Source organism: Xenopus tropicalis, chromosome 1 (assembly GCF_000004195.4).
Source record: "Xenopus tropicalis strain Nigerian chromosome 1, UCB_Xtro_10.0, whole genome shotgun sequence".
Taxonomy (NCBI): Eukaryota; Metazoa; Chordata; class Amphibia; order Anura; family Pipidae; genus Xenopus; species Xenopus tropicalis.
The window spans coordinates 21,029,746-21,154,799 of NC_030677.2; the positions used below are offsets into that span (position 1 = coordinate 21,029,746).

A 125,054-nucleotide genomic window follows, 5' to 3' on the forward strand; every position below is an offset into this window, starting at 1 on the left:
TACAAGTGAATGGGGGTGATTTTGAGCAATTTCTCCCCCACCCACAGAGCTACTAATCCCGAGGGAAAAAACACTTGGAACTGCCATGCGTGCCATTACCCTAAGGGCGAAGACACATGGAGCTACTTGTCACGGCTACAAAAATAGACAGTGCTGGTAATTTACTGATAATTATCTCTACATGTGTTTTAGCAGAAGCAATTCTCAGTATTGCCTATGGAGCTGTGACAAGTAGCTGCTACTAAATAGCTCTGTGTGTCTTCGCTCTAAGAGTTACTGCATGACTATCCCTGCTTTATAGGATCAGTTTATACATTACACTTCCTATTACACCCATTTCTCACCTTTCTGTATGCACCAATACAGTGCAAGGCACAAAGCTCATAGTTAGGCCTGCTAATCAAATGTTTACTGAAGGCAGCACTTTATATGCACATAACCTTTTATGGCAACTGTAATGAAAATGCTGCATATTCAGTTATGGCTCCAATTATTTTTACTATGCCTGTAGGGTACACTTTCTCTCTAATGAACTTTGAAATGTTTAAAGTGGCAGTGCAAGGTCTTTATTACTAGCCTTGGGCTATTTTGACTGCTAGTCAAAGAAAAACAACCAGCACTAAAGTGTGTAAAGGTCAATTGGGATTACTTTTTTTTTTCCTAAAAGAGACAGAGCATATTTATTGGCCTAGCAGATAACTTCAGAATCCTTCAAACTGTGACCTGTCATTCTAAGTAGAATTTGCTCAGCAGCTCAAGGCAGGTGTTAATGGTTCCCTTGCATCCATGGGCCCTGTCCTTTGCAGCCTTCACACAGTTGTGCAGCCAACTGTAGTTAAACCTATTTATATCTTTATCCCATATTTCCATTTTATCATTAGTTATGTGACGATTCCTTGTGAAACACCAGCAAGTTGACCTTCTGCATGACTGTTACTCTTGCCAAAAAGACCTGAAGATCCAGTTAGTTTTACTACTACTACTAATTGTTCTAATCTGGCAATGTATGGTCAGCACCTGTGTGTGGACTTTGGTCGATTGGGTGGTGGGACCAAATCAGACCAGTCTCTCTCTGGCCCTCCAGTCACTGCTGGGCTGACATGGTGGCAAGAGCACAACCATTAGCCACAGACTGTATCCAAGGCCTGATGCCATATTACCACACAAATCCCTTAATATGCAAAAGAGCCCCAGTCAAATATGGGTTGGGGAGATCATCATTTTTTGGCCAACGTACAGGTTAATAGTCTGCTGACTCAAAAAAATATTCAAAAGTCAGAGATTGCAATCAATACTCGTGTATGGTCACCTTTAAATTATATTGAATCCCAGTAATTCAGATAGTCAAGTTGAGGATTGGACTAAAACACTATGGTAGACTGAAGTAAGTATGGATGCCTGGCATGCAAGGGCTCCTGGTGGGCACAGAGCTCTAGATTTTGATGCACTTTGTAATGTTTCTGTTTTTCCTGCCCCACATGGAGAACATGACCCAAATGTGATGTCACCCTTACGCGCATTTGTAGAGCATAGACACAGATAGAAGAATAAATTGAATTTACAGGACCTCCTGAAAAAATATTTTGGGATGTGCTTCCCTGCTCCTCCCCTATACTGATTGTATCTACATCCTTGGCAAGGGCATAGGTCTGGGGAAAAAGAGGCCCAATATATGCTGTCCTTTCCAGTTCCTTTTGGGGGACACCCATAGCTCCAGGGTTTTCTCACCCTATTGTTAAGTCACTGATCACAGAGTGATCCAATGACAGGTTAGCCACTGTAGGAGTTTCAAGGATAAATAGTAATTAAGAAAAAATTATAAATTGAGCAGAAAAACTTAAGTCAATTTCACCAAAAGGTCCTGAATCTAAATGATTTAAATCAACACAAAAGTTTTTAGTGAAAAAAACAGACATTTATTGGCTCAGAAGATTTAACACAAATTCAAAAAAACACAAACCATACTATACCACAGTGGAAAGGAAAACCCAGTGCCTCATGGTACCACTCTCCTTCCTAACGCGTTTCGCACCATTGGGTGCTTCATCAGAGGAAGTGTGGTGTGAACATGTCACTTCCCTTTTATACCCTAAAGGTGTTAATTTTATACACATTCCAGGGCCAACATTAGAGCCCTGCAGCAAGCACATATTATATATAACCTTAATGAATACATCACACAGGGTTCACAAAGTGGCCCCAAATTCAGCATAATTAATAACAAATAGCTAAAAAAGTGAAACATCTATCAAAATATATGTCAAAAAATATTAAACAAAAAAGAATACATAAAAAAATGAAATAAACACATATTTTAATGTATCTAAACAGTTCTAAGCCCATAAACGTGCGTATGAATCACTCAATTGGATTATATAGCATATATAAATATATACCCAAATCACTATCACAAACTTTTTTATTATCATTATTTATGTTTTATCATTGCGCGTCAGAAATATCCAAACTGTGATAACAGTTGAATATCCTCATACCTTTCTTTATATCTACTTACTGCTAACCACACAATCAGATATTACTGAGGCGCAACAAATTCCCATACATAAAAATGCAACAATACACAATCTTTAATACAAAATTAAAACCATTCTTAAATTTAAATCAATTAAAACTAAGGTATGTAATACCTTATTACATGTGAAAGACCCTGACCAATAAGAAACTGTATAGTCCATGCAGATCTATTTCATACAACATATCAAAGAATTCCATTTGTAGCCTATTTCCAAGTTGAAACCAAGAATGGTTTCAATTCAAATTTTGTGTTCATTCCCCTCGGTATAACAGTGTCAAGTGTAAATATCCATTTGGACTCTAATCTCAGAAGTTTAGTGACAGGATTCCCCTCACCTTTCTCATCAATTTTATCTATTCCGAACATATTGAATTTCATCAATTGCCCATTGTGCACACATTCAAAATGCTTAAAAAGGGGGTTATCGCTTTCCTTGCTTTCTAACCCTCGCAAATGTTCTCCCAACCTTATTCTCAGCTGTCTTATAGTTCTTCCTATATACATAGATCCACATTCACATTGCAAACAATAAATAACAAATTGTGTTTGGCACGAAATGTAAGTCTCAATTTTATATTGCTTATCAGTATTTTTACTTAAAAAAGTTTTGTTTCAAGGATAAATAACTGCAGTGCTTGCGTAACTGCTGCAGACTCCTAAGATAACAAGCCACAGTGTTTGTGCAGTACATACATGGCTCTTGTTACATACAGTTAGATTTAGATTGTAAGCTCTTGTGAGTAGGGCACTCTGATGCTATTATTACTCTGAGAACTTATGAGAGGGGCAGGGAGAGTAAATATAGAGGAAGCAGACCCTGTGACTGTTACGGTGCCCAGTAGGACTCAATAAGGCTAGTGAAACATGGGGCATTTATCCACAGGCCGAGTATCTGCCCCTATGCTTGAAGCATCTGAAAGTTATACCTGTACCCGGAAGCATTGCTTCAGCCCAGGTGCAGGCACACACAGTGTATTTCAGCTGGAAACTACTCGAGTATTCCCTTTCGGGCTGAAATACACTGCGTCTGATGCACCCGGGCCGAAGCAATGCTCCCAGGTGGAGGCACAACTTGCAGATTTTTAAAGTGGAGGGGCAGATTCTCGGCCTGCGGATAAGAATGGTCCAGGAACTTATAGTTACATCACTAGAGAAGGGTTTCCTTTAGAGGCATATAGGAAGATTAATCGCCCGCTGGTAAATCTCAGATATCGTGGGCAACTCATTTCTCTGAAACACCTTCCCACTGGCAATAAAGTCAATCGGCGGTGGGAAGGCATATGTGGTGCTTTGTTTTCTGCAGCCACCCTAAGTTTCCAGCATAGGAAACTTTGGGCGCCACATATGCCTTCCCACCAGCGATTTACTTTATTGACAGTGATAAAGCATTTTGGGGAGATTAAACAGTGGGCGACTGATCTCCCAGTAAGCCCTTACTAACCAAGTGCAGTTCAAAATAGAGATGACATATTAAGAAAATCAGGATTTCTGCTTTGAAGACAATGTTTTACATGTACAAGAATAAAAACTTTGCATTTTCAGTTCAAATAAATCATTTATATTGTATCGCCCATTATTACAATAATAATGTTAAAACATTAAATGCTAAACATTCCAGTTATATAATCTTTTCTCCATTCTAACTGATAGAGATCAGGCACCACATGAACTGTGCTGCTAAGCAAGGACGAAAAATTTTGGAAACAGTAAGAAAATAATTCCTGTTGCAGACTGGGCAATAAGCCAGGTCCGACTTCGAGCCTTCCAGTAGCTGAATGCTAAAGCGGGTGCAGCTCCAGACAGTGACAACTGCTTACAAATCACATCCATCCTCGCGCTAAGCTCAGCCTCTCAGAACAGAATGTACTGTGCTCATCAGGGTGCAGGAAATACGGGGGGTTGTAACCTGTACGGAGTCCCTTGTCAGAACAAAACAGAATAAAAATAAAACTGTATATCTTTTTTATTATTATTTTTTGTATATTTTAATTTAGTATAGTCACCTATCACCTCCCAAACCAGCAGCACTTTATTCTGTGATTGTGTCAGGTTTAAGGGCCACAAGAGGCAGATAAAGCATTAACCCTTCCTGTACTAAGGTACTTTAGATCTTGCGGTGCTGTGTATTGCTGATAAGCCTTGTGGTACACAGAGAGTCACAATTCCATGTGCATCATACTGGGCACTTTCCATTCAATCCCATTACAAGGGTTTACAAGCAGACAGGTCGTTTTAATTGCTGCCGTTTTTCGCTGGATGGTAGTGGCTGATAAATAATGCCATTACACCTCAACATGCGGGACAGCATAGACCAAAAGGGTACTAAGAACCATAGAGTCAACACTGACAGCACAATATCAGTGGATCTTGCCAATGAAAGCTTTCTTCCCCCTGGTCAGTGATGTAACTTTTCTTTCCCAGGCACCCAACTAAAAAATTCAGAGCCCCTTTCCATTTTGGCACCAACCTATGTGACCACTTGCCAGCCAGCCCATTCTAGCTTTGATTGGATTGGGCAGGTACAGGTAAGAGTGGAACGTACAGGGTTGGGATTTCATGCAGGCCAGGACTGGCAATCTGTGGATTTTGGCAAATGCCAGAGGGGCTTCTGTAAGATGCCATAGACCAATAGTCCCCATCCTTTTTTACCCATGAGCAATATTTAAATATAAAAAAAGTTGGGAAGCAATGCAAGCATAAAAAAAAATTCTAAGGGTTGACCAATAAGGGCTGTGATTGGTTATTTGGTAGCCCAATGTGGACTGGCAGCCTACAGGAGGCTCTGTTTGGCAGTACACTTGGTGTTTATTCCTCCAGAACTTGCCTCCAAGTCTGAAATTAAAAAAAATAAGCACCTGCTTTGGGGCAACTGGGAGCAACATCAAAGGGGATGGAGAGCAACATATTGCTCCTGAGCCACTGGTTGGGGATCACTGCCATAGACAGTCCATATTTATTGGGCCTGTGGGGGGCTGTTTGGGCCTCTGTGTACTTGAAATGTCAGGGTCTATTTTGAGTCCCAGTCTGAGCCTATCCTGATGGTGCCCCCTCTTTCCCCCAGGTCACAGGGTCTGCGCCACTGCCAGCTGTGATGTGATTGGAGAAGGGCAAGTAAGCAAGAGATTCAAAGGGTTTTTGCCAGTGCCTGCATTTACATGGCAGGGTTGGTTAATCATTAGCAAGTTCCAGTGCCAGTTTTTTCCTAATCAGTTTGTCAGTGCATGGTATCACTTCCTGCACAATGATGAACAGGGCATGAATAATGGCATCAGTATACATTTCATTAGGTGCAAAGTCAGCTGCGTGTGAATACACTAAAATATAATGATATTAGCACTTCTTCAGGATATGGTGTTAATTCCTTAGCTGTCATGTCTGTTCTCCCTGATCGTTTCACTGTGTTCACAATTGTACGCAGTTCGTTAGCAGGTTGAACCAAGTGCACTGGAGCAGTATGTAAACATTATGTAAAGGCAATATTTACTGATATATATATTCCAGTTTGATAAGATTCTTAAAAGGGTCACTTTATACAATATAAACTATCTGTTGGTTCATTCTGGGGGTATAGTTTTCCTTTAAAGGGGCCCTTAGGTCTTATCAACAGTAAGTACAACCCTTGCTCTGGCATTTTAGTGTAACCCTGCCTGCAGTTATGGTTTGTTTTCTTCTGTTAATGAGGTAACAATATAGTAATCGCTTACAATCTCTAGCAGCACAAACTCTAACACAGAATGCATTAGAGTCTAACAACTGCAGTTTGTAAAAGTTTGTGAAGAGGATGTACAGTCCAATAGAAGAGAAGTCTGCTACAATAACACTGAAAGAGGACTTCTGGTTCAGTGAGTTTCCAAGAGGATTTCTGGTGGCTGAATTGCGTGTGTTCTGTGTCACAGTGTGAGAAACGGCCACTAGAGGGCAACACAATATTTGTCAACCTTATAATGAGACCCTTTAATTATTATCCTTTATTTATAAAACTGTGCTCTTAACTATTGGGAATATGTGACAATATACTATACCGTATTTAAGATTTTACACTTATAAAACTATGAACTGTACTCTGAAGAGCACAAGGTTTAAAGCACTTGTCTGTGTACATAAGGGAAATGTCCCTGTTGCCATGTCAATGGACACAAAGCAAACTAGCACTAAAATAATTTTGAAATTATGGGGGAACATACGCTGTATTATCGGTAAAAAATACATGGTATCTTGCACTCAAAAAAGGCATTGGAAAAGTTTTTCCATAGTGTAGATTTCTATGAAGAGGAGCACCCACCCAGGAGAAAAAGGAATTTATTTATTTATATAGTTCATAACTGTACTTACCCAAGCCCGGATTTAATCAATAGGCGCCCCTAGGCCAGCACTGCTTGTCACCCTCCCCTGCACAAGTTCTTGCTTGTTGGGTCCGTGGCAGTGGAGAAATTTTTAAGAACTATCCAATCTGCTGCGCAACCTGAGTGCTTTCTGAACCAATTCAGAAGCGGCTGGGCGGCATGTGGCCCCTAAATTCCTGCCGCCCTAAACCCAGGCCTTTGTGGCCTCGCCACAAATCCAGGCCTGTATTTACCAGTAAGGAATTGACATTTGTTGAATTGACATATTGTGGTACATGGCTGTAACAGTGCTTTTTCCATGTGTGGCATTAGCCTTATACTGCTCATTTATGGATTTAAAAAATAATGCAATAAAAAAAGTTTTCCATGGTTTTACTTCTCTAAAAAATAATAATACTCCCATGTCTGCTCAAGAGATACTGGCTGAGAAAGCCAAGTAAAAACACCACAATTTTATTTTTGCCCACTTGGGGGCACTTTTCATTAATTAGTACAACAGGGTTCCACTTTGTGCAAAATGACCTAAGCTAACAAAGGCATCACAACACAATCATTTTTCTTGCTCTGTTCTCCCTGAATTCTCTAAAAACAGAATTATTTATTATTATTTATATTCCATTCTCTCATTGAAACCACTGCCAGATTGCTATTGTATTTTAGACCCCAGCAACCAGGTGCTGAAATTCCAAAGGGGACAGTTCCTGGACAAAAAGCTAAATAATTTTATAATCACAAGTAATAAAAACCATTTGCAAATTGTGTTAGAATATCACTCTCTATGTTATACCACAAGTTAATTTTAAGGTGAACAACCCCTTTAATTATACATGAATTAATACCATTTTACTTTACTAAAGGGGATCATGGAAACCTACTGTAGTTTTCTTTATTTGGCTGAACCATCATGGTGCCACTGCATTACTATGTGATTGTCCAAATCTCTTATAAGGGTGAAGACACACAGAGCTACTAGTAGCAGCTACTTGTCCTGGCTACTAAAATAAACAATGCTGATTATTTACTGATAATTGTCTCTGTGTGTGTTTTAGTAGAGGCATTTCGTAGTATTGCCTATGGAAATATTTTCTGGAGTTTAGTAGCCTGAAAAAGTAGCTGCTACTAGTAGCACAGTGTGTCTTCACCCTTATAATGGGATTCAAAACACCAACCAAAAAGATTTTTAGTTTACTCCTACTGTTTTTACTGTCTTTAATCTGATCCAGCCCAGTCACAAATAATTTGTAAATAATATATTTCAGTAGTCAAGAATGCATGGCATCACCTAGAAACCATCTTGTTTACCTCTTTCTTAATTAAATCTCTTAACCCACATATAACTAAGAATCCCCCTTTCTTTATCAATATGCACCAACTTTTTTTTTTTTTAACCCAGAATAAAGGGACTCCTTGGAATTCCCTTGATGAATACCCTCCCCCCACCTGCCTATTATGCTCTTTGACCCAGTGATCTTCAAGCTTCTGTTCAATTCTTCTAATAAACAAAGCACAGTTGGAAGCAGCGGCACTCTAAAATGGGAAGAAGAAGAAAATGGCTCTTAAGCACAAAGAGAAACTAAAGCTCACCAAATGATGCATTGCAATGCGAGATGCCTATTTAACATGTCTACAGACACAAGCAATTGTATGCACCACCTTCCACATCAGTAACTTTGCTCTCTGCGCAACAACAGGTAATGTAGGGCATTACCTCCCTTGATATATTTACAGGAAAATTACATTTACTAGTATTAAACAAAAAAAATTATGTATACTAAAGCTAAGTTTTTAAATGGGGGTCACTGATTTGCAGCAAAAAAATATTGTTCTGTGAGGCTATAGTTTTGTTATTGTTACTTTTTGTGACTTTCTTTTCTATTAAGGCCTATTAATAAGTCTACTCCCCGGTTGCTACCCTCGCAACCAACCCCTTGGATGTTGCTCCCAGGGGCCTCAAAGCAGGTGCTCATTTTTGAATTTCTGGCTTGGAGGCAAGTTTTGGTTGCATAAAACCAAGTATAATGCCAAACAGAGCCTTCTGTAGGCTGCCAGACCGCATAGGGCCTATTAAGTAGTCAATTACAGCTCTTATTGCTACCCCCGTGAACCTTTTTATGCTTGTGTTGCTCCCCAACACTTTTTCCATTTAAATGTGTCTCATGGGTATAAAAGGTTTGGGATCCCAGCTCTATATCATTCTAAAAGTTAACAAAAGTGAACAACCACTAAAAATGGTCCCTCCCTGATGGATGGCTGATTGGGGTTCATTCAAATATCAGTCAGATAGGGTGGAAAATGAGGTAAACTGCCTGCATCATTCATGTGTTTGATTGCTGACCCAAGGGTCAAACATTTGGATCTGTTAGATTTGGCCTACATCCTCAATGCTCAGCTTGCAAAACTGCTTAACTGGCGGACAAACAAGGGGACCTTACTGTGTATGGCATTCTTTAAACAACCGTATTTTGTTCTAGGTGTTTTAACTTTGACATCTATATGGGCAGGCGTACCCAAAAGCAGATAGAGATTTGGGCAGACTGGGGGAAGTCTGAGAGGAATTGGTCATATTCATGGCACTTAAGAGGTGTATATAATGTCTCCACTTTCAGGTATGAATGGCCTTGTTTCTTGCTGCCTCACCGCATCGCCAGCCTAGGATGAGCTGAATTAACTTACATTCAAAGCTAAATTTGGAACATTGCCTCTTGGGGATAGACATGAGGGAAAAAGTAAGCACATTTCCAATATTGAGCCCATCCTCTGACGTATGCTATTTCAGATACAGAATTTTATAATGTATACGTACACAGATGTGTGCATAATGCACACAAACATTTTAGGTTTATTAAATGTTTATAGTAGATTATGGTATGGTCATTCAAATGACAAAAGACTCCTTATCCAGAAAACACCAGGTCCCAAGCATTACAGATAATAGATCCTGTACCTGTATTCTGAAACTGGCACACATGAATAACTTTAAAGCTACAGATTTTGCACTATAGCAGTTCAATTGAGAAAGCCAAATGGCTGGGGAGACAGGAATATCTATTGATGACTACTAACCAGGGCCGCCATCAGGGGGGCACAGGGGGTACGATTGTCCCGGGCCCGGACGTTTTTAGCTTTAAAGGGGGCCCGGCCGCGCTAAAGTTTTCTTAGCTCGGGCCCCCTTTAATCAAGTCCGGGCCCTCACTTCCTCCGGCTCCGGCGGCGTCCTCTGGTATGTGCCGCTACTTCTCCTCTTTTATAAGGTTGCGCCCGTGCGTGCTGACGTCACACGCACGGGGCGCACCCTTATAAAAGCGCAGAAGTAGCGCAGAGCCGCAGCACATAGCGGAGGACACCACGGCAGCAGGCCGGCCGGCCCTGGGGGAACCTGGATAAAGCTTTGTGGGGGGCCCTGGGGGAACCTGGATAAAGCTTTGTGGGGGGCCCTGGGGGAACCTGGATAAAGCTTTGTGGGGGGGCCTGGGGGAACCTGGATTAAGCTTTGTGGGGGGGCCTGGGGGAACCTGAATAAAGCTTTGTGGGGGGGCCTGGGGGAACCTGGATAAAGTTTTGTGGGGGGGCCTGGGGGAACCTGGATAAAGCTTTGTGGGGGGCCTGGGGGAACCTGGATAAAGCTTTGTGGGGGGGCCTGGGGGAACCTGAATAAAGCTTTGTGGGGGGGCCCTGGGGGAACCTGGAGAATGCTTTGTGGGGGGGCCCTGGGGGAAGCTGGAGAATGCTTTGTGGGGGGGCCTGGGGGAAGCTGGAGAAAGCTTTGTGGGGGGGCCTGGGGGAAGCTGGAGGATGCTTTGGGGGGGGCCTGGGGGAAGCTGGAGAATGCTTTGGGGGGGCTGTTTAGGGGGGCACTGGCTACCAAACTTTTAGGGAGCCCTGGGCTGGCTAGCAATGATTTAGGGGGTACCTGCCCTGGCACCAATGCAAAATGTAACTCCTGGACACCAATGTTTTAGGGGGCCCTGGCTACCAATGTTTTATGTTCTTTGTATTGATGGGAGGGGTCACTGGGGGAGGGGCCATTGGGGGTGTGGGAGGAGGGGGGGGCCCAGAAAACTTTTTTGTGAGGGGCCCCGTGATTTCTGATGGCGGCCCTGCTACTAACCATGTATTTTCCTGTTTTCCAGTAGGCTAGTGATCCTGTGCATTCAATATACACTAAGGCCACCAACCCTACTGCTTTCAAGAGGGTCATAAACTTCTGCTCAACAGGAAAAAACACTTACATCATGTAAACAGAAAAGGAAAAGTAATTGATCCTTTTAAGGCATTCTATCAGAATGTGCACACCATAGGGGGAGACTTTGCAACCCCTTTAATACATGTATGGTAGGTAAATAGAATGTAAAAGTAAATTCACTGCTTCAAAAGTGTAACAATAAAAAGGAGCAACTTCATGAAGATAAGGTTCAATAACTTGGCAATGTATGGCCATAAGGACCCATAACATTGCAAGCTTTATTTGCCTGTAAGAGCACATATGGTCTTAGCATTGAACCATATTCATCTGCTGTCACGGCTGAGCCACTTATTGCTTAACTGGTGCTCAGACAGGATAATCCAAAACATGTGGTGATTGCATGTTGTTCATTTCTGCTGTCCATGGAAACCTAAGGCTGATGCCACATGTGGCGTTTTTACGCTGCGTATTTTCTCAGCCTAAAAACGCTGCACAAGCCACACAGCCCCTGACTATGGCGTTTTTCAGTCTAGTACTGGAGACATAGCAAATCATGTTTCCATGGTGCTAATAGTGCGAAATAGTAAAAAATGCCGCATATTTCCGCTAGGTCTGGCAGCTGACTTTGTGTATACATAGGAAAAGCTTGCTGTGCAAATACTGGCGTTTTTCGGCAAACACTTGAACAATCCGTGGTAAGGCGTTTTCTAGCGTATTTAGGCATTGTGTGGTTTGCTTGAGTCTTTTCAAGTTATTTCTATGGATGATGATATTGTGCGTTTTTAAGCCGCCGAGAGAATTAGAAAATATGCAGTGTAAAAACGCCACGTGTGGCATCAGCCTAAGGATCTCTAACATGTAGTATGAAGACAGCTGGATGCAAATAACACTCAAAACTGGGCCCACATCTCAGGTAGCAGTACCTTTACTAAAGAAACCATCAAAACTGTTCCAATGATTTTGTTAAATATGTAATTTGTACAAGCAAAATTATGGCTTTGTACTTGCCACTTGAAAAAAAAAATCTGGTCTTTCTTATTAATAACATGGGCATCCAGTTTTATTTGAACCAGCTGATCCAGTAAAATCTGCAGATAAGACACAAGTATGTTAGTACGGCACTCTTTCATGGGTTTCATTTCTTCATAGAAGGCAGACTGCTTTGGGGCATTCAGCACCTATACCTGAAATAGGTTGAGCATAAATGGGCAGTTTTGAATCTCACTTTAAGAATAACAGCAGGATCTTATTCCTGTTTAACTGCCTTTGGTTTGTGGTCTTGCTTTCCTCAACCAGCAATATACACACCAAGTGGTAACCCAATATGTGCTGCTAAAATGATGCAGCTTTGTGTCTACTGCAAGTTTTCCTCTGGGGCCCATAGGTTTTTAGTTACACCCGTCACATGAGTGTACCCTTGGCCAAAGTCATCACTTGGTCAGTGGTGGTAGACTTCTGCTATCTTTTCTGATCTGGCCACTCACCTTAGGGTGAAGACGCACGGAACTACTAGTAGCAGCTACTTGTCGTGGCTACTAAAAAAGACAATTCTGATAATTTACTGATAATTGTCTCTAGGGGGCACATTTACAAAAGCAAGAACGCTTCGAGCGTATTTTCGCACAACTTTTACGTATGCTTGCACGAAAAAAACGGAAAGGTTTTACCACTGTTTACAATTGTTCGGTACGAAAATTTCGTGACTTTTGGATCGCCAATACGATATTATCGTGACTAATACAATTTTTTCGTAAGCATTTTCGTGATATTTGTGATCTTCAGAAATTTTCGTTTCCAATCCGATTTTTTCCCATTCGTGATTCAGATTCGTGGATTAGTAAATCTGCTCCATGTTGTGTTTTATCAGAGGCAATTCTCAGTACTGTCTTTGGCAGGGGATTTTCTGGCGTTTAGTAGCCACGAAAAAGTAGCTGCTACTCGTAGCTCTGTGTGTCTTCACCCTTAAGGTCCTCATACACGGGCCGACTATAGCTGCCGATATCGGTCCCTTGGACCAATTCAGCAGCTAATCGGCCTGTGTATGGGCAGAACAGAGCGGCCTGGCCGACCGATATCTGGCCTGAAATTGGCCAGATGTCGATCGGCCAGGTTAGAAAATCCAGTCGGATCGGGGACCGCATCGGCTCGTTGATGCGGTCCCCAAACCGACTGCCCCATGGCCGCAAATGTAATCCGATCGTTTGGCCCCAGGGCCAAACGATCTGATTATTTTTTTTTCAAGCCACTTGCTACCCGATATCGCCCACCCGTAGGTGGGGATATTGGGTGAAGACCTGCTCGCTTGGCGACATCGCCAAGCGAGCGGATCTTATAGTGTATGGGGACCTTTAGGGGTTAGAATACCTGGAGCTACGTGTAGCAGCTACAAAAATAGACAATGGGGATAATTTTCTGTCTCTACATGTGTTTTAGCAGCGGCAATTCTCAGTATTGTCTATGGCAGGGTTTTTTTCTGGCATCCTGTAGCTGCTACTAAGTAGCTGTGTGTGTCTTCAACCTAAGTTAGTGATGAGTTCTTTGATCAGACTCACAAAATAAACACTGAACACAGAAAGCAAGACTTTCAGTGCAAAACAATATACTTAGAATATATAACATTATACTAAAGTGAAGGTTCGCATATCATTTATACACTTATAACTACAGTATAAATGAGAACTGGAGAGCTGAAATGTTAACCATAGTCAGGCACACACCGCGAAACTTCGCCTTCTACCTTACTATTATAGAATATGATACTGTGAATAAAAACACCACTAAGCCCGCCCTCAAAATGAACGTACCGCTTCTCGGTAAGGGAAACTACTATAGCATTCTAAGCCCCGCCTACTGCTGACACATTCCCGCCTAAACTAAGGAACGCTCTTGGTTGCGCCACGGGTAATGGGGCAACGTAACCCCCCCAATCGTTTATTGCCCACACACACTGTGAGTATTCCTGCCATTCCGCTTACACAGGGCTTTTTATTCCCCATGTCATAGATCACTATAGACTGCACGCTGTCAGGCCGCAGCAAGCTGCTTCCACAGCATGGAAAACCGTAACCAATCAGCGTTTCGTTACGTCAGAGAATGGGCGGAACTCGCTCGATAGGCTTTTGCGCGCTTTTTGTTGGTGATGTCACCGGGTAATTAACCTTAGCGTTGGGTTCATTACCTCAGGGCTCTCTCTCAGTTATGTAATGGTTGAAGCGGCTGCGAAGGCCTGACGCGCATGCGCAGAAGGCTGCCACACAGTTACAGATGGTCTTCCTCCGAGAGGAAATGGGAAGGGGGTTCAAGTGTGAAAATTATTGTGCAAATACGGTAATGACGTTGTGTCCTTGTGCTGCCTTCAATTCCTTTAGTGAGAGTTCACAAAACTTAGTAATTTATGTCGAAATTATCTGCTTTTTTTTTGAGGTACAAATGGGGGGACTTTCCAGGGGCTCGTAAACCAAGCCTACTGTTTAGTGCTGCTGGGGTACTGCATAGGCTTATTAACAGCCAGAAAAGGTATTGGGCTTTGTCTTTCATGCCCTAATAAATATATTCATAAAAATATGTATATAAATATAATTGTAATTATGAGCAGTGCATATTTATACAGGTAAAGGACCCATTATCCAGAATGCTCAGGAACAAGGACATTCCGGATAAGGAGTCTTCATACCTTAAGTCTATTAAATAATCAATAAAACATTAATTATACCCAACGGCAATGTTTTGCTTCCAATAAGGGGTAATTATATCTTAGTTGGGATCAAGTACAGGTACTGTTTTATTATTACAGAGAAAAGGGAATCATTTAACCATGAAATAAACCCAATAGGGCTGTTCTGCCCCCAATAAGGGGTAATTATATCTTAGTTGGGATCAAGTACAGGTACTGTTTTATTATTACAGAGAAAAGGGAATCATTTAACCATGAAATAAACCCAATAGGACTGTTCTGTCCCCAATAAGGGGTAATTACAGTGGTGTGAAAAACTATTTGCCCCCTTCCTGATTTCTTATTCTTTTGCATGTTTGTCACACAAAATGTTTCTGATCATCAAACACATTTAACTATTAGTCAAAGATAACACAAGTAAACACAAAATGCAGTTTTTAAATGAGGGTTTTTATTATTTAGGGAGAAAAAAAATCCAAACCTACATGGCCCTGTGTGAAAAAGTAATTGCCCCCTGAACCTAATAACTGGTTGGGCCACCCTTAGCAGCAATAACTGCAATCAAGCGTTTGCGATAACTTGCAACAAGTCTTTTACAGCGCTCTGGAGGAATTTTGGCCCACTCATCTTTGCAGAATTGTTGTAATTCAGCTTTATTTGAGGGTTTTCTAGCATGAACCGCCTTTTTAAGGTCATGCCACAACATCTCAATAGGATTCAGGTCAGGACTTTGACTAGGCCACTCCAAAGTCTTCATTTTGTTTTTCTTCAGCCATTCAGAGGTGGATTTGCTGGTGTGTTTTGGGTCATTATCCTGCTGCAGCACCCAGAACCTTTCAGTTGGGGTATCTGCAGCCTCATTTATAGTTTAGACCAGGGGTGGCAAAAATGTCGATTGCAGTCCAGCAGTCGATCCCCTGTGGATTTCTGGTGACCGTGTCGAAGCTGGAAAATGCGGACGTGCGGCGGTTCCACGCATTTATTGGGTATGTGTATGTACCCGGGGAGGAGTCAGAAGTCAATAGCTGCGCGAAAAAGTCTGGGCACCCCTGGTTTAGCCTATATTTTTGATGATCATTATCTTTTGTGGGGCTTAAAGTAACAGTTACACCAAAATATGAAATATTTGTAATTACATTATAAAGCTCTTGCCCTGCACAGAAACCCTACTATAGTTTATATAAACAAAGCTGCTGTGTTGCCCCGGGGGCAGCCATTCAAAAGAGAGAAGGCACAGGTTGCATAGCAGATAACCGATAAAGCTCCATTATATTCTACAGAGCTTATCTGTCATCTGCTATGTAACCTGTGCTTTTTCTCCTTTTTTACAGCTTTGAATGGCTGCCCCCATGGCTACACATATTTATATAAAAAATATATATAGTGTTTCTATAGCAAAAACACCAGTTTTACCAGTGCAGGATAACAGTACATTGTATTTTAATTACTTTAAAAAAAATTGTGGTGTTAATGTTCCTTTAAGCTATACTAAAACAGTATGATGTGGGTGTGTTCTTACAATGCACCAGCTTTTAATAAAGAATTTGTTTCCCAAGCAACTGCTTTCTTTGCTAATGTCAACATCTTTCTTTAAATGATAAAGGTGGCGAGACCCAAGGGCCAAAGACAATGTATGCTGTGATCTCTTCTGAAATCGGCCTTGATAACGCTTAAGGTAGGCAAATGCACAGTTGCTACTTCTTCTTCTTTCCCTTTTCTCTTTCTGGCTAGCCAGGAATAAAGTAAAGGTACATTTTGAGTTTTAGAAAGCACCAATCACAGCCCTTAATTGTCACCCCCTATGAACTTTCTTCATGCTTGCGTTGTTCCCCAACTTTTTCTATATTTAAATGTTGGATCTTATGCATTTTTAATGTTAGGAACACAACGGCCTGGGCAAAGTGGTTATGGATTAAGCTCAACATGGGGTGCCCTGCGCAAGGAAATGGTAGGTCCATTTTCACAAGCAAAGCAGAAAAGAGACTCCTGGTGGCCATAAGACAAGTAACATAGCACTGACCAAGGCATTTTAAATACTTTCTTCTGTGCAAAGCAGGACTCAAGGTGGCCATATATGAGATTTAATATGCCAATTCGGATCCTTCAGACCTATTTGGTAATGTATCCAGTGTCAGACTAGGAACCCAGGGGCCCACCAGAAAACCTTAGACCCTAGGCCCACTTTCCAAACTATTTTTCCTCCTTTCCTCGCCCAACCTCTTTATTCCCCTAGTCTCTTTTATTTAAATGCTAGCAATTATTCTTCCATTTCTTCTCTTTATTCCCATTCAGAAATAGGGAATGACCATGAAACAGGCCAAATGTCGAGGAGCAGGAGGGCCCACCGGGAGTTTACCTGGTATCCTGGTGGGCCAGTCCAACAGTGAGTGTATCTACCCTTGTATAGGGCCCCCTAATGGACAGATATCTGTCCGAAAATTATCCAGATGTCAACCAGGCAGGTTCAATTATTTGATAAGATCAAGGACCTTATTGATTCAGTCCTGGCTTCAAAGGCTTGCATTTCCATCATTGGGGACTCAAGGGCCAAACAATCATATATTTTATGTATATACGGCTGCCTCTGCTGCTACAAAGGAGCTTATTTATTTACATTAAAATAAACTGGCCACGCACTGCCATATTTTGGCTACTGACTTGGTCACACTTGACAATGAGCAGCTTTTTTGCCTTTGTAGGATCCTTGGATCAGGATTAGTCGGCCTGGGCAAAACATCCACAGCCCAATACATCCTCGGCCAGCGGCTCAGCACAGACCAACCGTGTGATTTGCTCATCAGCTGAATGCTAGTGACCTTACTCAGTGAGCCAGTCCCCCCTTGCATGGCTAGAGCATCTGCAGCCTTAAGGTGGCCATACACGAGCAGATCTGCTCGCATGGCGATGTTGCCAAGTGAGCGGATCTTCACCCGATATCCCCACCTATGGGTGGCGATATCGGGGAGGCATGTCGGTGAATTTGATCGTTTGGCCCTGGGGCCAAACGATCGAATTCTGCGAGTGGCAATGGGGCAGTCGGTTCCCCGATCCGACGGGATTTTCTAACCTGGCCGATCGATATCTGGCCAATTTTAGGCCAGATATTGGTCGGCCAGTGCGATCGTTTCTGCCCCTACAGGGGCCGATAAGCTGCCGAGTTGGTCCAAGGGACCGATATCGGCAGCTTCTATTGGCCCGTGTATGGGGACCTTTACACTTACAGAAGAACATAAGCTCATGTTTAAATACAAGGTGAATGTGAGGGTGCTGGGGCTGTAAACTACATCTCCCGACAGCCTGGGGGGACAGCAGTCCCTAATCCCAGCGGGAGTTCTAGAATTCAGGCATAGCCTGCCTGTCACATTGTAGGGGCCACAGCTTAGACGCTCCTACTAAAATGATGTAGAAATGATTATACAGCCATTGGCACTAATCTAGTGAAAGCTTTTTGTGCCCTACAGCAATAAACCAAAGCCAATGCGCCTGTTGCCCCACCCTGCTGCAGCTGCAGCCCAGGGGAAACCGTTGAGTGTCCGGCCCACGCAGGGAGAGGAGTTCCCGGTCTGTTCGGGCCTGACTCGGCTCAGCTACATTTTGAAATCACCGGCCGCCCGCCCAGAGCTGGGAGCCAATGGGAGGCCTCGGATTTTCCCGCGGACCGACGCGAAGGCAGTGGGCGTTGCATTGGCGGCACTAGGGGGCGTGTCGATCTGGGGTGGTGGGAGGAGCTTCGTTTGCGGTGTGCCTGTCTCTCCATTGATCGCCAGCCAGGAGCAGCTTTTTTTCAGCCTAAACGCGCGCGTCAGGATGCGACAAACAGGTCACTTCTCCTCTCTTTCCTCTGCCTTCTCTCTCCTGTGTGCGTCTGTCTGTCTGTGCGTCTGTCCGTCTGGCTCCCACCGAGCGGAGCCGGGCCCCCCGGGCGGCTGTGCCTTACAGTAGGAGGAGGGGAGGGGAGTGGGCGGCTGGGCCTGAAACTTGGCGGGATCAGCTTTCTGGGAATTACCATGGACTATTTCATAACGGGCTGGAGGGCTTTCCGTATGGGCACGTACGGGGCTTCGCTATGGTGCAGCCATACAACTGGGCACAATCAGCCCCCGATCCTGCGCTAGATTGGCACGCCAGGGCTGCTGGGGGATGTAGTTTAGCAGCTCGGGACAGGTGAATGAGCCTCGTTTCGGATGTTCGGGGGATCTGTCTTATATCCCAGTACTTACTGCTAAACTAGATTTCCCAGCATGCCCTGCAGTGTTGTCCTGGGCAGCTAGAGCACCATGGTTTAGATGTAAACGTTTTTTTTTTTTTTTATATGTGTGTGTTTATTTGCACAAACACCCTTTATTGAGATCAGGATATGCTGTATAAGTTGCCTGTGATAACTTACTGTATTTTGGTTATTACCCTTTAGAGCCATGTTGTGCCTATGCCATTCATAGGGACCTGCTTACTGTATAAGGGAAGTTCCCATCAGGTATGGGCTGGGGTTTAAAATAGGCCCTGGCATTTCAAGTACACAAAATAGTGACTATGGCACCTTACAGCAGCCCCTCTGGCATTTGCCAGAACCCACAGATTGCCAGTCCGGGCCTGGTTCCCATTTTGTGCCTTTGCCATTTGTAGGGATGTAAAAGTGAACTACATATATACTGTAATGTAAGTTATTAAGTGAAACTCTGTACCTGTAGGACACTAATAATTTGGTGATAATGTATTGGTACGTTGCGATTATTAGGGCCTTAACTTTCTGTACATGGCCGGGTTGCCATGTTCTACCTATACTACCAAATATACAAATACCACATACCTCTGGTAATGGTAGTGGCACACAACTAAATGTATCTATGCCATAGCTAAGAGACCTGATAACTTCCTGTACATGGGTGTTTCCCATTTCAGTGGCACTTGTACTTATGCCATTGACAGGGCCTGACTGTGACTTCTAGCAGTAACTTAGTTTTAAAGAAAATTCATTGATTGGGATTTGGGTTTGGATATAATGCTTCTTCCCAAATGCTGACAGTTCAGTAACTCCAAGCTTAGTAGCCCAAGCTGAGGAATTGTGCAGGTGTAAAATCATCGCTAGCTGATGCATTTTCATTCACATATTATTCTTAAATAAAATAAAGAGCATGTTAGTAAGATACTTGACTTATAGTGACAAGGCAGTGAGATTTTGTAATCTGAGCCTAACCCAGTGCTTCACAATCTGGCCAGCAGAACTTTCACTTTATGACATATACCCTCAACCTGATGATGTCATAGATGGGAAGGATCAACCACCAATGGTGAGGGGGCCTGCTTAAACTTTGGGGTCCCATTCTTGGCCCAAACCCTTGCGTTTTGGGTCAACCCGTCCATCACTGTATCCTCAACAAATATATTTTGGTAGGTCAATAAGTGAAAGAAGCTGGGGCTGTTACAAAAGAAATATATATACTCAGGGCTGGAACTAGGGGTAGGCAGAAGGGGCAACTGCCTAGGGTGCAACGGTGAGGGAGCGCAAGGCAGGCCACGCACAGAGAGGGGGTAGGGTTGCAGGGGCAAGGTGGTAGACTGGGTCACGGCAATGCCCCCCTGCATTGTGAATAATAAGGGACAGCATTGCAAATGCGGGAGTGCGCCCACGCACATTGAGCAGTGAGGTTGCAGGGGTGAGGTAGTCAACCAGGTTTCCTAGGGCGTCCGGTCGGCTTGGCCCGATCTTGTATATACTGCTCATTTAAACTACATTTCTGTATCCAGAATGCTGGGGACCTGGGGTTTTCCGGATAAAGTTGTCTTTTTGCAGTTTGGATCTCAATACCTTATGTCAACTAAAAAAATAATTTAAATGTTGATTAAACCCAATGGGATTGTTTTGCCTCCAATAAGGATTAAGTATATTTTAGTTGGGATCAAGTACAGGTACTGTTTTATTATTACAGAGAAAAGGGAATCATTTAACCATGAAATAAACCCAATAGGGCTGTTCTGCCCCCAATAAGGGGTAATTATATCTTAGTTGGGATCAAGTACAGGTACTGTTTTATTATTACAGAGAAAAGGGAATCATTTAACCATTAAATAAACCCAATAGGGCTGTTCTGCCCCCAATAAGGGGTAATTATATCTTAGTTGGGATCAAGTACAGGTATTGTTTTATTATTACAGAGAAAAGGGAATCATGTGAACATGAAATAAACCCAGTAGGGCTGTTCTGCCCCCAATAAGGGGTAATTATATCTTAGTTGGGATCAAGTACAGGTATTGTTTTATTATTACAGAGAAAAGGGAATCATGTGAACATGAAATAAACCCAGTAGGGCTGTTCTGCCCCCAATAAGGGGTAATTATATCTTAGTTGGGATCAAGTACAGGTACTGTTTTATTATTACAGAGAAAAGGGAATCATTTAACCATTAAATAAACCCAATAGGGCTGTTCTGCCCCCAATAAGGGGTAATTATATCTTAGTTGGGATCAAGTACAGGTATTGTTTTATTATTACAGAGAAAAGGGAATCATGTGAACATGAAATAAACCCAGTAGGGCTGTTCTGCCCCCAATAAGGGGTAATTATATCTTAGTTGGGATCAAGTACAGGTATTGTTTTATTATTACAGAGAAAAGGGAATCATGTGAACATGAAATAAACCCAGTAGGGCTGTTCTGCCCCCAATAAGGGGTAATTATATCTTAGTTGGGATCAAGTACAGGTACTGTTTTATTATTACAGAGAAAAGGGAATCATTTAAACATGAAATAAACCCAATAGGGCTGTTCTGCCCCAATAAGGGGTAATTATATCTTAGTTGGGATCAAGTACAGGTTCTGTTTTATTATTACAGAGAAAGGGAATCATTTAACCATTAAATAAACCCAATAGGGCTGTTCTGCCCCAATAAGGGGTAATTATATCTTAGTTGGGATCAAGTACAGGTACTGTTTTATTATTACAGAGAAAAGGGAATCATTTAACCATGAAATAAACCCAATAGGGCTGTTCTGCCCCAATAAGGGGTAATTATATCTTAGTTGGGATCAAGTACAGGTACTGTTTTATTATTACAGAGAAAAGGGAATCATTTAACCATTAAATAAACCCAATAGGGCTGTTCTGCCCCAATAAGGGGTAATTATATCTTAGTTGGGATCAAGTACAGGTACTGTTTTATTATTACAGAGATAAAGGAAATAATTTTTAAAAAATGTTAATAATTTTATTAAAATTGAAACTATGGGAGTTGCCCTTCCTATAATTTGGGACTTTATGGATAACGGGTTTCCCTGTGATACATCTTTTAACAGAATGGAGAGCTTTTTTGTTGCTCTCCCATAGGTGTAGGAGTGGGAATTAGTCATTTGAGCAGCAAGAAATGGATTCCTCCATGCAAGCATAAAAAAGTAGCAATATGTATAATTCAATATTATTTCTATTTATAGTTTTCCACTTTATAATAGCAATAAAGTGGAAAACTTTTCCCAAAAATGACACTATTTTACCAATTTTTATACACTTATTTTTTTTTTTAGACATCAGTTCTGGCAGCCACATAGATGTAAGTTGTTATCAAGCAAAAGTTAATATTGCTGCAAAAGTACATGAGGCCTTTGGTTGTGTAAACATCGAGTTCCTATAACATTGATGCTTTATGTTTATCCTGAATATCTTCTTAGTAGTGCTGGAATGTATTTAGCTTGCCTTCTGCATTTGATCCTTGTTTCCACCATTTTGTGGTGTGTGAAATTGGCTAGATTAATTCCATGATACCAGCAGTGAATCAATATCTTAGACCAGTAGCTGTGCTTGGTACTTAATGGTGTATTTCTCCTTTACATTAACTTTTAGTATGATGTAAACAGTGATATTCTAATGGTGGGCATGCATGGGAAGATTCACTTGTTTGGTGAGGTCGCCAAATGAGCAGATCTCCCAATATGTTCAACTAAATATCGGGTTAATTAGACAGGGCCAAATGATTGAATCACAATGACAGGCACAGGCACCTTCGAACCTAGGACCGCATCAACAAGTGGATGCAGTCTGATGGAAAATCGAACCTGCCCGATCGAGATCTGGCCAGTATTAGGCCAGTTGTTGGTTGGGTAGGCCGTCTGTGGTGCCCATACATGGGCAGATAAGCTGCCAGATCTGTCTGAAGGACCAGAATTGGCAGCTGAAATCTGCCCGTGTATGGCCACTTTAATACGGTTTGCAATTTGTGTTGTTTTTTTATGTATTCGGTTTGGTCAGGCAAGAGGAGGCCAAATTGCACTAGTCATCGGTTGACCAAGAATACAAATGTCCAGTCCAGGATCGTGAGGGCCCATGTAGTCTTGGGACGGCTGATGACCCGGTAGCCTATCACACTTTGCACAAATCACTTAGCACAGGGACCGCACTACAGATGACCAAACCAGGTAAAAAAAAAAACATGGAAATGGCCATCCTAAAATTGAGGTGGGACAGGTTGCTCTTTATACTGAGCACCTCCCATCATCCATTCTTTTTCCAGACCCTGAATTTGGTTCTTGTTTTCTCCATTTTGTGGTTTCTCTACTGAATATTTTGCTTGATAACCTTAACCTCCCCCTAGAAATAAGATATTAGAAAGATGACGTCAAGGATACCGGCCAGGAATCAACATCTTTGACAAGTAGCTATGCTTGGTACTTTATAGGGGCAGTTCACCTTTAAATTGACTATATGCTTGATGTAGGCAGTGATATTTTGAGACTTTGTAATTTTTTTGTCTTTGTGTTCAGCAACTCTCTAGTTTGGAATTTCAGTGGCTATTCAGTTGCTAGGGTCCAATTTACCCTGGAAACAAAGCAGTGGTTTGATGGATGGAAGATGACTAGAACAAAATGTAACAATTGTAATTTTGCAGAGCAGTAGTTATTGTCTGCGTGTGTCAGTAACAGCCACCGCTGCTTTCCTTTCTCGAATTCGTAAAACATGAAATACTGGTACAAGAGCTTTAGCTTTGGGTGTGTGTCACTGTCCCTTCAGTCTGAATCAGATTGAGATTAAAGCTGGCCAGATGCATAGTGGTAAAATGTCATACAGTTTTTTGCACATGTATGTTGGCCATATGTTCCTGGCTCATATATATGTGCCATTGACATTGGTCAGATTGTGGATGGGACGGGTCTGAAAAGTTCATCTGCCGATGTTCTGTTTTGATCAGTGTATGGAGGGTTGGCAGATGAGAACTTCTGCCAGTTCTTGTTGTTTGGGCTATTGCCCTTAAAGGGATACTGTCATGATTTTTGTGGTGTAGTTTTTATTTCTAAATTATACTGTTTACATAGCAAATAATTTACTCTGCCATTTAAAATTTGATTATTTAACCAACAAATGTATTTGTAGCTGTAATATTGGTGTGTAGGCGCCATCTCAGTGCATTGTGCCTGAGTCTGAGCTTTCAGAAGGAGCCAGCGCTACACATTAGAACTGCTTTCAGCTAACCTATTGTTTCTCCTACTCCCATGTAACTGGAGGAGTCCCAAGCCGGACTTGGATTTCTTACTACTGAGTGCTATTCTGATACCTACTGGGAGCTGCTATCTTACTCCCTTCCCATTGTTCTGCTGATCGGCTGCTGGGAGGGGGGGGGGGTTTCACTCCAACTTGCAGCGCAGCAGTAAAGTGTGACTGAAGTTTATCAGAGCACTGGTCACATGGCTGTAGCAGGATTCTGCTGGAGAAGCTCTATTAACTAATATGTTTTGAAGAAAAAAAAAAACATGTTTTCCCATGACAGTATTCCTTTAACAATCCAAAGAGTAGAATCATTGGCACTCATACAGTAACTGTTTGCCCCATGGAAACCGAAGAACGGCAATGATTTTTATGACATTTTTTACGTCAGTCACTGAATGGTTTAGTGTTTCATTTTTTTGTGGTTTTCTGCTTTCCTTGGGAGGGTGGTTACCTACGTTTTGCCACTTATCTTTGTGCCTGTGATTTATTCCGCATTCCTCTCATGCGTTTTTTTTTTCCACCCATTCCATTCTTAGCTGTTATTTTGGCAGTGTCTGTAGAGGCCGCCATATTCAATCACATTTATTCATCATAGCCCTTCAGTCACTGTGTGCGTAAGGTAATTTAAATATGTTCTTGCTGGATGAGAATGCTAATATGCATAGCTGATCGTGGTTAAAGAGTGAAGATAATGGAAAGCTATTCCTCAATATGATGAGCTGATCAAACAACCTTGTGCCTTGCGCCGGGTAATGGCTTTGCTTGAAAGAAATATCTAGAAACTTTCATTACAGACACCATTTGCATAACTAAGGCTCGCAGATGCATGATTCCTATAGTGTATTTGATTAGGCCAGTGCCAGTATTATTCCAGGCTAAAAGGATTTAGCTGTTCCGCAATTAGTTATTACTTGTATTAGTTGTGTATAAATATCAAAATACAAATTGCATTAAAATTGACTAACATGTTAATGAGGTCCTGCTCGTTAGGGTATAAGTTAGGCATTTCCTCTTTAGGTTAAACAGCTTATTTTGTTTGTGGTCTGATAGTTAAGTATGGGCAGCATCTTGAGAGCATCTCAGTGACTTAAAGGAACAGTATCACCAAAAATAAAAATGTTTAAAAGTAATGAAAGTAGCTGGTAACACTGGTGAGTTTGCTTTAGAAACGATACTATAGTTTATATAAATACCCTGCTGTGTAGCTCCGGGAGCAGCCATTCCTGCACTGGTACAGCTGGGGTGTTTGCTAAAGAAACCCTACTATAGTTTATATAAATACCCTGCTGTGTAGCCCCGGGGGCAGCCATTCCTGCACTGGTACAGCTGGGGTGTTTGCTACAGAAACCCTACTATAGTTTATATAAATACCCTGCTGTGTAGCCCCAGGGGCAGCCATTCCTATGGGTTTCTGTAGCAAACACTCCAGCTGTACCAGTGCAGGAATGGCTGCCCCCGGGGCTACACAGCGGGGTATTTATATAAACTATAGTAGGGTTTCTGTAGCAAACACCCCAGCTGTACCAGTGCAGGAATGGCTGCCCGCGGGGCTACGCAGCAGGGTATTTATATATACTATAGTAGCGTTTCTGAAGCAAACTCACAACTTTTACCAGCGCAGGCCAACAATACATTATACTTTAAATACTTGGATACATTTTTATTTTTTGGTGTTACTGTTCCTTTAAGATAGCCATATACTATAAGATCCGCTTGTTTGTTGAGGTCACCAAACGAGCAGGTCTTTCCTGTGATATGGCTACCTAAGGTGGGCAATATTGGAGTAATCTGAATGTCCTCTGGAAAAGGACCCATTGGAGTTTCGCCCACAACAATGAGCTTATGTGGTCCCTGATCCAACGTAAAAATCCAACCTGACAGATTAACATCTGTCCAATTTCAGGCCAGATACTGGTCGGGTAGGCTCGTCGGGGGTCCTCATACACAGGCCGTATCGGTCTGATGGACCCAAATTGTAAGCTTAAATCTTCTCATATATGGGCACCTTTAGACTTTCATTTCATATGCAGTACAAGATCTTAAACTTATGGCTCTCCTACTTATAATGGCAACAAGCACAACCTTGTTCAGTATGAGATAAATACTTTTGTCTGGTATAGAACATGCATTCAGCTAATTGTAAACTGATTGAGTTTTGCATTTTTCAGTAACATGGTCCCATGTCAGCTGACCAAAGGATATCTGGCCAAGTGGTTGCAAGTATATAGAGTTTGGTCAGGCAAGTGATGGCCAGTGACTGATCAGCAGACCAAGTATCCTGATGTGCAGTTTGCTTTTAAGGATTGTGAGGGCCCGTGCAGTTTTGGGGCAACTTTGCCCATATCATTTAGCACAGGGGCAACACTGCAGACCGACTAGGTGAAAAAATACATGGAAATGTTCAGCTGTTAGTGTGTGGTGGGACAATGGGCTCTTTATACTAAGAATCCCGATAATCAGTTCTGTCTATTCCCACCTTCTGAATTTGGGAGACTGCTGTTTAGCTAGATTTTCGTGGGTTGATTGCATCCCACCATAGGATTTATTATACAACCCACAAATGTCTTTCACATTGAATTATTAGCCCGCTGCAAAGAAAAAATTGGCTGCCTTCCTTTAGAGTCTGGTTGAAGTCAGTAAAAATAACAATATTATTCCAAATTAAATCATTACAGTTTTTTTTAATGGAGACTTAACCTTGCGAGAACTATTTCAGTAAACAGTTCCATAAATCTTTACTGGCACCTGAACTTTCCAGCCTGACCCCCCACATTTCATTTATTTGCTTTGTTACCAAATGGAAATTATTTTCTAACTTGAGAACTCCTTCCCCTCTTTAGGTAAAAAAAACAACATTTTTTTGAAATTCATATATAATATGTTTAATATCTTTTGCTTAAATATAGCGGCCGGTAGAAATGTACTTTTTCTCAAATTGTAGCCTTGTTTAGCTTGGAAGCCGCGGTGGTGTTTGCAGAACAGTTAACAGTAAGAGATGCCGGTTGTTATGAGAACGTAGCACTGGGCTGTGAATTCGTCACTGGATCGGGGCTGGATTTCTTCCCTTAAGTCTTTATATTGGATATGGGCCAAAAACATGTAAAACCGAGCCGGGACAGGTGATAGCGCAGATATTTTTAGTCTACACGTAACTACCTTAGATGCCTTTTATCACACAAAGTCCTGTATCATGTTCTAATTATCTGCTGAATCAGTGCTAGGGATACACAGAATCCATCATTTTTTAAATCGATTGAATATCTGCAAAAAAAAAAAAAAAGCATATTTAGAATTGATAATGTTTTACATTTATTTTTTTATCAATTATCCAGAGCTTTAAAAATACTCTAAACAACCCCCAAAATGACATACCTCTCCCCCAACATGGAGTCTAATGTCCTTCCAAAGATTTTGAGCCATTCTGCAGAAATCAATTGCTTCCTTATCTAGTGTGAAGCTCCACCCCCTTTAGTATACTGAGCCTTCCTGCTTTGAACCATAAGCCAGTCAGAGAGCTGCCTATTGTGCATACCTTATTCCTATTGGTGCAGGCATTAAGCGTCGCCATTAGGAGATAGAAGGCTCAGTTATACTAAAGGAGGGCAAAAGCTAGAGAAGGAAGTGACTGATTTCTGCAGAATTGTTAGGATTTGATTGGCTGAACCTGATGGTTTCAATCAAATCATAAACCAAAGCCTGGATCTTTACTGTATGCTTAAAGTGATAATGACATGAAAAAAAATACTTTTTAATATATTAATGTACATAAAAAGTTACCTATAGGTTGTGTTGATCATTTTTCACTGACAGGTTTGCTATTGTAATTGTTTAAGTTCCTAAGCCTTTTGCCAACCTGACTGTCCCTTCTCAGCCTGTGAGTTATAACAGCTAATGCTAACGGACTCCTGCTGCACAAATATGGCCGCCCCCTCATAGAGGAACACGGGGGAACAGATAGGCAATGTAAAAGCATTAAAAAAAATTATAAAGCTCATGCAAAGACAATGTTATGTTATATTTAAAAAAAAAAAAAGCAGTTTAAATTCTGGTTTCAGTATCTCTTTAAATGGATACTGTCGTGATTTTTATGGGGTACCTTTTATTTCTAAATTACATTGTCTACATAGCAAGTAATTCACCATTTAAAATGTGATTCTTGAACCAACAAATGTATTTGTAGCTGTAATATTGGTGTGTAGGCGCATTGTGCCTGAGTCTGAGCTTTCAGAAGGAGCCAGCGTTGCACATTAGAACTGCTTTCAGCTACCTATTGTTTCTCCTATTTCCATGTAACTGGAGGAGTCCCAAGGTGGACTTGGATTTTTACTATTGAGTGGGAGCTGCTATTTTGCTCCCTTCCCATTGTTCTGCTGATTGGCTACTGGGAGGGGGAATATCACTCCAACTTGCAGCGTTAAAGTGTGACTGAAGTTTATCAAAGCACAGGTCACATGGCTGTGGCACCCTGGGAAATGTCACAAATATAAAAAAAATCTGTTTGTGTTTTTGAAAAACATATTTCAATGCAGGATTCTGCTGGAGAAGCTCTATTAACTGATGGGTTTTGAGAAAAACATGTTTTCCCATTACAGTATTCCTTTAATTCATATGGGGCAGTATATGTTCTAACATCAGTGTGAGAATGTGTATACCGGGGGGGTCCCAGGAGGCTCTGTTTGTCAGTACATCTGTTATGCAATCAAAACTTGCCTTTAAGCCAGGAATTGAAAAAGAAGCACCTCCATTAATGCCAATGAGAGCAACATCCAAAGGGTTGGTGAGCAACATGTTGCTCGCGAGCCATTGGTTGGGGATCACTGGTGTATATTGTTGTCACAGAGAGCGTGTAATTGGGACAAAACTGGCCTTAACATGGGGCTATGTTTTTGTATGTTGTAACTGAGTTTGCTGAACATTTAGGGCCGTGACAGACGGGGAGATTAGTTGCCTGCCCGGTGGGATGGCATACCTTGAGAGGAAACTTAGGCAATTTGTGCGCCATGGCATTTCGGGGAGATTAGTCGCCCGCGACAAGTGAGATTTGTCACGCGGCGACTAATCTCCCTGTCTGCCACGGCCCTTAAGGGCCCCTACATAATAGTTTTGAATTAGTGATGCACAGGTCAGTATATAGTTAATCCATCCCCTTTATTCACCGTCAACATGGTTTACGTCACAGAGGAGCCTTTCTTAAATCTAGTCAACACCCACAGTGCAAAATAACTGGGCCTTCCCATTATTTTGGTTGTTATACTGGAGAATAGAAAGATGATAAATGCAGTGCTAACATTGGTTAAAAAGTTATAATTGATAAAGCTACCAGGAAAGGCTTGTTGCTTTCTAAGAGACCAGATATTATATCATTTGGTGGAGCATAAGAGGTTTGAGCTCTCCTTTACTGCACTTACACTAAAGTATCATGAATATGTTATGTACAATGCCTTCTTTAGTGTAATGATTTCTAGAAGCATAACTGGGCCTAAATCTGCCCACACATGGGGCAATGGACCAATTTGGTACAATTGTTAAATAAGTGTATCTTTGGGCAAAATAGCTTGGCCCCAGGGCGATTGATTCAAACTGGGACCTACCTCTGCAGCTCAAGCTGCCATACACGCACCTTTCATACGATTTTTGTACCATCGGTCATTTAGTCAGTCAAACAGGTTAGAAAATTTTGGTCAGAAAATGATAAAATGTGTTCATGTATTGTGTGTCTACCGATATCCTTTGGGGACCTACAGTGTGTTTGTGGGAATTCATTTTTGTATGATTGTTGTCTGCCAATTATTTTATGTTCAGAACATCCTTTGATTTGTTATTTTTAGGGCTTGCTATGCTACAATTTTTTTTAATATAAATGTTAATTTCAGATTGTTGCATTTACGCGCATGATCGATACCCAAACGCTTGTCGAAAGACTAAAATCTGAAAGTGTATGGCCAGCTTAAAGGGGTGGTTTACCTTTAAGTTAACTTTTAGTATGTTATAGAATGGCCTAGTCTTCATTATTTATTTGTTATAGTTTTTGAATTATTTGCCTTCTTCAAACTCTTTGCAGTTTTTAAATGGGGGTCACTGACCCCAGCAGAGAACAAACTATTGCTCTGTAAGGCTACAGTTTTATTGTTGTTGTTACTTTTTGTAACTTTCTTTTCTCTTTAGTCCCTCTGCTATTCATATACCAGTCTCATCCAAACCACTCACTGGTTGCTAAGGTAACTTGGCCCCTAGCAACCAAATAGCTGCTGAAACTCTCTCTGAAATTGTCTCAGAATATCGCTCTCTACATTCTATTAAAAGTTAGCTCAAAGGTGAACAACCCCTTTAAGTCTAGTCTTCACCCGATGGGTTTTTTCCAGGCTTCCCAATAGATATCCGATTGAGCCTTAATCTGGTATTGATCGGGAGGCCATTGTTTAGGCCCCACATTAACCAATATCAATGTTTGTACAGCCAGCTTAAGTTTATGGTATGAATAAGACTGGTAGTTATATAGCAACACTGGGCAGTAACCCATAACAACCAATCACTGTTTTCTTTTTGTTGACACCGTAGCAGTAACCAGTTATCTGATGTTGCAGTGACTTTGCATGCCCATGGCTTATTGCCAGCCACATTCACTGCCCCCAATGTGTCTATTGACCAGGCAAATAGCCATTTTCAGCATGTGCCTGGCCTGATTTGGGGCTAGTCGGGCAGACTTACTAGTCCCTTTCTACCTGCACAGGTGTGTTACCCAACCACTGACATGCTACCAATCACCCCCCCCCCCGGAGTGCTGGTGGCAATGGGGAGGTATTTTCTGAAGTGACATCAACTGAACCCGTGTATTCCCATGGGCTGATTCCCTGTATTTATCGTGTTTAACCGTCTGCACAGGCAGCATACTGCAAACAGTCTGTTTCTTTGAGCTGTAGAGCAGGTGGGTGCCGTCCCCCCCTCAGTACGGAGTGTAAGGATTATACGCTTATAATTGAGGTGTGCCTTTGGGACTTTGTACCTGTATATTCTAAACCCATCACTGGTATTGCCTGAGGGCCTTCCTGATACAAGTCTGAAGCTTATGCTGTGGTGTAAGTTTATAGGAATTGTGCCAGGATTAGAGATGCACAAAATTCGTTATTCAGCGAAGATTCAGTCTTTTTCAGCAGAATTCGGATTTCCCCCGAATCCAGATGTCTGGCTGAACAAATCTGAATTCTTAAAATCACATGACTTGGTTACATGAACACGGAAGTAAAAAAAAAATTAAGTACGCGTTTCAATTTCCTACCGTAGCTCGGTATTTGACCAAATCTTTCACAAAGGATTCGGGTTTCAAACCCAAATATAATTGATTTGGTGCATCCCTAGCTGGGATTAGTTACACCAACAGAGCATATGCCTCTCCATGTACGCTCTCCCACACACTGTGTTTCACTGCAAGTTATCTAAACACAGTTATTTTAAAGTCTCTTCCTAGCCCATTGGTTTTAATCATCTTAGTGATTTTTTTTTACAAAATCTTATGTATATTGTTAGCCAGGGGGCTGTGTGGGCCCTCGGACAATCCTGATTGTGCCCAGCATGTTAGTGACCAAACTGGGCAAAGATTTGTTTATTTGGTGGCTTGACAATGTGTGTGGATTTTTAAGTAAATCACTAGCTTAATTTCCTCTTAATATATCCTTAGCTAAATATAAAAATCCACCAGAGGTGGAGCAAAAACACCTACATTCATGAGCTGTGAGCAATTTTACATAAGGTTGTGTGGGTGGGTATATTCCCCATTTAAAATTTTTATCAGGTTGGGGTATGTTTTTCTTTCTTTTTTGTAGGAGATAAGAGCTTGATCCTGCTAAGTGAGGCTCATTTCCTAACACAGGTGCTAAATGGCATCAGTGGGATAGCACAGACGCAGGGGAAATGATGAAAGCCAATGCTTTTGCTACATAAACTGGGCAACATGGCACTCGGACCCCAAGTGTTTCCAAAGCATTATGGTGCAAGATCACATTTGTAGAAAACATCGTCTTGATTATCTCATGTTGATGCTTGACCTTTTGTTTGTAGTAATTTTTAAGAGGCTGTTAAACTAGTTTTTTTTCCAATTAAAGATGAGATATCAAGGAAATAAAACAATCCTCCTTAATAGAATCTGTTATTACCTCAGTGTTCCATTTTAGAAGCAAAATATCATTGTTTTTAGGATTTTTTTTTTTTTTTTTTACATTTTTATCAGATGACGTTTATATTACATTTTTGTTATGATTGTTTCCCTGTAAGCCTGCAACAAATTTACCAACTGTTGGTTTTCTGTGCTAAGGCCAATCAGGAAGTGAGAAGGGTAGGTTTTGTCATATGGAAACTCTTAGCTATATCTGTATGATAGTCTTTCATATAAGAGTAGCTTTTCTTTAAACAGAAATATGCCTTCTTAGTGATTAGACAACAGGAAACCTAATCATACATCATTTTCAAGTTGCTTCTACAATGTAGAAATATTTTACCGAATCGGACCTGCACGTGGCAGAAATGAAATTTTTGCTAGTTGGTTTTTATGCCTCAATAAGCCTTTAGTTTCTGTTCCTTTGGTGTTGCATTTAATGGACTGGGTTGTGTCTGCCTGATGAATGGATATGATTATTCATAATGGTTTCTTTCATGAGCTTGCCATAAATAATTCTGAATTAGGTGTTAAAAAGTTTGTAGTTATAAAATAGTAAATGCCAATCCCAGCATACAACATATATGTAAGATAATGGAAAAGCTATCTTATTAGTTCTCATTTGGGCTGTGGAAATTTGGCCCAAACCAATTGCAGTTAGGTGGTCTCTTTCCCTTCCCCACAGCTAGATGTGTACATTTGCTGTAAATTGAATGGTTCATGGACTTCAGTTCTGCTTGAACACCCACAAGTTATACAGGCTGGTACAGAAATAGAGAGTTACTTGCCACTGCTTACTTTGTCAAGGGGATATCATGTTAAATCATAATTTGATTTTTAAATAAGTGAAAAGGATGCCATTATTCCATCAGCTGCAGAAGTATAAGGAAAGGTTTTCTCACACGGTTGATGCCTATTTGTTACGCACCCACGAAATGTTAAACGCTAACCTTCTGCCTGGAACTAGTGTGCCTATAATGTTTAATTTCCTTTCCCAATTTGCCCTTGGGCTTGACTTGTGCTCTGTTTAGCTGTTAGGCCTGTACTGTGCATGCATGCACCCCAAGGGCTGCCTGGTCAAGGGGACAAAATGGTGGCTCACTGCTCCCATGCTAAGTATCCACTTCATTTTTTATAAAAGAGAAGCACTGGTCCAGGGAAGAAATGTAAGCTTGCTTGGTGGTACTTAAACAAATTGGCTCACCAGTGAGTTTCTTGTCCAAAAACCACAATTCAAAATTAAACTAAACATCATTACCCCCAAAACAGTAATTTGCATGTGTGATGTATCACCATGTACGGAAAAAAGAGAGAGAATCTGCAAATAGCCTAAATTTAGTAGTTTTTCTCAGTAACTTCTTTATTGCTCTGTAATGATGTGCAGTATATGCATAGGGGGTTCTCATGAGAAGCTTCCTTCTTCATCTGCATCAGAAAGCTGATCAATTTACTTTTTCTTTTTGCAGTAGTGTGAAATTTGTGCGAACTACTTACTTTTCTCTACATTACCTGAAACCACCTCAGCACAATGAAACAAGTACCTCATATCCTCGGAAGTCCAGCTGTGAAGCCATCCAATCCAGAAGTGAGTCGGGAGTGCTCTGTGTTGCTTGGGAGAGCCCAAATCTCAGCCTCTCTCCAAGAGGGTGTAATACAGAAACTCAATGGCCATGATTCCCTGCCTTTCATTCCAACGGAGAAGCTGAAGGACCTCACTTCCCGTGTGTTTAATGGAGAGTCTGGAGCCCAGGAAGCCAAAGTGCGCTTTGAGGCTCAAGAGGTTCAAGGTATTGAGACGCCACCCAGCACTACTCCTACTAAAAATGGATCTCCTGAAATAAAGCTGAAAATCACTAAGACCTACATGAATGGAAAGCCCTTGTTTGAATCTTCTATATGTGGTGATAGAGGCGAGGAAGAGCCTCAACCGGAGCAAAAGAAAAGTAAGAGAGGCAGGAAACGAAAAATTATCACGTCTGAAGCCAATGAAAAGTCGAGCAGTGAGATGCCCTCCCACTCAGAATCTTCCAAAATGAAGGTATCCATTGTTACTGTTGTAATCATTGGCCTGCTATCCTTTACATAGCTTGTACAGGTATGGGACCTGTTATCCAATAGCAGTGTTTTGCCTCCAGTAAAGATGAATTCTATCTACAAGTTTGTTTTGTATAATTCCTAAAAATTGTAATTATTTTATTAAAATGGAGTCTATGGGAGGTGGCCTTTCCATAATTTGGAACTTTTTGGATAACGAGTTTCCGGATAGTGGATCCCATACCTGGTGTATTCTTTTTGTTTAAACGTATATTGGCTGTGATATGACAAGCAGCATGTTATAGAGTTATAAGTTCCATTAACTTTCATGTTTTAATTGTTCTCATATAAGTTTGGAAGTAGGATATTTAGTTTAATTTTCAGATTGCTGTGTTTTGTGCAAGAAATAGTACAAACCCCCTTCATTGAGCCAATGTTGAAATCTTCAGGCATGACTTTTCATACTCATACAGGTCCCTGTTTCCCCCCCCCCCCCCCTTTTTTTCTCCCCTTGCTTCAAAAGCCTGTATCAGAATCAGAATTCCTAGAGCACAAGAATAAAGAGGACTTTTCCTTGAAGTACTCTGTTGGAGATGTAGTGTGGTCCAAGGTCTCTGGTTATCCATGGTGGCCATGTATGGTGACATCTGACCCTGTGCTGTATAGCCACACAAAAGTAAAGGGTATGTTTTTTTTTTTTCTTTTAAGTAATATTCATTAGTAAAATAGCCTTTTTTGTAGGTGGGAGCATCTGTTTCTTTGTTTACTGTGGCAAAAAAATACCACACACTATTATATCTTGCATGCAGATGTACAGGCATCTTATTTAGCTTGAGAGCTGGTAATAACTTTATTTATACAACTTTATATGGTAGAAAGCGTATGGGTAAAAGCACTGGCATACATTTTGATAAATTCTTTATTACAAAATCATTGTCTTAAGTGCATGATATAAGAAAATTATGAATTCTGTGCCTATTTGTGTTATTTGTTTTGGTTTTTTTTGTTTGTTTGTTTTTCCATTAATGTTGAAAACTCTAAATCCTTTTCAGGGCAAAAAAAGAATGTCAGGCAATATCATGTACAGTTTTTTGGTAATGCTCCTGAGAGAGCTTGGATATCTGAGAAGAGTATGGTGCCCTTCAAAGGAGAAAATGAATACGACCACTTGTGCCAGGAAAGTGCAAAACAGGCACCCACCAAAGCAGAAAAAACTAAGGTGCAGAGCCTTTCTTTTGTAAAATTAAGAGTTGTTGACAATCGGCTTAAGTAATGTTTTTAGCATGGAGACATATTATAATTTATTTTTTTTTTAATTCAGTGTTTTTGTTTTGTTTTTCGTTTTGATATATGGTGAATGTGTAACCTCACAACCAATTTCTTTTCATCCCACTTTAGCTCTTAAAACCCATAACAGGCAAAATCCGGGCTCAGTGGGACATAGGTATAGAACAGGCCAAAGAAGGCATATTGATGACTCCTGAAGAAAGGAAAGAAAAGTTTACTTTTATTTACATAAAAGACCGTCCTCAACTCAATCCCAGAGTGGCTTCTGAAGTGGGTGTCCCAGTGGAGTCCTCAGAGAAAAGTACAGAAAGCCCACAAAAAGAAGGCTCTTCCTCCTACAAGAGGAGACGTGTATCCAGAACACCGGCTGCTAGTAAAGAGGTTGATCCTGCTGACAAAACCACTACTGCTAAAGGACCGGAGAACTCATCAGACCCTAAAGGGATGACCTCACCTGCAAGTAAAAAAAGGTCTGGGGCATATACCCCTAGGAGCAGGAAGGGCGATGCTGTGAACCAGTTTCTTGTATTTTGTCAGAAGCACAAAGATGAGGTTTGTTTTTGATGTCTTTAAAGTTTAATGTATTTGGTAGTGTTAGCAAAAAATTGAGGGGCTAAAAATACATTTACAAGTTGATCACAGGGACAACTGAGAAGATGGCCTGCCCTGTTTTTCCACTAAAATAAATATTCTCACTATAGTGGGTCACTCAAAAACTAAGAGCAACAAAAGGGAGAGAGGTAATTATTTTTTTAAATGGGAAGTTAGGCTTCATGAGGAATGTATGTATTTATAGAGCAACACAATTGGACACAGTGCTTTACAAGGCGTAAAGACAGGGGTATTGTTTTAAGTATACAGGAGAAACAGATAAATATATGCTTAAGTGCTTATGTGTTTCAGTGCACTTGAGCTACCTGTCCCAAAGAGCTTACAATCTATTGGGAAAAGGAAAGAAACAAAAAGGGTGTAAGAGTGGGGTGCAAGTGCATAGGTCAAGGTTGTGTTGCTGCAGAGAAATAAGCAGTTATTATGCAGGTATGCTTGGAATCAACCTGTAACAAATCGACATTTGAATGCTCGCATTTTTACTGTAGAGCAGCAGCTTTTATTGGCTGTCTTTGATCACAGGAGGCAGGATTTTTATGTCTAATGCCCAATAAAGAAGAGACTTAAGCAGTATGAAAATCTTGCATTTTGCAGTCTTGAAATAAGCTAACAAAATGTTCAAAATTTGCTACACATCTAATCCTAAATAGCAACTAACCAGCAGGTAGCATTTACTGGTCACCAGTTTAAATGAATAAATTTTTTTGGTTGCTATGGGTTGTTGCTCCTAGGCAAACTTATTTCCTTTTATTACATATGGGGGAAGTATTTTCATTTTTGTAGAGAGAGGTTATAGGTATGTTTTCTCAAAGGCTATAAACTGTTGAGATTAGGATTTTACATATGGTTTTCACATGGCACCCTCTTAAACTACTTATCTGGTTTTAGTTTGTCTACATTTACTACTCTAAATACAATTTAGATTAGATGCAGCATCAATTTAAAATATGGGTTTTCCTCATTTGGACTTACAATTGTACATTAATTCTGAATTCAGCTTGTGTAAAATATATGGTAAACAATGATTAATATTGAAGTGGCTTTGTAAATGTTAGTCATATTGTCTGTTTTTGTAGGTAATAAATGAACACCCAGATGCTTCCGATGAAGAGATTGAAGAATTGCTGGAATCCCAGTGGAATATGCTCAGCAATAAACAAAAAGCTCGCTATAACACAAAGTTTGCCATTCTCACCTCTCCCAAATCAGAAGAAGACTCTGGTAAACATGAAAACACACTGTCTAAGGGATTTTAATCTGTATCTCGGTTGTTTTAAAGAAAAAAAAATCAACTTTATTTCTACTAACCCAGTTTAACTAGTTTAGCTCATATTTACTACTTTTCTTGTACTTGTCTGACCTGTGATAGCTGTGGTCACTGTTCCCTCCCTTCGTTTGGTACAGGCCCAGAAGAGATTTTTAATAACCAGAAAAGCCATCCTTTTTTCAATGTGCACTTTTTGCAGTACTGATTTTACCTCAACATAACATTGACAGTTGGCTCTATAAAAGCATTTTAGCAACAAGAGTAGCATTGTCAGAAGCTGACCTTCCTGCACATGGGTGTCTAGTATTAGTGTCCTAATGGGTTGCACGTTATACAGAAGAACACTGAAAGAAAGCTCTAGAGCAGATTTCTAGATGAGTTGTTGCTACAGCACAGTCTGACTACCACCCCATGGCTGCATTCAAGATGGAGTTTGGCTTTGTGTGTCCCGCAGCTTTGTGCCAAATCATAGTGGGGCAGCTTGGAGCACTTCAGAATTACATATATATATATTGAGAATTTACTGGCACTGCTCTGTCCCAAGGTTAAAACTGCCACTAGAAAGGATTTGTTTTTAAATACGGATTGTCCGCACAATATATTATGCTTTAGAAAGGGCAGGGCCAGCTGAGAGCAGAAAGAACTTGCTGAGTAATACTGTTTCGTGTAGCTGTATTCAGCCATTGAGGCAGACAACTGTCAATTAGTTAGTCTGGGAAAGGGACATAAGAAAACTGGAGAGATCTAGAGGCAGGCTTTCTCTCTCATGCTCTTTCCTCTGTGTATATCACTTGCTCCCTCTTTGGTCACTTTCTAATACTGACTACACTCTAGTCTGTTGTTCTGTAGCTCATACACGGGTTTATTAATTATATGTTATTTCAATTCTCACTTTTTTTATTTTCTCCTCTCTGTCCTTCTGTCTGCCTTAATTTGACATTCTTTATATTTTACACATACTTTATTAACTACTGCATTCACCTTCAACACCTTGCCTGTTCCCTCCTACTAATGTCAGGATGCACTTCACACCTTGCTTCTTCCCTCCTATTGATCTCTGGATACACAGCACACCTTGCCTCTTCTTGCCTTCTGTTCTACTGATCTCTGAATATGAAACACCCCTTGCCTCCTTCAAATTAATGGCCAAGTTTGAGTTTTGGACAGATGGTCCAAATTTTAAGCTACTGTCCTTTCAATGGCTTTTGCTATAATCTGATGTTCTACAGTCTTTGCCATGATAATTAGCACTCTTGATCTTGGGGACCCCACTTTCTACCTTATCCAGGGGACTACCCTCCTCCTGGCTGCTTCCCATGGCCGAATCACTTAATGCACAGCAAGGCATGTGTCATGATTCAGCCATGAGCAGCTTACAAAGTACAGCGTGGAGAGACATTAGAAATACTAATACCTTATGAATTAACTAAATGACAAGCAGAGGTGAACACCTTTACGTGAATAAACAAAACAGGTTTTAAGGTTTTGGTGTCCCTGTTTTATGGATATAAGCACTTTTCCTGCACCACACTATTACTGTAGGTGGGATCATTGCTGTAAAATAAAAATTAAGAAAATAAGACTGTAGTATAAATGCAAATATAGGTCCTTCCTGTACCATCATAAAAATGTTACATGTGAAGCCAGTGTTTTTGTAAGCACCAAAAGGGTAAAACCAACTGTAGTGGTCTGGTCAGCTGTACAACTCCTGAAAGTGGCCAAACACAGGCAGATATAAGATGCTCATTTGAGTCCTTTAGACCGATTTGGCTTCTTATCTGACCATGTATGGGGACCACCAATGTGCCTCCACAACTGATATCTGGGTGAAAATTGGGCAGGTGTCGATCTGCAGATTTGATTTTCCTGATCTTTTAGGAACTGCAACAGCTCATTGATGCAATCCTTGCTTCAGCAGTTCTTATACCCATCGAAATTTGATCGATTGACCCTAGGACCAAACAATTGAATAAGGTGGGCATATCGGGAGAAATATCTGCTCATTTGGCAAAGTCATGTATGGCCTATACTTAGTTAACAACCCTTATTTGCTAAGAAGCTGGACAGCAGTGAATCAGAAATCCTAAGATTAGCTAGTATTTTTTATGCACTAATCTTCCATTATTTGCAGCAATTAGGAATATTTATTAGGAAGCATTTATTAGGAATAAATACTTTTGGCTTTTACATTAGAACCTACTAGTGTCATAACTTGCTCTCAATTTTTTTTTTTTTTTTTATATAAAGTTAGTTGTAATCTGGTTAGTATACACTTAAAAGTGATATAGATCTGTTGCTCATAACGCATAGTGAACCCAGAACTACACCCTTTTATTTTTATATAACTGGACTACAATAAGCAACAATTTCATTTAAAGGCATGCTGTTATTTTGCTTCTTCCATTGTAGGAGCTTTACCAATTATGGGGCAACATTGTGCAGCCTCATGTGTCTTCACAACATAGGCACCAGAGGTCTCAGAATAACCGCACACACCATCAACAGAGTGGTTGGTTATAATTATTATTTAGGTCTGTGATTCCCTGCAGTGTTCCTTAAGAAAGCTTAGAGTCCAAGCCTTTGTTTTATTATGTGTTCTCTCTGGAGATGAGGCAAGCTGTTGAAGGAATCTTGTTCCCCCGTGCATTTATTTTGGGGAACACAGATGTCCTAAACTGATGTTAGGTTTGCAGGGATTTGAGTATGTACAACAGATCTCTTTATGTGCTCGCTGCTGTTAAGTACTATAAAATACTCTGCTCACAGTCTAGATGACATTCAATCATACTGAACTGACGTCTTTGCAATGCAACATACCTACAAGCTGCTTCTTTTACCCTGCAGAGCTTCCAGATGGAATATACATTTATCAACATACATTACTTCTTCCATTATAAATGCTCTTGTGGGAAATAATGTAAAAGGATATAACTGGGGGAAAAAAATATGAAGTAAAGACTTCACGTTTTGTTTCTGGTGGTTATGGAATAGTCCAGTAAGAATTTAAATGGGTGGTGGGCAACTACATAAATAAATGTATCTCTAAATCGATAGCCATCGGGGGAAGCCAAGAGGAAGGTGCTCCAAGAGTTACCAAAGAGGAGATCTCAATCAAGAAATATTTGAATTTCATCTTGTGCGCAGACTTTTTTTTTTATGGTTCCTGAGGAATGTTATTCCAGATTTTTACTTTTTTTTTTTTTTCTTTTTTTAATGAACAGATTATCTTGTAGGTGTAGTGATGATTTTTGTCTTTACCTGGAAACAGAGCAACTGCATGTAATGTTAAAATATACAAAGACATAAAAGGAAATTGTGGCTAGTTATACGTTCTTCGTTGTGCAGCCTTTTAAATCCATGCAACTATCCTTTTCAGTTTATCTCAAGAAGCCAGAAAGGACTAACTGCTTCTCTGGTGACAAAATGGTAAAGCTAGTACTGGACCTTTGCTCTCTGGCTATATAAGACACACTTGGTTGTCAGAAGAGTCTGTCTGTGGTCAATTTTGCAAGCACTTTTGGCATCAGTACTTACAAACAGGATATCTGTATAACACTAATAGTTCAAAACCTTGTAAATACTTTGATTGTGATTCTCCTTGATTGTGTAAAGTCACACCTGTTGTATTGAAACATAAATATCAGCACAGTGACTGTTCTAACACTCAATGGTAAATGTATGGACACTTCATTGCAAATATTGTGTCATATAATAAACATAAATGATTGCATCTGTCCACTGAGTAATTATGCACCATTGTTTAGTGTTGGGTTGGCCGCTATAGCATGCTGGGCTTTTTTTGTGTGCAGGGGAGGGGGAAACTAGAAACAAGTATTTGGGGTGTTTTGTTTTTTTATTTTGTATAGTTAGCGTTGTGGTCCTGCTCAGAATTACTTAAACACTGCACAAAAATGAATGACTTTGACGGGACTTTTAATACCTTTCCAAAATTGTCTTTAATAAGCGAGTAAAAATACATTTAGTAGGTAGCTGGCCTGTCAGTCACATTCCAGTAGTGTCCAAGGGAACGCTTCTGTGCATCTTAATCATGTTTGTCTGCAGGCATTCATAATTATGGGGTCAAAAAACAAAGTGATGTGGTACACTAGAGGCTTTCTTGGTTCTAAAACCCAACATGCTGTTTACTGCTGGGGGGAAAGTGGAGCATTGGACCAACATTTGCCAATTGCAACCAGCCTGCTGCATATGGGTCTTGAGCTGTTTGCAGTGCTCCTCTCTCCCCCCAACTGGAAGCCCTTCTTAGCAATTGCCCAGTATGCCATAGCCCATGAATTGTTAGGTCACATTTTAATCCAGGGGGGGGAAGAATATTACTCCTTAGCTTTTCATACGCATTTCACACCCTCCCCCCTAAAGGTAGCTTGCATGGACATAAAAGAAACCACTTAAAGACAACGCACAATCAAACCGAAGATTCAGAAATCCAAGAATCTCCACGCAAGCGGCTCCGGATGCATAATCGAAAGGTAAATTCATTTTTCCCCCCCTCAAGAATCCAGCCTTTGCTCACCTAAGTAACATTAATGAACTCCCAGGTGGCTACTTAGCAAAGGGAGGAGCGAAAGCTGTGCAATGCATTTTCCTTATAAGCCCCCAGAATTCTCCACTAAAGAAAACCGTGGCCATATATGGCTGTAAGTATCAGTAGAGGATCAACATTTAGTACCCCAATATCCCTCAGTCCAACTGTGCAACTACAGTTTGTGTCTTCATCTAAATGACTTTATTAGCTTTAAACCCAGTAATTTAATCAAGACCGTAACAGTCAAAGGCATAAAGCCTTATAAATATATTTTATGTTAGCAGTTTTGTATTGGCATGCATCAGTGGCTTGCAGTTAAGCTGTAATTTCTTCACATTTATAGTCTATAGTCAACTATATTACAAAACATATTTGTCTCCTAATGGGCCTTGCAGTCTGCTTAGAAGAAAGAGACCTTGGAGAATGGTTCTGTTCAGAGCGCCCTGTACAACAATGTTCCTTTGTAACTGTTGGTGCTTGGATGCCCCAAGAGCTATCTATCATAGACAGGCATAGACGTAAATCTTTTTCAGGCCCCCAAGCTTATATAGCTAACCTACAACGTCACTATTCTCCCTGTTTTACACTGCCTTCTGCCACTATGACTGTTTCCACTAGAGGGCATGCAAGCACTTTTATCATGTTCAAACACAAGCAAGCCATCGAAAATGAGCCTTTTTAGTATAATATGAACAGTCATGAATATTTATAAGCTCCAGCAAGCATTTTTTCCCCTTCATTTTGCAGTTATTTAATGCTGCAGTATGATATTTTTAGTATGTAGCTCTAAACCCTTTATAACACACTCTGCCTTTAAAAGGCTGTCTCTGTATTCCTAATGTTTTGGCATTCGTATCCCGTTCTCATTTTTATAAAGCTATCAGCAGGTCCAAAGAGCTTTATTTAAAATATATATAAATACAAGTTCACCTAGCCACGGGTGGAGTGTATAACGTATATGTGCATATGTATGGATTATAGCCTTTACTTTTTCTCCTGTAGCAAAGGGAAACCTGCAAACCTCCAAAAGCCAGAGCATCTGCCCCTGTAAAGAACTCTCCAGGTAATGTCTCATCCATACATTATGTACAATAATCTCACTGCTCTGTGGCATCCAGTGGGTTCTATCTAAAGAAATCCACGAGCCTTTGCTGTTTATGTTTCTGTAAGAGGACACATACAAACTCATTTGAGATAGTTATTTGTAGCACCACTGGTTTTTCTATTAATACCTGGTTACTTTGGGTTCTATTCTGCCATATAGTCTTATATATATAAAAAAAAAAAAAAATAGCAAAAGATGGCACATCAAATAGAAAAAGCAGAATTTATTAATTTATCTTTGTTTAATTAATTTTGCTTTTTGTGTTTGGGGTGCCTTGTCTTTCGCTGTTTTTGTTTTGTGGACTTTCTGGTAGCCCCCCACAGTGAGCACTCAACATTAACACTATTATTTGGTGTGCCACCCTATTCTTTATATATAGTCTGTATCAGTGTATCTGCAGGCTGATTAAGAAAGGCTTGAATAGTATCGAAGAGGGGCATAAATTGAATATTCTTTGCCCTACAGGGAATGTTAACTTATGATTAGCCTCTGATTTAATACAGCCAAGAACATTTAAAGATAATTTGCAGCTTATCTTCATTTTTATTGTTTGCATTAATCATTCTGCAGCTTTCTAGTTAGTAATTTAAATTACCCTGACCCTGGCAACCAATGTTTAAACGTTCGATTGAAAGTAATAAAAGTTGGTGACAAAAAAAAAAAACATAAAATCTAGTCTCAGTCATTGTATTTTATTAAACCTAGTAAGCGTATATCACTGAAGGTTTGTTAAGAGACCACTTGCAAAGGTTCTTACATTTCTTCTACCTGCAGCCTACTACAAGTTAATTTAAGTATGCGCTTCCCTTTAAAAAAATAAGGACTTATATTCTGCAGTAAGTTTCAGTAGATCTTAATGCTATTGCACAGGGCTACCTGCAGCATGAAGCATGTACCAACATTTTATTAATATTATTTGGTGACACTCTAGGCTGGGACGGAAATGAGCCTTTTGAATGATCATACCTTAAAACACTTAAACCTGTTGCACCCCTTTAAGGGCCCCGTTATGGGGTCTTGTGTCCCTATGTGGTATTTTATTCAGCATGTTCTTTTCTGTTTGCTCAACTGGCGTTCCTGTAAATGCTAATTGCTATAACCAACAGACACAGGATATTTTTAACGCAATGCTAAACAAACACGGGAAGCAACAGCAAGAATTTGTTTGGCCAGTCCCTAGTGGGGGGATGTTGCCTGTGCACAATCCCTTTAGGCTACAAGGGGTTACAGGTATCAGTGTTTTGATAAACTGGAGATGGCCAGAGATTAGGGGAGTGCAGTGGAGTTTAAATGGATTGTGTATCTTTTGGCTGCGGTGTGTCTGAAACATGTAGAGCAGCTGTATGGCATAGAATGAAGTAGCATGCCTAATTTCTGATGTTGGCTTAAGTTACCCTTTTAACTAGATCTGTTTATGTAGTCTTTGCACTCTGTTCCCTGACTTTTCTTACTAGACTTGTTAACTCATTGCACTGATAATGCCCCTGCGCAGTCCTCATTTGTGTTGCGTCTGATTATTTTACTATTTCTGTAATTTTTTATTTAAACAACAAATTAGCCTTTTCAAATATAATTCCTGAAACACACATTGTATCCGCTTTATTCAGCAGTCTATTCCTTAAGGCCAAAAAGCCATGTGTCTACTGTATTGGGTAAAATGCACTCATTGCCTTTTCTACCAAGAATTAAACCCCTTATACAATGTTTTCCAGCAATGTTCAGCCTGTCTGATGCGTGTAAGCCTTTGAAGAAGAGAAACAGGAGTTCTACTCTTGGTTCAGTGGCCCTTCCTGTGAGCAAAAGTTCTTCTCCTGCTTCACTGACTGAGAATGAGGTAGAAACAGCTCTGTTGAAGGCGCTGTTTGTTCATTTTTTCTTTTATTGTATGGATTTGCACAGTTGCAAACTTTTATTTTTAATATGGGATACATTAATAGGTTGAACAGAACACAGCAGACCTCTCACTGCCTTATTTGATTTTTTTTGCATCTCGATGCATTGCACTCCAAGTTACCACTAGTAAATGAGTCCTATAGTCCTGTATTTGTGTATCATAACTATAATAACGTATATGTATGTATATATATATATATATATATATATATATATATTGTGTTTTTGTTGGGGGGGGGGGGCCACCTTGACTTTACAGTGTTAGGAAATAATTAAATGTAAATAAAAGGTCCATGCTGCGTGTGCTAGGGATGCACCGATTCGCGATTCAGCCTTTTTCAGCAGGACTCAGATTGATTCATGATTCTGAAAATAGTGGATTTGGTGCATCCCTAGTGTGCACTAGAGCTAATCAACAAATGTTTTTTTTAGTACTTCCCACCTCCTGATTAACGTTCAAGCCTCTATCTGACATGAGAGCAAGCTCTGTTTTTAAGCTGACCAAGCTGACAGGCACCAGATCATATTCAGCCTAAGGGTACTGTGCAGTATAAAACTGCACTTATCAGCCCGGATAAAAGGAAAGATGGTCAGAGTTGCTGCTGTCACATTTTGGGTGGCATCAACAGGACAATTTTCTGTCTGGCCAGACTGGCTGAAGCTCAGTAGGGTAACATGATAGTGTAACTATGCTACTTATTTGGAAGGGGCCCACACAGAGTTATATGTAACTTTGCTCATCAGATCACCCTGTGTATCACCCCTTTCACTGTTGCTTGTTTTTTTTTTAGATTCATAATTAGTCTGTCTAGCAGAGTCATTTTTTATCCTCTGGTTAGAACCCAAATCTAGGACCCCATGCTAGGTTAGACAAGTTCCAAATTCAGGTCCCAATGGTGAATGTGTGTCCTATTAAAACAAATGTTAAAGAAGGGTGAAAGAAGGCTTTACATTAAGTGTAGGTCAGTTTAGCCCCTTTGTATAAATTCATATCAACTATGACCTTGAGGGTATATAAAATATAACATCTAATCGATGTATATAGATTTTAAAGTTGTCTCTGGTTAGTAAAAAGAATATAAAAACCTTTGCCTCTTACCTAGATCTTAATGTTTGTAGTACAAACTCTATTGCAGGTCTCTGATAGTCAGGGGGATGAGAGATCAGAGTCCCCTTCAGAGAGCGCTGATGAGTCTCAAGCAGAAATATCAATGCTTCACAGGAAGTCCGAGAGAGGAGCCATGAAAAAAGAGCTTGTGTGCCAGGTAATGAGTGAAAAAAATAACTTTAAATAAAAGATAGCAACTGATTTGCATTTCATTGAGTGAAATAAGTTTTTGAACCCCTACCAACCATTAAGAGTTCTGGCTCCCAGAACGGTGGTTAGACACTTCTACTCAATTAGTCAACCTCATTAAGGACACCTGTCTTAACTAGTCACCTGTATAAAAGACACCTGTCCACAGAATCAATCAATCAAGCAGACTCCAAACAATCCAACATGGGAAAGACCAAAGAGCTGTCCAAGGATGTCGGAGACAAAATTGTAGACCTGCACAAGGCTGGAATGGGCTACAAAACCATTAGCAAGAAGCTGGGAGAGAAGGTGACAACTGTTGGTGCGATTGTTCGAAAATGGAAGGAGCACAAAATGACCATCAATCGACCTCGCTCTGGGGCTCCACGCAAGATCTCACCTCGTGGGGTGTCAATGATTCTGAGAAAGGTGAAAAAGCATCCTAGAACTACACGGGAGGAGTTAGTTAATGACCTCAAATTAGCAGGGACCACAGTCACCAAGAAAACCATTGTAAACACATTACACCGCAATGGATTAAAATCCTGCAGGGCTCGCAAGGTCCCCCTGCTCAAGAAGGCACATGTGCAGGCCCGTCTGAAGTTTGCCAATGAACACCTGAATGATTCTGTGAGTGACTGGGAGAAGGTGCTGTGGTCTGATGAGACCAAAATAGAGCTCTTTGGCATTAACTCAACTCGCTGTGTTTGGAGGAAGAAAAATGCTGCCTATGACCCCCAAAACACCGTCCCCACCGTCAAGCATGGGGGTGGAAACATTTTGCTTTGGGGGTGTTTTTCTGCTAAGGGCACAGGACAACTTATTCGCATTAACGGGAAAATGGACAGAGCCATGTATCGTGAAATCCTGAACGACAACCTCCTTCCCTCTGCCAGGAAACTGAAAATGGGTCATGGATGGGTGTTCCAGCACGACAATGACCCAAAACATACAGCAAAGGCAACAAAGGAGTGGCTCAAGAAGAAGCACATTAAGGTCATGGAGTGGCCTAGTCAGTCTCCGGACCTTAATCCAATAGAAAACCTATGGAGGGAGCTCAAGCTCAGAGTTGCACAGAGACAGCCTCGAAACCTTAGGGATTTAGAGATGATCTGCAAAGAGGAGTGGACCAACATTCCTCCTAAAATGTGCGCAAACTTGGTCATCAATTACAAGAAACGTTTGACCTCTGTGCTTGCAAACAAGGGTTTTTCCACTAAGTATTAAGTCTTTTTTTGTTAGAGGGTTCAAAAACTTATTTCACTCAATGAAATGCAAATCAGTTGCTATCTTTTATTTAAAGTTATTTTTTCGATTTTCCTTTTGATGTGCTATCTGCCACTGTTAAAATAAACCTACCATTGAAATGATACTGTTCTGAGACTTTTCATTTCTTTGTCATTGGACAAACTTACAAAATCAGTGAGGGGTCAAATAATTATTTCCTCCACTGTATGTTTAAATAAATAGAAAAACAGAAATAATTACCTTGACTTGTTTTTTTTTTCTATTCAATATATATAAAAATGTTTTTTTTCTCAAGTCTTATTTTAATTGCAGTCTGTTGATTTCTGTTTTTCTGTGCGTGGCAATATTGTATCGGTTACCTTAAAGGGAAAATGTACCCCACCCCTCTTTTGACATGAAAAAAATGTGCATACAGAGTGTTTAACGCGCCCAAAATAATTGCACACATATGTTTTTATTACACAAACATACCTGAATCCACCCAACACAGAAAGAAATTGCCAGCGCTTAGTCCAACCCATTCTTTAGCGGCCCCCAGCTGCTAGAAGCACCCTTATGCCAGTACTAACCAACATTTGGGAGTTATCCAGCTGTTAGAAATAATAAAAAGCCATCATTTTTACTCACAAGTGGGATTTGGTTTCCATTTAACAAAGTCCCACCAATCTGTATGGTTTAGTAAAGCCTAAGATTATATGTATTCATGAACTATCCCCAAAAGCCCTATTAGAAAAGCATTAAGTGCAGACAAAAGCTTTTAAAGGAACAATTCAGTGTAAAAATGACTGGGTAAAATGGATAGACTACGCAAAATAAACAATGTTTGTAATATAGTTAGGCAAAAATGTAATCTATAAAGGCTGGAGTGAGCAGATGTCTAATATAATAGCCAGAACACTACTTCCTGCTTTTCAGCTCTCTAACCTCTTAGTTAGTCAGTGCCTTTAGGGGGGCCACATGGGACATAACTGTTCAGTTAGTTTTCATTTGAATCTGACCTGAGTGCTCACAAACTAACTATGCCCCCCCCCCCCCCCCCAAGTCACTGATTGGTTACTGACTGCTAACAGCTTAGAGAGCTGTAAAGCAGGAAAAACAACACAAATTAACCCACTTTCTATGAATTCCTATGGGATTTTTAAAAGCGTATTTATCAGTGGGTGAAAGTGTTTACCATTTGATAAATGTGCTTCTAAAAATCCCAAAGGATTGAATAGAAAGTTATTCTGTAGTTCTGTAGTAATCTTACATTTTGATGAATCTGGCCCCAAATGTTTTTGTCTGAAAACCCTTTTCTCATATTTTCTAGGTCTGTGAGAAGGTCGGAGACCTTATGTTGTGTGAAGGAGTGTGTTGTTCTGCTTTCCATTTGTCCTGCATTGGCCTTTCCACACGACCGGCTGGGAAATATCTGTGCAAGGAATGCACATCAGGTTGGTCTCGCCTGTTTTACTGAAATATCTGATTTTTTTGGTACCTCATTATTGACCCTAAAGAACCAATTGCCTTTAATGTTTTTAAAATGTTTGTATTTGTTTGCCAGTGGGCATATTGCAATACACTGGGGCTAAGACCCCTGTCCATAAAGTGGGTTTTTTTTCAAATCATTATAAAAGACTTGGGCTATATAAGATTTTTATGGCTTCATCCTGTCCTAATGGTCCCAGTAACTTTGATTACTTCAGTGATAGAACTGTGAGAGGTATCTTTGTGAATTCGTTGGGTGGAAGATATCGGCACACAGTGTCAATCCACTAATTAAGCCCAAACAAATTGTATAAATTTAATGATACACAATCATAAATCATTCTCTACAAATTACACTTACGCAGAGGGTTTAAAAATATTTTTAATATCCCTATAATCAACAATGGAAATTTCACCATTACCCATAATGTAAATGATATCCTTATAAATGTTAGTAACACGCACTCTGTTGTGAATCTACACCATGCATTACCTGCTGCTGGCTGCTGCTCCCTCAGCCCTTCACTGCCTCGTCTTAACAAAGCACCCTGTGCTGCTGCCTTTTATCACTGGCAAGTTGGTATGGCAAGTATGGGCAGGCATGCCCACAGGAACCGGAAGAGTTCCGACCAAGACAGCCTGTAAATTGGAAGAGGAACCGGTCAGTTGAGAGAAAAGGTGCAGTTGAAAGGAGGGGAGTGTAGGTTTGTGGAGACCATCAAGTAAAGGGAGAGAGCCCCATAAAGACAAACATCTAGATATAGAGAGCTGTAGATTAATATGAATGATGTCGTCCCAAAGGGTATTAGTCAGTTTGGCTGCACGGCCTGTATAAAAGAACTCTGCCTGTGGCTTTTATACAGTCAAGTATGTTTTCACTATAAGATTGATGTTTGACTTTTCCCTATGAAACCACAGTAGGAAAGTTGAAGCTGTCCGTGGAACAAGGCGCTCAGTGTCTGCTTGTCTGCCCACCATTATTCAGTAGCAGTTCCAGTAACCATGATTAAAAATGTGTTTTGACATGTCATTCATTGCAACAGTGCCTCTTTTGTATTAGTGACAGTCAAAATGCTGGGTACCGTAAGCTGCTGAAATCCACAAATATCGTAATTTACAAAACCTGTTTCAGTTTTGCAGTGTCCAAGTCAGGAATCGCTCCTTATCATTGCCAAGCTGAGACAGGCATTAACATCGGTCAGATCTTTCCAGATATGAGCTATAGAGCTCATCCAGACCATTAGGTTTGATTTTGTTAGTCAGAACAGCTGCCCTTGATCTAATCTCTTGCTTGGCTCGAATCTCTCTCTCTTGACTAATGATAAAAAATGGATTCAGCCCTTTCCTAATTATTTATCTTAACGAAGAAATGGAAAGTGTGGACTTGTGTATCTGTCTAGAACATATATGTCAAACACAAGGCCCGGGGGCCAAATCCGTCCCACCTGGCTGTTTTATGTGAGTGTGTCTGACCATCCAGCCTGATCAATTTCCATTTTCCTCACATAGTAACTAAGACTAAGGGGTATATTTATCATGCTGTGTAAAAAGTGGAGTGAAGCATTACCAGTAATGTTGCCCAAGGCAACCAATCAGTAATCAGATTTCAACAGTAGCAAAGCATCTATTGGCTGCTATGAGCAACATCACCGGTAATGTCTTACTCCACTTTTTACACATTGTGATAAATATACCCCTTAGTATCTTACTAAGTATATTAATAAAAAATTTGGCCCGCGACTTACCCTGTGTTTTAGATTTCGGCCCCCTTATGTGATTGAGTTTGACACCCCTGGTCTAGATAATGGGGGGAGGTAGCTGCTGTAAAATAAGGGATGCACTGAATCCAGGATTCGGTTTGGGATTCGGCAGGATTTAGATTCGATTGAATCCATGCTCTTGGCCAAACCGAATCCTTAAGATCACGTGACTTTTTCTCATGTAAACACATGCATATGCAAATTAGGGTTCGGATTCGGTATTTCCCTGAATCTCTCACAAAGGATTCGAGGTTCGCCAAAAAAAGTGGATTCGGTGCATCCCTACTGTAAACTAAAAGTTGTCTAATGTTTCTGAGTGCCAGAGAGCAAGCATTTCCTTGGCACACATGGCTTGTTAAGAACAGTATATTTAAACCCTTTTTTGTTTTTCAGGTGCCCGTTCGTGTTTTTTGTGTAAGGAGAGTAACAGAGATGTGAAGCGGTGTATTGTGCCCCACTGTGGCAAATTCTACCATGAGTCTTGTTTAAGAAAGTATCCACTTGCTGTGTTTGAGAGCAGAGGCTTTCGTTGTCCCCTACACCGCTGTGCTACCTGTTACTTCTCAAACCCTTCCAACCCTAGAGCATCTAAAGGTAAAAGGACCTATTTTTGCAAATAAAATAATTCATTTTCCTGAACTTTTCCTTGGCCATTGTAAGCTCAGGTTTCAAATGAGGTAGACATTAATTTTCTAAGAGTATTTGAAATTGGTCTTCATTTTATAGTTGACATAGTTTTTAAATAATAAGCTTTTTGTTCAGAAGCTATTTGTTTGATAGGGTCCAGTTTACTCTTGTAGGGTCACTGACCCCCCTTCTAACAGCTGGAAAGTGGCAGAAGAAAAAACAATAGAATAAAGATTAATTGAAAAGTTGCTAAAAAAAAGTTACTAAAGGTCTAGTTGTCAGCCCTTATGTAGGTTTCACAGGGAGCCAAGAAATTGAGCTACATTCTTTGTACCAATTCTCAGAATGGCTGATGACAGTCTAAATTCTGACACTGCAAAGCCTCTGCTGCCCTTCTAGTCCTACTGCCAATTTAAGACATTAAGTTAATACAAGTTTTTAAATTTTTTTGCTACTTTTGATTACATGCATTTTTAAAATAAAAGTCTAAGTTGGAATTTCATTTGTTACAGGCAAAATGGTTCGATGTGTTCGATGTCCTCTAGCTTATCATGGAGCGGAATCCTGTATTGTTGCTGGATGTACAGCGTTAACTTCTACCAGCATCATCTGTTCTTCTCATTTTGCTGCTAACAAAGCAAAGAGCCATCATGCGCACATCAATGTTAGCTGGTGTTTTGTGTGCTCCAATGGTAAGGCTCATGAATTATATCTGCACATAATTTTAATGCATGTCAACCCAAAAATAAAATGTCAGCCGGAAGAAAATGTAATTCTAAGCAAGTTTCTGAAATAATTGGTATAGAAATATTTTTTATCTCTTTCTCTGCTGCTAATGTTGCAAAAGTCAGCTCTCTTGCAGTTAAAGACAGGTTTGTTATTTAGCCGACTTTTCTTACATTGTCTCATAAGGGACATGTACTGATTTTCAGTAGCAATTACATTTACAAATAACTTTAAAACTGTTCAAAATGTGTAATGAATGTATGAATGAAAGTTAAGGATTATATATATATATATATATATATATATATATATACAGTGGTGTGAAAAACTATTTGCCCCCTTCCTGATTTCTTATTCTTTTGCATGTTTGTTACACAAAATGTTTCTGATCATCAAACACATTTAACTATTAGTCAAAGATAACACAAGTAAACACAAAATGCAGTTTTTAAATGAGGGTTTTTATTATTTAGGGAGAAAAAAAATCCAAACCTACATGGCCCTGTGTGAAAAAGTAATTGCCCCCTGAACCTAATAACTGGTTGGGCCACCCTTAGCAGCAATAACTGCAATCAAGCGTTTGCGATAACTTGCAACAAGTCTTTTACAGCGCTCTGGAGGAATTTTGGCCCACTCATCTTTGCAGAATTGTTGTAATTCAGCTTTATTTGAGGGGTTTCTAGCATGAACCGCCTTTTTAAGGTCATGCCACAACATCTCAATAGGATTCAGGTCAGGACTTTGACTAGGCCACTCCAAAGTCTTCATTTTGTTTTTCTTCAGCCATTCAGAGGTGGATTTGCTGGTGTGTTTTGGGTCATTGTCCTGCTGCAGCACCCAAGATCGCTTCAGCTTGAGTTGACGAACAGATGGCCGGACATTCTCCTTCAGGATTTTTTGGTAGACAGTAGAATTCATGGTTCCATCTATCACAGCAAGCCTTCCAGGTCCTGAAGCAGCAAAACAACCCCAGACCATCACACTACCACCACCATATTTTACTGTTGGTATGATGTTCTTTTTCTGAAATGCTGTGTTACTTTTACGCCAGATGTAACGGGACACGCACCTTCCAAAAAGTTCAACTTTTGTCTCGTCGGTCCACAAGGTATTTTCCCAAAAGTCTTGGCAATCATTGAGATGTTTTTTAGCAAAATTGAGACGAGCCATAATGTTCTTTTTGCTTAAAAGTGGTTTGCGCCTTGGAATTCTGCCATGCAGGCCGTTTTTGCCCAGTCTCTTTCTTATGGTGGAGTCGTGAACACTGACCTTAATTGAGGCAAGTGAGGCCTGCAGTTCTTTAGATGTTGTCCTGGGGTCTTTTGTGGCCTCTCGGATGAGTTGTCTCTGCGCTCTTGGGGTAATTTTGGTCGGCCGGCCACTCTTGGGAAGGTTCACCACTGTTCCATGTTTTTGCCATTTGTGGATAATGGCTCTCACTGTGGTTCGCTGGAGTCCCAAAGCTTTAGAAATGGCTTTATAACCTTTACCAGACTGATAGATCTCAATTACTTTTGTTCTCATTTGTTCCTGAATTTCTTTGGATCTTGGCATGATGTCTAGCTTTTGAGGTGCGTTTGGTCTACTTCTCTGTGTCAGGTAGCTCCTATTTAAGTGATTTCTTGATTGAAACAGGTGTGGCAGTAATCAGGCCTGGGGGTGACTACAGAAATTGATATTGAAATTGAAAATTGAAATTGATAAACCACAGTTAAGTTATTTTTTAACAAGGGGGGCAATCACTTTTTCACACAGGGCCATGTAGATTTGGAGTTTTTTTTCTCCCTTAATAACGTAAACCTTCATTTAAAAACTGCATTTTGTGTTCAATTATGTTATCTTTGACTAATAGTTAACGGTTTTTGATGAGCAGAAACATTTAAGTGTGACAAACATGCAAAAGAATACGAAATCAGGAAGGGGGCAAATAGTTTTTCACACCACTGTATATATATATAGATATATATAGATATAGATATATATAAATAGATATAATATATTTTCATTTTTTTTTGTTAGACAAACATTTTTTGGGGGTTGTACATTCCCTTTAAGAGCCACATTTTAGCAAAGACCCAGTCAAAGTGTTGGCATTGAATATTTATGGTCTGGTGGGGATATATGTTTTGTTTAAGCAGTAACAAGAGTTAAACAGAAGATTTTTTGCCACTGGTTTTTTTTTTGTTTTTTTTATTATCAATAAACATTTTCTTAGACAGAAATAGTGAAGGCGGTAGGCATAGATGGCCACAGGCATCGATAAAAGTATATGAAGCGTTACATTTAATCCTTGCCCCGTGAGAACTGCTTGTTGTATGATAATTACATGAACAAAGAAGGTAGATACTGGCTCTATGGAAGAAGAATTGTGTGAATATTGCCTTAATGGTTTTCATCTTGGTCTTGCTTATAAAATGAAGCAATACATAGATCAGTGCTTTGTCTAATGGAGAGTGTAATCCTTTATTTCTACCTGTCATGTCTTTCTGTGATGCTATCTGTAAGATTTCAAGGAGACAGTGTGTATTCTACCGGTGTTCAATATAACATTTGTGTGTTCATCATAGGGGGAAGCCTGCTATGCTGTGAGTCGTGTCCAGCAGCCTTTCACCCTGATTGCTTGAATATCGAAATGCCTGATGGCAGCTGGTTTTGCAATGATTGCAGATTAGGGAAGAAGCCGCGATTCAATGACATCATTTGGGTGAAGCTGGGGAACTACAGGTGTGTGTGTGCTTGGAACTGGGTTTGGACTGTTAATATCAGCTGTGTTGCCTGTTTTATTATAAATAAACTGAGGTCAGTCTGTGATGATAATGTATGATATATTATATATGTTTGTTTTATGCAATAGGTGGTGGCCTGCAGAAGTGTGTCATCCGAAGAATGTGCCTCCAAATATCCAGAAAATGAAGCACGCAATTGGTGAATTCCCTGTTTTCTTTTTTGGGTCCAAGGATTATTACTGGACCCACCAAGCTCGAGTCTTTCCATATATGGAAGGAGACAGGGGTAGCAAACACCATGGAGGCAAAAGCATTGGCAAAGTGTTCAAAAATGGTAGGTGGTTCTTGCCCTCTTCGCCAAGTCATTTTGTCTTTTAACTTTGTATTACTGCATGTTATAAGAGTATTTATTAAATCCTGCCGGAATCCCAATAAACACTGTAGATATGTGATTTTTTTGTATGTGAATTTGTTTGCCTTAGCTCTGCAAGAAGCCGAAACCCGATTCTGTGAGATAATGCGCCAGCGGGAAGCAAAAGTTACTCAGGAAAATGAAAAAAAGCCTCCCCCATATAAACATATAAAGGTACACAATTACCAAATAGAATACTATAGATATTTATTAGTGTCTTGATTTGAATTACTTATAATATTTTTTCAACAGGTGAATAAGCCTTATGGAAAAGTACAGGTTTACACGGCTGATATATCTGAAATTCCCAAATGCAATTGCAAACCTTCCAGTGAAAAACCCTGTGGCTTTGACTCTGAATGTTTAAACCGAATGCTGATGTATGAATGCCACCCTCAAGTGTGCCCTGCTGGAGACCGGTGTCAGAATCAGTGTTTCAACAAGCGCCAGTATCCAGAAACCAAGATCATCAAAACTGAAGGCAAAGGATGGGGGCTCATTGCAACAAGAGATATTAAAAAGGTAGGATTTAGTGTCCACTCCAATATCTACGTACTATGACCGTTTCCATTAGCATACCATTCTGTTCATTTTAAGGGGCCATTGTTGCATGTGTGGGCTGACATCGTCAGTATTGACTACCCAAGAACTAGTGCCAGCACTGACATCAGGGGGTTATAGGGAATAATTCAGTTATGAAAGGGGGGACCCCAAGAAACAGGAAAATGTGATTTCTGGGCTGAAAAGTGGGTAGGGCTTGCTGATTGTGGGTGGGGTTTGTCTGTATCTTGGGCCTATAATAGGAAACGTCTGGAGTGGGTGAGGGGAATGGGCATGAATACATAGAACAAAACAGAAATAGAGACTGCACTCAAGCCGAATTTCAGCTGGGGAGCTTACCCCATTTATTATGCCAATGTACCACAAAAAAAGTCAACATTTCAGGGGGGGAGGTGGGGGGGCCATTCCTCCCTTCAGGATAACCACACAGTGAGGTACGTAGGACATTATTTTATGTTTGTTTTTTAATATATATTGGGGCTCCATTTTATGTCTTTGCAGGGCCTACTACTTAGGGAGCCTTGTGATCTGTGGGCTAATCAGGGCCTCTTAGCGGGGGGCCCTTCTTACTTGTATGGGGTCCAAAAAATACTGATAATGGTGCTGCTTTGTGCATGCTAGCATTCTTGGTGCAAGATTGAGATAGATATGTGAACACATTGCGATCTGATTGAAAATTATTTAAGGGCGGGAAATACTTGGGGTCACCCCAGCACTTTTATCCTCTTGTTTGACCAGTGGATGTCTAAAAGGAAACATTGAGACTTCTCTGGTTATTCTGTGCCAAATCAGTATCGTACCAGACATTCCTTTCTCAGCTTGTTTATTGAATAAAAGAAATATTGTATCCAATGAACAGAGAATATAGTCCATTGCTGTACTGTAATTGTTTTCCCCTTTACAGGGAGAGTTTGTGAATGAATATATTGGTGAACTTATAGATGAAGAAGAATGTATGTACAGAATTCGACACGCGCAGGAGAATGACATCACACATTTTTACATGCTGACAATTGACAAGGTGCTTAACTTTGAAATGTTATCCATGTTTGATTAAAGTCATGCTCAGCTCCAACAGCCCTGCTTTTATTTCATGTTGAAAGCTGTGCAAGGTATTGAGCTATATTAAATGTTTTGTGTTGGGTGTGTTACTTCAAGCTTAATAACACAATAGTAATTAAAAACAACAAGCCTGGTTTATCCATCCATTTATCTATATAGTGCTGTTATATAGTCCTTCATAAAACAAACATTTAATTCACAGCCATAGAGGGTAACAAAGCCGCAACAGCCATTATAGTGTATGCCAAATTCTGTTTCAAAACATGAGTAAATAGAGCTTCTCCAGCAGAATCCTGCATCAATTTTTAAAAGAACAATATAAATCAGAACATTTATATTAATTTTGAAGTGTCACATGGGGCTAGCCATATTCTTCATTTCCCAGGGTGCCACAGCCATGTGACCTGTGTTCTAATAAACTTCAGTCACGCTTTACTGCTGCGCTTCAAGTTGGTGTGATATCCCCCCCCCCCTCCCAGCAGCCGATCAGCAGAACAATGGGAAGGGAGCAAGATAGCAGTTCCCAGTAGGTATCAGAATAGCACTCAATAGTAAGAAATCCAAGTCCGGCTTGGGACTCCTCCAGTTACATGGGAGTAGGAGAAACAATAGGTTAGCTGAAAGCAGTTCTAATGTGTAGCGCTGGCTGAAAGCTCAGACTCAGGCACAATGCACTGAGATGGCGCCTACACACCAATATTACAGCTAAAAAAAATTACATTTGTTGGTTCAAGAATACATTTTTAAATGGCAGAATGAATTATTTGAGAGTAAATTAGGTATGGTGATTATATTGCTAGTTTAACATTATTTTTCTGATGACCTGTTTGAGAAATGAATCTGCCGCTTTGTGGTTCAGATCTTTATCTTCTTTCTTTTTTAGGACCGGATTATTGATGCAGGGCCCAAGGGAAACTTTTCCCGATTTATGAATCACAGCTGTCAGCCAAACTGTGAAACCCAGAAATGGTCTGTGAACGGAGATACGCGTGTCGGTCTCTTTGCAGTGCGTGATATTCCTGCAGGTAAAAGAAAAGTACCAACAGTGATGCAATAAAATTAGGGCAGAGTCAGGGGCTATGACACAAGGCATTTGACAGTGATCAAAATGCCTCTACTTCTCCAGGTCACTTCCCACAAAGTTATGTGGTGCTGAGTGCCGGACGGCCCTCAGTGCTTCCTGTTCGAATCATTTGGAAGCAGTCTGGGGTGAATAGATGCATTTTTATCTCCTCCACAAGTAGTGCTAATGAAAATGCCTTCAAAAAACTATGCAGCCTCTTCTATAACTATGCAATTATGTCCCATGTGCCCCCCCTCAAGTCGCTGACTAGTTTACAGAGCTGCACAGGAAGAAGTAGTGTTCTGGCTATTATGTTAGACATCATCTTACATTTTTGGCTAACTATATTAGAAATATATATTTTTTGGCTATCTATTTGCCCAGTTTTATTTTTATGCTTAACCGTTCCTTTAAATGTGTTTTTAGAATCCTATGATTATATTAGTGACTAGTTGTTTCATATAATGTGTAACATTATATGGACAGTAGGATACAGTCATCAAAATACAATTCCACTAGGAAAGGATGCAGTGAAAACTGACCTGCCACTAGGTGGCGTATTAGAGAAAACTTTTTAGCAGAAAGATGGTTTTGCCCTATACTAGTATTTGTGCAAATCAAATCTGGGCTGGTTCTGCTTACAGTGCAGTACAAAACAACTACACGGCGGCTGCTGCTGGCAAAATAAAAATATTTAGGGTTGGTTTAAAAAATGTTTGTTTAATTTGCAATTTTTTCAAGAGTTGTGCAGCGTGTAACAGGCACAGTGGTCACATCTTGCTCTATGGTTCTAGATACACGCTCAGCATCCGGAAACATGCCCCACATTGCAGAAGCAGGATCAGTTTACTACATCTAAATGACTCTCTTACATTTAATGTTCTGCTGCCTGAGTAGGTCTGTGGGTAGTTTATATCAGTGAGAGCTGGAGCAGTCAGATTACCAGACATCACAGAGAAAACCAATAAACCTTTGATTCACATCAATGAAAATTGAACCTTGAATAGTGATAATAATGCACTTGATATTTCTCTAAGATAATAAAGGCATGTGTGCACGATATTCTAATGCCCTGTGGCTTGTGACTTAATAACAGTTACACAAATGTATACAGTAATTAAGATCTGGTGTTTTCTTTCTTGTTAGGAGAGGAGTTGACCTTTAACTACAACTTAGACTGTCTAGGTAATGAGAAGACAATCTGCAGATGCGGTGCCCCGAATTGCAGTGGATTCCTTGGAGACAGGCCTAAGGTTTGCTTTTATGCTTCTTACTTTGAGAAGTTCCTTGCTCCAGGCTGATAATTGTTTCCCAGTGTTTCAAAACTGTTACCTCAAATTTAGTTCTTAAAGGGGGTGGTTCACCTTTACATTTAACTTTTAGTATGTTATATAATGTTCTATTCTTAGAAACTTTGCAATGGGTCTTTATTATTTCTCTTTTTATAGTTTTCCAGCTTTCAAATTGGGGTCACAGACCCCATCAGCTGAAAACTATTGCCCCATGTGCTTACAAACTTATTAATATTGTTACTTTTTATTACTTATCTTACTATTCAGCCCCCCCTCCTATTCATAATTCAGTCTTTCATTAAACCCACTGCCTGGTTGCTAAGGTAAACAAGACCCTAGCAACCAGATTCCAAACTAGAGAGCTGCTGAACAGAAAGTTAAGTAACTGAAAACCATAAAAAATGAGAACTAATTGCCTCAAAATATCAGTGTCTACAAAGTTAATTTAAAGGTGAACAACCCCCTAAATATAGATGACTTAATTGTTAATGGAACCAGCTAATACTTCACAGATGGTATATTTATTCTTATTTTGACTTATTTAAGCCCATGATGGCAGAATAAGAGTGCAATAATTTTTTTAATACCATACCAAGATAGAGAACTGATGCTAGTGAGGGAAAGCAGCAGATATTTCTGGCATGCACTGCCTGGTAGTATTATTTAGGCCTTTGACCAGTTCCATCATTTTAATGAAAAACTATTACACTGTCATTTTGTGTTGTACTTTTATATACTGTAGAATCACATTATGCAGGGATTTTGGGATAAGATAGGGCTTCAGTGGTCTGAATATTTCTGCGAGGCACTGTGTGTGGTCATAATGATTATAGGAAATCAACCAACTAAACTGTATCCGTTGTGATGTTGCAGAACAACACAGCTTCATCTCACGAAGAAAAAGTGAAAAAGCCCAAGAAAAAACAGAAGAAGCGTCGTACAAAAACAGATGGGAAAAAGCAATCTGAAGATTACTGCTTTCGTTGTAATGATGGAGGAGAGCTTGTTCTATGTGACAGGAAGTTTTGCACGAAGGCCTATCACCTTTCTTGCCTGTCTCTAACTAAGAGGCCTTTTGGTAAATTAATTCTCTTTCTGTAAAATTCTGGTGAGGTCTATAGTCGGGTCTATATCCCTTATTATATATCAGTGTTACAGGACTAGGATAAAGTAAGACTTCAAGGACTGATTTTGAGAGTAGAAAATAAATGTATGTGGAAATCACAGCTGCCCATGTTGGCTTTTAGATACATTCACAGGGGGAATGATATGTGCCATTAACAATGGAAACAACAATCCCATCCAAGCATACAAGGCCTCAATCAGGGGCCCCTTTGCAATGTAAGGCTCAGAAAGATGGCCAGGGTTCCTGAATGAAGGACTGCAAAGGGTGCGGTGATTGGCCTTTAAGAGGCAGGGTTAGATAGGCAGGGGGCATACCCAGGGTCATGCTTGATTAGCATTGGTGCCCACACTGTAAGCAGCGTGGCTGGACAGAGGGAAAGAAGCAGTGTCCTGTGATTTCTGATGGCTGCCCTGTAGCCACTTTCCTGTGTTATGTGACTAAATGGGAAGCCAGATTTTCTGCTGCTGAGCACTATAGTGCACCCTTTACCCAGTGGCATATACAGGTGAAGGGTCCATAATCATGAGTAATTTGATCTTATACCATGGAATTAATATCATTTATTGATATAATACCAGTAAGTTACACAGCGCTTCACAATATATGACTGTGCTTTTATTATTTCTCTCTGTAGCATTACATAAATATGACTGCCTCTGTGTTTTATTCTAGGAAAATGGGAATGCCCCTGGCATCACTGTGATGTGTGTGGGAAGGCGTCGGTGTCGTGCTGCTCATTGTGCCCCAATTCTTTCTGCAAAGGTCACTATGATGATAGCCAGTTCACAAGGACTGCAGAGGGACAGTTATGTTGCCCAGAGCATGACCCGGAAGAGTCTGTTGAATGCGAAGTTGTTAAAAATCTACCCAAGAAGAAAGCAAAACAAAGGAAGAACAAAAAGACTCGATAGTAACCTTTTATTTTGTTGATGTAAAGGACTGCAGTTTCAGCTGCCAACACTAGTATGTAAATAGAAAATAGTTTGTGAATAAGGGCAAAAAAAACAATTTTCCATTTTACACTGTACAACTAGAGTACATATTTTGATTCAGGACAAAAATGTTATCGCTGAGCCGTCACCGGCGGCAGATCCTGCCGCCTCTGCACTGATACCGAACTGTGATTTTAGCAGTTCGTAAAACTGTCAGGAAAAAAAAATTACACATTTACACAGCATTACAGTTATCCTTTATGGATTATGGCACGTGGAACGCCACCGCCGTGTTCAGGTGGAAAGAAGCCATAGCACCCGTTGGCAAAGGCTCTGCATGGAGATAATGTGGAGCCTGTCTGTCACCTCTGTGTGCCATAATCATAGTTGTACCGATGTCTTCCACCTGAGACAGCCACAATTAATAGCTTAATGTGGCTTAAATTCTCAACAATGTAGGTTGAGATATATGAAGGGAGAACACGATCCAGCACGTGCGTGTTGTGTAAAAGCAAAGACACTATTGCTCCAGCTGAACAGTGCCTAGCTAATGTAGTTACGTTTTTATAGTACAGACAATGCTTCTGTGTAATCCCTGTTTTGTTTTTATAAAATAATGTTACGTATAACTCAATGATATTTTAATATTTTTCAGAGGATTTTTCCATATTTTAAATTTTTGGTATAAGGCAAATCTGCACGCGGAGACAAGTCGTGTTGCCGAGAGCGTGCACGCTTCAGGTATGGTGGAAGAGAATGGAAAGTGGTGAGGTTCTGTATCTCCCATGTCATAGTTTTACAAACGCACAGTTGCTACCTCACCTGGTTAAAATAGTGACCGGCGCTCTTTTTCACTGTAAGAGGTGCCTTCTGCACAGTTTCGTTTCAGCAGCAAATTAATCCAAATGGAAATCTGAAACCATCCTCTTCTTTTTCAGGGTTGCTTTTACCCCCCATCCCCGTTATTAAACCCTAATGCTTTAACTTGTCTAGTTTTAAAAAGTGTGGAGATTGAATGTGGTAGTGGCATTTATAAAAGGGGTAAAAGCTTATTTTTTCCCCTCCAGTTTCGCCTGAATGAGCCTATAACACGTAGCCCTTTACTATAACCTTTTAGTGTTGCACATAAAATAACTTTTAGCTATAGGCAATCTCCTCTAAAAGGATAATCAATGTATGTACTCTGTTTGATAATAGGTGTCCTGCGTGAATCAAAATATTTTACATTTGCCAAGGTTTTCTGTGGTTATTTTGACAATTGTGCTCTTAAAATGAAAAATGCAGCCTTATTCCTAAAGGGATACCTTTAACCCCCCTTTTTTTATTTTAATTTTTTACAATTGCTGATATGTCGTTAACATGACCGGATACCCTAAAGATATGGGATTTTTTCCTGCTATTGGCGCTACCCCTTATTTCTAGGCCAAGTGCTGCCTGTTTTTTTTTTTTTTCTATGGGAGTGCCCAATTAGTGATAATTCCGGCTTTTGCACCTCTGGAAAATAAGGTGATTTAGGGGAAATAAACTGCATTACCCCCAAGTTATAGAGGCCTGGGCATGACAGCAATTTTAGAAAACGGTCTGCATCCCTTGAAGTTACAATTCAGCTTGAAAATTTTACCTCACTTGTTGATTTTACTCATGCACATTGAGAGTACTGATGTGATTCCTGCAAAGTGTTCTGTATGTTCTATGTTATTGTATAGACTGTTTGGTCAGATAGACTTGTCAATGCAAACAGGCACATTCTTAATAAATGTGTAAATAAGTACAGAGAAGTCTGAACAATGCAAGTAGCGCCATCCTTAGGAAGCAAGTATAATGCGCTCAGCGTGACGCTTCTCCATAGAGATCACTCGTGTCAAACATTCCTCCTTCTTTTGCATTGCAAACGTCCCCCTTAATCTGATTATTCTATCCTGATCAGTATAAAAGACGCACTTTATTCTTTTCCGAAATAGTTTTATCTCCATAGTAGAACCACATATCACTTTCATATATTAACCCCCTTTTTTTTTTCTCCGCCTCATTTTTTTTATTTTTTTTAAATGTTTATGCTTACATTTTTCAATAATTATTTCTGGGTTATTATTTTATTCCTTTGTATCCGAATGACTGTGGTCATAATTGTAAATAATTGTTACCAGCACTTCAGAACCGAGTCCTGAGTCCAGTCTGTAGATGGATTGGGCATAATGATTCTCCCTTTTGTAAAAGAGTCATCGTTTTATTATTATCAGCACAGTTTTTTGTTAATGGAAAAAGATAATTTGCTTGGACGTAGAAAATGCGCTATATGAAGACCTGCCCTTAATAATATGATCTGGTTTTCTGCCAGTAATTTATAGATTTAAACGGGCCCATTTAGTCTGCCCATTATTGCTTTTAAAAGCTTAATCCTATGTTTTTTTTGTACAATGGTTTGGTGGTTTAGCTGTGAAAGACTTGAATCCAGCCATACACATGGTTGCGGTCACATGACTGGGCCACCACATGACTAGATCTGAACCTGTAGCTCTGACAGTTGCACGGTTCTGGTTATTTAGCAGTCTGACCAAACCACTAAGGCCATAGTGGACCCCACTGTGTTACCAGGTATGATTTTGTTTTTTTTGCAACCCGCCCAGTTGACTGAAAATTTTAATCCAGCAAACAGAATGTTTGGCCGGGGTAAAGAGTACTAATAAGGTTGAAATGTACCCACGCTGGCGAGCAAGATCTTCTAGTTTGTGGCCAGCTATAAAGGGGCTTTCCAAGGTATATGAAGGTAAAAGTAATGTTATCCATCCTTTAGAGTAAATATTGTTTACTTTTCCTTTATTTTAACCACTTGAATAAAACATTCCCTTTACTCAGTTTGGCCCCTGTCCCGTTTATAGATAAATAATGCAGAAGCTTGTCTTTTTTTTTTTATTTATTATTTATTTTATTTTTTTTTAATGTGTTTTCTTTTACTAAAAAGAATAACATTTAGATCTGTAAACAGACAGTGTTACAGACAGGTGGATGCAGCTGGGATCTATTCATACTTCCATCATTTAGAGCACCATTCCTTAAAGCAGACGGAAAGATAAAAACGAAGTAAGCTTTATCAGAAAGCTCTATGTAAATACAGCCTTTTTTGTAAACATGTTCTTGGGTATCTGAATCCTCTCTCAGAAAAATCCTTCATTCCTGGGACCAGAGTCTGCTCACCTCTCTCCTGCTCCCCCTCCCATAAGAATTCTCAAAACTTACTCATGAAGCTATGAATACCAAGCTAAAATGGCAGCTGCAATCTTAAACAGAGGAAGCTTCTACGGCTGTTCTGCAGAATAAATATATTGTTCTAGGTGGCACTAATGTGGCAAATCTATTGGCAATAAAATTCCAAAATGACTTTCCTTCTCCTTTGAAGGGGAACTAAAGCGTAAGAGACTGTGGCTAGAAATTCTGTTTTTTATATAGTGAACTTATTGCACAAGGCCAGAGGCTCAGCAGCCCAATAAGAGTAATGAACCAGGCCTTCAAAATCCTCTACAGCAGCTCCCCATCTTCTGTTAGGTCATCTTTTAATTGTCAGTGGCACTGCACATGCTCGGTATGCTCTGGGCTGCTGTGGGGAAGCAAAGTTCAGAGGGGCATCAGAAATCACCCAAACAGATAAAAATTTGGATATATAAAAGACGCTGCTTTCTATACTGCCATGTAACGGGAATCTGATTGTAGCTTGTATGTATACTCTATGTTGTGAGTCACTCCCTCAGTTCAGGTAATTGAGGGAATTTCAAGCTTGTCAGTCCAGATAATTGACGTCAGTAAGTTGGGGTTAGCTTCATAACAGTGATTAGATGTTATACATGTATCGAGGCCTGATTCTTGCGATTTTCTTCTGGTAAGTCTGTGTGCAAGTAGCCAGAAAATCCATCTACATCCCATAAACCCAATCTGTTACAGGCCTGACCTGGGGCAGATACTTTATATTTTTTGAGAGTGTCTCTTTTATTAATGTAATAATATGGTTTGGAACAGTTCCCTAACCCTGTTCCCCTGCTGATCTGGCTGACTACTTTGTGACTCAAATAAGGGTGTAACCGTAGTCGACTAACTCCCCATTCACATTATGTATGATATAAAAGCCACAATATGAGGCTAACTAGTGACTAAGACTCACATGGCAGCCCAGAATCCAGTGCAGTCAGCACCAGAATTTAATCATTAGCCCTATGGCCTTTGACTCTACAACAGGCAAATGTCAATTTCTACTTGATTATTTCCACCAACCCCCTGGTTATAAATAAAATATAGTTTAAATTGTCCAATGGTAGGGTTGCAGGGTGAACGTGGGCCTCGTATAGGGCACATCTTCCCTTCAGCAAGTCCCAAGGGAACTCCATTGTACATGGAGAAATGCCCATAGCATTGCCCAGCAGCTTCCATGTTACAGACACATATGAGGGCAAATGATCTTAAGAGGCTAATGGCATATACACAAATATGGAACCTGAGGGCTGTGAAAGTGCCTGCGATGGTTGCATTAGGCCAATGGGTGTTCAGTTGGACATCGCTGATTTAGGGGAACTGTTGCCGACCTTACTGAAACCTGGGGGGGGGGGGGGGGGGGGGGGGGGGGGGCGGCGGCTTCTTTTCCAAATATCTCTAACATTACAGAAGCTGGGGCCCCGCCTCTGAGCAACCTCGAGTCCCTTGGCTGTACAGCCATAGTGTGACATTAGCCTGAAGGACCCTAACACTGAGGGCCCCCACTAAAGGTTGGATCTCCAGGATGGGGCATGGCTTCTGGCTAGCCCTGCTACATACTCGTGTCTGTTACAAATGAGTGGCAGCTATGGCCTAGTGGCCCTTTTGGGGACATCTGCTATAATCAGTGTTTCCATGTTTGTTTATAATTACTATTGCCACCCAGCCCATATATCAGCAGCAGTGTCGGACTGGGATGGCAGGGGCCCACCAGAAAACCCTGGCACATGGGCCCACTCTCAAAACTTTAATTTCTCCTCTTTATTCTCCTAGTCTCTTTTCTCTACATACCATACTCCATGCTTCCATGTTCCCATACAGAAATGGGGAATGACCATAGAATGGGCTAAATAGAACAAGAGGGCCACTGACCCCTGGGCCCACCGGGAGTTTTCCTGGGATCCTGATGGGCCAGTCTGACACTGCTCGGCAGCCTAGCTGGTAAAATGCCAACCAGGACAGGGATTATAATTTACAAGTACTTGCTGGTAAACTTTTATCCCCAATGAGGAATGGAACAGCCCCTATTGGCAGTGCCAAGACGAGGGGCACACACTGTATGGTTCTCACAACACTGAGGAAACAGTCGGCTGAAAAAAACAAGATCCATTTTAATGGCTGGAAAGAACCCGGAACTCTGCGTTGTGGTTGGAAACGTCACAGCTTTACATTCCCATTTAGAAAGCGCGCGACCAACATGATTATCCCACCCACCCTGCCCATACAGACAAGCTCTGCCCGCACAACTTCCAATCACATTAAATAACACATAAATCCAGCTGTACAAATCATATATATTAGAAAGGAGACCCTCTGTCATAGAAAGTGCCCAAAACAAATAGTGTAATTCTACATTAGCAGCCAGTTATGTACAGCTCAGGCAAATAGTCCTTTCCATGACTTGATGCTCCCCCCAGTAGCTTCTCATACATTAGGTGCTGGCATGTCTCAGCAGCAGTTACTATGTAACAGACCTTAGTAACACTGGGAGCACTGCCATGGTACCCAGACATACCTTGCTTGGGCAGTAGTCAGATATTCCCATTCCACTTTACTGTGCCCATGGAAGTGACAGCACTAGGGATACCTAGGAAAGGGTACCGTGCCCATGGGGGTGCCAGCCAGCGCTAGGGATACCTAGGAAAGGGTACCGTGCCCATGGGGGTGCCAGCCAGCGCTAGGGATACCTAGGAAAGGATACCGTGCCCATGGGGGTGCCAGCCTGCGCTAGGGATACCTAGGAAAGGGTACCGTGCCCATGGGGATGCCAGCCAGCGCTAGGGGGACCTAGGAAAGGGTACCGTGCCCATGGGGGTGCCAGCCTGCACTAGGGATACCTAGGAAAGGGTACCGTGCCCATGGGGGTGCCAGCCTGCACTAGGGATACCTAGGAAAGGGTACCGTGCCCATGGGGGTGCCAGCCTGCACTAGGGATACCTAGGAAAGGGTACCGTGCCCATGGGGGTGCCAGCCTGCACTAGGGATACCTAGGAAAGGGTACTGTGCCAGTGGGGTAACTAGAAAAGTGGGGCTGGACCGTGGGGTCTGATAGCCGCTCTAAAGTTATGGGTGCCTGCTGCAAATTTTTCGAGCAAGTGGGCAGGGGGGCGGTAGCCAGGTATCTGTGTGCACTGGGCCCCTCTGAAAATTTTTCTTGCTGGGGGGCCCAGTGTGCTCCAGAACCTTGCAGGGGGGATTCACTGGGAGGTGCCTAAAATACTGCTGCCCCCCCATTAGTGAATCCAACTTTCCTTGTCCTTGGAAGCTGCTGCTGGGAGAGGCCAGAAAAGTCTTTTGGGTCAGTTCTGCTGCTGGGAGAGAGGAGGGAAAACAATGTTTTCAAAACTGCACTTCCCCTTTAAAGGGAAAACCAACAAGTTCATAGGCTTGTATAAAGCAGAATGTGAGAGTCACCACCCCGCATACACCGGCTCCGTATCATAGGTGACTCCATACAGAGAGCTAGGGGACCTCTGGGAATCCAGCAGCCGGGACTTGGAGCTGCACCTCCTCACGTCTCTTCTGTCTCTTCCTGCGCTCACTTTCTGCTTCCTGACTGCAAACAGGATAAGGATAATCAGGCCTGCAATGAAAAAGCCCCGGCATTACCGCTCTCATCCAATAAGTACAATTCATAGTGTGGCCTGGAAGCATTCTCACTCTCTGGGCCCCCCCGAGTAGCAACTTCCCAGGGGAGAGCATCATGGAAGGCTGGGCCAGCAGCAGGACCTGCAGGAGATTGGGCCAGGGCCGTGATCCAATTGGAATCTTTGGCTGGGAATGTTTATGATTGGCTGAGGATGTTGTAACTAAGGGTAGGGTCCCCAGAATGGCAGAGGCTATGGGTTCTTTGCGATATAACGCCTGGAGGAGGTTTGAAGAAATCCAAGTGCTACTGCTCATACCAACGACCAGTGTAACATAGTGCTCTATAGCAGCGCTGTCCGGCCTTGGTCCATTACTTGGGCCCAAATCATAATGTGGGTAGCCTGTTTAGTTTGGCTATCCTAACAAGGGCCACATCCTGCCCACCGGCCTATGGGAAACCCCGCCTTATACGATGACAGTCAGTGGTGGCACTATTCTGGGGTGGCATGAGTTCTAGCTAATATTCTTACGGGCAGATTTATTAGTTTTTCTGTGGTGAGCTCTAGTCTTACATTTTGATGAATCTGCCCCTAAGAGTATTGTTCGGACTTCTAACCCCCCCTTAAATCCTACTATTCCCTGCACATCAGTGATACGGATTTACAATCCCTCGTTCCCATGCCAGGCAGAAGTGACTTACACGCGGCACAAACCACCAGTAAAATAATAGTGAACGGCGCGATTTTGCACGTGTCTCCGGCTTTGTGGAAGAAGGTCTCCATACAGTATGTGGGCTCCGTGCTTCCCGCTGGGCAGAAAGCATCCTCGGGGCATTCAATCGGGTTAATGTCAGGGCTCTGAAATAAGCAAAAGTGTCTAGAATAGCGTCCTAATAAGTCAATGTAACATTAATGAGAGTATGTTTGCAATTTACATACATTCATTACGATATTAAGGGTATAAGATATAAAGAACACCAGCCCGGCCCTCTCACTTTCTCCTGACAACTTCCTTGACAATTGTCACTGTTACAAACAGACCAGCAGGTGGTGCTGTTGTGACAAAATGTATTTGTATGGACAGTACTTTATCCCTTAATAACATGAAAAATATTCATTAAATGGAACTTGCAACGGTGCTTAGAAAAAAAGTGTTAATCCATTATACCTCAACTTATTTTAAAAGTTTACTTATCCTTTATTATAAGATAATCACGTCTGAAACACCAAGACCATTTGTCAATTATGGGCTCCAATTCATGGACTGACTGCTCCATAACAAGAGCAAATTTATTTAATAATATATATTTAATTCCCTCCCCGAATCAGTCGTGCTGGCTGATACATTATATAGCTTTAAGAAGGGGCTGGATGGATTCTTAGCAAGTGAGGGAATACAGGGTTATGGGAGATAGCTCTCAGTACAAGTGAGGGAATACAGGGGTAGGGGAGATAGCTCTCAGTACAAGTGAGGGAATACAGGGGTAGGGGGGATAGCTCTCAGTACAAGTGAGGGAATACAGGGGTAGGGGGGATAGCTCTCAGTACAAGTGAGGGAATACAGGGGTAGGGGAGATAGCTCTCAGTACAAGTGAGGGAATACAGGGGTAGGGGAGATAGCTCTCAGTACAAGTGAGGGAATACAGGGGTAGGGGAGATAGCTCTCAGTACAAGTGAGGGAATACAGGGGTAGGGGAGATAGCTCTCAGTACAAGTGAGGGAATACAGGGGTAGGGGAGATAGCTCTCAGTACAAGTGAGGGAATACAGGGGTAGGGGGGATAGCTCTCAGTACAAGTGAGGGAATACAGGGGTAGGGGAGATAGCTCTCAGTACAAGTGAGGGAATACAGGGGTAGGGGAGATAGCTCTCAGTACAAGTGAGGGAATACAGGGGTAGGGGAGATAGCTCTCAGTACAAGTGAGGGAATACAGGGGTAGGGGGATAGCTCTCAGTACAAGTGAGGGAATACAGGGGTAGGGGGGATAGCTCTCAGTACAAGTGAGGGAATACAGGGGTAGGGGAGATAGCTCTCAGTACAAGTGAGGGAATACAGGGGTATGGGGAGATAGCTCTCAGTACAAGTGAGGGAATACAGGGGTATGGGGAGATAGCTCTCAGTACAAGTGAGGGAATACAGGGGTAGGGGAGATAGCTCTCAGTACAAGTGAGGGAATACAGGGGTAGGGGAGATAGCTCTCAGTACAAGTGAGGAATACAGGGGTAGGGGAGATAGCTCTCAGTACAAGTGAGGGAATACAGGGGTATGGGGAGATAGCTCTCAGTACAAGTGAGGGAATACAGGGGTAGGGGGGATAGCTCTCAGTACAAGTGAGGGAATACAGGGGTATGGGGAGATAGCTCTCAGTACAAGTGAGGGAATACAGGGGTAGGGGGGATAGCTCTCAGTACAAGTGAGGGAATACAGGGTTATGGGAGATAGCTCTCAGTACAAGTGAGGGAATACAGGGGTAGGGGAGATAGCTCTCAGTACAAGTGAGGGAATACAGGGGTAGGGGAGATAGCTCTCAGTACAAGTGAGGGAATACAGGGGTAAGGGAGATAGCTCTCAGTACAAGTGAGGGAATACAGGGGTAGGGGAGATAGCTCTCAGTACAAGTGAGGGAATACAGGGGTAGGGGAGATAGCTCTCAGTACAAGTGAGGGAATACAGGGGTAGGGGAGATAGCTCTCAGTACAAGTGAGGGAATACAGGGGTAGGGGAGATAGCTCTCAGTACAAGTGAGGGAATACAGGGGTAGGGGAGATAGCTCTCAGTACAAGTGAGGGAATACAGGGGTAAGGGAGATAGCTCTCAGTACAAGTGAGGGAATACAGGGGTAGGGGAGATAGCTCTCAGTACAAGTGAGGGAATACAGGGGTAGGGGAGATAGCTCTCAGTACAAGTGAGGGAATACAGGGGTAGGGGAGATAGCTCTCAGTACAAGTGAGGGAATACAGGGGTATGGGGAGATAGCTCTCAGTACAAGTGAGGGAATACAGGGGTAGGGGGGATAGCTCTCAGTACAAGTGAGGGAATACAGGGGTATGGGGAGATAGCTCTCAGTACAAGTGAGGGAATACAGGGGTAGGGGGGATAGCTCTCAGTACAAGTGAGGGAATACAGGGGTAGGGGAGATAGCTCTCAGTACAAGTGAGGGAATACAGGGGTATGGGGAGATAGCTCTCAGTACAAGTGAGGGAATACAGGGGTAGGGGGGATAGCTCTCAGTACAAGTGAGGGAATACAGGGGTATGGGGAGATAGCTCTCAGTACAAGTGAGGGAATACAGGGGTAGGGGAGATAGCTCTCAGTACAAGTGAGGGAATACAGGGGTAAGGGAGATAGCTCTCAGTACAAGTGAGGGAATACAGGGGTAGGGGAGATAGCTCTCAGTACAAGTGAGGGAATACAGGGGTAGGGGAGATAGCTCTCAGTACAAGTGAGGGAATACAGGGGTAGGGGAGATAGCTCTCAGTACTAGTGAGGGAATACAGGGGTAGGGGAGATAGCTCTCAGTACAAGTGAGGGAATACAGGGGTAGGGGAGATAGCTCTCAGTACAAGTGAGGGAATACAGGGGTAGGGGGGATATCTCTCAGTACAAGTGAGGGAATACAGGGGTATGGGGGATATCTCTCAGTACAAGTGAGGGAATACAGGGGTAGGGGGGATAGCTCTCAGTACAAGTGAGGGAATACAGGGGTATGGGGGATAGCTCTCAGTACAAGTGAGGGAATACAGGGGTAGGGGGGATAGCTCTCAGTACAAGTGAGGGAATACAGGGGTAGGGGGGATATCTCTCAGTACAAGTGAGGGAATACAGGGGTAGGGGGGATAGCTCTCAGTACAAGTGAGGGAATACAGGGGTAGGGGAGATAGCTCTCAGTACAAGTTGATCCAGGGACTGGTCTGATTGCCATCTTGGAGTCAGGAAGGAATTTTTTCCCCTCTGAGGCAGAAAAGAGAGGCTTCAGATGGGGTGTTTGCCTTCCTTTGGATCAACTGGCAGTTAGGCAGGTTATATATAGGCATTATGGTTGAACGTGATGGGCGTATGTCTTTTTTCAACCCAACTTACTATGTTACTATATTGTACCTGTGATATGGAATTGGAAGTTTTAGCTATTCAGTTTCCTTTATACCAACTGTTCCCCCTATTCCCATCAGGGGCATCACCCACTACCCCCTCTGTACCTTGACCCAAAGCCAAACAAATCTTACAGGACAATAATGATCTTCAGGACACACATCGCAGCTGGCTGCTCCCGATTTGGACTGATACTGACCATCATGGCAGAACTTACACGCGGTGTCACCGGGCCCTTTATATGAACCTGAAGCCCAGAGAAACAAGACATGTTACATATACACAGAGGCACATCCCATATCAGGAAAAACAATTATTATTATTATTATATGGCTGTCAGACTTACAACTTTTGGCGAGGGCCCCCCTTAGCTCATAACAAGGTATAGCAAACATTGTGTATCAGTCACAGACTATAGCTATATAGGGCTATAAACAACAAGGGAAAGACATGCCTGGCCGACAAAGAGAACACTCTGTGGATCCGGGCGTTAGGGCTTCCTCTCCATTGGGGCAGACGGTGCAGGTGATGCAGCTGGTGGTGCTGGGGAGAGAGACAGGGGTGAGTGTAGGCTGCAGTGTTAGGAAACCCAGAGAATTAAAGGCAAACTAACTCTGTAACTGTGCCTAGTGCTGCAGAAAGCATATGCTGGACAGGGAGTTTGTAAGTTTTCCCTAAACTCGTTTTCTGCCCATGCCCACAATGCTCTAAGGCAGAGGCCCCCAAATGTTTTAACCCAGCAGCCCAATAAATAGTGAGTGTCTATGGCATCTTACAGCAGCCCCTCTGGCATTTGCCAGAACCCAGAGGCCCAAACAGCCCCCCAGCAGCCCAATAAATAGTGAGTGTCTATGGCATCTTACAGCAGCCCCTCTGGCATTTGCCTGAACCCACAGATTGCCAGCCCGGGCCTAGTATCAACAATGATATCAAGCCATTCTCCTGGACTACTAGGTCAGGCCCCCCCTTTTGGAATTTGGGAATGGGATAATGGGATTATAAACACAATGGCAGGACTACAGTAGGCGATGAGGAAAGTTGTGGCCAGAAGGTACAATGGCTGCTCAGGCAAGGCTGAAGCTGGGCAACATTGTCTGTGGATTCAACCACTCCTGAAAGAGCCAGCAGAGCATTGGCCCAGGTATCTCAAAACAGAGACCTCCCCAGCCATTGTATGATCATTCATCAAATAAACAAATAACATATTTCAGTGAAATAAACAAAACATTTATTGGCTCAAAATTAAACAAAAATTCAAAAATAAGCAGTAAACATACTATACCAAACAATGGATAGGTACATCCCAGTGCCTCATGGTACCCACTCTCTCAGACCCCTCTGATGAAGCACCCAATGGTGCGAAACGCGTTAGGAGAGTGGGTACCATGAGGCACTGGGATGTACCTATCCATTGTTTGGTATAGTATGTTTACTGCTTATTTTTGAATTGTTTGTTTAATTTTGAGCCAATAAATGTTTTGTTTATTTCACTGAAATATGTTGTTATTTGTTCATATATTGATTCAGGACCTATCAGTGGGATATAATTTATAGACTCTCTTTCTTAATCTAATCCACTATTATGATCATTCATCAGCCTGTAATTGATCACTGGCCTTTAGTCCAAAGTATCAGATCAAACCAGTTTGGGGCACCTCCCTTCAAAAAAAACTTGGGAATTCAAAGCGAAAGGAAAATACACGCACATTGGGCTTTTTATTCAGCCCCCACCTGGGCCAAACAGCTGAGAGTGCTCAGATTGCACCTACAGGATATTAGAGTGCTCTTCTGAGCATTTTTGCAGTTGACATTTCTTCTAAGCAATTCTGTTCCATCACTATCCAGCCTGAAGGGTAAAATGCTATTAGGTTACGGGGGTCCTGACTAAGCACCCAAGAAGTTGATGAACCCCGTGGCTATATTTTTACTATTTAATATTTATTCCTATTTTCCTTCCAGTCGGACATTCAAACCTCTGGCCCCTGACTGGTCTGGGTCCCCCATGGCTATGGGCTCTATATGTTGTTACCCCACGGAATAATAGCCAAAGGCTGAGCCCCATTCTTTTACTAGCAGCAATAGATCAGGTATTATTATTACTTGCAGTACGACCCCCGGGGACACGGCTCACACGAAGTGGCATTCTCACGAGTGGCGTAAAACCCTGTTCAGAAAAAAACACATTCATCATTAAGTGTTAGGTACATAGCACAGAACCTGTCTCTTTATTTCACCGAAACCCCCCCTCCATCCCCCAGCACCCCATGTAGTCAGAACCAGCAGTGCAGAGAATAGTGAGAGACGGCCATACTCCGCATTCTGTAGCAGTTACATTTACAAATAACTTTTAAAATAAAGTTTAATACTATTGAAAATATTATATTTTGGTTTCCAACCTTTAATAGTTAGTAGCTCTGCCAGAATGAAAGTAGAATAAGGCACTGGAAGGGCTGGATTTCCAATCTGGGCGCCCCGCGGCCGCCTATAAATTTGTGCCGCCATAGGCCCGGGCGTGGGCACTGGATCATGTTATAGAAATGTTATGTAATAAAAAAAACTAAAATTTGCCCAGGTGCAGAAACCCATAGCGACCAATCAGCAGTTAGCATTTACTGGTCACATGTTTAAAAGCAAACATTTTATTGGCTGCATTTGCCCCAATCCTCGGGGGACGCGAGCAGGCAGAAAGGGAAGGGGGGCACAAGTTGGGGGGCTGGGTATGGGATGCTGGGGGCCCGGCATGACCCCACTGCTTACTTTATTAGTGGTGATGCTGGGAGTAACACAGGCTTGGCCAGAGACAAAGAAGCCACCATGGCTCACTGACACTGGGCCAGCCTGTAGCAACCAATCGTCGTGGATCAGTTGACTGAATATGGAACAATAAAAGCAAATATCTTGAAAGAGGCCCCCTGTAATATTAGATATAAAGTGTTACCTTTCTCACATGGGGCACACACTACAGAATCCGTCTGATTGGCATAGTGTCCGGGCTGGCACGACTGGCACTCGGAGCTGTGGGTGGCACTGAGGGGGAGACAGAAACACTGGGTCATCTCCGCTCCAGAACAAAAGCGATAGGTCTGGCTGTATTACATACGACTGATAGCTGCTGTACTCACAAAGGACTATACTATACTATTATATATAAACCTCTGATTATTATTTTGCAATACCTCTCATCTGTGTGTGAAAATCCTGCTCCTATGCCTATACTAATTATATATATATAATAGAAAGAGTGCCGCACACACAGGGACTTGATACAAAAGAAAAAGTGGTTTTATTGAAAAAATTCCTATATATTATATATATATATATATATATATATATATTATATATAGAAACAACAACAAGAAATCCTCTGCACTCACCCATTATCAATATATAGAACATTAAGACATTCGGTGCATTTAAGCTACTAAGAAATGCCCTTCCCTTTAAGCAAAACAGCGATTGTTTGTCTAATGGTTTAAAATTTAGTGGTTGAGCACAACTTTCCCTTTTTTTGCTATTGCTTATACAGGGGCAGTGGCCAGCTCCTTGTTGTAGCTCCCACCCTTCCCAGCTGCAGTCAGGTGATCCCAGTGGAGCCAATAAAAGGGCAACCATATGGGGGTTTTAACCTTGAAAGCAAGAAAGTTGCAGGTAAAACTTAGTCCCTTGGCTAAATGTATATTGAAGCAGTAGAATTCTTAATGAATCACATAAGTCAGTGTAGGAACTGGTCAAAAGGGATGACTGTGACGCAGTTGGCCAGCTTGAAGTATATTGCAATATATGGACAAACAATCCCTGTTTTGCTTAAAGGGAAGGGCATTTCTTAGTAGCTTAAATGCACCGAATGTCTTAATGTTCTATATATATTGATAATGGGTGAGTGCAGAGGATCTCTTGTTGTTGTTTCTATGTATTTCGTGGTCACAACCTCATTGCACCCCCGCCTAATGGTTTAAAATTTAGTGGTTGAGCACAACTTTCCCTTTTTTTTTTATATATATATATATATATACACACACACACACACACACACACACACACACACACACACAGTAGAACCCCCATTTTACATTTTTTCAGGGAACCAGGAAAAAGTTATATAAAATCTGAATGTAAAATCAGCATCAAGTACTCAAAGGAAATAAGCCATAGTGTTAATGCCAAGGGTTAAGCAGAGCAGCATTAATGTTACACTGTCAGGGTCAGACCGGGGGTGCAGGGCCCACTGGGCTTATTCACCGGTGCCCCGCCGGCCCAGTCTGATCCTGTACACTATGGGGGGACATGTACAAGACCTTTTTGGCAGTCAGAGGCACAACCTAAAGCAATAAGTGATTGGTGCGTGACTGTGAGGTGCAGACCAATTGGAATGGACTATTTACAGACACAACCAAGGCAATTTTTATGTAAAATTCAGGAAAACATTTTGTAAAAATCAGGGAAAAACACCCACTGAGAAGCATTTTAAATCGCTGGGACCACAAAATAAAAATGTAAAATGCAGGGTACCTAAAATTGAGGTGTCACTATATATATATATATTATATGTGTATGACACCCCCTTCCACATGTTGGTGCAGCCAATGAAATAAAGGGATATGTAGCCAGTAAAGGAAGCACAAAGAATTGGAACCACTGGCTCTTGTTAGTACCTATTGGCACTAGCGAGGTCCTTGGGGCAGCACAGTACTATTGGGGGGTTTAGCTGGGGATTAGCAGACAGGAGAAATAAACGCATAACCCCTATATGTAATAAAAGGCACTACGTCTGCCCAGGAGCAGTAACCCATAGCAACCAATAAGATGTTGGCACCCAAACAGGAGACTGATAAATTCTACCTGCTGATTGGTTACTGTGCCTGGGCAATCTTAGTGCCTTTATTAGCAGTTAGGCAGGTTATATATAGGCATTATGGTTGAACTTGATGGACGTATGTGTTTTTTCAACCCAACTTACTATGTTACTATGTTACATAATAGGGATGCACCGAATTGAATAACGAACGAATCCGCAAATAAGGCCAGGGAAGGGTTAAAGAGAACCACGCACTGTGTGCGATGAAACATTTTCAACTTCCTTGTTTATTTGACAATAAGTCACGTGATTTTAAGGTTTCGGTTCGGCTAAGCACATGGATTCTTTCGAATTAGAATCCTGCTGAAATAGGCTCCGTGTCGGACTGGGACCCCAGGGGCCACCAGAACACCTTAGGCCATAGGCCCACTCTCCAAACTATATTTCCTCCTTTCCTCACCCAACCTCTTTATTCTCCTAGTCTCTTTGTTCCCATTCAGAAATAGGGAATGGCCATGAAGTAGGCCAAATGGTCAGGAGCAGGAGGGCCCACTGACACCTGGGCCCACCGGGAGTTTTCCTGGTATCCTGGTGGGCCAGTCCGACACCGAATAGGCTGAATCTTGGCCAAATCCCAAACCAAATCCTGGAGCTAAACACCCAGCACCATGGAATTACTGTGCCACTATGGGATATTAGACTGTAAGCTCTTTTACATTTTTGCCCCACCTTGCAGAAAATGTTTGCTATGAATATATATTTGATGTAATATTAAATAACAACTTACTTAGTATAGAATCCTTGTGGGCAGGGGAGGCATAACTGCTGGCCACTCTGGGGCTGGTAGGAGCCTGTGGGGCAGGGCAGGCAACTGGTGAAGTTTACACAGGAGCCACTTGTACAGCAAGAACATTCCTCAGTGCCTGGGGGGGTATGGAAGGGAAGAGAGTGGGTACATTTGGTAGGAAAGCTGCAAGTTCCAATGCTCGGAATCAATGGCTGCAAAAGTTGAGCCGTTATCCCACCAGCCTTGGCTCCCAGACACTTAGCTGCCATTAGTCCCACAGTTTTGGGGATAGTCCCTGATTTTTGGCTCTCTGTCCCTGGTGCAGGATACGGGGGCAGGGCCTGACTGGGGGCGGCAGGGCCCACCGGGGCTACTGACCTGGGGGCCCCATCCCCCAAGGAGCCCCCACTGGCTGCGTCCCCCACCGCCCCCCCTAACCCCCCGCAGGGGCCCCCCTCCCAATGTCAACAGGGTTCGCCCAGTATGACCCTTTACAGGAAGGGGGGGGGGGTCAGCGCACACTATTTCCCACAATTCATGTCTTATGTCCCCTTCTCTTGTTAGATTGTAAGCTCTAATGCGCAGTGCCCTCCTGTAAAATAAACCCTTCTATTGTAAAACACTGCAGAATATGTAGGCACTTTATAAACTGGTGATTATAATAAATGTAGGGTTGGACCAGCCCCCTAAATAACCCCCAAGCCTCCAGCCCTCCAGTGATAACTGCCGGCCCTGTCCTACACATAATACGCACATTGTGTATATATCACTATGAAGGAGGTACCTGCCATTCATTTGTTGGTTATTCCAAATACAACTTGCTCCCAATAATAATGGAATATGACCTGCCCCATGTCCTACAGATTAATGGCCGCCATGCTGAGCACCTACTATTTCATTTAATGAAAGGCTGTTTTTGGTGTGTTAATAATAAGCTCACAAAGCACCATCTGTCCGTGGCCCCTAACCCATGTATTACAAGTGCAATGACCCACGGCATTCTCATAAGGTTACATAGCAATGTCCCCTAACATGTAATTACAGCGGCGCCACATGCAATTATCTGTTATTCTGTGAGCGGTGCAAACAAATAAATATATATATATATATATATATATATATATATCTCAACATCTAGAGCATGAAATGTAAAATAGGGATTTGAACTTTCAGTGCCCAAATTTCATCCAGTTGTCAGAATCATCAGCCAAATACACAGCATTTCAGCGGAATGAACTGTCATTGCTGTAATCCTCATACAGGTGTGGGATCCATTATCTGGAAAGCCATTATTGAGAAAGTCCCAAATTATAGGAAGGTCATCTCCTGTAGACTCCATTATAAATAAAGTTTTTAAAAATGATTCCCTTTTCTCTGTAATAATAAAACAGTACCTGTACTTGATCCCAACTAAGATATAATTACCCCTTATTGGGGCAGAACAGCCCTATTGGGTTTATTTCATGGTTAAATGATTCCCTTTTCTCTGTAATAATAAAACAGTACCTGTACTTGATCCCAACTAAGATATAATTACCCCTTATTGGGGCAGAACAGCCCTATTGGGTTTATTTCATGGTTAAATGATTCCCTTTTCTCTGTAATAATAAAACAGTACCTGTACTTGATCCCAACTAAGATATAATTACCCCTTATTGGGGGCAGAACAGCCCTATTGGGTTTATTTAATGGTTAAATGATTCCCTTTTCTCTGTAATAATAAAACAGTACCTGTACTTGATCCCAACTAAGATATAATTACCCCTTATTGGGGGCAGAACAGCCCTATTGGGTTTATTTAATGGTTAAATGATTTTTTAGCAGACTTACAGTGGCTTGCAAAAGTATTCGGCCCCCCCCCACAAACATGAATCAATTTTATTGGAATTCCACGTGAAAGACCAATACAAAGCGGTGTACACGTGAGAAGTGGAACGAAAATCATACATGATTCCAAACAATTTTTACAAACAAATAACTGCAAAGTGGGGTGTGCGTAATTATTCAGCCCCCTTTGGTCTGAGTGCAGTCAGTTGCCCATAGACATTGCCTGATGAGTGCTAATGACTAAATAGAGTGCACCTGTGTGTAATCTAATGTCAGTACAAATACAGCTGCTCTGTGACGGCCTCAGAGGTTGTCTAAGAGAATATTGGGAGCAACAACACCATGAAGTCCAAAGAACACACCAGACAGGTCAGGGATAAAGTTATTGAGAAATTTAAAGCAGGCTTAGGCTACAAAAAGATTTCCAAAGCCTTGAACATCCCACGGAGCACTGTTCCACCGATCATTCAGAAATGGAAGGAGTATGGCACAACTGTAAACCTACCAAGGCACGGCCGTCCCCCTAAACTCACAGGCCGAACAAGGAGAGCGCTGATCAGAAATGCAGCCAAGAGGCCCATGGTGACTCTGGGGGAGCTGCAGAGATCTACAGCTCAGGTGGGGGAATCTGTCCATAGGACAACTATTAGTCGTGCACTGCACAAAGTTGGCCTTTATGGAAGAGTGCCAAGAAGAAAGCCATTGTTAACAGAAAACCATAAGAAGTCCCGTTTGCAGTTTGCCACAAGCCATGTGGGGGACACAGCAAACATGTGGAAGAAGGTGCTCTGGTCAGATGAGACCAAAATGGAACTTTTTGACCAAAATGCAAAACACTATGTGTGGCGGAAAACTAACCCTGCACATCACTCTGAACACACCATCCCCACTGTCATATATGGGGGGGCAGCATCATGCTCTGGGGGGGCTTCTCTTCAGCAGGGACAGGGAAGCTGGTCAGAGTTGATGGGAAGATGGATGGAGCCAAATACAGGGCAATCTTGGAAGAAAACCTCTTGGAGTCTGCAAAAGACTTGAGACTGGGGCGGAGGTTCACCTTCCAGCAGGACAACGACCCTAAACATAAAGCCAGGGCAACAATGGAATGGTTTAAAACAAAACATATCCATGTGTTAGAATGGCCCAGTCACAGTCCAGATCTAAATCCAATGAAGAATCTGTGGCAAGATCTGAAAACTGCTGTTCACAAACGCTGCCCATCTAATCTGACTGAGCTGGAGCTGTTTTGCAAAGAAGAATGGGCAAGGATTTCAGTCTGTAGATGGGCAAAGCTGGTAGAGACATACCCTAAAAGCCTGGCAGCTGGAATTGCAGCAAAAGGTGGTTCTACAAAGTATTGACTCAGGGGGCTGAATAATTACGCACACCCCACTTTGCAGTTATTTATTTGTAAAAAAATGTTTGGAATCATGTATGATTTTCCTTCCACTTCTCACGTGTACACCACTTTGTATTGGTCTTTCACGTGGAATTCCAATAAAATTGATTCATGTTTGTGGCTGTAATGTGACAAAATGTGGAAAAGTTCAAGGGGGCCGAATACTTTTGCAAGCCACTGTATATGCATAGAGATGTATATTGCACCTTCTGACCCTATAATAAGCAGTTTGTATAAAGAATTCCAATGATTAATATGTTAATAAGTTTAGGGGCCCAGTGATGTTGCTGTTGGGCCCAATAACTAGTCAGTAGTAGTTCATAAAAATGGTAAAAATTATGTGTTAATAAGTCTGTGTTTTAATTGCGTAATTAACGTAAGTTTTTGCACAAGTTACATAAAATGTATAAGTGCAGGGGCCCAATGATGTTGCTGTGGGGCCCAGTAACCAGTCATTCCCCTTATGGAAAGTTCACATAGGAGACACTGCTATAATTCAGTACATAGATCCCAATACAAACAGCTGTTGTTACTCTATAATAAGCAGTTCATGTAAGTAGTTAAAATGAATAATGAATGTGATAATGAGTCAGTCAGTTCATTGGGGGCAGTGGGATTTACCCTAAGTTTTTTTTAATTCATTGGGGGTCAGTAACGCAATTTGTCATCTGCACTGAGGACACATGAATAGAGGGGGGCAAGGTGGTCATGTGACCCAGTGTACCATTCAGCCGTTCCCTTTCATTTCGGTTATCAGTGTATGACAATTACTAAGGCTAAATATAAAGGGTTAAGCTGGTTATTACCGGCCCCAGTCATGTGGGTTTATACATCAGTGACCACGACCTACATGATAAATCCCACAGCGTCAAGCAGGGACTCCCCCCACCTGGGAAATAACCTTCAGTATCGGTGCCTGACATTTCTGTGGTCGCTAAGTGGCACGTCCCTAGAAGCAGCACTTCCTCTCTGGGATTTGACAATTAAAGGTCACAATAACAGGCAGTTGCCTATTAAATTCCATAACCTGCTGAATATTCTCAGCTTCGGCCTTTTCAGCAGATCTGTGCGGCTCCTGCCCAATCATTGAAAATGATCCTGTAGTGAGAATTCACCATTTAACTTTGAACCACGTGTTGGGGCCCAGCCTGCCTCTTCCTTAAGCCCCCCAGAATCAGATATTTTCAAATAAACCCACATGAGATGTAATAAAAAAGCTACTATACCTTGTCACTTCCCCTAGGCCTCCTGTTTGTTTAACACAAGAAGCTGACAGTTGGGGGTGAGACAAAGCAACTTTAAGGGCTCTGGCACACGGGGAGATTAGTCGCCCGCAACAAATCTCCCTGTTCACAGGTGACTAATCTCCCCAAATTGCCATCCCACCGGCGAAAATGTAAGTCGCCAGTTGGATGGCACACGCTGCGCAGGCGATTTCGGCAAATCGGCGAAGTTGCCTCGCGAGGCGTTTTCGGCGATTTGCTGGAATAGCGCTGCCGCGTGTGCCATCCCACCGGCGACTTACATTTTTGCCGGTGGGATGGCAACTGATGACAACTCTGGGAGATTAGTCGCTTGCGAACAGGGAGATTTGTCACGGGCGACTAATCTCCCCGTGTGCCAGAGCCCTAAGCAAAGTCTGTGGTTACTGGGGTGCAAAAAGCCTTCCTATTGTATTAAAGCCCCTTATCGAGGAATTAGATAGGGACAGCAGGGCGGGTCGTAGGGTGCGGCCAGCCAAATGAGATTGTGAAGACACACACAGCACGGGGGATATTTTGGCGTTTTGTAGCTTAAAAAAGTAGCTGCTACAAAGTAGCTCAGTGTGTCTTTGCCAATAAGTAAGACACCAGAAAGGTATCCCTTGTACTAAGCACTACTTTATTATTATTCATGTTAAACTACTCCCTCCATACTGACTGTACTCACCATTGCTGGGGTACGTTCCTGCCGGACAGGCTGAGCACTGCGTTGTATTGATGGAGCTGCAGTTTGCCCCAATCAATGGCGCCCAAGTGGAGTTGGCCGGGACCGGAGTGGTGAGGAGCTGGCTACTGACTGAACAAGCTTAAAAAGGGGAGAAAAAGAACCAACAGTTACTAAGGAAGCCATACTATAATGTGCTGAACCCCAAATGCCATAACTCATGGGTGGGTTTGAGCAATGGTTCCTTCCAGCTGCACATTGTATTTTTCTGCCATTATGAAAGCTCTGGGGGTTTTTATTCACCATTTCCCTGCACAAGAACCACTTATGGCATTTCACAATAGATTAATCTCTAACTCCATTCCCTCCAACCAAACCCCAGCACCGCTCCCCCCATGTATGTTTTTTATTTTTTTTATAAATGATGTATTCATACTATTCATTACCTCTATGCAGATGGCCAATTTAATCACCAGAGGTCACAGAATCATTGTTCAAGAGTCGAGTCCATGAAAGTCAGGTACAGGGAGTATCCGTGACTACCCCATGAAGACTTTAAGCGGCTTTAATAAAAGCCACAAACTCTGCCCCAGGTTTAATAACCCATGGCACCCAATCAGCAGGAGGAATTTACAGGTCACCTGTTTCAAAGCAAACACCTAATTGGTTGCTACAGATTACTAGACCTTGTTCAAAGTTTGCAAAGTTGACTCGTAGATTATTCCTTACGCAACCAGTTAAATGCCTTGATTTAATATACTGCCAATTTAAACACTTATGAAGCATAAAATGAGAGCTCTGTTGCCGGGCAAGCCAGAATAGCTCCGCCTATGGGTCCTGGCTGCTGGGGAGGGGGGGGGGAAGAACTTGAGAAGTGGCAAAAGGGCTCAGTATGAATGTATGTTTGCTCTTCTAGACATGCCGGAGGGTGTTTTTTAAGTTTGTGGAGGTTAATTAATCTACAGAGTTTCCTTCATAGTATCCCAGGGCAAATTCCATGTATAATACCCCAGAACCCACAGCAGGATAAATACAGTGCCAATTCCATGTATAATACCCCAGAACCCACAGCAGGATAAATACAGTGCCAATTCCATGTATAATACCCCAGAACCTACAACGGGATAAATACAGTGCCAATTCCATGTATAATACCCCAGAACCCACGGCAGGATAAATACAGTGCCAATTCCATGTATAATACCCCAGAACCCACAGCAGGATAAATACAGTGCCAATTCCATGTATAATACCCCAGAACCCACAGCAGGATAAATACAGTGCCAATTCCATGTATAATACCCCAGAACCTACAACGGGATAAATACAGTGCCAATTCCAAGTATAATACCCCAGAACCCACAGCAGGATAAATACAGAGCCAATTCCACGTATTATACCCCAGAACACATGGCAGGATAAATACAGTGCCAATTCCACGTATTATACCCCAGAACCCACGGCAGGATAAATACAGAGCCAATTCCACGTATTATACCCCAGAACACATGGCAGGATAAATACAGTGCCAATTCCACGTATAATACCCCAGACCACACAGCAGGATAAATACAGTGCCAATTCCACGTATAATACCCCAGAACCCACAACGGGATAAATACAGAGCCAATTCCACGTATTATACCCCAGAACACATGGCAGGATAAATACAGTGCCAATTCCACGTATAATACCCCAGACCACACAGCAGGATAAATACAGTGCCAATTCCACGTATAATACCCCAGAACCCACAACGGGATAAATACAGTGCTAATTCCATGTATAATACCCCAGAACACACAGTAGATAAATACAGTGCCAATTCCATGTATAATACCCCAGAACACACAGCAGGATAAATACAGTGCCAATTCCATGTATAATACCCCAGAACCCACGGCAGGATAAATACAGTGCCAATTCCACGTTTTATACCCCAGAACACATGGCAGGATAAATACAGTGCCAATTCCATGTATAATACCCCAGAACCCACAGCAGGATAAATACAGTGCCAATTCCATGTATAATACCCCAGAACCCACGGCAGGATAAATACAGTGCCAATTCCACGTATAATACCCCAGAACACATGGCAGGATAAATACAGGGCCAGTTCCATGTATAATACCCCAGAACATATGACAAGTTAAATGCACTGCTAATTTACTGTATAATGTCCCCAGAACACATGGCAGGATAAATACAATGCCAGGCTTTTCATTTATATTATATATATTTTTTTTTACAGTTTTTGAATTATTCCCCTTCTTCTGCTGACTGTTTCCAACTTTCAGATGGGGGTCACTGACCCCAGCAGCTAAAAACCTATTGCTCTGTGAGGCTACAAGTTTATAGTTATTGTTTCTTTTTATTATTATTATTTTTAAATTATATATGTTTAATTACTATCATCTTTCTATTCAGGTCCTCTCCTAAATAAATCAGTCTGTCATTCAAAGGACTCCCCTGGTTGCTAAGGTAATTTGAACCCTAGCAACAAGATAACTGCTGAAATTCCAAATTGGAGAACAAAATGTGAAATAATTAAAAAAACAAAACAAAAAAAAAACCACAAACAAAAAATGAAGCCCAATTGCAATTTATCTCACCATATTGCTCTCAACATCATACTAAGGGATTGTACAGATGATTGTTTCTTCCTCCTGTGTTGTACTGCAGGGAAGTGAAGGAAGAAATGCATCCCATTCTTTCTTATGGGGCTGTACAAACACAGGCTTGTGTAAGGGTGGAACGCAGGAGAACTCATAGGTGATCAAGCCCTTACAAGAAAACATGGCAGTAATAAAAGTGCCGGTTCCCATGTATAACATCTCCATCCTGTTTGTTTGGGGCAATTAATGGTGTTGGTTTGAGGAGGCTTCATTAAAATCCAACACCCTAGTAACCAGATAACTGCAGAAATTCAAAGCTGGAAAGCAGAACAAAAAGCTAAAATAACTGAAAAAAAAGCCCCACAAATAATTCAAAATGAAGACCAATTGCAAATTGTTTCAGAAAAGCACTCTCTGCATCATACAAAAAGTTCATTTTAAGGTGAACAACCCCTTTCATTCTGCCCTCGTGGGACTTAAACATGTCCCATTTCCAGAAAAACCAAAGCTCAGATCAATAAGGAAAGGTGTGGGCGGGGCTTTCAGCAAAATCACTGCCAGTGTTGCGACAGTTAATTATGCAATGAGTGACTACAGGGCACGGTGGGGGGCATCTCCCATACCTATACACCTAGCCCTGCATTTATCTGTCATCAATGTGGAGCTGCTGCCAGAAATGACGTCTGTAGTCTTTGCCCATGAATTTCAGCTTTGAACCTGATAGACCGGTTGTATTTTTCTACCCTCAGCTACTATGTGACCTGTGTGACTAATTATTGGCTTTGGTTTGTGTGTGAAACAGGGCAAGATGTCTGAATTCAGAGCGGCACACACTGTATGCCAACATAAGCCTGCCTTATGTACTACAGGTATGGGACCTGTTATCCAGAATACTCGGGACCTGGGGTTTTCCAGATAAGGGATCTTTCCGTAATTTGGATCTCTCCATAACTTAAGTCTGCTAAAAATCATTTAAATATTGAATAAACCCAATAGGGCTGTTCTGCCCCAATAAGGGGTAATTATATCTTAGTTGGGATCAAGTACAGGTACTGTTTTATTATTACAGAGAAAAGGGAATCATTTAACCATGAAATAAACCCAATAGGGCTGTTCTGCCCCAATAAGGGGTAATTATATCTTAGTTGGGATCAAGTACAGGTACTGTTTTATTATTACAGAGAAAAGGGAATCATTTAACCATTAAATAAACCCAATAGGACTGTTCTGCCCCCAATAAGGGGTAATTATATCTTAGTTGGGATCAAGTACAGGTACTGTTTTATTTTTACAGAGAAAAGGGAATCATTTAACCATTAAATAAACCCAATAGGGCTGTTCTGCCCCCAATAAGGGGTAATTATATCTTAGTTTGGATCAAATACAGGTACTGTTTTATTATTACAGAGAAAAGGGAATCATTTAACCATGAAATAAACCCAATAGGGCTGTTCTGCCCCAAGAAGGGGTAATTATATCTTAGTTGGGATCAAGTACAGGTAATGTTTTATTATTACAGAGAAAAGGGAATCATTTAACCATTAAATAAACCCAATAGGGCTGTTCTGCCCCAATAAGGGGTAATTATATCTTAGTTGGGATCAAGTACAGGTACTGTTTTATTATTACAGAGAAAAGGGAATCATTTAACCATTAAATAAACCCAATAGGGCTGTTCTGCCCCAATAAGGGGTAATTATATCTTAGTTGGGATCAAGTACAGGTACTGTTTTATTATTACAGAGAAAAAGGAAATTAGAATTATTTGCTTATAATGGAGTCTATGGGAGACGACCTTTCCGTAATTCTGAACTTTCTGGATAACGGGTTTCTGGATAAGGGATGCCATACCTGTATAACCCCTGCCTTTAGTTTTAAAAGAATTCCCAATCATTCCCTGGGGTCCTGAGATCTAATATAAAAGGAGCAAATTGTGGGGGTGGGGCAATAATGAAAAGAATATGCAATTAACATTTGTTGTTGTTTACTTCTCAGCTATGGCTGCTAACTCATGCCTCTCATTCTATCTCTAATTAGTGCGCTGTACCTTTAAAAGTGGAATTTACCTTAAACTGAACGCTTAGAAAGACGACTGCAATGGAATTCTAAGCTCGCAAATGATCTTTTGTTGCTTTTTTTTGTTACATTATTATATATACATTTCTATACAGTCACGGCAATCCCTGAACACAGGGGCCGGGCAGGTGTCTGAGAGGGAAACATGGAGGAAAGGGAACGATAATAACACATTTACCCTCCGAATTAAGTTCATATTAAGATAGAGAGAGGCTGAAACCCCCCCAAAAAGCAAAAACAAACAAAATAGAGAAAGACAAACAATGATTTTAAGGATAGTGTGCCCTTTAATATGGCAAAATACAGAGTGCAGGGCACTAAAACAACCCTTTGAGACAAGATCTATATGATATAAACACACACAGACTTGTATAAAACACATGTGCTGCTGTAAGGTTCCTTAGTGGAAAGCAGCAGTCAGTCAGTCAGTGCTGCAGGGATCCACAGCTGGCAGTTGCAGGAACTGTATCCCATTAGTTGGAGTAATAAATGGGGGGCCTGGGGGCAGTTGAGGGACAAGGAAATCACTCACCTAGGAGGCAGAGAGCCCAGAGCAGCAGGGCTGTATGGATGCTCATTGTCACTGCATGGCACTGAGTGAGTCTCTGTAGAAGCCCAGTACTTCCCCCTCTGCCGGGCTGTTCTCCTTCCCATGGATCACCTGACTCTGATCATGTGCTGTTTGTACTGAGCCAGGGCTCCTTGCAAGTCCCACACCAGCCTCTGAGAGCTGTAATTATCAGCCTACTACTCCCACTACCATGACTGTCCCTTAGTAACACCACCCCACCAATTAGCAGAGCATTCCCTAACAGGGTGCTCCCAACTGCCACCCTTTGTCCTACGACGCTGAGGACTGGCTCCAAGCCGCCTTCTGGGAGTAAAACCCAACATTTAAAATGAGAGAGAATGGCATTCTAAGCAACTTTCCAGTATTTTCACACTTTTGTTTATTTCTATGTAAAAAAAGATCCCTCACTAACTCCTATAGCAGGGCCGGAACTAGGGGTAGGCAGAGCAGGCAGCTGCCTAGGGCACAACGATTGGGGGGGCAATGATCTATTGCATGGCGAACCGCCGGGGGCCGGGGAGACAAGGTGGCCGACCGGGTTGCCTAGGGTGGCCGGTCGGCTTGGCCCGCCCCTGTCCCACAGTCCTGGAATTGGGTGGGATTGGGCGGAATGGCATCCCGGTACTTCTTGAAAATGGGAAAGATTGGAATGTGAGTGAGTGGCCAGTTACAGGGGGGCTGTTATATAGTGCGTTAAAGCACATGCGGGGGGGGCGGGGGGAACAAGGTGGCCGACTGGGTTGCCTAGGTTTGGCCTGCCCCTCTCCCACAGTCCTAGAATTGGGTGGGATTGGGCAGAATGGCATCCCAGTACTTGAAAATGGGAAAGACTGGAACGTGAGTGAGTGCCCAGTAGGGATGTAGCGAACCTGAAAAAAAAAAATTTGCGGACCCGTTCGCGAACTTACGCCAAAACTCGCGAATATTCGCGGACTTTGCTAACCCCATAGACTTCAATGGGAAGGCGAACTTTAAAACCTAGAAAAGCCATTTCTGGGCAGAAAACTAATTTTAAAGTTGTTTATAGGGTGCCACGACCTGGACAGTGACATGCAGGAGGGGGATCAAGTGCAAAAACTTCTCTGAAAAATACGTTGTTGGCACAGCGTTGCGCAAAAAAAACCCCCAAGATATTCTAGCGAAAATACGCGGCTTTTTTTCTTTCGCGCTAAACACCATGAAAACGGGATTTGTGGAAAAACGCCATGTGTGATTTGTGTGATATTTTTTGCGCCGATAAAAAAACCGCGGAAAACGCCACGCGAACCCAAACTGCGAACATACGCTGAAAGTTCGCGTACATACGCGTTCGCGAACACCCGATGTTCGCGCAAATTTGTTCGCCAGCCAACAGTTCGCTACATCTCTAGTGGCCTGTTACAAGGCCCCCCCCCCCCCGTTATATAGTGCAGTAAATATCCTACTGTTGGGCTGCACTGTACCCAGAGTAGCCAATAGCCTTTTGCCCCTCCGCATTCATTCAGCACCAAGATACTCATATTCCAGTCTCTCATTCACACCACTGCCTGGTTGCTAAAGTAAACAAGGTCCTAGCAACCAGATACCTGCTGTAAATCCAAACAATAAAAAAAATCAAAACCAATTGCAAATTGTCTCCAAATATCAAAGTCTATGTCGTACTAAAACTTAATTTAAAGTTAAACCACCCCTTTTATCGGTAAGTGGACATTCTTTCTTAAGCTCTGAATACCATTCAGCCATATTGGATAATGTAATATCCCTATTTCTGAATAGATATCTACGTTATGTATAAGCCTATATCAGTTAAATCAGTTAAGTATATACATTGAATAGAATAAATATATGATTTAATATATGTTCAGGGCTCAATATGGGGAGAGTTATTTCCAGCATTTGGCTTTTTACGCTGTGTAGTTGGCAGAAATGTTCTTCATCTATGTATGTTCTACCCAGTGGGCGGCCGTCCCTTTGGGTCACTTGCCTTGTGTTAAAGATTCATCGTTATCCTTTAGGCAGACATTGATGTAGCAAGAAAGTTAATACAAAGAGGCGCCATATTTTCATGTTATATTAATCTTTATTATTATTTACATATTATTATTATTAACATTTATTTATAAAGCGCCAACATATCCCGCAGCGCTGTACAATAAGTGGGTTACATACATTGGACATACAGAGTAATATATAAAGCAATCAATAACCGATACAAGAGGTGAAGAGAGCCCTGCCCAAAAGAGCTTACACTCTAACATCATGCAGAATCACTCCTCCACTTCATGTTACTCAGCCCAGAAAAAAAATCCTGATCTAAAGGAGAATAAAAGGGGGTGCAAGTATTTTTACAACCCCCCCTGTGAGTAAGATTGGTGAATGTAGGTGCCCGTAGGGTGCGGGTTTAGGTCTAACAAAGCATTTAGCTCTACTCCTCCTGTCAGCTCCCTTTTCTAAAATGGGGCTATGTATGTACAAAACAAACAAGGGGAGAAATATAATAAACAAAAATAAATATACTGGGAGTAAGTGGTACATGCTGAGGTGTAGGAGAAAGGAGGTCCCTGATCTGCAGAGCTTACAATCTAAATAGGACAGTGAGTCAGATGACCCCACATAGGTCTGTATATGTAGTGAATGAGCCCCAGGGCAGTGACCTGACGCTGATACGGACACAAATGAAGGGAATCGGTTCTGGCAGTTAAAGTGAATGTCGCGCATTGTGATGCCATTGGCCGAGGGATTCACACTGCAGCCGCCCCTTCTTCCCCCCTCTGTGCCCTTCACAAGGGGAATTGAGACTAATTAGCTAATCAGATTTCATAATTACATACAATCTTACAATCTTAAACTGAATTACATGGCAATCAGCCTGTTTGGGCTCCTTGGTAAAGTGGGTTCCATGCGGCTCTGGCGTTCCTGGTGCTGCTGGGAAGCTCCGTACAATCGCTGCCCCGAGGGTATCTCCTTCTGCCCTACCTGCCCCATCTGCCCAAGTACAAGGGGCTGAGATTGCTCCCATAGGCCAATCAGTTGGATTCCATATGAGTGGCCCATGCCTTTGTATTGTTCCATCCATTTGGCCGGACCTCTGTGGCTCTATTTCACTTCCTTTTGGCCAAACAATGGAAAATTTCCCCCATGATATTCGGAACCTGTGGGTCGGGACCCCTTTGGCGGGTGAAGACCCTTTCATAGGGGTCGCCTAAGACCATTGGAAAACACATTTCCGATGGTCTTAGGAATAATTTTATGGTTGGGGGGTCACCACAACACGAGGAACTGTATTAAAGGGTCGCGGCATTAGGAAGGCTGAGAACCACTGTTCTAGATTTTTTTAGAACTGTCCCTTATTCTAGGGCAAGGTATAAGCCACACATTACGTACGTGGGCCATTGAGTCTAAAGACTGAGTTGGTGCATCTGGAGAAAGCACTGATGCCTCTGTGCCTCACTGACACTAAAGGGGCACTTGGGGCAATCTGATAGCAGCCTATAAGAACCTGGACAATGGAAAGTTGGGTAAAAGAACTGCCTGGGGGTGTGTGTGTGTGGGGGGGTCGTGGGCACTACCCATTCACTGGTCTGTCAGCCTGTGCCCGTGACTGCTAGCTGGAAACGTGTCAAACAAAACCCAAGTTGTGCCAAGGCAGAAGCCACACGCCCAATAGCACAATCTGCCCGGTGTTACCAACATGTCACATGTGTGACAGATACTGCTTCTTCCTCTGTCTCTGCTGGAGCTGCAGATAATATCACTGTGCCCTGTGCCTATGCCGCGCCCTGTGCCTATGCCGTGCCCACAGCAGGATATCTGCCAGCAAAACCCACCAGGCACATGAATCACTGCATATTAACCTCTTATTCCCTTCCTTTATTGTATTGCTTCACTTTAACTGTTTCCCTTCTTTTGTCGCCCACGGCTATTCTTTTGTCGCCCGCAGCTATTCTTTTGTCGCGCGGCTATTCTTTTGTCACCTGCGGCTATTCTTTTGTCGTGCGCGGCTATTCTTTTGTCGCACACGGCTATTCTTTTGTCACCCGCGGCTATTCTTTTGTCACCTGCGGCTATTCATTTGTCGCGCAGCTATTCTTTTGTCACGTGCGGCCATTCTTTTGTCGCGCGGCTATTCTTTTGTCACCTGCGGCTATTCTTTTGTCACCCGCAGCTATTCTTTTGTTGTGCGCAGCTATTCTTTTGTCACCCGCAGCTATTCTTTTGTTGTGCGCAGCTATTCTTTTGTCACCTGCGGCTATTCTTTTGTCACCTGCGGCTATTCTTTTGTCACCCGCGGCTATTCTTTTGTCGCGCGGCCATTCTTTTGTCACCTGCGGTTATTCTTTTGTCGCGCGCAGCTATTCTTTTGTCGTGCGCGGCTATTCTTTTGTCACCTGCGGCTATTCTTTTGTCGTGCGCGGCTATTCTTTTGTCGCGCACGGCTACTCCTTTGTCGCCCGTCTATTCTTTTGTCGCCCGTGGCTATTCTTTTGTATTCTTTTGGACGCGCAAATTTTTTCATCAGTTTCGCAAAACAATCCGCCAATGGTGAAACGCGGAAATACGCCGCAAATCCATGCCTGCCGAAACATTTTGCCCATCACTAGTCTTCATTATTTATTTGTTAGAAAGTGTGAATTATTTGCCTTCTTCTAACTCTTTTCCAGCAGCAAAACAACTATTGCTCTCTCTCATCTAAACCACTTCCTGGTTGCTAAGGTAACTTGGACCCTAGCAACCAAATAGCTGCTGAAGCTCCAAAGTGCAGAGCTCCTGAACTGAAAATGTAATAACTACAAAACTACAAATAATAAAATATGGAGACATAATGCAAATTGTCTCAGAATATTACTATCTACATCATACTGAAAGTTATCTCTTATCTTTATTGGCTGAAGAGCATTGTGACAGCAGCCGTTGGCCATTGTTTGCCCAAAGGGGCAGAGCAGTGACCTGGCACAGTCACCTTAGTGATATTTATATAGAATTCATTGTTCTGCCAGGCGTGGGCGCGAGTGCTGGGCCGTCACATGATGAAAGGAGAAGCCCCCCGGCACATTATGTAACCCGCCCAGTCGGACTAAGTTTAGCCACCCATGTGGGTACATCATTATTCATCCCTCTCACTTCTCATAACCCCGACTGCAAAAATAAACATGTTTTGAGTTGATCATATGACCGGGAGCATAATAAATTCCAAACATAATATGTAAACACAATCCCATACAGAGACCCCACCCCCTGAAACCCCCCTACAGGCCCTCCCCAACGAGAGATTGTCATATATCTATTTAAGCCATAAATAACCTGCTAAATGTCTCTTTATAAACTGCACTTAGTGATGTCATTAATCATAGCTGGTGCAGAGTGATGTCATTGTGTCACATGACTTGTGAAACGTGTTTAATATATGTAATAAATCCCCCTACTTTAAAATATAAGGATATCAGTACTCGCCAATGAGCTCCTTTATAAAAGCACTTGGCCAGTGGTGTTTATGTGGGCATGGAGCTCCTCAGTAGAACTGGGGCTGAACAGCTACGTTCACAAGGACACGGCTGACACTTAGAATTGACAGTTGGTAATCTGAAGCAATAGAAGAGGTGTTGTTGGAGCTGTACATCCAATCATTTGGGGTGTGTCCTATATCCACATAACTAGGCCTTTACAATAGCCCCTCCATTGCCAAGTTCTTCTGTTTGCAGAGGGCATAAAGAAGCCTACAGTGCTGCATGCCTGGAGCAAGCAGTTAAACATGAGCCGTGCATATATATATGATGAGGAGGAGGAGGGCCTGAAACAGTCTGTCTAGCAATATCATTGGCATTAGAATTCAGTAAAATATTTCCTACCTTAGTGCTGCTGTCCAGCTGGAGACCCATGGGCTTTGAGGCTCTCCAGGGTATTTTTATGGCCCTCCAGCTACTTTAGGCTCCACAGGCTGCTGTGTGTGTCATCATTGTGATATCCCCCCGCCCATGAACATGCATTTGCTAATAGGAGCAACCAATGAGAAAAGCTGGACAACATTGTCCTTTCATTCATTTCCTGCTGCTCTCCATTATTATTATTATTAATATTATTAACGTATTTATAAAGCACCAACATATGACATCACATATACAGGGTATCAATATGGACAAGTAGCCGTAAGGTGGCCATACATGGACTGTGTGTGGGGCCCTCAGCTGGGTCTGTCTGATATCTGGCCTAAAATTGGGCAAGTTAAAAAATCCTTTTGGGGTGAAGAGAGCATCAAGGCGTTTTTGGGGCCCTCGCCCCGAAGGCCTGAATGCTTTAAATAAGATCCAATCAGATCAATCCGATACTGGCCACTAGGATTGCCACCTGTGCGGTTTTGGAAAGGGCTGTCCGGGTCAAAACCTCCTGCCCGGTTTTCCAAATTAGGAAAACTGGGTGGGACTCACTGAGATAGATGTGGCCATAGCCCCAACAAGTGATGTCACGGCCCCACCCCATGACATCACAACCCTACCTCTTCCCTGACATCACTGCCCGGATGCTGGCATAGGTGGCGACCCTACCCACATCAAGGTGGGCATATTGGGGAACCTTGCAACCTGGAACAGATCTTTCCGTGTATGGCCATCTTGCATTTACCCCTGGGGTATGGTTGCCAGATCTTCAGTAAAATGAGGGACCCATATAATCCCTAATTATAAGCTCTAAGGAGCAGGGCCCTCATTGCCCCCTGTATCAGTCGGTTTTTACGTCCTTTGTTTGTTTGACGTAGGCACCTTTCTGTTGTACAGCGCTGCGGACCATGTTGGTGCTTTATATGTGTTACTAATAATAAAGAATTGATAACCTTTCCCAGGGTTGTGAACTACAACTCCCAGAATCCCACCTGAGCTAAAGGTATCACCTTGTATTAAAAAAAAACAAAGCATAACAAAAAACAAATATATAATGATATTTATATATATATATATATAAACTCCCCTGAGGGATAAAATGACAGAGTATGTTTGTTTGCGACAATATGGCCGGCAATATAATCTTCCCAACAGAAACTGAGAGCGAAACATTGGTAAAGCCTTTAGAAACTGTGCATCAGTTTGTTTTCATGGTTTCTCATGGGGGGAGGGGTTGGATATCTAAGCAATTTAATGAACAGGCACTAAAATAGATGATCCCAGCAGCATTTAGAATAATGGAACACAGCGTGCCTCATTACTGCCATCTAGTGGCTCTCTGTGGGATCTTTAAGGATACAATGAGTATCTGGGACAGGGTGGAAGCTCTGGTTTATTTATTTGAGTTCCGGCACAGTTGGATGTATTACCTGCTGTTTCCCTTTAATACTCCCCCCCCCCCCCATCCCTGCACTATTGGGGCACATATGTTGCAGTGAGTGCTATTCTGGGACAATTTGCAATTGGTCTTTATTTTTATTATTTGCGGCTTTGTGAATTATCTAGCTTTTTGTTCAGCAGCTCTCCAGTTTGGAATTTCAGAAGCTATTTGGTTGCTAGGGTCCAATTTAAGCTAGCAACAAGGCTGGTTTAAAAGAGAGACCGTAATAATGAAGGGCCTAAATAGAAAGATATGTTATAAAAAGTAACAACAATAAAATTGTAGCCTTACAGATCAATCATTTTTGGCTGCTGGAGTCAAATAATTAAAAAAGTATATAAAAATAAAAATAAAGACCAATTGAAAAGTTGCTAAGAATCAGCCATTCTATATTAAAAGTTAACGTTTAACCCCTTTGAACCCTCTACCCTACTCCCCCTCACATGTTGGCCACTGATGCTGTTGGGGCAGGGCTATTACAAACCCTCTGGGGAAGAGCTTTCTGCCTGCCCAACATCTCATTCCCAGCCCATGGGGATCAATAGGAGGCCCGTTGGTGCTATACGAGCCTCCGCTCTTCTGGGGAGGCTTTCATTCAGATACCAGAGCATTAGTGAGGTTGGGCAGTAAGGTTAGGGATCAGGTCTGGCTCACAGTTGGATTTCTGCTTGATAATTTCCTAGACCCCTAAGCTCAGATTCTCAACAGCTGCCCAGAGCCCACTGAGCATGTGCAGTGCCACTGACACTTCTAACAGAATCCAAGATGGGGAGCTCCTGTGACTGGATCTTTCCTATTATCGAGCTGCTGAGCATTTAGGCAGCTGCAGTAAGTTTAGTGTATAACACGACCCCAGACCATTACCAGATGCTGACATGCTATACAACACTCATTCCAAATCCAAACATTAGATTTGTTAGCCTACAAGTTTTCTTTTTTTCCCACTCAGACACACTGAGGCCAAAGTATCTTCCATCTCTAAAAGATTCTTTCATTCTCTGTTGCTTCTGAGTTTGCATTTGTTTCTTACCAAGTACTGTTATAGAGCACGATGGGGGGCATTGGGGGGATGTGCCCAACCAAGGCCTGGACTTGCCATGTATAGATTTTGGCAAATGCCAGAGAGGCTGCTGTAAGATGCCACAGACACTCACTATTTATTGGGCTGCTGGGGGGCTGGGAATGCCAGGGTCTGTTTTGAAACCCAGTCCGGGCCTGTTCCCTAACTACCATGGAGGAGGGACTTAGGGGTATATTTATCATGCTGTGGAAAAAATGGAGTGAAGCATTACTGGTGATGTTGCCCAGGGCAACCAATAAGCAATTAGATTTCAACAGTTAGAAAACCAAAGCAGAGCATCTGATTGGTTGCTATGAGCAACATTGCTGTATATGTTTTACTCCACTTTTTACACAGCATGATAAATATAGCCCTAAGTGTCAGACTCCTAGAGAACCTGATATCCAGGGCCAGCCTCACATCTAGTAGATGGAGACCGTACCGAATGGTATAGAACAGTGCTGTCCAATGGGTGGGGTTTGAAGTGGGTGCTGTTTAAAAAGGGGGAGTGGTCAAAACTGGCTTCCATTATTGGCCCTCCACCATGTAGGCCAGAAAAATTCCGTCCCTCGGAACCACAGAAATTGCACAGGACTGGAATAGAGGTTATATAGGATTATGGTGGGAACTGTCCCACACTGGGGCACATAGGGAGATCAGTTGGCACTCTGACCCCAGGGGGCTGTTCCTGATTGACTGGCACCCCCATGAAGGACAATTGTTTGAGATGCCAGTCAGTCCAAAGTCTCCCATGTCACCACCCCCTTTCCCATCTTTCCCACTGCAATAAAAACCGCACAACAAGATGTAATTAGAAAATCTAGATTATTGTACACACACCGTGATACACTGAAGACAGCAGAGCGACTCTATACAACTGTACAAAAAGGAAACCAATAGAAAACATAGAGGCTATGCTACACAAGTAACATTATACAAAATGCAATTCTCATTGAAGGCTTTGGATTCCAAAATGATTTGTTTGCAGTTTTCCTTTTGTTCCCTCAGTCCAACGAGACCGGCCGCGGTACATTCAGAGGGGTCCGGCCGTGCTCCTCGCGGATATGGGATATAAATAAGTGAGCGGCGAATGGGAGAGGAAAAGACAAGACACATTTACAAGTAACCCGACAAAGCAACAAGGCTCCGCCCACCGACACATTACAAAAGCAGAGATAACATTGTATGTTATTGATCCATTATTAGTATCACAACAGGTCCAAGGCTGATGTTTACAGGGGGGATAAAGCCCTCCGGATAGCACTTCCCTGAGCTTATCTGCATTTGCTTCAATGACTTCTGTTTGGAAGTTGGTGGGTTGTTTTGTTTGTGCTCATCATTCCCTTTCCCCTGGTTCCTGTGTTCCTCTGTGATGGAGATGTTCCTTCATTACACATGCACCCAGGATTCTCCAATCACGTGCCAGCACCGCGAGCTGCCCAGCTCCACCTAGTTAGCTCATATGGTCAGTGCCAGCTTTGTTTTTTGGTGCCCAGCACAGTGAGTGCCTACCATTAGGCAGTATCAGGGTGGCCTTCCCATAATGCCACCGCAACACCAAAAACAAAGAGAACGCTACCATAAGGGCAATGCAGAAACCACACCTCCATACACGGAGAAAGCCCCACTTTAAACAAAGTCCGGATAAGCAATGGGATCTATATCTAGAAAGCCAAGGGCAGGTACCATGTCCTGTCAGCAATGACACTGGACAGTAAGGGAGAAGACAATACTTATCGTGGCTACTAGACAATGCTGATCATTGTCTCTACGTGTGTTTTAGCAGAGGCAATTCTCAGTATTGTCTATGGCAGGGGGTTTTCTGGAGTTTAGTAGCCCTGACAAGTAGCTGCTACTAGTAGCCCAGTGTGTCTTCACCCTAATGGTGGGCATAACACACCAGATGGACAAATGAGAGCATATCTGCTATCAAGAACTGTGCCAAACAATGATGATCTGATTGGTTGGCCGCACGGGCCAATAATCAGATCATAATGAGAGTCTAGAGGGGCTCCTATCGACGTGCCAATGTGGTCCTCACCCAGTGAGATTGTTACCTGCCCGATACGTGGCTGATTTTCAGCCGGATACCAGTTGGGCAGGCAGTTAGGATGCACCCATACATGGGGCAATAAAAAGCTGGGTTGGTCTGGAAGAGTCTGTGGCTTAGATCAGCCCCTGTAGGAGCAACTTCACCACATGGAGCCGGGCAGCGCAGGGGCCACACTGAGGGCACAGGGACACGGCAGGAAGAGCTGCTAATAAAACCCACACAAACACACCTACATTCTATAACAGGAGAGCATTTCAGACACAAATGTGTTTTTTTTGTGGCAAGTTTCCATCCCTTAAATAGGTCCTAATTCCGCATTGACTAAACACACAGCCATTTTGCTCCTCTCTAGTGCAAAAACCAATAAGAATGAGAACAACATTTCCTGCAACTAAAAAAAAAAAAAAAAGAGGGGGGGGCACAAAAGAGCTATTTTTGCCCACGTACATGTGTGAGGAACATACACGCCCCATTGCCCTAAACACATAACCACTCCAATAATGGTACAATCGCCTCTTGTAACAAGGCATTAAAAGTCCCAGGCTCAATACTACACCACCACCGCCGCCAATAAAATAATGGGGGGGGGGGGGGGGGGAGGAGTTAAAAAAAAAATATTTACACAAGTATTGGGTTTTTTTTTTTTCTCCTAAAAATCACAAGAACCCCTAACATCTGGTTTACGAGTGAAGCCAATTAAAGTGATAGGGGCACCAATAAACCAATGGCTGCACTGGGTTCTTGCAGCAGAATTAGCCCCAATGTGCCACCTACACACAAGCAGGGCACAAGGCACAGCTGGAGGGCCCCAGAGCGCAGTGGGCAGAACTGGTGAGGAATCCAATGCACACATGGGAGGAGAATAAATACTGGAGGGGGAATGTACGATACTGAGCACACTAACGGGGATGCTTGCCTTTGTAACTGCTCCAATACACACATCACACTTTACAAATGGACCCGGCAGATTTATTGCAGGGCACTCTGGGCTCAATACTGGTTCACTTTTGCAATGCAGCCGAGGCACCAATAGGGGGAGCAGCTGCTCAGTATACATGGCAATAAGCACGCACAGTCTGAGCTGCCCATCCTATTGCGCGCTCCTTCTATGCTTTTACATGAGCTGAAGCAGAGCCAGCACCATTACTAAGCGAATCTATTTCTGACCCATTGCTATTGGGCAGTGGTACAAATAAGATGGTTGGGGTATAAATTCCGTGCTCCCCCCCATGGAGTAGCAATTGGATTGCTGTGACTATACACTGTGATTGTTCTCTAGCAGTAGAAAGCTATAAGAAGGAAACATGGACGGTATGGAAGGGGGGGGGGGGGGGGGGCAGGCAGCTGAATATAAAGCTACAATCTCCTGATGTAGGTATAATCCCACTCACTGCTTGTCATTCATTGCCAAAACACTCCCAGCATCCTCAGCTACATCTGAGAGTTTGGCATCCCTGAATCAGTCCTATGAAATATTTGTAGCACTAATTTAAACTAAGGGGCTTTTATTGACATCCAATGACCAGCATAAAGATGCCCAAAACATGTAACAATAGCGACTAATATGTGAAATAAGGGGAAAATCAGAACTCTTCCTGCTGCTTGGGGGTTAGGGGTCAATCCTTTTATAAGGAGGTTGTTCTGGTTGCAAGTGCTGCATTAAGAAGAAATGCAGGCTGAAACCGTGTAATGCAATTTCCTTATATCACAGAGCTCATGTGAAGCCATGGGAGGGGGTGTAGTGCAGGAGGTGGGGGGGAGTCAGGGTGGGGCAGGGGTAACACATCCGGGTCCAAGGAGGGCAGTTAAAGCGCATCCAACTGAATAACTCAACATTAAAACTCTGTTCTTTAATACAAAACTGGCCAATCACCGTTAAGAAGTCCTCTATGAATTGTGGGAAATACGCAGAGATCAGTCTGGTTGGGAAGGCATCTGTTCCTTATCCAGCTGAAGGAAATGTCCTTCTCCTGGTCAGCAATGACCTGTGTTTTTCTTATCAGTCAGTTACTGTGGATAGCACGGTTGGATCTGGATTTTTTTTTTTTTTTGGTCCACAGGAGAATTCTGGGAATTCCTTAAGAGACATTGGTTATTGGCTTGTACTTCTTGAGCTTGGTCCACTGGCCAGTAGAATAGTTCATTTCAAACACTGTGTCGACTAACATAGTAGTGCTGCCTGTACCGTCTGCCTTTGGCAATTGCTCTGTGTATTCGCTGAGTTTGATTTGAATGATATCACCTTGTTCTGGGCAAGGATTCTCTGCAAAGGCAAAACAAAGAAAAAAAAATAATTCAGCTATTTTCTGCAGAAAATCGGTTGTATATAGTGGGGTCCTGACTAATTGGGCTGTATGTGGCCACCGGCCATAGGTATAGCTAGGCCACAGGTATATGAAATTCTTAGCAACTGCATCTCATCACTCCTGCCTTGGGGGCAAGCTGAACTGTTTCCTGTACATGAGTAAAAGTGTGCGTAGTCGGCAGCGGCAGTGAGGGTTGGACTGGGCAGGATACTGGTAAGGTTGCTGAGGCAAGGGGTAAATTAATCAGATGTCATTGCAGTAGAGGAGAGGTTGTTGTCATCAAAGAGGTTGGTGGGTGTTGTGTAGGTGGGATGTGCTAGGCTTGATAAGGGGAGTGGGATGTCATCAGGACAGAGGTGGGTGAGGGATGTTATTGTCAGAGGAAGCAGTGGTCCTTGACATCAGGTCCTACAGTGGGCCTAAGGGTCCCCAGTCAGACATTAGTGGGAGTTACTATGTGGTTCAGTAAGCTGACAGTGCATCCCAGACATGGTTGAGCAGTTTGGCTGATTTTGGCAATATCGTCTGATTGATTTTACCAGGCCATGCTGTGATCTGGGCTTTCTAATCTAATGATGAACCCGCAATTGAGATTGTTTGGACCAACAGAAACTACAAAAAGTGGCCATCCATGTGTATGGGCAACTGTGTGGTATCCATCCCCTCAGCCTGCATAGTGCCATCATTCAGAAGGAAGTTTAACCTTCAATACTGGCTGAATGGTTTTTTAAAGAAATCAGAATCAGCAGCCAAAAAAAAAAAAAAAACCCTAAAATCCTAAAACCTTAGCTCCTGTCCCAACTGAGAGACCACCACTCCACAATCAAACACTGAAAGTGCTGGGCTGCAGTTAATGAAACGACTTAGAACTCTGTAATATGTTTTATGAAACCAATTACATTTACAGTTGCCAAACACCACTAGCCATTCCTTTGTGTCCCCTGAGCTGACACTCTGTACTGTAATTGGGTTCCACCTTTGGCCATACCTCTGGATCCAGCCATAAAGCCAAGAATAAGAGCCTTCTCTGGCCTTGTGACTTTGTTTGCCGTCTTGAACATCTCCTGTGCGGCGTACATCTGCTCCCTCTACAAAGTAAGCACACAAAGCTGCTAATTGGTGGGGGCCGCACACAGGTAACTGCCAGCACTACCAGCATGCAGTATAGGCAACTACACGCAAACAAGAGAGCTAAAACCATTTCACAAGAAACACATAAACCTGGAGTTAACGCATGACACTGGCATGTAAAGGAGACCTTACCGTGAGAGAAAGGTTCTTCTTGGGTTGCGGCTGCGTTTGAGTGGTTATCTGGGGAGCCTGTGCCGCTGGGGTTGCTGCCTGAGTGGCAGCAGGAGTTAATGGAGAGGTAGGGGTCGCTGCAGGAGAAGGGGTAGTGGTGGCAGCATTTGGATTGCTATGGTACATTGGCGTCCTTTGTTTAAACTGTGTTGGAAGAGTAGTGTTGGCTGCTGTGGGCTCCTCTGGCTGCCTTGTTGCTTGCAAGGCTTCCCGTACTGGTCCGGCTGTATGGAGATGTTAATTACAATGCATTATGAATAGGTCAGGCCTGTAAGCAGTTGTGCACAAAACTGGCCTTATAGTGGTCAGTTTGCCTTAAAGATAAAATGTCACACAAATATCATTAATGTAGATGCATTTGTGCCCCCCGCTGGCACAGGCAGAGAAAAGAACCTACAGATGAAGGCTGGGACATGGCCATTCCTCTTTTGCCACTTACTACCTGCCAACAACGTAGGTACTACTTTGGCAGCAAGGGAAATGACAGCCTGCTGATGATGCAGTACTTATGTTTCCGACTTAAAGGTTAAGCTATGGGAAAAGCATGTTTGCCTTCCAACATTGTGGCGCTTTATAAATAAAGTTATACATACATACAGTAGGTTTGGCTGCATTACTCACCTTGCTGTGCTTCAGACGTTGGAATATAGGAGGAGGATGGCACCACGCTGGGAGTTGCTGGCAAATAGCTTGTAGATGGAAGTGCACTCTCATTGTTCAAGGCACCCAGTTTCTACGGAGTTGCAAGAAACATTGAAAGGTAAAGGTTAGATGTTTGCCTTTAATAGAACTAGTCATCTCCCCCCCTTGCCCTTTTGTAACATCAATAAATATTTTACACAAATGATAATGCTATTTATACTTTTATAGAAAGGATCTTCCAACTGGAGGCCTGTGGGACAGATGTGGCCCTCCAATAAATGTTTTGAATAGAATGATCAAAAATAAATAGTAATATTAAAGCATATTAAGGCAAGTGTAATATCAGAGGATATACTAGTACAGAAACACACCGGTAAGGCTTATAACTGTAGTGTGTCACAGTGTGTTTCTGTCCTGCACCCATCGATGTGACAAAAAATGGAACCCAAGCTGCCAGTCACTGCGCACATGGGCCTGATAAGCCAGAAAATGCTTGTATGCGCCCTGATGGGTGGATCAGATTTGCTCCTGTGACTTTACACATGAAATAAAGGCAGAACATATTGGCCATTTCTTTACCATTAAAAAAAAAATGCACTCTGACACTATCCTAAAGGGGTAGTTCACCTTAAATTAACTTTTACTAAGATGCAGATCACTGATATTATGAGAATTTGCAACTGGTCTGCATTTTTATGTTGTTTTTTTTTTTAATTTTATTTAGCTGTTAGTTCAGCAGCTCTCTGGTTTGGTATTTTAGCTGCTCTCTGGTTGCTAAGGTCTTATCAACTCTAGCAACCAGGCAATGGCTTGAACAAGAGATGGGAATATGAATGAGAGGGCTTGCATAGAAAGATAAGGAAGTTGCTAGGACATTCTATAACACTCAAGGTGAACCACCCGTTTAAGGAGGAGGAAGTTTCACTTCCGTGCCATGCTAAGGTTAGGGAACAGGTAATTCCTGTGCAGCCCTGTCAGTCAGATATCCCCTAACACTAAGGCCACCACACCCAAGGCAAGAATACTGCAGCTGGCACAGGGGAATGGGAAGACTGCTGGGGAAAATCAGCAATTATGAAGCATTCAAAATCCAACCTGTGTAGAGACAAGGCCAGCAGCATAGTCTGGAGTAGGGTTTTCCAATACAGTCTCCTCCTTTGGTGGTTTTTCAACAACTTCTGCTTCTATTAAAAAAAATAAAATAAAGTAAAATGAATACAAAATGACAAATGTGATTGGGTTCAATGTGCAACAGACAGAGGTCCAGCTACACATACCTACAGTCTTCCTTCTCTTCTTCGCTTCCCGACCACCACCGACCGTGTCCAGCTCAGATATGTCTAGTAACTGAAACCAAAAAATAAACAGGATGATACAGCTATAAAGGTATATGTGTGGCTCTACAATAATGCCCTGTGGTACTGGGTGTCCCCCCCATGTAGTCATATATACACAGAGGTCCCTTTCCCCCCCTCCAACCCACATTTTCAAGTCTTTTCTGTGTTTCTCAGACATCAAGTGCCTATTCACTCTGACTATATATACAGGCCACCAACCAATGAGGGATGGGATCAAAACAGTTACCTTCCTGGCAGAGAAGGAGCTAGCTTTCTAGTTTTAATTTGCGTCAGGCCTTCTAGTGGAAGCAGCTACACCCCACTGCTCCTGTGTCTACCAAGATGATGACTGAGAGTCCATTTGGCTCAGGAATGCATTAGTACTTAGTGGCCAAATTGGGTAAAGGCCAATATATAAGGGGATCATTACACATTTGTTGAGTTGCTTTTAGCTAAGCAGTATTGCGCACTGCCTACATATATCCATAAAAAAGTGAAAGCAACTCACAGAAGGTTATGTACAAAACAAAGTAGCTGACAGACCTTTACACCTCTCTCCTTGCGCAAGGGCGTTCTGGAGGGCGCTATAGGTGTTCTGTTAGCGGTCGGACTAAATACACTTGGTGTGGTTGGACTCCTGAAGGGTGCCTGCTTTGGTATACCTTTGAGAGGAGCTGCCACAGGAAAATAGAGCGATTATTAAAAATAATTAACATTTTCTGGCATGTTCGGATATAAAAGTGATTTACCGAGTAAATATCCTGCTAAGCAGTGTAACTCAGCCACAAACTTGGAATAAAAAACATCTTATGGCTTGCTGTTATGATAATGTGCCCAATATAGTGGGGCTTATTTGCAGGGGAGACTAACCAGACAGTAATATTTATTTTGGTAGCAAATCCTGAGAAGTTTGGTTAAGCCTAAATCAGTATTGTGCAGCCAGTAGCTGATGTGTAATTACCACTTCCAGAATATCACTGACAAAGGATGGGGGGAGTTGCAGTTAAACTGTTGGCAAAAGATCACCAAATTAAACACTGGCTCATTTTCTACAGTGCTTTTTCCCCCCATGCACTCCAAGTCCTTTCACTCAATATTTAAGTGCTTAACGGAATCGTTAATCTTTAAATTGAATTTTAGGGTTAAGAAACACTAAGCTACTAGTAGCAGCTACTTGTCACATCGTTCACACACCATCAACTATACGATAACTTAACGATAGTATCGGATCGTTCGGGAATCGGTCGTTTGACAGTAAAAAATCGGCCCGTGTATGGGGGCCTTTACTGTTAATTTTCAGTATTGTCTATGGCAGGGTATTTGCTAGTATTTAGTAGCTGTGAAAAAGTAGCTGCTAGTAGTAGCTACAGGTGTCTTCACCCTTACATGATATTCTGAGACAAGGTACAGTTGGTCTTCATCTATGGTTTTTAAAATTATTTAGCTCTTTGGGCCATATCAACTGGATAGCTGCTAAACAATTTACTCTGGCTACCAGGCAGTGGTTTGAATGAGAGACTGGAAGATGAATAGTAGAGGTCTGAACAGAAAGTGAAAATAACAAAATTGTAGTTTCACAGGGTAATATATATTTGGCTGCCAGGGTCAGTGACCTCCCCCCACCTGAAGCCTTGGAAGGAGGAAGAAGGCAAATAATTAAAAATAAAAAACATAAATTGGGCAATAACATACTAAAAGTTAGCCGGAAGGTAAAACATGCTTTTTTGAGCAGAAATAGCTGGATATTGGTACAGTGAATATTAATGAACTCACTTGTTGTGTCCAGTTTTTTTACCAAGCCTCGTCCTTTTGAGTGAAATGGAACCCCTGCCGTTTTCTTCAGCTGCTGTGCAGTTTCTGTTGCTTTTATTAAAAGAAAGAAAAATATTTCAACTTCAAAAAAAGACATTACTTACTAAAAAGTTTCATGAAGCCCCACTTGCAAATGCCAGCTGTTCTGTTTGGCTGCTTTCCCTGGCTGTGAAGGTGAGCTGGCAGCACTCAGCATTTTGCAGTACAGATGCCAGCCAATCCCTATCAGGTGGGCAGCCAGCCAGCAGCAAGGCAGTCCTGACACAGACTTGCGGTTTACCTTTGCTTTTATTAACACCAGCATTGTGACTGGCTACCAACACCCTACCTTGGTTCTGTGAAAGGACACGCCACAGTAATTTACAAGTCAATGTAGCTCATTTCATTGCCCATCATACTGCACCCTATGTGGCTAGCCTTCAATCCTCACTCAGCCAAATTACTTCTATTTATGTAAGAGCAGTTAATTTCCTAAATTACACCCCCCTCTAACTTCTATCTTTCTCGCCGCAGCTGCGCAGCACTTATATAGTTATTCCAGAACAGAAGGTATTCACAAGATTCCTGCTTTGTACACAAATTTGCCTCAAATCTGGACACACATAAGGTCACCAAACAATCTTTACCCAATTTGGCCTAGAATGTGGTGGGCTAATCCAATTAAATCATAAAATAGGATTATGGAGACCTCATCAACGCAATGATTTGGCCCTCGCCTAACAAGGTTTTTAAACCTGCCCAATTTTCGGCACAGTAGCAAACCTATGAAGGGTGACATAGGTGAACCAATAAGCTGCCAACTCAGTACACAGGGCCACAGTGAACAGCTTTTATTTGCCTATCCAGGCCAGCTTAACATTGCTTTTCTCTATACTCACCCTACATCACTATTGAAATCATTCTTAGAGTAACATTACAGTTCTATAAAGAATTACATTCCCTGCTCAGAATAAGCCATAACAAAAACGCAAAGTTTTGTCAGCAGCACCCAACTTACATTTCTGTAAGAGCTCTGCTCTGAGTGTGGCACTTTTTGGTTTTCTTTTGAGCTGGAAATGTTTCACTGGGGGCGTGAGGGGTCCAGCTAGGGTGGTCAGGGCATTCTTGTTGAGGTACTGGCATTCAAGTGGCAGCATGGCAGATGCTTCACATTCACTGACTGGGGGGATGAAAAAAAATGACAATTAGAAGAAATAACAGAGGTAGATCAAGTTAAACATAAGGCTTATAACATGAATAACGTTTCTCCGCCAGCGTATAAATGTTTGAAAGCTCTCCTTGCTGCCTGCATTTAGGCTATAGGTTGGAAAGAATAAGATTGGATGCATGCAGTGTATATTATACTGCATGTGAGCACAGCAGGGGACCAACATTGGGAAGCAGAAGAAGATGGTGTTGCAGCACTCACAGAAAAGTTACCCCTGGTTAGTACATTTTAAAGCAAGAAGTGCAGCAGCCCAGTGGCAAAGGTTTGTTATTGTATTCAGGCTAGGGGTGTCTAAAAACTGACAAACAGACTGAATCTCTTGGCTCTAAAACTGGTCTCCTCTGCTTTGCCTGCGAGACTACTTTTGAGCTTGCCCTCATAGAACATTGAGGTAGCACTAGATTTTAATTACACAAAGCTGCAAGGCCTGGCTCGTGTACCTAAGCAACCAATGAAGGCACGGGAATGTGCAGAGCGAAAGTGTAACAGCTCAATAAAATTTAACAATAACAAATGTACCTTTCTCTCTGAGCTCCCCCAATATGTCCTGCACATTCGGATTCTGTTCCTCGAGATCGAGATTCAGGGATCCTGTGTCAGGGAAGGATTTTAGGATATCCGCGACCATCAGGATCCAGGGGTCAGAATCTAGAGTGGCGAGCTGAATGATTTCTGTCAGTGCGCCTTTCATCTGAAAATAGAGAGCAGCAAGATTTAAGTTACCCTTTTAACCCACATTGACCGCATCGGTTCGTTGATGCGGTCCCCAAACTGACGGCGCCTATACCTGCTGTCCTAATCAGATCGTTTCGCTCTGGGGTCGAACAGCCAAATTAGCCCGATATTGCACACCCGTAGGTGGGCTAACACCAAAAAATGAAAGTGTATAAAAGTATTTACAATGTAATGTTCTGTTGCCCTGCACTGGTACAACTGGCGTTTGCCTCTGAAACCCTACTATAGTTCATATAAGCAAAACTGCTGTGTAGCCATGGGGGCAGCCATTCAAAGGAGAAAAGGCACAGGTTACTTAGCAGATAACAGATAAAGCCCCATTATATTCTAGAGTATCTGTTATCTACTATGTAACCTGTGCCTTTTCTCCTTTTTTTCCCAGCTTCAATGGCTGCCCCCATGGTTATTTATATAAACCATATAAGGGTTTCTGTAGCAAACTGTTCCTTTCAGTAGGAGCAAGTTGGGAGGCTAACACTGCAGTTAGCGGGGCACTGAGCCCCCATTATATAAAATAGGGAAGAGCAAACGAATAGAGGAAAGCTAATGGTATTGAAATGATCCTAGAAACAGGTGAATGAGATACATCCTTGGAAGAGGCCATGGTTCCCAGACTGTGGGACGTTGCCACAGGTGCCACCAACGCGGAACCTTCTTTCCCATCACGGGTGACAGAACCGCAGCTGTATCGATTGGGCTTTCTATTTACATGCTATGCTAATAAGATTTCCTTTGAGGTTAGCGTGATATTGCAACCTTTCACTTCTCAGTTTCATCATGCGCTGGCGCATCAATCTGTGCCGGGCCCCCCTCCCAGGAGTGTTAGAGCCACATGTTTGTGCAAATATGGGCCCCAACATTTTAGAGATATGTGAAGTCCTACATTATAGCATTAATATGGCTTAAATACGTGCTGGATCATTTAAGGAGCATATTACAGCGGTGCCGCGTATGCCATTGCACCAGCAATTTACATTCTCGCCCCGGTGGGATGGCCTTTCGGGATATTCGCGGGCGACTAATCTCCCCGTGTGCCAGAGCCCTAAGGGTGAAGAGACACAGAGCTACTAGTAGCAGCTACTTGTCGTGGCTACTAAAATAGACATTTACTGATAACTGTCCCTGTGTGTGTTTTAGCAGAGGCAGTGCTCAATATGGTCTATGGCAGGGTATTTTCTGGTGTTTAGTAGCCATGAAAAAGTAGCTGCCTACAAGTAGCTCAGTGTGTCTTCACCCTAAAGGAGTGCAAAGACTGTCTAAAACAAGCCCAAGATGTGGGATAGGACAAGCACAGAGCAAGAAGTTGGGTGCTTAAATCTCATAGCGTTATACAGTACTTATGAGGCAATTCCAAGATATCCAATATATACATTCATTACACATTTTTAGTGGTTTTAAAGTACTTTTGAAATGTATCTGCTACTGCCCCTCTGCCCCCTGCACCAGTGGCTTCTGAAACAATGTAGCAGATCCGTTTGATTCATGTATATTTGAAAGGTGCCACTTTACTATTATTTTTGGATGTATATACCCTTTAAAGAGATACTGACACCAGAAAGTGAACCGTAACATCTATCACAACATTGCCCTTGCAAGCTCTTTATAATTTTGCCCCAAATGTATTTGCCAGATGTTTTTATATTACCTATCTGATCCCCCATGTCCCTCTATAAGGGGGCGGCCATATTAGTGCAGCAGGGGGCCGTTAGCAATAGAAGCTGTAACTGACAGGCTGAGAAGGGACAGTCAGGTTGGCAAAACAGTCAGGTTTAGAGACTTTAAATAGGTACTTCACCTTTAAATTTATTTTTATTATGTTATAGAATTACCTATTCTAAGCAACTTTGTATCTGATCTTCATTATTTATTTGTTACAGTTTTTGAATTATTTGCCTTCTACTAACTCTTTGCAGCTTTTAAATGGGGGTCACTGACCTTGGCAGCCAATAAACTATTGCTCTCTGAGGCTACAGTTTTATTATTGTTACTTTTTATAACTTGTTTCTATTCAGACCCCCTCCTATTCATATACCAGTCTCTCAGTCAAACCACTCCCTGGTTGCTAAGGTAATTTGCAACCCTAACAACCAGATAGCTGCTGAACCTATAACCGGGAGAGCTGCTAAAACAAAAAGTTAAATAACTGACAAACTGCAAATAATAAAAAAATGAAGACCAAATTGAGCAAACTGTCTCAGACTATCACTCTTGTTAGTTAAAGAGGTTGTTTTCACCTTTAAGCTAACAATTACGTAGAAAAGTAAACCCATCACCATGACCTATAGGGAACATGACGTACATTCATATGAGCAGTAGTTTAGTGCCAGGGTGACTGTAATGGCAGCTCCATGACCTGAACAGACCGGGGCCCACCTGTAGGAACGTGCACATTGGCTGATACTTCGGCTCCTCGCTGAGCCGCACAGCAGTAAATATTGAATATTTTATTTCCATCTCTCATGCAAAGTGGCACCACGCACGGCTAAACCCAGATGGCCCTGACCCCCTATCCCCCCTCACTAGCTCATTTGCACACAGAGCGCCATTTATACGGCCCGACACCTAACCACATGCACAGAAACTACTTATTGGCGTTTCCTTCCTGACAATATCTCAATCAGCCACCAATTTCCTGTGTATAAATAACTCCTAGCATGGTTTAACCCTTCCAGTGCTGCCCATCATATGATCTATAGAGCTACCGACGCAGCAGGTTTTGCGCTTCCAGCAAGATCAAAGCACTTGTTCCTTAATTTGGGCAATTAGCAAATGGGACTTCAGATTTTAATTTGGGTGGTTGCTATGACTTAACGACCCTAGTAACCAGGAAGCACCCTGGAAGTGAAAATAGAAGCTGAATAGTAGATGGCCCCAAATGACAAATAAGCAGTAAAAACAAAGAATAACATTAAAACTGAAGCCTCACAGTCAATTTTTGGTTTTGTTGCTGGGGGGGCAACTGCAGGTTGGAAAGAGGCAGAATATGCAGGTTAATCATTCCATTAAAAAATAACATCCCCTTAAGAGAAAAATACCTGTTTTAGAGAGGAATTTATTTTATTTTCTATTTTCTACTGCAATCTACACTTTCTTCTCACAGGACACAGCTATGTCATGTGACACATTGTATCTGCAGAGTCAATGAACCCACACATGTACCAATCTGGATGTTTTCAATCAGACAGGACAGAGGCTCCGCTCCTTTTGGCACTGCTGACTATTGCAACAGAAGTCAGCTCTCCTGCAGCCAAGACTCCATTTCCCATAATGCCTTGCAGGCTTCTTAACAGGCTTGCTGATCATGCATGAAAAAAACCAAAGCGTCTCACTGACATTTGGCACCCCCAGTGATTTAGCCTTTACTTCTCCTTTAAGCAAAATAAAATCATGTTCTTACCCATATTGGTGGCAAACCAATCCTATTGGGTTCATATAATAATGAATAAATTACTTTTAGCAGACAAGGTAGATTGATTCAACTTGCCAAACAGGCCCAAAGTACAATATTGCAACCTTTCCTTCCTCAGTTTCATCATGCCCTGGCACATCAGTCCCTCGGGAGGGAAAACACTTTTACAACAACCAATACAAATCATTTAGCCACACAGACCAAAATCAGAGGCATAACCAGGTGTAACTGGGCCCCACAGCAATTTCAGCTTAGGGCCCCCAAACAGGGTCTGCTTCTTCTGGAGGTGATCTGGAGGTTAACTTGCCCTTTAATCATTTTCATGTGCTCAAAAGGAATCTGTAGTGTAGAAAAAGTGCAAGAGGTAACAGGTATGGGACCTGTTATCCAGAATGCTCGGGACCTGCGGTTTTCCAGATAAGGGATCTTTCCATAATTTGGATCTCCATAACTTAAGTCTGCTAAAAATCATTTAAATATTAAATAAACCCAATAGGGCTGTTCTGCCCCCAATAAGGGGTAATTATATCTTAGTTGGGATCAATTACAGGTACTGTTTTATTATTACAGAGAAAAGGGAATCATTTAACCATGAAATAAACCCAATAGGGCTGTTCTGCCCCCAAAAAGGCGTAATTATATCTTAGTTGGGATCAAGTACAGGTACTGTTTTAATTATTACAGAGAAAAAGTAAACCATATTTAAAAATTAGAATTATTTGCTCATAATAGAGTCTGTGGGAAAAGGCCTTTCCATAATTTGGAACTTTCTGGATAAAGGATCCCATACCTGTACATTCATTGTAGTAATACGTAAATATAATGGCTACAGAGAGCAGCATCTGTCCGTCCTTTATATATTCTTTGGTTCTGACTCCTAACACATTGTAGCAGAAGTCAGCTTCTGAACATAATATTAGAAGTCAGAACTGGCAGTGCAGTGATATATACCCCCCAGCTTGTGTCTCAACCCTTTCTCCTTGTAGATTGTAAGCTCTATTTGGGCAGGGCCCTCTTCATCTCTTGTATTGGTTATTGATTGCTTTATATGTTACTCTGTATGTCCAATGAATGAAACCCACTTATTGTACAGCGCTGCGGGATATGTTGGTGCTTTATAAATAAATGTTAATAATAATAATAATCTTTCTATTATCTATCTATCTATTTATCTATCTCTCTTCACCTCTTGTATCGGTTATTGATTGCTTTATATGTTACTCTGTATGTCCAATGTATGGAACCCACTTATTGTACAGCGCTGCGGGATATGTTGGCGCTTTATAAATCAATGTTAATAATAATAATCTTTCTATTATCTATCTATTTATCTATCTCTCTTCCCCTCTTGTATCGGTTACTGATTGCTTTATATGTTACTCTGTATGTCCAATGTATGTAACCCACTTATTGTACAGCGCTGCGGGATATGTTGGCGCTTTATAAATAAATGTTAATAATAATAATAATGATATATAAACAGCCAGACATGCACTGCTTTTATAGGCAATTACTGTTGCAGAGAACTTTTAAAACCCCTAAACCCCTGTAGCCAATACATATTGGAAAGTTTCTTTAAAACTTTTTTATGCCCTTTAAAAAGTGACATTTTGGGTTGATTCGTATCACACCCCCTTTTGCCTCCAGCGATAAAGGTAGTGGAGCAGAGACCAGCTGCCTGCCCCGCAGGGCTCCCCCTCGTTGGAATAATAAACACAACTACTGGACTGCAAAGGCTGCTGGGAAACGTAGTCCTCTGTCAGCCTGTCACTGGGTTCCTTTGCCTGTCACTGTCCCAGCAGAGAAGGGAGTAAGTGTTCGGGACTCACCTCATCCACTGTGCGCCGCGGGAGGTGCAGGATCCCCAGCAGCAGCTTCAGTTTGACGGCGGAGGACAAGTTATGGAAACACAGCCGCACGTTGTCTATGACGGAGGCGGTGAGCAAGGAGGCGATACTCGGGGGCGCCCACAGCTCGTCAGCGGAGCCCAACTTGTTGTGAAGCCACAGGCCGGTGTCACTCTCCCTCATAGACGCCATCTTGGGAAAAAAGAAAAAAGCTCCCGAGCAGGCATTTTATGAAGTCACCTAAAAACACGGCCGTGAGGACCCCTTCTGGCGCTGGTCGGGACTCCTGTCACAGGAAGTCTCGGAGCGTACTATCGCGATACCTGCCCGGAAGGCGGGCTGAGACTCGCTTGTGATTGGTTTAACGTTAAAAAGAGAATGTATAATAAAGGTTCTTAGGTTGCGTAGGATAAGTTAGCCATAGCAACCAAAAAATGTTAGTGTTCAAACAGTTGACCATGAAGTGGGCTGCTCTGAATTTATTCAACAGTGCTGAACTTTATGTCTTTTATTACATAACCGCATTAGTCTGATAATCCCTGCCTTTTGGAGGCTGTTGCTAAAAAGTCTTTCAGCAAATTCCTGTGATATCATGCATGAATGGCAGTGTCCCAGTTGCCTCAAACACACTGTGGGGTACCCAAACAACCCTCAGCACCCCAACTTGCCCAATGCCCACATAATGTATCACTGTTTCTCCCTGCCATCTTGATTGGTCACCAGTGTTCCCACATACAGTCAGGAAGTGCTGAGCTCCCTCTCATTGGGGGTGGGCAGGGCTGTGCTGGGAGCAAGTACTGAGGTGCAAAAAATGGATATCGTAGTATAATAAAGGTTCTTAGGTTGCTTAGGATAAGTTACCCATAGCAACCAAAAATATTTGTATTCAAACAGTTGACCATGAAGTGGGCTGCTCTGAATTTATTCAACAGTGCTGAACTTTATGTCTTTTATTACATAACCACATTAGTCTGATAATCCCTGCCTTTTGAAGGCTGTTGCTAAAAAGTCTTTCAGCAAATTCCTGAGATTTTATGCATGAATGGCAGTGTCCCAGCTCCCTCAAACACACTGTGGGGTACCCAAACAACCCTTAGCACCCCAACTTGCCCAGTGCCCACATAATGTATCACTGTTTCTCCCTGCCATCTTGATTCCTCACTACCTGCGGTGCTGCAGGGTTCCCCAGTGTTCCCACATACAGTCAGGAAGTGCTGAGCTCCCTCTCATTGGGGGTGGGCAGGGCTGTGCTGGGAGCAAGTACTGAGGTGCACAAAATGGATATTGTAGTATAATAAAGGTTCTTAGGTTGCGTAGGATGTTACCCATAGCAACCAAAAATGTTTGTATTCAAACAGTTGACCATGAAGTGGGCTGCTCTGAATTTCTTCAACAGTGCTGAACTTTATGTCTTTTATTACATAACCACATTAGTCTGATAATCCCTGCCTTTTGGAGGCTGTTGCTAAAAAGTCTTTTTAGCAAATTCGAGTAGGGTTTAGCGCCTGGCCGGTAATTTGATCAGCCCAGACAGTAAATCACCAGCTAGGGCCAGGGTACGGAATTACAAATTTACCTGCAATGTAATTGGTGGCAATTAGGGTCGCCACCTTTGCCAGTGGCTAAACCCGAACAAAGGGGGTGGGGCTGATGGTATTGAGGGTGGGGCAGTTGGTGGGGTGGGCATGATGACCTCAGGGTCAGGCACGTTGGGTGGGGTTATGATGCCAGGGTGCGGTTACTGCAACACTTGCAATTGGCTGGAATTCCGTTCAGTTTTTTTAATGGTTCTTATATTTTAAGCTTTTTTTCCTATTAATAACATTGGCATCAGTTGCCACTTGGCAGCTCAATTGACATCCCTAGTTGGCAACTCAATTGGCATCCCTAGTTTTATCTATATTCTACCTGACGAGTAAGTCCCATCCTTTAATTGTATGGGTTCTGTTATACCAGTTATCCAGAAAGCTCTGAAATTTGGTTTTTATTTCTGTAATAATAAGAAATGAATTGAACTTGAATTGAATGTTGATAGAGAAAAAAACCTCAGTATTTAAATGTCCTGGCAGCACAGGTGTCAAGCACCCCAGACTACCAGGAGTCTTTCGAAATAGCTACACAGTGAGCATTACGTGACGTCAGTCACATTGTGCGCAGTCGCAATCACATTGCACATGTCCATACTGGATCAGCGCCATGCTGCGCCCACTAACAGTCCCCTGGGAGATAGTCTGTCAGGGTTGACGGCTCTGATGTATGGGGGCAGCTGGTATAATAGTTCCTATACCTATACAGGTAATTTGGTTCTCATATTTGATGAAGGTTTGCTTAGCATGGTGTCTGAAGGGATTTTGCTTTGCTGAGCCAGGTTGTATTGGTGCCCAAGACAATACTAATTGACTTGGTGCCCTGACAAATATTCCTAGAACACTGTGTGCTCTTTACAGTATATTTGCCAAGTTACACTAACTTTTCTGCAGAAAACTCGTTGATGCGGTCCCCGAACCGACTGCCCCATTGCCGCCCAGGGCCAAACGATCGAATTAGCCTACATGTTCCCCGATATCGCCCACCCGTAGGTGGGTTATCGGGAGAAGATCGCCAAGCGAGCAGATCTTCACGTGTATGGGCACCTTAACCCTTTGCCTGCCAACACCGTACGGCGTACGTGTTGGCAAGGCAATGCACTGAGTGCCAGCGACGTACCTTGTACGTCTTCCTGCTTCTGGCCATGTGGATACTGATCGGCGGCTTCTTCCTCTTTCAAAAGCCGCCGATCGCTGCAGGATCCCCTAGGCAACGAGCGCTGGGGGCTGGAAGTGACGCTGTTGCGTCAGATGACCCCAAGAAGGACCCCAGAGCAGCGGCTACGTCATAGACATGTGCCTGCTGCTGGGGTATTTAAACTCAGCCCCCCAGCGCCGCCCTCTGCCTCTCTGCTGGTCCTGGATGTTGCTGGAGCCCTCCTGCTGTGTGCTGCTGTTCTCCTGCGGTCCTTGGCTGTGAGATTTGCTGTGCCTGCCCTCGGGTAGTCCCTTTGCTTTTACATTACACACTTACTACTCACTTACTACACACTTACTACACACTTACTACACATTTTTACATTTTAGTACTTTACATTACTTTTTTTTTGCAGATTTACACTAACTACACTTACTAACTTACATTTGCACTCACTACACTTACACACATACACTTATACACATACACTTACACACATACACTTACACTTACACACATCTATAAAAAAAAAAAAAAAAAAAAATATTTTGCTTTACGTTTGTTTTTGTGTCTTTGTGTCATTGTTTTTGTCCAAAAAAACCTGTTTATTTGGTGTTGTGCCCTTTTATTCACTGTTTGTTATTTCATTTATTTGTTCACTGTTATTTGTTCATTGCCTTTTATTGTGATTTTATTGATTATTCTTTTCTGCGTTGCTCTTTTGTTATATACTTTTGCTTGTTACCATCATTTCTGATTATTAGTGATTTTATTGTTTGAGTTTTGCTTTGCTCTTATTACTTGTTTTTGGTTGTACTTTGCATTTTCAGTTTTATATTACTATTCATTGCTGGTTGTTTTGATTTTCAGTTATTGTATTGAATCTTGAGGTTTGCATTGCTTTTTATAACTGGTTCTAACTTGTTTTTGCTTGTGCTTTGAATTTATAGTTTTTTATTCCTAATTATTACTGGTTCTCTTGTTATTGATTTGTGATATTTTGACCACTAGTTACTACTAATTGCATTTTATTTGATTGTAAGTGCTTTGGCTAGTCTGATAGGGTTTTTGTTCCAGAAAGTTCCAGAGAGTTCAGGGAGTTGAAGAGTTCAGGGGGTTGAGCTTATAGCATTTTTTTTTTCTTGGTCTGATTTGTTTATATTATCAGTTGGGTTTTTTTCTCCAGTCTCTGCCTTGCCTGTTGCAGTAGTTTTACAAGTATCCCATTTTATTGCTTTATTATATATTTTGCTTGTTACCACCATCTCATTGTTGTTTGAGTTTTGCTTTGACTTCTGACTAGTTTTACTTCTGACTAGTTCTTGCTTGTACTTCTAGTTTTATATTGCTTTTCATTACTAGTTCAATTGATTTTCAGTGATTTTATTTTGAATTTTGAGTTTTGCTTGGTTCTAATTACTGTTCATTGCTTGATTTTGCTCTAATTACTAGTTGTAACTTGTTCTTCTTTGTACTTTGGATTTTCAGTTTTATATTGCTGTTCATTGCTCTTGATTTTCAGTGGTTTTATTTTATCTTTATTTTGCATTGTTGTTATAACTGCCTCTAACTTGACCTCTAGTTCTTTGGCTAGTCTGATAGGGTTTTTGTTCCAGAAAGTTCCAGGGAGTTGGGAGAGTTCAGGGGGTTGAGCTTATTAGCAGTTTTTTTTCTTGGTCTGGTTTGTTTATTATCAGTTGGGTTTTTTTTCTCCAGTCTCTGCCTTGCCTGTTGCAGTGGTTTTACAAGTAATCCTTTTGCTTGATTGTTAGTTCTTTGTCACTGATTGAGTTTTAGATTAGCCGGTACATATTTTGTTAGCAACATGGCAAGAAGGTTTTTTTCTGCTGAAGAGGCTGCTGCACTGTGCATGGCCTCTAGCTCAGAGGAGTTTAGTGACTCCGATTCTGAGTATGTGCCCCCTGCATCAGAGAGTGACTCTTCTACTGAGGAGTCATGGTGTAGCAGCAGCACTGTTAGTGCTCTTGAGGAGCCTATGGAGGTAGATGAGGATGTTGATGATTTGGAAAATCAGGAAGCGGGCGATAGGGCTGATGCTGCAGCTGGAGGAGAGCCTGCGTGGAGGCCTCCTTGTAATTTTCCCCCTGAGATCCCCCCATTTACTGCAGTCCCTGGCGTCAAGGTGGACACCAGTAATTTTGAGCCCATAAATTTTTTCCAATTATTTATGACTGAGGCCATCCTACAGGATATGGTCCTCTATACCAATGTATATGCCGAGCAGTATCTTACCCAAAATCCCCTGCCTAGGTATGCTCGAGCTCATGCATGGCATCCCACCGATGTTAACGAAATGAAGAGGTTTGTGGGACTTACTTTAGCTATGGGTCTCATAAAAGCCAATTCTTTGGAGTCCTACTGGGATACCACTACAGTGTTGTCTATCCCTGTCTTTTCTGCCACAATGCCTAGAAACCGGTATCAGCTACTGCTCCGGTTTCTGCATTTCAATAGTAATGCTACAGCTGTACCCCCTGATCAGCCCGGCCATGACAGGCTGCATAAATTAAGGCCCCTTATAGACAGCCTGTCTGAGCGCTTCGCAGCAGTATACACTCCCTCAAAAAATATTTGTATTGATGAGTCCCTTCTCCTCTTCAAAGGGCGCCTAAAATTCCGTCAATACATCCCAAGCAAGCGTGCCCGCTATGGGATCAAATTTTATAAACTTTGCGACAGCAGCTCGGGGTACACTAGCTATTTCCTGATTTATGAAGGCAAGGACTCCAAATTAGATCCCCCTGGTTGTCCCCCTGACTTGACTGTCAGTGGAAAGATTGTATGGGAGCTCATTTCTCCACTTCTGGGCCGAGGTTTCCACTTATATGTGGATAACTTTTATTCTAGTATCCACTTGTTCACTGCCCTATATAGTTTAGATACCCCAGCCTGTGGCACCATAAATCGTAACCGAAAAGGATTGCCCAGGCCTTTGCTTGATAAAAAATTGAATCGTGGAGAGACTTATGCCCTTAGAAATAATGAGCTCCTTGCCATCAAATTTTTTGACAAAAAAAATGTTTTCATGCTGACCACAATCCACGATGAGTCAGTAATTACAGAACAGAGAGTTGGTAGGCCCCCCAAAAATAAGCCTCTCTGTAGCAAGGAGTACAGTAAGTACATGGGTGGTGTTGATAGAACTGACCAACTCCATCATTATTACAACGCCACCCGGAAAACAAGGGCCTGGTACAAGAAAGTTGGTATATATTTGATTCAAATGGCCCTCCGAAATTCATATATTGTGTATAAGGCAGCAGTACCAGGTCCCAAATTGTCCTATTATAAATACCAGCTGCAGATACTCCCTGCCCTGTTGTTTGGTGGTGTAGAGGAGACAGTGCCTGAGATGCCCCCTAGTGACAATGTGGCCCGATTGATTGGGAAGCATTTTATAGATACGCTTCCACCCACACCTGGCAAACAGAGAGCCCAGAAAGCCTGCAAAGTGTGCCGCAAAAATGGTATAAGACGAGATACACGGTACTATTGCCCAAAGTGCCCTCGCAACCCCGGGTTATGTTTCAAACCTTGTTTTGAAATATACCATACACGGCTGCACTACTGAAAGGTTTATAAATTGTGTATTGGTTTGGATTGGATTTATAGTAAGCATTGGTATCCCATTTTGTGCAAAATTTATATAGTATACTTTGATTTATGTATTCAGGGCAGTTGTGGTTTTTTTGCAATTTTCAGTACCCTAATATATTCCTTATTATGGATGGCACTGGGGGTATAGCCAATTGAGGTGTTAGGTAACGCACAGGGCGCCTACAAAGTTGTGGTGCGTGATGATTATGATGATTCATCTTGCCTGCTGATGATTTCATCTCCCCTGCTGATGCCACAAAGTTTTTACTAACACCTCATAAGCTGCCCTTGCTATCTGTTTTTTTGGACAATATTTCAGATTTTACTAGTTTATTGGGTCTCTCTGAAATCTTGTTTTTATTATGGGCTCCAGCTTTTTTGTAAAGTGATTTTTGCATGTTTAGGGTTTTTTTTTGCAGTTGTGAAAGTAGTTATGGTTTGCTGATAGATGGGGACAGTTTGCATTTCAATACTAATCAACTATTATCTACTAATCAACTAATTCAATGCTAATTGTAGTCTTTCTCTTTATTATGGATTTTAGTACTGAGCTGAAGGCATAACTGACAACTTACTGAGGATATCTTTAATTTTGGGAAGCCTATATTTTCTTCTTAGTCACCTAGCACCACAATTTAGCAAAAAGCTAAATGCTTACATCAGGGGTCGTCAAATTTTTTAAGTGCTGTGTCCTTCCGCTCTCCGCTGGGTCTTTCCGCTCTCCGCTGCGTCCATCTGCTCTCCGCCTTGCATCATATTGGGGAACAGGTAAATTATCTTAGGGAGCCGTATCAAGCCCAAGGGCCATAGTTTGAGGATGTCTGGCTTACATGAACCGCAAGCGTGATCAGACTTGACATCACCTCTTTAGCTAATGCAAGCTTTATTGTTAGCATCTCAAATGCTCACAATTCAGTGAAGTACACATGAAACGAAAGGGCCGAAAGATGCTCAACTAAATAGATAAACGTAAGTAGAATTTATTTGGGGCTAAATTGGGCAGGGTGTTTTAGTCATTATTGCAATTTCAAGGAGAAATCTAACTTTGGATCTTTTTTTATCCTTTATTTTAGGCTAAACTGCAAAGTTCATCGGAGAACTGTGTCCACAATTCTATATGTAGGGAAGCAAGGATGGTTTTCCTGAATAGCTGCAGGTAAGCACTATCAAGGAATTTGGGGGTATTTTCCAGGTAAGGGGGGGTGTTAAGCAGTACCGCCGCTCCCTATATGCAGAGTACGCACTCTGCGTAGGGCACCAACTCCCAGGGGGGCACCCAGACAGTACCGCCGCTCCCTACGCAGAGTGCGCACTCTGCGCAACAACATACCAAGTCTTCGCCAGCGCCAGTCAGCCAGTCAGCGCCAGCGGCTCCTTCTCTCTTATGCTGCGGCAACAGGCCCTTTTATAAGGTTGCGCCCGTGCGTATGACGTCACACATCAGCGACGAGGCGCAACCTTATAGAAGTGCCTGTTGCCGCGGCATAAGAGAGAAGGAGGCGCCGACGATCACTGGTCTGTTGGGGGTACTTTCTGTGGGGGCACTGTGCGGGCTGGCTACTGTCTATGGGGGGTACTGTGTATGAGGCAATTGGGGGTACTGTTTTTGGGGGCACTGTTTATGGGGGCAATTGGAGGTACTTTGTATGGGGGCACTGTGTGTGGGGGCTACTGTCTATGGGGGGTACTGTGTATGAGGCAATTGGGGCACTTTGTGTGGGGGCTACTGTCTATGGGGGGCACTGTTTATGGGGGCAATTGGGGGTACTTTCTATGGGGGAAATTGGGGGTACTTTCTATGGGGGCAATTGGGGGAACTGTGTATGGGGGCTACTGTCTATGGGGGGTACTGTGTATGAGGCAATTGGGGGCACTTTGTGTGGGGGCTACTGTCTATGGAGGGTACTGTTTATGGGGGCAATTGGGGGTACTTTCTATGGGGGCACTGTGTGTGGGGTCTACTGTCTATGGGGGGTACTGTGTATGAGGCAATTGGGGGCACTTTGTGTGGGTGCTACTGTCTATGGGGGGTACTGTTTATGGGGGCAATTGGTTCTATTTTGGCCCCTATAGTAGGTGTTTTTTTTTTTTTTTTTATTCCTCGGTAATATTTGGGGGAGGGGGCACCAAAGTAAATTTCACCCATTTGGCCAGCGGCCCTGGTGTTAAGACTCAAAATCTAGCAGATATGCACTTATAGCATAGCCACCAGATTTAGCTATTGCCCTAGTTTTAGGGTGTTTGGTGGGTGTGTCTTTTGATACTCACATATGTGGGGTATCGTTTGATTCAGAAGAAGCTGAAGATTGATATTGAGAAGGTTTTTTGTAGTTGTCACGGCAATTTTAGGGAGAATTTTGACTTTGGATCTTTTTTTTTCTTCATTTCAAACCGCAGATTTCTACAAATAACTGCGTCCACAGTTTTCCATGTAGGGGAACAAGGATGGTACCGCTGAATATCTACAGGTGTGCACTTTCAAGAAATATATGGTTTGTGGGGGCTATTTCACAGGTAGGGGGTGTTTTGACTAAAAAACTGCAAGGAGTGCACTTAGAGAGTAGCCCCAAACTTTCCAGCTGAAATTGCTCGTATGTATTGCCCCTGTTTTGGGGTGTTTGGTGGCCCCGTCTTTAGGTGCACACTTGCATGTGGGGTATCGTTTTGCTCGGGAGAATTTGCAGATTGATATTGAGCAGGTTTTTTGTAGTTGTCATGGCAATTTTGGGGAGAAATTTAACTTTGGATCTTTTTTTTTCTTCATTTCAGGCCAAACCGCGAACTTCTACGAAGAACTGCGTCCACAGTTTTTCATGTAGGGGAACAAGCATGGCACCGTTGAATAGCTGCAGGTGTGCACTTTCAAGAAATATATGGTTTGTGGGGGCTATTTTACAGGTAGGGGGTGTTTTGACTAAAAAACTGCAAGGAGTGCACTTAGAGAGTAGCCCCAAACTTTCCAGCTGAAATTGCTCGTATGTATTGCCCCTGTTTTGGGGTGTTTGGTGGCCCCGTCTTTAGGTGCACACTTGCATGTGGGGTATCGTTTTGTTCGGGAGAATTTGCAGATTGATATTGAGCAGGTTTTTTGTAGTTGTCATGGCAATTTTGGGGAGAAATTTAACTTTGGATCTTTTTTTTTCTTCATTTCAGACCAAACTGCGAACTTCTACGAAGAACTGCGTCCACAGTTTTTCATGTAGGGGAACAAGCATGGCACCGTTGAATAGCTGCAGGTGTGCACTTTCAAGAAATATATGGTTTGTGGGGGCTATTTCACAGGTAGGGGGTGTTTTGACTAAAAAACTGCAAGGAGTGCACTTAGAGAGTAGCCCCAAACTTTCCAGCTGAAATTGCTCGTATGTATTGCCCCTGTTTTGGGGTGTTTGGTGGCCCCGTCTTTAGGTGCACACTTGCATGTGGGGTATCGTTTTGTTCGGGAGAATTTGCAGATTGATATTGAGCAGGTTTTTTGTAGTTGTCATGGCAATTTTGGGGAGAAATTTAACTTTGGATCTTTTTTTTTCTTCATTTCAGGCCAAACTGCGAACTTCTACGAAGAACTGCGTCCACAGTTTTTCATGTAGGGGAACAAGCATGGCACCGTTGAATAGCTGCAGGTGTGCACTTTCAAGAAATATATGGTTTGTGGGGGCTATTTTACAGGTAGGGGGTGTTTTGACTAAAAAACTGCAAGGAGTGCACTTAGAGAGTAGCCCCAAACTTTCCAGCTGAAATTGCTCGTATGTATTGCCCCTGTTTTGGGGTGTTTGGTGGCCCCGTCTTTAGGTGCACACTTGCATGTGAGGTATCGTTTTGTTCGGGAGAATTTGCAGATTGATATTGAGCAGGTTTTTTGTAGTTGTCATGGCAATTTTGGGGAGAAATTTAACTTTGGATCTTTTTTTTTCTTCATTTCAGGCCAAACTGCAAACTTCTACGAAGAACTGCGTCCACAGTTTTTCATGTAGGGGAACAAGCATGGCACCGTTGAATAGCTGCAGGTGTGCACTTTCAAGAAATATATGGTTTGTGGGGGCTATTTTACAGGTAGGGGGTGTTTTGACTAAAAAACTGCAAGGAGTGCACTTAGAGAGTAGCCCCAAACTTTCCAGCTGAAATTGCTCGTATGTATTGCCCCTGTTTTGGGGTGTTTGGTGGCCCCGTCTTTAGGTGCACACTTGCATGTGGGGTATCGTTTTGTTCGGGAGAATTTGCAGATTGATATTGAGCAGGTTTTTTGTAGTTGTCATGGCAATTTTGGGGAGAAATTTAACTTTGGATCTTTTTTTTTCTTCATTTCAGGCCAAACTGCGAACTTCTACGAAGAACTGCGTCCACAGTTTTTCATGTAGGGGAACAAGCATGGCACTGTTGAATAGCTGCAGGTGTGCACTTTCAAGAAATATATGGTTTGTGGGGGCTATTTTACAGGTAGGGGGTGTTTTGACTAAAAAACTGCAAGGAGTGCACTTAGAGAGTAGCCCCAAACTTTCCAGCTGAAATTGCTCGTTTGTATTGCCCCTGTTTTGGGGTGTTTGGTGGCCCCGTCTTTAGGTGCACACTTGCATGTGGGGTATCGTTTTGTTCAGGAGAATTTGCAGATTGATATTGAGCAGGTTTTTTGTAGTTGTCATGGCAATTTTGGGGAGAAATTTAACTTTGGATCTTTTTTTTTCTTCATTTCAGGCCAAACTGCGAACTTCTACGAAGAACTGCGTCCACAGTTTTTCATGTAGGGGAACAAGCATGGCACCGTTGAATAGCTGCAGGTGTGCACTTTCAAGAAATATATGGTTTGTGGGGGCTATTTTACAGGTAGGGGGTGTTTTGACTAAAAAACTGTAAGGAGTGCACTTAGAGAGTAGCCCCAAACTTTCCAGCTGAAATTGCTCGTATGTATTGCCCCTGCTTTGGGGTGTTTGGTGGCCCTGTCTTTAGGTGCACACTTGCATGTGGGGTATCGTTTTGTTCGGGAGAATTTGCAGATTGATATTGAGCAGGTTTTTTGTAGTTGTCATGGCAATTTTGGGGAGAAATTTAACTTAGGATCTTTTTTTTTCTTCATTTCAGGCCAAACTGCGAACTTCTACGAAGAACTGCGTCCACAGTTTTTCATGTAGGGGAACAAGCATGGCACCGTTGAATAGCTGCAGGTGTGCACTTTCAAGAAATATATGGTTTGTGGGGGCTATTTTACAGGTAGGGGGTGTTTTGACTAAAAAACTGCAAGGAGTGCACTTAGAGAGTAGCCCCAAACTTTCCAGCTGAAATTGCTATATGTATTGCCCCTGTTTTGGGGTGTTTGGTGGCCCCATCTTTAGGTGCACACTTGCATGTGGGGTATTGTTTTACTTGTGAGAACTTGTTCTTTCATATTTAACTTCATTTGAAAATTTTTATTAGA

At 42.2% G+C, this 125,054-nt stretch overlaps 3 protein-coding genes and 1 long non-coding RNA gene across 9 annotated transcripts; 1 reads left to right on the forward strand and 3 right to left on the reverse strand.

The window, feature by feature from the left end:
- The first annotated feature begins 8,463 nt into the window (after nt 1-8,463).
- On the forward strand, nt 8,464-64,245 carry nsd2 (nuclear receptor binding SET domain protein 2). 6 transcript variants are annotated; one of them, XM_012955743.3, is made up of 23 exons: nt 8,464-8,570; nt 16,339-16,410; nt 33,820-34,391; nt 34,911-35,070; nt 35,440-35,606; nt 35,786-36,226; nt 37,360-37,504; nt 41,928-42,037; nt 43,096-43,156; nt 44,911-45,032; nt 46,228-46,356; nt 48,946-49,069; nt 51,257-51,457; nt 52,003-52,182; nt 54,784-54,940; nt 55,071-55,276; nt 55,425-55,528; nt 55,607-55,876; nt 56,820-56,936; nt 57,861-58,002; nt 59,187-59,293; nt 60,206-60,410; nt 61,131-64,245. In XM_012955743.3, exons 3-23 carry the CDS (start codon nt 33,882-33,884, stop codon nt 61,367-61,369), a joined length of 3,897 nt encoding a protein of 1,298 aa, XP_012811197.1. In that variant the 5' UTR covers nt 8,464-8,570; nt 16,339-16,410; nt 33,820-33,881; the 3' UTR covers nt 61,370-64,245. The 6 variants fall into 6 exon arrangements, 5 of the variants coding, with proteins under 5 accessions (XP_012811197.1, XP_012811198.1, XP_004911330.1 ...); XM_012955744.3 differs by lacking the exon at nt 8,464-8,570 and adding an exon at nt 13,947-14,011; XM_004911273.4 differs by lacking the exon at nt 8,464-8,570 and adding an exon at nt 14,285-14,389.
- LOC116408434 lies at nt 26,866-27,664 on the reverse strand. Its single transcript, XR_004220923.1, has 2 exons — nt 27,577-27,664; nt 26,866-27,465 (listed from the first exon to the last, which is right to left on the reverse strand). It is a non-coding gene; the product is annotated as an uncharacterized LOC116408434 (long non-coding RNA).
- Nucleotides 64,246-66,721: 2,476 nt separating the features above from the next.
- Nucleotides 66,722-88,469, reverse strand: LOC100492954 (tumor necrosis factor receptor superfamily member 9). Its single transcript, XM_002936765.5, has 9 exons — nt 88,267-88,469; nt 83,044-83,181; nt 77,889-78,024; nt 75,245-75,333; nt 74,407-74,470; nt 72,761-72,849; nt 72,441-72,553; nt 68,919-69,075; nt 66,722-68,213 (listed from the first exon to the last, which is right to left on the reverse strand). Exons 1-9 carry the CDS (start codon nt 88,310-88,312, stop codon nt 68,041-68,043), a joined length of 1,005 nt encoding a protein of 334 aa, XP_002936811.2. The 5' UTR covers nt 88,313-88,469; the 3' UTR covers nt 66,722-68,040.
- Nucleotides 88,470-97,463: 8,994 nt separating this feature from the next.
- nelfa (negative elongation factor complex member A) lies at nt 97,464-113,587 on the reverse strand. The gene is made up of 11 exons (XM_002936761.5): nt 113,288-113,587; nt 107,834-108,005; nt 107,105-107,266; nt 106,069-106,158; nt 104,839-104,969; nt 104,236-104,305; nt 104,054-104,142; nt 102,938-103,049; nt 102,278-102,540; nt 102,003-102,102; nt 97,464-100,971 (listed from the first exon to the last, which is right to left on the reverse strand). The coding sequence occupies exons 1-11, from the start codon at nt 113,495-113,497 to the stop codon at nt 100,787-100,789; spliced, it is 1,584 nt and encodes a 527-aa protein (XP_002936807.1). The 5' UTR covers nt 113,498-113,587; the 3' UTR covers nt 97,464-100,786.
- Nucleotides 113,588-125,054: the final 11,467 nt, after the last annotated feature.

Bases quoted from the DNA above. Each gene is read 5' to 3' on its own strand.
- nsd2 (XM_012955743.3), top strand. From the start codon at position 33,882: ATGAAACAAGTACCTCATATCCTCGGAAGTCCAGCTGTGAAGCCATCC. The intron at 34,392-34,910 runs GTATCCATTGTT...TTGCTTCAAAAG, and splicing joins CAGAATCTTCCAAAATGAAG to CCTGTATCAGAATCAGAATT. The intron at 46,357-48,945 runs GTAATGAGTGAA...CATATTTTCTAG, and splicing joins AAAAAGAGCTTGTGTGCCAG to GTCTGTGAGAAGGTCGGAGA.
- LOC100492954 (XM_002936765.5), bottom strand. From the start codon at position 88,312: ATGAGCATCCATACAGCCCTGCTGCTCTGGGCTCTCTGCCTCCTAG. The intron at 75,334-77,888 runs GTAAGTTGTTAT...TCTCCCCCTCAG, and splicing joins CCACAAGGATTCTATACTAA to TGCCACCCACAGCTCCGAGT. The intron at 69,076-72,440 runs GTAAGATTTGTT...TGCTTATTTCAG, and splicing joins CTGAAGATCATTATTGTCCT to AGCCCTGACATTAACCCGAT.
- nelfa (XM_002936761.5), bottom strand. From the start codon at position 113,497: ATGGCGTCTATGAGGGAGAGTGACACCGGCCTGTGGCTTCACAACAAG. The intron at 108,006-113,287 runs GTGAGTCCCGAA...CTCTATTTTCAG, and splicing joins CGCGGCGCACAGTGGATGAG to ATGAAAGGCGCACTGACAGA. The intron at 104,143-104,235 runs GTATGTGTAGCT...TTTTTTTAATAG, and splicing joins GAAGAGAAGGAAGACTGTAG to AAGCAGAAGTTGTTGAAAAA.